The sequence below is a fragment of the Anopheles funestus genome, unplaced genomic scaffold (genome assembly GCF_943734845.2).
Source record: "Anopheles funestus unplaced genomic scaffold, idAnoFuneDA-416_04 scaffold_12_ctg1, whole genome shotgun sequence".
Taxonomy (NCBI): Eukaryota; Metazoa; Arthropoda; class Insecta; order Diptera; family Culicidae; genus Anopheles; species Anopheles funestus.
In genome coordinates, this window is record NW_026045352.1 from 132291 (window position 1) to 264660 (window position 132370).

General features: G+C 47.3%; 1 long non-coding RNA gene across 1 annotated transcript; it reads left to right on the forward strand.

The window, feature by feature from the left end:
- Nucleotides 1-2138: 2138 nt before the first annotated feature.
- LOC125774489 (uncharacterized) lies at nt 2139-71117 on the forward strand. The gene is made up of 3 exons (XR_007420964.1): nt 2139-2168; nt 3751-4086; nt 70750-71117. It is a non-coding gene; the product is annotated as an uncharacterized LOC125774489 (long non-coding RNA).
- The last annotated feature ends 61253 nt before the right edge of the window (nt 71118-132370 follow it).

Consider the following 132370-nt stretch of genomic DNA (forward strand, 5'->3'; position numbering starts at 1 on the left):
GTCTTGGCTAAGGTGTCTTGGCTAAGGTGTCTTGGCTAAGGTGTCTTGGCTAATGTGTCTTGACTAATGTGTCTTGGCTAAGGTGTCTTGGCTAAGGTGTCTTGGCTAAGGTGTCTTGGCTAAGGTGTCTTGGCTAAGGTGTCTTGGCTAAGGTGTCTTGGCTAAGGTGTCTTGGCTAATGTGTCTTGGCTAAGGTGTCTTGGCTAAGGTGTCTTGGCTAAGGTGTCTTGGCTAATGTGTCCTGGCTAAGGTGTCTTGGCTAAGGTGTCTTGGCTAAGGTGTCTTGGCTAAGGTGTCTTGGCTAAGGTGTCTTGGCTAAGGTGTCTTGGCTAATGTGTCTTGGCTAATGTGTCTTGGCTAAGGTGTCTTGGCTAAGGTGTCTTGGCTAATGTGTCTTGGCTAAGGTGTCTTGGCTAAGGTGTCTTGGCTAAGGTGTCTTGGCTAATGTGTCTTGGCTAAGGTGTCTTGGCTAAGGTGTCTTGGCTAAGGTGTCTTGGCTAAGGTGTCTTGGCTAATGTGTCTTGGCTAATGTGTCTTGGCTAATGTGTCTTGGCTAAAGTGTCTTGGCTAAGGTGTCTTGGCTAAGGTGTCTTGGCTAATGTGTCTTGGCTAATGTGTCTTGGCTAAGGTGTCTTGGCTAAGGTGTCTTGGCTAATGTGTCTCGGCTAATGTGTCTTGGCTAATGTGTCTTGGCTAAGGTGTCTTGGCTAAGGTGTCTTGGCTAATGTGTCTTGGCTAATGTGTCTTGGCTAAGGTGTCTTGGCTAAGGTGTCTTGACTAATGTGTCTTGGCTAAGGTGTCTTGGCTAAGGTGTCTTGGCTAATGTGTCTTGGCTAAGGTGTCTTGGCTAATGTGTCTTGGCTAAGGTGTCTTGGCTAAGGTGTCTTGGCTAAGGTGTCTTGGCTAAGGTGTCTTGGCTAAGGTGTCTTGGCTAAGGTGTCTTGGCTAATGTGTCTTGGCTAATGTGTCTTGGCTAATGTGTCTTGGCTAAGGTGTCTTGGCTAAGGTGTCTTGGCTAATGTGTCTTGGCTAATGTGTCTTGGCTAAGGTGTCTTGGCTAATGTGTCTCGGCTAAGGTGTCTTGGCTGATGTGTCTCGGCTTATGTGTCTTGGCTAATGTGTCTTGGCTAATGTGTCTTGGCTAAGGTGTCTTGGCTAATGTGTCTTGGCTAATGTGTCTTTTCTAAGGTGTCTTGGCTAAGGTGTCTTGGCTAATGTGTCTTGGCTAAGGTGTCTTGGCTAATGTGTTTCAGCTAATGTGTCTTGGCTAAGGTGTCTTGGCTAAGGTGTCTTGGCTAAGGTGTCTTGGCTAAGGTGTCTTGGCTAAGGTGTCTTGGCTAAGGTGTCTTGGCTAAGGTGTCTTGGCTAAGGTGTCTTGGCTAAGGTGTCTTGGCTAAGGTGTCTTGGCTAAGGTGTCTTGGCTAATGTGTCTTGGCTTATGTGTCTTGGCTAAGGTGTCTTGGCTAATGTGTCTCGGCTAAGGTGTCTTGGCTGATGTGTCTCGGCTTATGTGTCTTGGCTAATGTGTCTTGGCTAATGTGTCTTGGCTAAGGTGTCTTGCCTAATGTGTCTTGGCTAATGTGTCTTTTCTAAGGTGTCTTGGCTAAGGTGTCTTGGCTAAGGTGTCTTGTCTAATGTGTCTTGGCTAATGTGTCTTGGCTAAGGTGTCTTGGCTAAGGTGTCTTGGCTAAGGTGTCTTGGCTAAGGTGTCTTGGCTAAGGTGTCTTGGCTAAGGTGTCTTGGCTAAGGTGTCTTGGCTAAGGTGTCTTGGCTAAGGTGTCTTGGCTAAGGTGTCTTGGCTAAGGTGTCTTGGCTAATGTATCTTGGCTAAGGTGTCTTGGCTAAGGTGTCTTGGCTAATGTGTCACGGCTAATGTGTCTTGGCTAAGGTGTCTTGGCTAATGTGTCTTGGCTAAGGTGTCTTGGCTAATGTGTCTTGGCTAAGGTGTCTTGGCTAAGGTGTCTTGGCTAAGGTGTCTTGGCTAAGGTGTCTTGGCTAAGGTGTCTTGGCTAATGTGTCTTGGCTAATGTGTCTTGGCTAAGGTGTCTTGGCTAAGGTGTCTTGGCTATGGTGTCTCGGCTAATGTGTCTTGGCTAATGTGTCTTGGCTAATGTGTCTTGGCTAAGGTGTCTTGGCAATGGTGTCTTGGCTAATGTGTCTTGGCTAATGTGTCTTGGCTAAGGTGTCTTGGCTAATGTGTCTCGGCTAAGGTGTCTTGGCTGATGTGTCTCGGCTTATGTGTCTTGGCTAATGTGTCTTGGCTAATGTGTCTTGGCTAAGGTGTCTTGGCTAATGTGTCTTGGCTAATGTGTCTTTTCTAAGGTGTCTTGGCTAAGGTGTCTTGGCTAATGTGTCTTGGCTAAGGTGTCTTGGCTAATGTGTTTCAGCTAATGTGTCTTGGCTAAGGTGTCTTGGCTAAGGTGTCTTGGCTAAGGTGTCTTGGCTAAGGTGTCTTGGCTAAGGTGTCTTGGCTAATGTGTCTTGGCTAAGGTGTCTTGGCTAAGGTGTCTTGGCTAATGTGTCTTGGCTAATGTGTCTTTTCTAAGGTGTCTTGGCTAAGGTGTCTTGGCTAAGGTGTCTTGTCTAATGTGTCTTGGCTAATGTGTTTCAGCTTATGTGTCTTGGCTAAGGTGTCTTGGCTAAGGTGTCTTGGCTAAGGTGTCTTGGCTAAGGTGTCTTGGCTAATGTGTCTTGGCTAAGGTGTCTTGGCTAAGGTGTCTTGGCTAAGGTGTCTTGGCTAAGGTGTCTTGGCTAATGTGTCTTGGCTAAGGTGTCTTGGCTAAGGTGTCTTGGCTAAGGTGTCTTGGCTAAGGTGTCTTGGCTAAGGTGTCTTGGCTAAGGTGTCTTGGCTAATGTGTCTTGGCTAAGGTGTCTTGGCTAATGTGTCTTGGCTAATGTGTCTCGGCTAAGGTGTCTTGGCTATGGTGTCTCGGCTAATGTGTCTTGGATAATGTGTCTTGGCTTATGTGTCTTGGCTAAGGTGTCTTGGCTATGGTGTCTTGGCTAATGTGTCTTGGCTAATGTGTCTTGGCTAAGGTGTCTTGGCTAAGGTGTCTCGGCTAAGGTGTCTTGGCTGATGTGTCTCGGCTTATGTGTTTTGGCTAATGTGTCTTGGCTAATGTGTCTTGGCTAAGGTGTCTTGGCTAATGTGTCTTGGCTAATGTGTCTTTTCTAAGGTGTCTTGGCTAAGGTGTCTTGGCTAATGTGTCTTGGCTAAGGTGTCTTGGCTAATGTGTTTCAGCTAATGTGTCTTGGCTAAGGTGTCTTGGCTAAGGTGTCTTGGCTAAGGTGTCTTGGCTAAGGTGTCTTGGCTAAGGTGTCTTGGCTAAGGTGTCTTGGCTAAGGTGTCTTGGCTAAGGTGTCTTGGCTAAGGTGTCTTGGCTAAGGTGTCTTGGCTAAGGTGTCTTGGCTAATGTGTCTCGGCTAAGGTGTCTTGGCTGATGTGTCTCGGCTTATGTGTCTTGGCTAATGTGTCTTGGCTAATGTGTCTTGGTTAAGGTGTCTTGGCTAATGTGTCTTGGCTAATGTGTCTTTTCTAAGGTGTCTTGGCTAAGGTGTCTTGGCTAAGGTGTCTTGTCTAATGTGTCTTGGCTAATGTGTTTCAGCTAATTTGTCTTGGCTAAGGTGTCTTGGCTAAGGTGTCTTGGCTTAGGTGTCTTGGCTAAGGTGTCTTGGCTAAGGTGTCTTGGCTAAGGTGTCTTGGCTAATGTGTCTTGGCTAAGGTGTCTTGGCTAAGGTGTCTTGGCTAAGGTGTCTTGGCTAAGGTGTCTTGGCTAATGTGTCTTGGCTAAGGTGTCTTGGCTAAGGTGTCTTGGCTAATGTGTCACGGCTAATGTGTCTTGGCTAAGGTGTCTTGGCTAAGGTGTCTTGGCTAAGGTGTCTTGGCTAAGGTGTCTTGGCTAATGTGTCTTGGCTAAGGTGTCTTGGCTAAGGTGTCTTGGCTAATGTGTCTTGGCTAAGGTGTCTTGGCTAAGGTGTCTTGGCTAAGGTGTCTTGGCTAATGTGTCTCGGCTAAGGTGTCTTGGCTATGGTGTCTCGGCTAATGTGTCTTGGCTAAGGTGTCTTGGCTAATGTGTCTTGGCTAATGTGTCTTGGCTAATGTGTCTTGGGTAAGGTGTCTTGGCTAAGGTGTCTTGGCTAAGGTGTCTTGGCTAAGGTGTCTTGGCTAAGGTGTCTTGGCTAAGGTGTCTTGGCAAATGTGTCTTGGCTAAGGTGTCTTGGCTAAGGTGTCTTGGCTAAGGTGTCTTGGCTAATGTGTCTTGGCTAAGGTGTCTTGGCTAAGGTGTCTTGGCTAAGGTGTCTTGGCTAAGGTGTCTTGGCTAAGGTGTCTTGGCTAAGGTGTCTTGGCTAATGTGTCTTGGCTAAGGTGCTTGGCTAAGGTGTCTTGGCTAATGTGTCTTGGCTAATGTGTCTTGGCTAATGTGTCTTGGCTAATGTGTCTTGGCTAATGTGTCTTGGGTAAGGTGTCTTGGCTAAGGTGTCTTGGCTAAGGTGTCTTGGCTAAGGTGTCTTGGCTAAGGTGTCTTGGCTAAGGTGTCTTGGCTAATGTGTCTTGGCTAAGGTGTCTTGGCTAAGGTGTCTTGGCTAATGTGTCTTGGCTAAGGTGTCTTGGCTAAGGTGTCTTGGCTAAGGTGTCTTGGCTAAGGTGTCTTGGCTAATGTGTCTTGGCTAATGTGTCTTGGCTAAGGTGTCTTGGCTAAGGTGTCTTGGCTAAGGTGTCTTGGCTAATGTGTCTTGGCTAATGTGTCTTGGCTAAGGTGTCTTGGCTAAGGTGTCTTGACTAATGTGTCTTGGCTAAGGTGTCTTGGCTAAGGTGTCTTGGCTAATGTGTCTTGGCTAAGGTGTCTTGGCTAATGTGTCTTGGCTAATGTGTCTCGGCTAAGGTGTCTTGGCTATGGTGTCTTGGCTAATGTGTCTTGGCTAAGGTGTCTTGGCTAAGGTGTCTTGGCTAAGGTGTCTTGGCTAAGGTGTCTTGGCTAATGTGTCTTGACTAATGTGTCTTGGCTAAGGTGTCTTGGTTAAGGTGTCTTGGCGAATGTGTCTTGGCTAATGTGTCTTGACTAAGGTGTCTTGGCTGAGGTGTCTTGGCTAAGGTGTCTTGGCTAAGGTGTCTTGGCTAATGTGTCTTGGCTAATGTGTCTTGGCTAAGGTGTCTTGGCTAAGGTGTCTTGGCTAAGGTGTCTTGGCTAAGGTGTCTTGGCTAAGGTGTCTTGGCTAATGTGTCTTGGCTAAGGTGTCTTGGCTAAGGTGTCTTGGCTAAGGTGTCTTGGCTAATGTGTCTTGGCTAATGTGTCTTGGCTAATGTGTCTTGGGTAAGGTGTCTTGGCTAAGGTGTCTTGGCTAAGGTGTCTTGGCTAAGGTGTCTTGGCTAAGGTGTCTTGGCTAAGGTGTCTTGGCTAAGGTGTCTTGGCTAAGGTGTCTTGGCTAAGGTGTCTTGGCTAATGTGTCTTGACTAATGTGTCTTGGCTAAGGTGTCTTGGCTAAGGTGTCTTGGCTAAGGTGTCTTGGCTAAGGTGTCTTGGCTAAGGTGTCTTGGCTAATGTGTCTTGGCTAATGTGTCTTGGCTAATGTGTCTTGACTAAGGTGTCTTGGCTAATGTGTCTTGGCTAAGGTGTCTTGGCTAAGGTGTCTTGGCTAAGGTGTCTTGGCTAAGGTGTCTTGGCTAATGTGTCTTGGCTAATGTGTCTTGGCTAATGTGTCTTGGCTAAGGTGTCTTGGCTAATGTGTCTTGGCTAAGGTGCTTGGCTAAGGTGTCTTGGCTAAGGTGTCTTGGCTAAGGTGTCTTGGCTAATGTGTCTTGACTAATGTGTCTTGGCTAATGTGTCTTGGCTAAGGTGTCTTGGCTAAGGTGTCTTGGCTAAGGTGTCTTGGCTAAGGTGTCTTGGCTAAGGTGTCTTGGCTAAGGTGTCTTGGCTAAGGTGTCTTGGCTAATGTGTCTTGGCTAAGGTGTCTTGGCTAAGGTGTCTTGGCTAATGTGTCTTGGCTAAGGTGTCTTGGCTAAGGTGTCTTGGCTAAGGTGTCTTGGCTAATGTGTCTTGGCTAATGTGTCTTGGCTAAGGTGTCTTGGCTAATGTGTCTTGGCTAAGGTGCTTGGCTAAGGTGTCTTGGCTAAGGTGTCTTGGCTAAGGTGTCTTGGCTAATGTGTCTTGACTAATGTGTCTTGGCTAAGGTGTCTTGGCTAAGGTGTCTTGGCTAATGTGTCTTGGCTAATGTGTCTTGACTAAGGTGTCTTGGCTGAGGTGTCTTGGCTAAGGTGTCTTGGCTAAGGTGTCTTGGCTAATGTGTCTTGGCTAATGTGTCTTGGCTAAGGTGTCTTGGCTAAGGTGTCTTGGCTAAGGTGTCTTGGCTAAGGTGTCTTGGCTAAGGTGTCTTGGCTAAGGTGTCTTGGCTAAGGTGTCTTGGCTAATGTGTCTTGGCTAAGGTGTCTTGGCTAAGGTGTCTTGGCTAATGTGTCTTGGCTAAGGTGTCTTGGCTAAGGTGTCTTGGCTAAGGTGTCTTGGCTAATGTGTCTTGGCTAAGGTGTCTTGGCTAAGGTGTCTTGGCTAAGGTGTCTTGGCTAATGTGTCTTGGCTAATGTGTCTTGGCTAAGGTGTCTTGGCTAAGGTGTCTTGGCTAATGTGTCTTGGCTAATGTGTCTTGGCTAAGGTGTCTTGGCTAAGGTGTCTTGGCTAAGGTGTCTTGGCTAATGTGTCTTGGCTAATGTGTCTTGGCTAATGTGTCTTGGCTAAGGTGTCTTGGATAAGGTGTCTTGGCTAAGGTGTCTTGGCTAAGGTGTCTTGGCTAATGTGTCTTGGCTAAGGTGCTTGGCTAAGGTGTCTTGGCTAATGTGTCTTGGCTAATGTGTCTTGGCTAATGTGTCTTGGCTAATGTGTCTTGGCTAATGTGTCTTGGCTAATGTGTCTTGGCTAAGGTGTCTTGGCTAAGGTGTCTTGGCTAAGGTGTCTTGGCTAATGTGTCTTGGGTAAGGTGTCTTGGCTAAGGTGTCTTGGCTAAGGTGTCTTGGCTAAGGTGTCTTGGCTAAGGTGTCTTGGCTAAGGTGTCTTGGCTAATGTGTCTTGGCTAAGGTGTCTTGGCTAAGGTGTCTTGGCTAAGGTGTCTTGGCTAAGGTGTCTTGGCTAAGGTGTCTTGGCTAAGGTGTCTTGGCTAATGTGTCTTGGCTAAGGTGCTTGGCTAAGGTGTCTTGGCTAATGTGTCTTGGCTAAGGTGTCTTGGCTAATGTGTCTTGGCTAAGGTGCTTGGCTAAGGTGTCTTGGCTAATGTGTCTTGGCTAATGTGTCTTGGCTAATGTGTCTTGGCTAATGTGTCTTGGCTAAGGTGTCTTGGCTAAGGTGTCTTGGCTAAGGTGTCTTGGCTAAGGTGTCTTGGCTAATGTGTCTTGGGTAAGGTGTCTTGGCTAAGGTGTCTTGGCTAAGGTGTCTTGGCTAAGGTGTCTTGGCTAAGGTGTCTTGGCTAAGGTGTCTTGGCTAATGTGTCTTGACTAATGTGTCTTGGCTAAGGTGTCTTGGCTAAGGTGTCTTGGCTAATGTGTCTTGGCTAAGGTGCTTGGCTAAGGTGTCTTGGCTAATGTGTCTTGGCTAAGGTGTCTTGGCTAATGTGTCTTGGCTAAGGTGCTTGGCTAAGGTGTCTTGGCTAATGTGTCTTGGCTAATGTGTCTTGGCTAATGTGTCTTGGCTAAGGTGTCTTGGCTAATGTGTCTTGGCTAAGGTGTCTTGGCTAATGTGTCTTGGCTAAGGTGCTTGGCTAAGGTGTCTTGGCTAATGTGTCTTGGCTAATGTGTCTTGGCTAATGTGTCTTGGCTAATGTGTCTTGGCTAATGTGTCTTGGCTAAGGTGTCTTGGCTAAGGTGTCTTGGCTAAGGTGTCTTGGCTAAGGTGTCTTGGCTAAGGTGTCTTGGCTAATGTGTCTTGGCTAAGGTGCTTGGCTAAGGTGTCTTGGCTAATGTGTCTTGGCTAATGTGTCTTGGCTAATGTGTCTTGGCTAATGTGTCTTGGCTAATGTGTCTTGGCTAAGGTGTCTTGGCTAAGGTGTCTTGGCTAAGGTGTCTTGGCTAAGGTGTCTTGGCTAAGGTGTCTTGGCTAATGTGTCTTGGGTAAGGTGTCTTGGCTAAGGTGTCTTGGCTAAGGTGTCTTGGCTAAGGTGTCTTGGCTAAGGTGTCTTGGCTAAGGTGTCTTGGCTAATGTGTCTTGACTAATGTGTCTTGGCTAAGGTGTCTTGGCTAAGGTGTCTTGTCTAATGTGTCTTGGCTAATGTGTCTTGACTAAGGTGTCTTGGCTGAGGTGTCTTGGCTAAGGTGTCTTGGCTAAGGTGTCTTGGCTAATGTGTCTTGGCTAATGTGTCTTGGCTAAGGTGTCTTGGCTAAGGTGTCTTGGCTAAGGTGTCTTGGCTAATGTGTCTTGGCTAAGGTGTCTTGGCTAAGGTGTCTTGGCTAAGGTGTCTTGGCTAATGTGTCTTGGCTAATGTGTCTTGGCTAAGGTGTCTTGGCTAAGGTGTCTTGGCTAAGGTGTCTTGGCTAAGGTGTCTTGGCTAATGTGTCTTGGCTAATGTGTCTTGGCTAATGTGTCTTGGCTAAGGTGTCTTGGCTAAGGTGTCTTGGCTAAGGTGTCTTGGCTAAGGTGTCTTGGCTAAGGTGTCTTGGCTAATGTGTCTTGGCTAATGTGTCTTGGCTAATGTGTCTTGGCTAAGGTGTCTTGGCTAAGGTGTCTTGGCTAAGGTGTCTTGGCTAAGGTGTCTTGGCTAATGTGTCTTGGCTAATGTGTCTTGGCTAAGGTGTCTTGGCTAAGGTGTCTTGGCTAAGGTGTCTTGGCTAAGGTGTCTTGGCTAATGTGTCTTGGCTAAGGTGCTTGGCTAAGGTGTCTTGGCTAATGTGTCTTGGCTAATGTGTCTTGGGTAAGGTGTCTTGGCTAAGGTGTCTTGGCTAAGGTGTCTTGGCTAAGGTGTCTTGGCTAAGGTGTCTTGGCTAAGGTGTCTTGGCTAAGGTGTCTTGGCTAAGGTGTCTTGGCTAAGTTGTCTTGGCTAAGGTGTCTTGGCTAAGGTGTCTTGGCTAATGTGTCTTGGCTAAGGTGTCTTGGCTAAGGTGTCTTGGCTAAGGTGTCTTGGCTAAGGTGTCTTGGCTAATGTGTCTTGGCTAAGGTGTCTTGGCTAAGGTGTCTTGGCTAAGGTGTCTTGGCTAATGTGTCTTGGCTAATGTGTCTTGGCTAAGGTGTCTTGGCTAAGGTGTCTTGGCTAAGGTGTCTTGGCTAAGGTGTCTTGGCTAATGTGTCTTGGCTAATGTGTCTTGGCTAAGGTGTCTTGGCTAAGGTGTCTTGGCTAAGGTGTCTTGGCTAAGGTGTCTTGGCAAATGTGTCTTGGCTAAGGTGTCTTGGCTAAGGTGTCTTGGCTAATGTGTCTTGGCTAATGTGTCTTAACTAAGGTGTCTTGGCTGAGGTGTCTTGGCTAAGGTGTCTTGGCTAAGGTGTCTTGGCTAAGGTGTCTTGGCTAATGTGTCTTGGCTAATGTGTCTTGGGTAAGGTGTCTTGGCTAAGGTGTCTTGGCTAAGGTGTCTTGGCTAAGGTGTCTTGGCTAATGTGTCTTGGCTAATGTGTCTTGGCTAAGGTGTCTTGGCTAAGGTGTCTTGGCTAATGTGTCTTGGCTAAGGTGTCTTGGCTAAGGTGTCTTGGCTAAGGTGTCTTGGCTAATGTGTCTTGGCTAAGGTGTCTTGGCTAAGGTGTCTTGGCTAAGGTGTCTTGGCTAATGTGTCTTGGCTAATGTGTCTTGGCTAAGGTGTCTTGGCTAAGGTGTCTTGGCTAATGTGTCTTGACTAATGTGTCTTGGCTAAGGTGTCTTGGCTAATGTGTCTTGGGTAAGGTGTCTTGGCTAAGGTGTCTTGGCTAAGGTGTCTTGGCTAAGGTGTCTTGGCTAAGGTGTCTTGGCTAAGGTGTCTTGGCTAAGGTGTCTTGGCTAAGGTGTCTTGGCTAAGGTGTCTTGGCAAATGTGTCTTGGCTAAGGTGTCTTGGCTAAGGTGTCTTGGCTAATGTGTCTTGGCTAATGTGTCTTGACTAAGGTGTCTTGGCTAATGTGTCTTGGCTAAGGTGTCTTGGCTAATGTGTCTTGGCTAAGGTGTCTTGGCTAAGGTGTCTTGGCTAATGTGTCTTGGCTAATGTGTCTTGGCTAAGGTGTCTTGGCTAAGGTGTCTTGGCTAATGTGTCTTGACTAATGTGTCTTGGCTAAGGTGTCTTGGCTAATGTGTCTTGGGTAAGGTGTCTTGGCTAAGGTGTCTTGGCTAAGGTGTCTTGGCTAAGGTGTCTTGGCTAAGGTGTCTTGGCTAAGGTGTCTTGGCTAAGGTGTCTTGGCTAATGTGTCTTGGCTAAGGTGTCTTGGCTAAGGTGTCTTGGCTAAGGTGTCTTGGCTAAGGTGTCTTGGCTAATGTGTCTTGGCTAAGGTGCTTGGCTAAGGTGTCTTGGCTAATGTGTCTTGGCTAATGTGTCTTGGCTAATGTGTCTTGGCTAATGTGTCTTGGCTAATGTGTCTTGGGTAAGGTGTCTTGGCTAAGGTGTCTTGGCTAAGGTGTCTTGGCTAAGGTGTCTTGGCTAAGGTGTCTTGGCTAAGGTGTCTTGGCAAATGTGTCTTGGCTAAGGTGTCTTGGCTAAGGTGTCTTGGCTAATGTGTCTTGACTAATGTGTCTTGGCTAAGGTGTCTTGGCTAAGGTGTCTTGGCTAAGGTGTCTTGGCTAAGGTGTCTTGGCTAATGTGTCTTGGCTAAGGTGTCTTGGCTAATGTGTCTTGGCTAAGGTGTCTTGGCTAAGGTGTCTTGGCTAATGTGTCTTGGCTAATGTGTCTTGACTAAGGTGTCTTGGCTGAGGTGTCTTGGCTAAGGTGTCTTGGCTAAGGTGTCTTGGCTAAGGTGTCTTGGCTAAGGTGTCTTGGCTAATGTGTCTTGGCTAAGGTGCTTGGCTAAGGTGTCTTGGCTAATGTGTCTTGGCTAAGGTGTCTTGGCTAAGGTGTCTTGGCTAAGGTGTCTTGGCTAAGGTGTCTTGGCTAAGGTGTCTTGGCTAAGGTGTCTTGGCTAAGGTGTCTTGGCTAAGGTGTCTTGGCTAATGTGTCTTGACTAAGGTGTCTTGGCTGAGGTGTCTTGGCTAAGGTGTCTTGGCTAAGGTGTCTTGGCTGAGGTGTCTTGGCTAAGGTGTCTTGGCTAATGTGTCTTGGCTAATGTGTCTTGGCTAAGGTGTCTTGGCTAAGGTGTCTTGGCTAAGGTGTCTTGGCTAAGGTGTCTTGGCTAATGTGTCTTGGCTAATGTGTCTTGGCTAATGTGTCTTGGCTAAGGTGTCTTGGCTAAGGTGTCTTGGCTAAGGTGTCTTGGCTAAGGTGTCTTGGCTAATGTGTCTTGGCTAAGGTGCTTGGCTAAGGTGTCTTGGCTAATGTGTCTTGGCTAATGTGTCTTGGCTAATGTGTCTTGGCTAATGTGTCTTGGCTAATGTGTCTTGGGTAAGGTGTCTTGGCTAAGGTGTCTTGGCTAAGGTGTCTTGGCTAAGGTGTCTTGGCTAAGGTGTCTTGGCAAATGTGTCTTGGCTAAGGTGTCTTGGCTAAGGTGTCTTGGCTAAGGTGTCTTGGCTAATGTGTCTTGACTAATGTGTCTTGGCTAAGGTGTCTTGGCTAAGGTGTCTTGGCTAAGGTGTCTTGGCTAAGGTGTCTTGGCTAATGTGTCTTGGCTAAGGTGTCTTGGCTAAGGTGTCTTGGCTAAGGTGTCTTGGCTAATGTGTCTTGGCTAATGTGTCTTGGCTAAGGTGTCTTGGCTAAGGTGTCTTGGCTAAGGTGTCTTGGCTAATGTGTCTTGGCTAATGTGTCTTGGCTAATGTGTCTTGGCTAAGGTGTCTTGGCTAAGGTGTCTTGGCTAAGGTGTCTTGGCTAATGTGTCTTGGCTAAGGTGTCTTGGCTAAGGTGTCTTGGCTAAGGTGTCTTGGCTAAGGTGTCTTGGCTAAGGTGTCTTGGCTAATGTGTCTTGGCTAATGTGTCTTGGCTAATGTGTCTTGGCTAAGGTGTCTTGGCTAAGGTGTCTTGGCTAAGGTGTCTTGGCTAAGGTGTCTTGGCTAAGGTGTCTTGGCTAATGTGTCTTGGCTAAGGTGTCTTGGCTAAGGTGTCTTGGCTAAGGTGTCTTGGCTAATGTGTCTTGGCTAATGTGTCTTGGCTAATGTGTCTTGGCTAAGGTGTCTTGGCTAAGGTGTCTTGGCTAAGGTGTCTTGGCTAAGGTGTCTTGGCTAATGTGTCTTGGCTAAGGTGCTTGGCTAAGGTGTCTTGGCTAATGTGTCTTGGCTAATGTGTCTTGGCTAATGTGTCTTGGCTAATGTGTCTTGGCTAATGTGTCTTGGGTAAGGTGTCTTGGCTAAGGTGTCTTGGCTAAGGTGTCTTGGCTAAGGTGTCTTGGCTAAGGTGTCTTGGCTAAGGTGTCTTGGCTAAGGTGTCTTGGCTAATGTGTCTTGGCTAAGGTGTCTTGGCTAAGGTGTCTTGGCTAATGTGTCTTGGCTAAGGTGTCTTGGCTAAGGTGTCTTGGCTAAGGTGTCTTGGCTAATGTGTCTTGGCTAATGTGTCTTGGCTAAGGTGTCTTGGCAAATGTGTCTTGGCTAAGGTGTCTTGGCTAAGGTGTCTTGGCTAATGTGTCTTGGCTAATGTGTCTTGACTAAGGTGTCTTGGCTGAGGTGTCTTGGCTAAGGTGTCTTGGCTAAGGTGTCTTGGCTAATGTGTCTTGGCTAATGTGTCTTGGCTAAGGTGTCTTGGCTAAGGTGTCTTGGCTAAGGTGTCTTGGCTAAGGTGTCTTGGCTAATGTGTCTTGGCTAATGTGTCTTGGCTAATGTGTCTTGGCTAAGGTGTCTTGGCTAAGGTGTCTTGGCTAAGGTGTCTTGGCTAAGGTGTCTTGGCTAATGTGTCTTGGCTAAGGTGCTTGGCTAAGGTGTCTTGGCTAATGTGGCTTGGCTAATGTGTCTTGGCTAATGTGTCTTGGCTAATGTGTCTTGGCTAATGTGTCTTGGGTAAGGTGTCTTGGCTAAGGTGTCTTGGCTAAGGTGTCTTGGCTAAGGTGTCTTGGCTAAGGTGTCTTGGCTAAGGTGTCTTGGCTAAGGTGTCTTGGCTAATGTGTCTTGGCTAAGGTGTCTTGGCTAAGGTGTCTTGGCTAAGGTGTCTTGGCTAAGGTGTCTTGGCTAATGTGTCTTGGCTAAGGTGCTTGGCTAAGGTGTCTTGGCTAATGTGTCTTGGCTAATGTGTCTTGGCTAATGTGTCTTGGCTAATGTGTCTTGGCTAATGTGTCTTGGGTAAGGTGTCTTGGCTAAGGTGTCTTGGCTAAGGTGTCTTGGCTAAGGTGTCTTGGCTAATGTGTCTTGGCTAAGGTGTCTTGGCTAAGGTGTCTTGGCTAAGGTGTCTTGGCTAAGGTGTCTTGGCTAATGTGTCTTGGCTAAGGTGCTTGGCTAAGGTGTCTTGGCTAATGTGTCTTGGCTAAGGTGTCTTGGCTAATGTGTCTTGGCTAAGGTGTCTTGGCTAAGGTGTCTTGGCTAATGTGTCTTGGCTAAGGTGTCTTGGCTAAGGTGTCTTGGCTAAGGTGTCTTGGCTAATGTGTCTTGGCTAATGTGTCTTGGCTAAGGTGTCTTGGCTAAGGTGTCTTGGCTAAGGTGTCTTGGCTAATGTGTCTTGGCTAATGTGTCTTGGCTAAGGTGTCTTGGCTAAGGTGTCTTGACTAATGTGTCTTGGCTAAGGTGTCTTGGCTAAGGTGTCTTGGCTAATGTGTCTTGGCTAAGGTGTCTTGGCTAATGTGTCTTGGCTAATGTGTCTCGGCTAAGGTGTCTTGGCTATGGTGTCTTGGCTAATGTGTCTTGGCTAAGGTGTCTTGGCTAAGGTGTCTTGGCTAAGGTGTCTTGGCTAAGGTGTCTTGGCTAAGGTGTCTTGGCTAAGGTGTCTTGGCTAAGGTGTCTTGGCTAATGTGTCTTGACTAATGTGTCTTGGCTAAGGTGTCTTGGCTAATGTGTCTTGGCTAAGGTGTCTTGGCTAAGGTGTCTTGGCTAAGGTGTCTTGGCTAAGGTGTCTTGGCTAAGGTGTCTTGGCTAAGGTGTCTTGGCTAATGTGTCTTGACTAATGTGTCTTGGCTAATGTGTCTTGACTAAGGTGTCTTGGCTGAGGTGTCTTGGCTAAGGTGTCTTGGCTAAGGTGTCTTGGCTAATGTGTCTTGGGTAAGGTGTCTTGGCTAAGGTGTCTTGGCTAAGGTGTCTTGGCTAATGTGTCTTGGCTAATGTGTCTTGACTAAGGTGTCTTGGCTGAGGTGTCTTGGCTAAGGTGTCTTGGCTAAGGTGTCTTGGCTAATGTGTCTTGGCTAATGTGTCTTGGCTAAGGTGTCTTGGCTAAGGTGTCTTGGCTAAGGTGTCTTGGCTAAGGTGTCTTGGCTAAGGTGTCTTGGCTAAGGTGTCTTGGCTAAGGTGTCTTGGCTAAGGTGTCTTGGCTAAGGTGTCTTGGCTAAGGTGTCTTGGCTAAGGTGTCTTGGCTAATGTGTCTTGGCTAATGTGTCTTGGCTAATGTGTCTTGGCTAAGGTGTCTTGGCTAAGGTGTCTTGGCTAAGGTGTCTTGGCTAAGGTGTCTTGGCTAAGGTGTCTTGGCTAATGTGTCTTGGCTAAGGTGCTTGGCTAAGGTGTCTTGGCTAATGTGTCTTGGCTAATGTGTCTTGGCTAATGTGTCTTGGCTAATGTGTCTTGGCTAATGTGTCTTGGGTAAGGTGTCTTGGCTAAGGTGTCTTGGCTAAGGTGTCTTGGCTAAGGTGTCTTGGCTAAGGTGTCTTGGCAAATGTGTCTTGGCTAAGGTGTCTTGGCTAAGGTGTCTTGGCTAAGGTGTCTTGGCTAATGTGTCTTGACTAATGTGTCTTGGCTAAGGTGTCTTGGCTAAGGTGTCTTGGCTAAGGTGTCTTGGCTAAGGTGTCTTGGCTAATGTGTCTTGGCTAAGGTGTCTTGGCTAAGGTGTCTTGGCTAAGGTGTCTTGGCTAATGTGTCTTGGCTAATGTGTCTTGGCTAAGGTGTCTTGGCTAAGGTGTCTTGGCTAAGGTGTCTTGGCTAATGTGTCTTGGCTAATGTGTCTTGGCTAATGTGTCTTGGCTAAGGTGTCTTGGCTAAGGTGTCTTGGCTAAGGTGTCTTGGCTAAGGTGTCTTGGCTAATGTGTCTTGGCTAAGGTGTCTTGGCTAAGGTGTCTTGGCTAAGGTGTCTTGGCTAAGGTGTCTTGGCTAAGGTGTCTTGGCTAATGTGTCTTGGCTAATGTGTCTTGGCTAATGTGTCTTGGCTAAGGTGTCTTGGCTAAGGTGTCTTGGCTAAGGTGTCTTGGCTAAGGTGTCTTGGCTAAGGTGTCTTGGCTAATGTGTCTTGGCTAAGGTGTCTTGGCTAAGGTGTCTTGGCTAAGGTGTCTTGGCTAATGTGTCTTGGCTAATGTGTCTTGGCTAATGTGTCTTGGCTAAGGTGTCTTGGCTAAGGTGTCTTGGCTAAGGTGTCTTGGCTAAGGTGTCTTGGCTAATGTGTCTTGGCTAAGGTGCTTGGCTAAGGTGTCTTGGCTAATGTGTCTTGGCTAATGTGTCTTGGCTAATGTGTCTTGGCTAATGTGTCTTGGCTAATGTGTCTTGGGTAAGGTGTCTTGGCTAAGGTGTCTTGGCTAAGGTGTCTTGGCTAAGGTGTCTTGGCTAAGGTGTCTTGGCTAAGGTGTCTTGGCTAAGGTGTCTTGGCTAATGTGTCTTGGCTAAGGTGTCTTGGCTAAGGTGTCTTGGCTAATGTGTCTTGGCTAAGGTGTCTTGGCTAAGGTGTCTTGGCTAAGGTGTCTTGGCTAATGTGTCTTGGCTAATGTGTCTTGGCTAAGGTGTCTTGGCAAATGTGTCTTGGCTAAGGTGTCTTGGCTAAGGTGTCTTGGCTAATGTGTCTTGGCTAATGTGTCTTGACTAAGGTGTCTTGGCTGAGGTGTCTTGGCTAAGGTGTCTTGGCTAAGGTGTCTTGGCTAATGTGTCTTGGCTAATGTGTCTTGGCTAAGGTGTCTTGGCTAAGGTGTCTTGGCTAAGGTGTCTTGGCTAAGGTGTCTTGGCTAATGTGTCTTGGCTAATGTGTCTTGGCTAATGTGTCTTGGCTAAGGTGTCTTGGCTAAGGTGTCTTGGCTAAGGTGTCTTGGCTAAGGTGTCTTGGCTAATGTGTCTTGGCTAAGGTGCTTGGCTAAGGTGTCTTGGCTAATGTGGCTTGGCTAATGTGTCTTGGCTAATGTGTCTTGGCTAATGTGTCTTGGCTAATGTGTCTTGGGTAAGGTGTCTTGGCTAAGGTGTCTTGGCTAAGGTGTCTTGGCTAAGGTGTCTTGGCTAAGGTGTCTTGGCTAAGGTGTCTTGGCTAAGGTGTCTTGGCTAATGTGTCTTGGCTAAGGTGTCTTGGCTAAGGTGTCTTGGCTAAGGTGTCTTGGCTAAGGTGTCTTGGCTAATGTGTCTTGGCTAAGGTGCTTGGCTAAGGTGTCTTGGCTAAGGTGTCTTGGCTAAGGTGTCTTGGCTAATGTGTCTTGGCTAAGGTGTCTTGGCTAAGGTGTCTTGGCTAAGGTGTCTTGGCTAATGTGTCTTGGCTAAGGTGTCTTGGCTAAGGTGTCTTGGCTAAGGTGTCTTGGCTAATGTGTCTTGGCTAATGTGTCTTGGCTAAGGTGTCTTGGCTAAGGTGTCTTGGCTAATGTGTCTTGACTAATGTGTCTTGGCTAAGGTGTCTTGGCTAATGTGTCTTGGGTAAGGTGTCTTGGCTAAGGTGTCTTGGCTAAGGTGTCTTGGCTAAGGTGTCTTGGCTAAGGTGTCTTGGCTAAGGTGTCTTGGCTAAGGTGTCTTGGCTAAGGTGTCTTGGCTAAGGTGTCTTGGCAAATGTGTCTTGGCTAAGGTGTCTTGGCTAAGGTGTCTTGGCTAATGTGTCTTGGCTAATGTGTCTTGACTAAGGTGTCTTGGCTAATGTGTCTTGGCTAAGGTGTCTTGGCTAATGTGTCTTGGCTAAGGTGTCTTGGCTAAGGTGTCTTGGCTAATGTGTCTTGGCTAATGTGTCTTGGCTAAGGTGTCTTGGCTAAGGTGTCTTGGCTAATGTGTCTTGACTAATGTGTCTTGGCTAAGGTGTCTTGGCTAATGTGTCTTGGGTAAGGTGTCTTGGCTAAGGTGTCTTGGCTAAGGTGTCTTGGCTAAGGTGTCTTGGCTAAGGTGTCTTGGCTAAGGTGTCTTGGCTAAGGTGTCTTGGCTAAGGTGTCTTGGCTAAGGTGTCTTGGCTAATGTGTCTTGGCTAAGGTGTCTTGGCTAAGGTGTCTTGGCTAAGGTGTCTTGGCTAAGGTGTCTTGGCTAATGTGTCTTGGCTAAGGTGCTTGGCTAAGGTGTCTTGGCTAATGTGTCTTGGCTAATGTGTCTTGGCTAATGTGTCTTGGCTAATGTGTCTTGGCTAATGTGTCTTGGGTAAGGTGTCTTGGCTAAGGTGTCTTGGCTAAGGTGTCTTGGCTAAGGTGTCTTGGCTAAGGTGTCTTGGCTAAGGTGTCTTGGCAAATGTGTCTTGGCTAAGGTGTCTTGGCTAAGGTGTCTTGGCTAATGTGTCTTGACTAATGTGTCTTGGCTAAGGTGTCTTGGCTAAGGTGTCTTGGCTAAGGTGTCTTGGCTAAGGTGTCTTGGCTAATGTGTCTTGGCTAAGGTGTCTTGGCTAATGTGTCTTGGCTAAGGTGTCTTGGCTAAGGTGTCTTGGCTAATGTGTCTTGGCTAATGTGTCTTGACTAAGGTGTCTTGGCTGAGGTGTCTTGGCTAAGGTGTCTTGGCTAAGGTGTCTTGGCTAAGGTGTCTTGGCTAAGGTGTCTTGGCTAATGTGTCTTGGCTAAGGTGCTTGGCTAAGGTGTCTTGGCTAATGTGTCTTGGCTAAGGTGTCTTGGCTAAGGTGTCTTGGCTAAGGTGTCTTGGCTAAGGTGTCTTGGCTAAGGTGTCTTGGCTAAGGTGTCTTGGCTAAGGTGTCTTGGCTAAGGTGTCTTGGCTAATGTGTCTTGACTAAGGTGTCTTGGCTGAGGTGTCTTGGCTAAGGTGTCTTGGCTAAGGTGTCTTGGCTGAGGTGTCTTGGCTAAGGTGTCTTGGCTAATGTGTCTTGGCTAATGTGTCTTGGCTAAGGTGTCTTGGCTAAGGTGTCTTGGCTAAGGTGTCTTGGCTAAGGTGTCTTGGCTAATGTGTCTTGGCTAATGTGTCTTGGCTAATGTGTCTTGGCTAAGGTGTCTTGGCTAAGGTGTCTTGGCTAAGGTGTCTTGGCTAAGGTGTCTTGGCTAATGTGTCTTGGCTAAGGTGCTTGGCTAAGGTGTCTTGGCTAATGTGTCTTGGCTAATGTGTCTTGGCTAATGTGTCTTGGCTAATGTGTCTTGGCTAATGTGTCTTGGGTAAGGTGTCTTGGCTAAGGTGTCTTGGCTAAGGTGTCTTGGCTAAGGTGTCTTGGCTAAGGTGTCTTGGCAAATGTGTCTTGGCTAAGGTGTCTTGGCTAAGGTGTCTTGGCTAAGGTGTCTTGGCTAATGTGTCTTGACTAATGTGTCTTGGCTAAGGTGTCTTGGCTAAGGTGTCTTGGCTAAGGTGTCTTGGCTAAGGTGTCTTGGCTAATGTGTCTTGGCTAAGGTGTCTTGGCTAAGGTGTCTTGGCTAAGGTGTCTTGGCTAATGTGTCTTGGCTAATGTGTCTTGGCTAAGGTGTCTTGGCTAAGGTGTCTTGGCTAAGGTGTCTTGGCTAATGTGTCTTGGCTAATGTGTCTTGGCTAATGTGTCTTGGCTAAGGTGTCTTGGCTAAGGTGTCTTGGCTAAGGTGTCTTGGCTAAGGTGTCTTGGCTAATGTGTCTTGGCTAAGGTGTCTTGGCTAAGGTGTCTTGGCTAAGGTGTCTTGGCTAAGGTGTCTTGGCTAAGGTGTCTTGGCTAATGTGTCTTGGCTAATGTGTCTTGGCTAATGTGTCTTGGCTAAGGTGTCTTGGCTAAGGTGTCTTGGCTAAGGTGTCTTGGCTAAGGTGTCTTGGCTAAGGTGTCTTGGCTAATGTGTCTTGGCTAAGGTGTCTTGGCTAAGGTGTCTTGGCTAAGGTGTCTTGGCTAATGTGTCTTGGCTAATGTGTCTTGGCTAATGTGTCTTGGCTAAGGTGTCTTGGCTAAGGTGTCTTGGCTAAGGTGTCTTGGCTAAGGTGTCTTGGCTAATGTGTCTTGGCTAAGGTGCTTGGCTAAGGTGTCTTGGCTAATGTGTCTTGGCTAATGTGTCTTGGCTAATGTGTCTTGGCTAATGTGTCTTGGCTAATGTGTCTTGGGTAAGGTGTCTTGGCTAAGGTGTCTTGGCTAAGGTGTCTTGGCTAAGGTGTCTTGGCTAAGGTGTCTTGGCTAAGGTGTCTTGGCTAAGGTGTCTTGGCTAATGTGTCTTGGCTAAGGTGTCTTGGCTAAGGTGTCTTGGCTAATGTGTCTTGGCTAAGGTGTCTTGGCTAAGGTGTCTTGGCTAAGGTGTCTTGGCTAATGTGTCTTGGCTAATGTGTCTTGGCTAAGGTGTCTTGGCAAATGTGTCTTGGCTAAGGTGTCTTGGCTAAGGTGTCTTGGCTAATGTGTCTTGGCTAATGTGTCTTGACTAAGGTGTCTTGGCTGAGGTGTCTTGGCTAAGGTGTCTTGGCTAAGGTGTCTTGGCTAATGTGTCTTGGCTAATGTGTCTTGGCTAAGGTGTCTTGGCTAAGGTGTCTTGGCTAAGGTGTCTTGGCTAAGGTGTCTTGGCTAATGTGTCTTGGCTAATGTGTCTTGGCTAATGTGTCTTGGCTAAGGTGTCTTGGCTAAGGTGTCTTGGCTAAGGTGTCTTGGCTAAGGTGTCTTGGCTAATGTGTCTTGGCTAAGGTGCTTGGCTAAGGTGTCTTGGCTAATGTGGCTTGGCTAATGTGTCTTGGCTAATGTGTCTTGGCTAATGTGTCTTGGCTAATGTGTCTTGGGTAAGGTGTCTTGGCTAAGGTGTCTTGGCTAAGGTGTCTTGGCTAAGGTGTCTTGGCTAAGGTGTCTTGGCTAAGGTGTCTTGGCTAAGGTGTCTTGGCTAATGTGTCTTGGCTAAGGTGTCTTGGCTAAGGTGTCTTGGCTAAGGTGTCTTGGCTAAGGTGTCTTGGCTAATGTGTCTTGGCTAAGGTGCTTGGCTAAGGTGTCTTGGCTAATGTGTCTTGGCTAATGTGTCTTGGCTAATGTGTCTTGGCTAATGTGTCTTGGCTAATGTGTCTTGGGTAAGGTGTCTTGGCTAAGGTGTCTTGGCTAAGGTGTCTTGGCTAAGGTGTCTTGGCTAATGTGTCTTGGCTAAGGTGTCTTGGCTAAGGTGTCTTGGCTAAGGTGTCTTGGCTAAGGTGTCTTGGCTAATGTGTCTTGGCTAAGGTGCTTGGCTAAGGTGTCTTGGCTAATGTGTCTTGGCTAAGGTGTCTTGGCTAATGTGTCTTGGCTAAGGTGTCTTGGCTAAGGTGTCTTGGCTAATGTGTCTTGGCTAAGGTGTCTTGGCTAAGGTGTCTTGGCTAAGGTGTCTTGGCTAATGTGTCTTGGCTAATGTGTCTTGGCTAAGGTGTCTTGGCTAAGGTGTCTTGGCTAAGGTGTCTTGGCTAATGTGTCTTGGCTAATGTGTCTTGGCTAAGGTGTCTTGGCTAAGGTGTCTTGACTAATGTGTCTTGGCTAAGGTGTCTTGGCTAAGGTGTCTTGGCTAATGTGTCTTGGCTAAGGTGTCTTGGCTAATGTGTCTTGGCTAATGTGTCTCGGCTAAGGTGTCTTGGCTATGGTGTCTTGGCTAATGTGTCTTGGCTAAGGTGTCTTGGCTAAGGTGTCTTGGCTAAGGTGTCTTGGCTAAGGTGTCTTGGCTAAGGTGTCTTGGCTAAGGTGTCTTGGCTAAGGTGTCTTGGCTAATGTGTCTTGACTAATGTGTCTTGGCTAAGGTGTCTTGGCTAATGTGTCTTGGCTAAGGTGTCTTGGCTAAGGTGTCTTGGCTAAGGTGTCTTGGCTAAGGTGTCTTGGCTAAGGTGTCTTGGCTAAGGTGTCTTGGCTAATGTGTCTTGACTAATGTGTCTTGGCTAATGTGTCTTGACTAAGGTGTCTTGGCTGAGGTGTCTTGGCTAAGGTGTCTTGGCTAAGGTGTCTTGGCTAATGTGTCTTGGGTAAGGTGTCTTGGCTAAGGTGTCTTGGCTAAGGTGTCTTGGCTAATGTGTCTTGGCTAATGTGTCTTGACTAAGGTGTCTTGGCTGAGGTGTCTTGGCTAAGGTGTCTTGGCTAAGGTGTCTTGGCTAATGTGTCTTGGCTAATGTGTCTTGGCTAAGGTGTCTTGGCTAAGGTGTCTTGGCTAAGGTGTCTTGGCTAAGGTGTCTTGGCTAAGGTGTCTTGGCTAAGGTGTCTTGGCTAAGGTGTCTTGGCTAAGGTGTCTTGGCTAAGGTGTCTTGGCTAAGGTGTCTTGGCTAAGGTGTCTTGGCTAATGTGTCTTGGCTAATGTGTCTTGGCTAATGTGTCTTGGCTAAGGTGTCTTGGCTAAGGTGTCTTGGCTAAGGTGTCTTGGCTAAGGTGTCTTGGCTAATGTGTCTTGGCTAAGGTGCTTGGCTAAGGTGTCTTGGCTAATGTGTCTTGGCTAAGGTGTCTTGGCTAATGTGTCTTGGCTAATGTGTCTTGGCTAATGTGTCTTGGCTAAGGTGTCTTGGCTAAGGTGTCTTGGCTAAGGTGTCTTGGCTAAGGTGTCTTGGCTAATGTGTCTTGGCTAAGGTGCTTGGCTAAGGTGTCTTGGCTAATGTGTCTTGGCTAAGGTGTCTTGGCTAATGTGTCTTGGCTAATGTGTCTTGGCTAAGGTGTCTTGGCTAAGGTGTCTTGGCTAAGGTGTCTTGGCTAAGGTGTCTTGGCTAATGTGTCTTGGGTAAGGTGTCTTGGCTAAGGTGTCTTGGCTAAGGTGTCTTGGCTAAGGTGTCTTGGCTAAGGTGTCTTGGCTAAGGTGTCTTGGCTAAGGTGTCTTGGCTAATGTGTCTTGACTAATGTGTCTTGGCTAAGGTGTCTTGGCTAATGTGTCTTGGCTAAGGTGTCTTGGCTAAGGTGTCTTGGCTAAGGTGTCTTGGCTAAGGTGTCTTGGCTAAGGTGTCTTGGCTAAGGTGTCTTGGCTAATGTGTCTTGGCTAATGTGTCTTGACTAAGGTGTCTTGGCTGAGGTGTCTTGGCTAAGGTGTCTTGGCTAATGTGTCTTGGCTAATGTGTCTTGAGTAAGGTGTCTTGGCTAAGGTGTCTTGGCTAAGGTGTCTTGGCTAATGTGTCTTGGCTAATGTGTCTTGACTAATGTGTCTTGGCTGAGGTGTCTTGGCTAAGGTGTCTTGGCTAAGGTGTCTTGGCTAATGTGTCTTGGCTAATGTGTCTTGGCTAATGTGTCTTGGCTAAGGTGTCTTGACTAATGTGTCTTGGCTAAGGTGTCTTGGCTAATGTGTCTTGGCTAAGGTGTCTTGGCTAATGTGTCTTGGCTAATGTGTCTCGGCTAAGGTGTCTTGGCTATGGTGTCTTGGCTAATGTGTCTTGGCTAAGGTGTCTTGGCTAAGGTGTCTTGGCTAAGGTGTCTTGGCTAAGGTGTCTTGGCTAAGGTGTCTTGGCTAAGGTGTCTTGGCTAATGTGTCTTGACTAATGTGTCTTGGCTAAGGTGTCTTGGCTAATGTGTCTTGGCTAAGGTGTCTTGGCTAAGGTGTCTTGGCTAAGGTGTCTTGGCTAAGGTGTCTTGGCTAAGGTGTCTTGGCTAAGGTGTCTTGGCTAAGGTGTCTTGGCTAATGTGTCTTGACTAATGTGTCTTGGCTAAGGTGTCTTGGCTAAGGTGTCTTGGCTAATGTGTCTTGGCTAATGTGTCTTGACTAAGGTGTCTTGGCTGAGGTGTCTTGGCTAAGGTGTCTTGGCTAAGGTGTCTTGGCTAATGTGTCTTGGGTAAGGTGTCTTGGCTAAGGTGTCTTGGCTAAGGTGTCTTGGCTAATGTGTCTTGGCTAATGTGTCTTGACTAAGGTGTCTTGGCTGAGGTGTCTTGGCTAATGTGTCTTGGCTAATGTGTCTTGGCTAAGGTGTCTTGGCTAAGGTGTCTTGGCTAAGGTGTCTTGGCTAATGTGTCTTGACTAATGTGTCTTGGCTAAGGTGTCTTGGCTAAGGTGTCTTGGCTAAGGTGTCTTGGCTAATGTGTCTTGGCTAATGTGTCTTGGCTAAGGTGTCTTGGCTAAGGTGTCTTGACTAATGTGTCTTGGCTAAGGTGTCTTGGCTAAGGTGTCTTGGCTAATGTGTCTTGGCTAAGGTGTCTTGGCTAATGTGTCTTGGCTAATGTGTCTCGGCTAAGGTGTCTTGGCTATGGTGTCTTGGCTAATGTGTCTTGGCTAAGGTGTCTTGGCTAAGGTGTCTTGGCTAAGGTGTCTTGGCTAAGGTGTCTTGGCTAAGGTGTCTTGGCTAAGGTGTCTTGGCTAAGGTGTCTTGGCTAATGTGTCTTGACTAATGTGTCTTGGCTAAGGTGTCTTGGCTAATGTGTCTTGGCTAAGGTGTCTTGGCTAAGGTGTCTTGGCTAAGGTGTCTTGGCTAAGGTGTCTTGGCTAAGGTGTCTTGGCTAAGGTGTCTTGGCTAAGGTGTCTTGGCTAAGGTGTCTTGGCTAATGTGTCTTGACTAATGTGTCTTGGCTAAGGTGTCTTGGCTAAGGTGTCTTGGCTAATGTGTCTTGGCTAATGTGTCTTGACTAAGGTGTCTTGGCTAAGGTGTCTTGGCTAAGGTGTCTTGGCTAATGTGTCTTGGCTAATGTGTCTTGGCTAAGGTGTCTTGGCTAAGGTGTCTTGGCTAAGGTGTCTTGGCTAAGGTGTCTTGGCTAATGTGTCTTGGCTAAGGTGCTTGGCTAAGGTGTCTTGGCTAATGTGTCTTGGCTAATGTGTCTTGGCTAATGTGTCTTGGCTAATGTGTCTTGGCTAATGTGTCTTGGGTAAGGTGTCTTGGCTAATGTGTCTTGGCTAAGGTGTCTTGGCTAAGGTGTCTTGGCTAAGGTGTCTTGGCTAAGGTGTCTTGGCTAAGGTGTCTTGGCTAATGTGTCTTGGCTAAGGTGTCTTGGCTAAGGTGTCTTGGCTAATGTGTCTTGGCTAAGGTGTCTTGGCTAAGGTGTCTTGGCTAAGGTGTCTTGGCTAAGGTGTCTTGGCTAAGGTGTCTTGGCTAATGTGTCTTGACTAATGTGTCTTGGCTAAGGTGTCTTGGCTAATGTGTCTTGGCTAAGGTGTCTTGGCTAAGGTGTCTTGGCTAAGGTGTCTTGGCTAAGGTGTCTTGGCTGAGGTGTCTTGGCTAAGGTGTCTTGGCTAATGTGTCTTGACTAATGTGTCTTGGCTAAGGTGTCTTGGCTAAGGTGTCTTGGCTAATGTGTCTTGGCTAAGGTGTCTTGGCAAATGTGTCTTGGCTAAGGTGTCTTGGCTAAGGTGTCTTGGCTAATGTGTCTTGGCTAATGTGTCTTGACTAAGGTGTCTTGGCTGAGGTGTCTTGGCTAAGGTGTCTTGGCTAAGGTGTCTTGGCTAATGTGTCTTGGCTAATGTGTCTTGGCTAAGGTGTCTTGGCTAAGGTGTCTTGGCTAAGGTGTCTTGGCTAAGGTGTCTTGGCTAATGTGTCTTGGCTAATGTGTCTTGGCTAATGTGTCTTGGCTAAGGTGTCTTGGCTAAGGTGTCTTGGCTAAGGTGTCTTGGCTAATGTGTCTTGGCTAAGGTGCTTGGCTAAGGTGTCTTGGCTAATGTGTCTTGGCTAATGTGTCTTGGCTAATGTGTCTTGGCTAATGTGTCTTGGCTAATGTGTCTTGGGTAAGGTGTCTTGGCTAAGGTGTCTTGGCTAAGGTGTCTTGGCTAAGGTGTCTTGGCTAAGGTGTCTTGGCTAAGGTGTCTTGGCTAAGGTGTCTTGGCTAATGTGTCTTGGCTAAGGTGTCTTGGCTAAGGTGTCTTGGCTAAGGTGTCTTGGCTAATGTGTCTTGGCTAATGTGTCTTGGCTAAGGTGTCTTGGCTAAGGTGTCTTGGCTAAGGTGTCTTGGCTAAGGTGTCTTGGCTAATGTGTCTTGGCTAATGTGTCTTGGCTAATGTGTCTTGGCTAAGGTGTCTTGGCTAAGGTGTCTTGGCTAAGGTGTCTTGGCTAAGGTGTCTTGGCTAATGTGTCTTGGCTAAGGTGTCTTGGCTAAGGTGTCTTGGCTAAGGTGTCTTGGCTAAGGTGTCTTGGCTAAGGTGTCTTGGCTAATGTGTCTTGGCTAATGTGTCTTGGCTAATGTGTCTTGGCTAAGGTGTCTTGGCTAAGGTGTCTTGGCTAAGGTGTCTTGGCTAAGGTGTCTTGGCTAATGTGTCTTGGCTAAGGTGTCTTGGCTAAGGTGTCTTGGCTAAGGTGTCTTGGCTAATGTGTCTTGGCTAATGTGTCTTGGCTAATGTGTCTTGGCTAAGGTGTCTTGGCTAAGGTGTCTTGGCTAAGGTGTCTTGGCTAAGGTGTCTTGGCTAATGTGTCTTGGCTAAGGTGCTTGGCTAAGGTGTCTTGGCTAATGTGTCTTGGCTAATGTGTCTTGGCTAATGTGTCTTGGCTAATGTGTCTTGGCTAATGTGTCTTGGGTAAGGTGTCTTGGCTAAGGTGTCTTGGCTAAGGTGTCTTGGCTAAGGTGTCTTGGCTAAGGTGTCTTGGCTAAGGTGTCTTGGCTAATGTGTCTTGGCTAAGGTGTCTTGGCTAAGGTGTCTTGGCTAAGGTGTCTTGGCTAAGGTGTCTTGGCTAAGGTGTCTTGGCTAAGGTGTCTTGGCTAATGTGTCTTGGCTAAGGTGTCTTGGCTAAGGTGTCTTGGCTAAGGTGTCTTGGCTAAGGTGTCTTGGCTAATGTGTCTTGGCTAATGTGTCTTGGCTAATGTGTCTTGGCTAAGGTGTCTTGGCTAAGGTGTCTTGGCTAAGGTGTCTTGGCTAATGTGTCTTGGCTAATGTGTCTTTTCTAAGGTGTCTTGGCTAAGGTGTCTTGGCTAATGTGTCTTGGCTAAGGTGTCTTGGCTAATGTGTCTTGGCTAAGGTGTCTTGGCTAAGGTGTCTTGGCTAAGGTGTCTTGGCTAAGGTGTCTTGGCTAAGGTGACTTAGCTAATGTGTCTTGGCTAAGGTGTCTTGGCTAAGGTGTCTTGGCTAAGGTGTCTTGGCTAATGTGTCTTGGCTAAGGTGTCTTGGCTAAGGTGTCTTGGCTAAGGTGTCTTGGCTAAGGTGTCTTGGGTAAGGTGTCTTGGCTAATGTGTCTTGACTAAGGTGTCTTGGCTAAGGTGTCTTGGCTAATGTGTCTTGGCTAATGTGTCTTGGCTAAGGTGTCTTGGCTAAGGTGTCTTGGCTAATGTGTCTTGACTAATGTGTCTTGGCTAAGGTGTCTTGGCTAATGTGTCTTGGGTAAGGTGTCTTGGCTAAGGTGTCTTGGCTAAGGTGTCTTGGCTAAGGTGTCTTGGCTAAGGTGTCTTGGCTAATGTGTCTTGGCTAATGTGTCTTGGCTAAGGTGTCTTGGCTAAGGTGTCTTGGCTAAGGTGTCTTGGCTAAGGTGTCTTGGCTAATGTGTCTTGGCTAATGTGTCTTGGCTAATGTGTCTTGGCTAAGGTGTTTTGGCTAAGGTGTCTTGGCTAAGGTGTCTTGGCTAAGGTGTCTTGGCTAATGTGTCTTGGCTAAGGTGCTTGGCTAAGGTGTCTTGGCTAATGTGTCTTGGCTAATGTGTCTTGGCTAATGTGTCTTGGCTAAGGTGTCTTGGCTAAGGTGTCTTGGCTAAGGTGTCTTGGCTAATGTGTCTTGGCTAAGGTGTCTTGGCTAAGGTGTCTTGGCTAATGTGTCTTGGCTAAGGTGTCTTGGCTAAGGTGTCTTGGCTAAGGTGTCTTGGCTAAGGTGTCTTGGCTAAGGTGTCTTGGCTAATGTGTCTTGACTAATGTGTCTTGGCTAAGGTGTCTTGGCTAATGTGTCTTGGCTAAGGTGTCTTGGCTAAGGTGTCTTGGCTAAGGTGTCTTGGCTAAGGTGTCTTGGCTAAGGTGTCTTGGCTAAGGTGTCTTGGCTAAGGTGTCTTGGCTAATGTGTCTTGACTAATGTGTCTTGGCTAAGGTGTCTTGGCTAAGGTGTCTTGGCTAATGTGTCTTGGCTAAGGTGTCTTGGCAAATGTGTTTTGGCTAAGGTGTCTTGGCTAAGGTGTCTTGGCTAATGTGTCTTGGCTAATGTGTCTTGACTAAGGTGTCTTGGCTGAGGTGTCTTGGCTAAGGTGTCTTGGCTAAGGTGTCTTGGCTAATGTGTCTTGGCTAATGTGTCTTGGCTAAGGTGTCTTGGCTAAGGTGTCTTGGCTAAGGTGTCTTGGCTAATGTGTCTTGGCTAATGTGTCTTGGCTAATGTGTCTTGGCTAAGGTGTCTTGGCTAAGGTGTCTTGGCTAAGGTGTCTTGGCTAAGGTGTCTTGGCTAATGTGTCTTGGCTAAGGTGCTTGGCTAAGGTGTCTTGGCTAATGTGTCTTGGCTAATGTGTCTTGGCTAATGTGTCTTGGCTAATGTGTCTTGGCTAATGTGTCTTGGGTAAGGTGTCTTGGCTAAGGTGTCTTGGCTAAGGTGTCTTGGCTAAGGTGTCTTGGCTAAGGTGTCTTGGCTAAGGTGTCTTGGCTAATGTGTCTTGGCTAAGGTGTCTTGGCTAAGGTGTCTTGGCTAAGGTGTCTTGGCTAATGTGTCTTGGCTAATGTGTCTTGGCTAAGGTGTCTTGGCTAAGGTGTCTTGGCTAAGGTGTCTTGGCTAAGGTGTCTTGGCTAATGTGTCTTGGCTAATGTGTCTTGGCTAATGTGTCTTGGCTAAGGTGTCTTGGCTAAGGTGTCTTGGCTAAGGTGTCTTGGCTAAGGTGTCTTGGCTAATGTGTCTTGGCTAAGGTGTCTTGGCTAAGGTGTCTTGGCTAAGGTGTCTTGGCTAAGGTGTCTTGGCTAAGGTGTCTTGGCTAATGTGTCTTGGCTAATGTGTCTTGGCTAAGGTGTCTTGGCTAAGGTGTCTTGGCTAAGGTGTCTTGGCTAAGGTGTCTTGGCTAATGTGTCTTGGCTAAGGTATCTTGGCTAAGGTGTCTTGGCTAAGGTGTCTTGGCTAATGTGTCTTGGCTAATGTGTCTTGGCTAATGTGTCTTGGCTAAGGTGTCTTGGCTAAGGTGTCTTGGCTAAGGTGTCTTGGCTAAGGTGTCTTGGCTAAGGTGTCTTGGCTAATGTGTCTTGGCTAAGGTGCTTGGCTAAGGTGTCTTGGCTAATGTGTCTTGGCTAATGTGTCTTGGCTAATGTGTCTTGGCTAATGTGTCTTGGGTAAGGTGTCTTGGCTAAGGTGTCTTGGCTAAGGTGTCTTGGCTAAGGTGTCTTGGCTAAGGTGTCTTGGCTAAGGTGTCTTGGCTAATGTGTCTTGGCTAAGGTGTCTTGGCTAAGGTGTCTTGGCTAATGTGTCTTGGCTAAGGTGTCTTGGCTAAGGTGTCTTGGCTAAGGTGTCTTGGCTAATGTGTCTTGGCTAATGTGTCTTGGCTAAGGTGTCTTGGCTAAGGTGTCTTGGCTAAGGTGTCTTGGCTAATGTGTCTTGGCTAATGTGTCTTGGCTAATGTGTCTTGGCTAAGGTGTCTTGGCTAAGGTGTCTTGGCTAAGGTGTCTTGGCTAATGTGTCTTGGCTAATGTGTCTTTTCTAAGGTGTCTTGGCTAAGGTGTCTTGGCTAATGTGTCTTGGCTAAGGTGTCTTGGCTAATGTGTCTTGGCTAAGGTGTCTTGGCTAAGGTGTCTTGGCTAAGGTGTCTTGGCTAAGGTGACTTAGCTAATGTGTCTTGGCTAAGGTGTCTTGGCTAAGGTGTCTTGGCTAAGGTGTCTTGGCTAATGTGTCTTGGCTAAGGTGTCTTGGCTAAGGTGTCTTGGCTAAGGTGTCTTGGCTAAGGTGTCTTGGGTAAGGTGTCTTGGCTAATGTGTCTTGACTAAGGTGTCTTGGCTAAGGTGTCTTGGCTAAGGTGTCTTGGCTAATGTGTCTTGGCTAATGTGTCTTGGCTAAGGTGTCTTGGCTAAGGTGTCTTGGCTAATGTGTCTTGACTAATGTGTCTTGGCTAAGGTGTCTTGGCTAATGTGTCTTGGGTAAGGTGTCTTGGCTAAGGTGTCTTGGCTAAGGTGTCTTGGCTAAGGTGTCTTGGCTAAGGTGTCTTGGCTAATGTGTCTTGGCTAATGTGTCTTGGCTAAGGTGTCTTGGCTAAGGTGTCTTGGCTAAGGTGTCTTGGCTAAGGTGTCTTGGCTAATGTGTCTTGGCTAATGTGTCTTGGCTAATGTGTCTTGGCTAAGGTGTCTTGGCTAAGGTGTCTTGGCTAAGGTGTCTTGGCTAAGGTGTCTTGGCTAATGTGTCTTGGCTAAGGTGCTTGGCTAAGGTGTCTTGGCTAATGTGTCTTGGCTAATGTGTCTTGGCTAATGTGTCTTGGCTAATGTGTCTTGGCTAATGTGTCTTGGGTAAGGTGTCTTGGCTAAGGTGTCTTGGCTAAGGTGTCTTGGCTAAGGTGTCTTGGCTAAGGTGTCTTGGCTAAGGTGTCTTGGCTAAGGTGTCTTGGCTAATGTGTCTTGGCTAAGGTGTCTTGGCTAAGGTGTCTTGGCTAAGGTGTCTTGGCTAAGGTGTCTTGGCTAAGGTGTCTTGGCTAATGTGTCTTGGCTAAGGTGCTTGGCTAAGGTGTCTTGGCTAATGTGTCTTGGCTAATGTGTCTTGGCTAATGTGTCTTGGCTAATGTGTCTTGGCTAATGTGTCTTGGGTAAGGTGTCTTGGCTAAGGTGTCTTGGCTAAGGTGTCTTGGCTAAGGTGTCTTGGCTAATGTGTCTTGGCTAAGGTGTCTTGGCTAAGGTGTCTTGGCTAAGGTGTCTTGGCTAATGTGTCTTGGCTAATGTGTCTTGGCTAAGGTGTCTTGGCTAAGGTGTCTTGGCTAAGGTGTCTTGGCTAATGTGTCTTGGCTAATGTGTCTTGGCTAAGGTGTCTTGGCTAAGGTGTCTTGACTAATGTGTCTTGGCTAAGGTGTCTTGGCTAAGGTGTCTTGGCTAATGTGTCTTGGCTAAGGTGTCTTGGCTAATGTGTCTTGGCTAATGTGTCTTGGGTAAGGTGTCTTGGCTATGGTGTCTTGGCTAATGTGTCTTGGCTAAGGTGTCTTGGCTAAGGTGTCTTGGCTAAGGTGTCTTGGCTAAGGTGTCTTGGCTAAGGTGTCTTGGCTAAGGTGTCTTGGCTAAGGTGTCTTGGCTAATGTGTCTTGACTAATGTGTCTTGGCTAAGGTGTCTTGGCTAATGTGTCTTGGCTAAGGTGTCTTGGCTAAGGTGTCTTGGCTAATGTGTCTTGGCTAATGTGTCTTGGCTAAGGTGTCTTGGCTAAGGTGTCTTGGCTAATGTGTCTTGGCTAAGGTGTCTTGGCTAAGGTATCTTGGCTAAGGTGTCTTGGCTAAGGTGTCTTGGCTAAGGTGTCTTGGCTAATGTGTCTTGACTAATGTGTCTTGGCTAAGGTGTCTTGGCTAATGTGTCTTGGCTAAGGTGTCTTGGCTAAGGTGTCTTGGCTAAGGTGTCTTGGCTAAGGTGTCTTGGCTAAGGTGTCTTGGCTAAGGTGTCTTGGCTAAGGTGTCTTGGCTAATGTGTCTTGACTAATATGTCTTGGCTAAGGTGTCTTGGCTAAGGTGTCTTGGCTAATGTGTCTTGGCTAATGTGTCTTGACTAATGTGTCTTGGCTAAGGTGTCTTGGCTAAGGTGTCTTGGCTAATGTGTCTTGGCTAAGGTGTCTTGGCTAAGGTGTCTTGGCTAATGTGTCTTGGCTAAGGTGTCTTGGCTAAGGTGTCTTGGCTAAGGTGTCTTGGCTAATGTGTCTTGGCTAAGGTGTCTTGGCTAATGTGTCTCGGCTAAGGTGTCTTGGCTAATGTGTCTTGGCTAATGTGTCTTGGCTAAGGTGTCTTGGCTAAGGTGTCTTGGCTAATGTGTCTTGACTAATGTGTCTTGGCTAAGGTGTCTTGGCTAATGTGTCTTGGCTAAGGTGTCTTGGCTAAGGTGTCTTGGCTAATGTGTCTTGGCTAAGGTGCTTGGCTAAGGTGTCTTGGCTAATGTGTCTTGGCTAATGTGTCTTGGCTAATGTGTCTTGGCTAATGTGTCTTGGCTAATGTGTCTTGGGTAAGGTGTCTTGGCTAATGTGTCTTGGCTAAGGTGTCTTGGCTAAGGTGTCTTGGCTAAGGTGTCTTGGCTAAGGTGTCTTGGCTAAGGTGTCTTGGCTAAGGTGTCTTGGCTAATGTGTCTTGACTAATTTGTCTTGGCTAAGGTGTCTTGGCTAAGGTGTCTTGGCTAATGTGTCTTGGCTAATGTATCTTGACTAAGGTGTCTTGGCTGAGGTGTCTTGGCTAAGGTGTCTTGGCTAAGGTGTCTTGGCTAAGGTGTCTTGGCTAATGTGTCTTGACTAATGTGTCTTGGCTAAGGTGTCTTGGCTAAGGTGTCTTGGCTAATGTGTCTTGGCTAATGTGTCTTGACTAAGGTGTCTTGGCTGAGGTGTCTTGGCTAAGGTGTCTTGGCTAAGGTGTCTTGGCTAATGTGTCTTGGCTAAGGTGTCTTGGCTAAGGTGTCTTGGCTAAGGTGTCTTGGCTAAGGTGTCTTGGCTAAGGTGTCTTGGCTAATGTGTCTTGGCTAATGTGTCTTGGCTAATGTGTCTTGGCTAATGTGTCTTGGCTAATGTGTCTTGGCTAATGTGTCTTGGGTAAGGTGTCTTGGCTAAGGTGTCTTGGCTAAGGTGTCTTGGCTAATGTGTCTTGGCTAATGTGTCTTGGCTAAGGTGTCTTGGCTAAGGTGTCTTGGCTAAGGTGTCTTGGCTAAGGTGTCTTGGCTAATGTGTCTTGGCTAATGTGTCTTGGCTAATGTGTCTTGGCTAAGGTGTCTTGGCTAAGGTGTCTTGGCTAAGGTGTCTTGGCTAAGGTGTCTTGGCTAATGTGTCTTGGCTAGGTGCTTGGCTAAGGTGTCTTGGCTAATGTGTCTTGGCTAATGTGTCTTGGCTAATGTGTCTTGGCTAATGTGTCTTGGCTAATGTGTCTTGGGTAAGGTGTCTTGGCTAAGGTGTCTTGGCTAAGGTGTCTTGGCTAAGGTGTCTTGGCTAAGGTGTCTTGGCTAAGGTGTCTTGGCTAATGTGTCTTGGCTAATGTGTCTTGGCTAAGGTGTCTTGGCTAAGGTGTCTTGGCTAAGGTGTCTTGGCTAAGGTGTCTTGGCTAATGTGTCTTGGCTAAGGTGTCTTGGCTAAGGTGTCTTGGCTAAGGTGTCTTGGCTAATGTGTCTTGGCTAAGGTGTCTTGGCTAAAGTGTCTTGGCTAAGGTGTCTTGGCTAAGGTGTCTTGGCTAAGGTGTCTTGGCTAAAGTGTCTTGGCTAATGTGTCTCGGCTAAGGTGTCTTGGCTAAGGTGTCTTGGCTAAGGTGTCTTGGCTAAGGTGTCTTGGCTAAGGTGTCTTGGCTAATGTGTCTTGGCTAAGGTGTCTTGGCTAAGGTGTCTTGGCTAATGTGTCTTGGCTAAGGTGTCTTGGCTAATGTGTCTCGGCTAATGTGTCTTGGCTAAGGTGTCTTGGCTAAAGTGTCTTGGCTAAGGTGTCTTGGCTAAGGTGTCTTGGCTAAGGTGTCTTGGCTAAGGTGTCTTGGCTAAGGTGTCTTGGCTAATGTGTCTTGGCTAAAGTGTCTTGGCTAAGGTGTCTTGGCTAATGTGTCTTGGCTAAGGTGTCTTGGCTAAGGTGTCTTGGCTAAGGTGTCTTGGCTAATGTGTCTTGGCTAATGTGTCTTGGCTAATGTGTCTCGGCTAAAGTGTATTGGCTAATGTGTCTTGGCTAAAGTGTCTTGGCTAATGTGTCTTGGCTAAGGTGTCTTGGCTAAGGTGTCTTGGCTAATGTGTCTTGGCTAAGGTGTCTTGGCTAATGTGTCTCGGCTAATGTGTCTTGGCTAAGGTGTCTTGGCTAAAGTGTCTTGGCTAAGGTGTCTTGGCTAAGGTGTCTTGGCTAAGGTGTCTTGGCTAAGGTGTCTTGGCTAAGGTGTCTTGGCTAAAGTGTCTTGGCTAATGTGTCTTGGCTAAGGTGTCTTGGCTAAGGTGTCTTGGCTAAGGTGTCTTGGCTAAGGTGTCTTGGCTAATGTGTCTTGGCTAAGGTGTCTCGGCTAAGGTGTCTTGGCTAATGTGTCTTGGCTAAGGTGTCTTGGCTAAGGTGTCTTGGTTAAGGTGTCTTGGCTAAGGTGTACTGGCTAATGTGTCTCGGCTAAGGTGTCTTGGCTAAAGTGTCTTGGCTAATGTGTCTTGGCTAAGGTGTCTTGGCTAAGGTGTCTTGGCTAAGGTGTCTTGGCTAAGGTGTCTTGGCTAATGTGTCTTGGCTAATGTGTCTCGGCTAAAGTATCTTGGCTAATGTGTCTTGGCTAAGGTGTCTTGGCTAAGGTGTCTTGGCTAAGGTGTCTTGGCTAATGTGTCTTGGCTAAGGTGTCTTGGCTAAGGTGTCTTGGCTAATGTGTCTTGGCTAAGGTGTCTTGGCTAAGGTGTCTTGGCTAAGGTGTCTTGGCTAATGTGTCTTGGCTAATGTGTCTCGGCTAAGGTGTCTTGGCTAAGGTGTCTTGGCTAAGGTGTCTTGGCTAAGGTGTCTTGGCTAAGGTGTCTTGGCTAATGTGTCTCGGCTAAGGTGTCTTGGCTAAGGTGTCTTGGCTAAGGTGTCTTGGCTAAGGTGTCTTGGCTAAGGTGTCTTGGCTAATGTGTCTTGGCTAAGGTGTCTTGGCTAAGGTGTCTTGGCTAAGGTGTCTTGGCTAAGGTGTCTTGGCTTAGGTGTCTTGGCTAATGTGTCTTTGCTAAGGTGTCTTGGCTAATGTGTCTTGGCTAATGTGTCTCGGCTAATGTGTCTTGGCTAAGGTGTCTTGGCTAATGTGTCTTGGCTAAGGTGTCTTGGCTAAAGTGTCTTGGCTAATGTGTCTTGGCTAAGGTGTCTTGGCTAAGGTGTCTTGGCTAAGGTGTCTTGGCTAAGGTGTCTTGGCTAATGTGTCTTGGCTAAGGTGTCTTGGCTAATGTGTCTTGGCTAAGGTGTCTCGGCTAAGGTGTCTTGGCTAAGGTGTCTCGGCTAAGGTGTCTTGGCTAAGGTGTCTTGGCTAAGGTGTCTTGGCTAAGGTGTCTTGGCTAAGGTGTCTTGGCTAATGTGTCTCGGCTAAGGTGTCTTGGCTAAGGTGTCTTGGCTAATGTGTCTCGGCTAATGTGTCTTGGCTAAGGTGTCTTGGCTAATGTGTCTCGGCTAAGGTGTCTTGGCTAAGGTGTCTTGGCTAATGTGTCTTGGCTAAGGTGTCTTGGCTAAGGTGTCTTGGTTATTGTGTCTTGGCTAAGGTGTACTGGCTAATGTGTCTCGGCTAAGGTGTCTTGGCTAAAGTGTCTTGGCTAATGTGTCTTGGCTAAGGTGTCTTGGCTAAGGTGTCTTGGCTAAGGTGTCTTGGCTAAGGTGTCTTGGCTAATGTGTCTTGGCTAATGTGTCTCGGCTAAAGTGTCTTGGCTAATGTGTCTCGGCTAAGGTGTCTTGGCTAATGTGTCTTGGCTAATGTGTCTTGGCTAAGGTGTCTTGGCTAAGGTGTCTTGGCTAAGGTGTCTTGGCTAAGGTGTCTTGGCTAATGTGTCTTGGCTAAGGTGTCTTGGCTAAGGTGTCTTGGCTAAGGTGTCTTGGCTAATGTGTCTTGGCTAATGTGTCTCGGCTAAGGTGTCTTGGCTAATGTGTCTTGGCTAAGGTGTCTTGGCTAATGTGTCTTGGCTAAGGTGTCTTGGCTAATGTGTCTCGGCTAAAGTGTCTTGGCTAATGTGTCTTGGCTAAGGTGTCTTGGCTAAGGTGTCTTGGCTAATGTGTCTTGGCTAAGGTGTCTTGGCTAAGGTGTCTTGGCTAATGTGTCTTGGCTAAGGTGTCTTGGCTAATGTGTCTTGGCTAATGTGTCTTGGCTAATGTGTCTCGGCTAAAGTGTCTTGGCTAATGTGTCTTGGCTAAAGTGTCTTGGCTAATGTGTCTTGGCTAAGGTGTCTTGGCTAAGGTGTCTTGGCTAATGTGTCTTGGCTAAGGTGTCTTGGCTAATGTGTCTCGGCTAATGTGTCTTGGCTAAGGTGTCTTGGCTAAAGTGTCTTGGCTAAGGTGTCTTGGCTAAGGTGTCTTGGCTAAGGTGTCTTGGCTAATGTGTCTTGGCTAATGTGTCTCGGCTAAGGTGTCTTGGCTAAGGTGTCTTGGCTAAGGTGTCTTGGCTAAGGTGTCTTGGCTAATGTGTCTTGGCTAAGGTGTCTTGGCTAAGGTGTCTTGGCTAATGTGTCTTGGCTAAGGTGTCTTGGCTAATGTGTCTCGGCTAATGTGTCTTGGCTAAGGTGTCTTGGCTAAAGTGTCTTGGCTAATGTGTCTTGGCTAAGGTGTCTTGGCTAAGGTGTCTTGGCTAAGGTGTCTTGGCTAATGTGTCTTGGCTAAGGTGTCTTGGCTAAGGTGTCTTGGCTAATGTGTCTTGGCTAAGGTGTCTTGGCTAAGGTGTCTTGGCTAAGGTGTCTTGGCTAATGTGTCTTGGCTAATGAGTCTTGGCTAATGTGTCTCGGCTAAAGTGTCTTGGCTAATGTGTCTTGGCTAAAGTGTCTTGGCTAATGTGTCTTGGCTAAGGTGTCTTGGCTAAGGTGTCTTGGCTAATGTGTCTTGGCTAAGGTGTCTTGGCTAAGGTGTCTTGGCTAAGGTGTCTTGGCTAATGTGTCTTGGCTAAGGTGTCTTGGCTAATGTGTCTTGGCTAAGGTGTCTTGGCTAATGTGTCTCGGCTAAAGTGTCTTGGCTAATGTGTCTTGGCTAAGGTGTCTTGGCTAAGGTGTCTTGGCTAAGGTGTCTTGGCTAATGTGTCTTGGCTAAGGTGGCTTGGCTAAGGTGTCTTGGCTTAAGTGTCTTGGCTAATGTGTCTTGGATAATGTGTCTTGGCTAAAGTGTCTTGGCTAAGGTGTCTTGGCTAAGGTGTCTTGGCTAATGTGTCTTGGCTAATGTGTCTTGGCTAAGGTGTCTTGGCTAAGGTGTCTTGGCTAAGGTGTCTTGGCTAAGGTGTCTTGGCTAATGTGTCTTGGCTAAGGTGTCTTGGCTAAGGTGTCTTGGCTAAGGTGTCTTGGCTAATGTGTCTTGGCTAAGGTGTCTTGGCTAAAGTGTCTTGGCTAAGGTGTCTTGGCTAAGGTGTCTTGGCTAAGGTGTCTTGGCTAAAGTGTCTTGGCTAATGTGTCTCGGCTAAGGTGTCTTGGCTAAGGTGTCTTGGCTAAGGTGTCTTGGCTAAGGTGTCTTGGCTAAGGTGTCTTGGCTAATGTGTCTTGGCTAAGGTGTCTTGGCTAAGGTGTCTTGGCTAATGTGTCTTGGCTAAGGTGTCTTGGCTAATGTGTCTCGGCTAATGTGTCTTGGCTAAGGTGTCTTGGCTAAAGTGTCTTGGCTAAGGTGTCTTGGCTAAGGTGTCTTGGCTAAGGTGTCTTGGCTAAGGTGTCTTGGCTAAGGTGTCTTGGCTAATGTGTCTTGGCTAAAGTGTCTTGGCTAAGGTGTCTTGGCTAATGTGTCTTGGCTAAGGTGTCTTGGCTAAGGTGTCTTGGCTAAGGTGTCTTGGCTAAAGTGTATTGGCTAATGTGTCTTGGCTAAAGTGTCTTGGCTAATGTGTCTTGGCTAAGGTGTCTTGGCTAAGGTGTCTTGGCTAATGTGTCTTGGCTAAGGTGTCTTGGCTAATGTGTCTCGGCTAATGTGTCTTGGCTAAGGTGTCTTGGCTAAAGTGTCTTGGCTAAGGTGTCTTGGCTAAGGTGTCTTGGCTAAGGTGTCTTGGCTAAGGTGTCTTGGCTAAGGTGTCTTGGCTAAAGTGTCTTGGCTAATGTGTCTTGGCTAAGGTGTCTTGGCTAAGGTGTCTTGGCTAAGGTGTCTTGGCTAAGGTGTCTTGGCTAATGTGTCTTGGCTAAGGTGTCTCGGCTAAGGTGTCTTGGCTAATGTGTCTTGGCTAAGGTGTCTTGGCTAAGGTGTCTTGGTTAAGGTGTCTTGGCTAAGGTGTACTGGCTAATGTGTCTCGGCTAAGGTGTCTTGGCTAAAGTGTCTTGGCTAATGTGTCTTGGCTAAGGTGTCTTGGCTAAGGTGTCTTGGCTAAGGTGTCTTGGCTAAGGTGTCTTGGCTAATGTGTCTTGGCTAATGTGTCTCGGCTAAGGTGTCTTGGCTAAGGTGTCTTGGCTAAGGTGTCTTGGCTAATGTGTCTTGGCTAATGTGTCTCGGCTAAGGTGTCTTGGCTAAGGTGTCTTGGCTAAGGTGTCTTGGCTAAGGTGTCTTGGCTAAGGTGTCTTGGCTAATGTGTCTCGGCTAAGGTGTCTTGGCTAAGGTGTCTTGGCTAAGGTGTCTTGGCTAAGGTGTCTTGGCTAAGGTGTCTTGGCTAATGTGTCTTGGCTAAGGTGTCTTGGCTAAGGTGTCTTGGCTAAGGTGTCTTGGCTAAGGTGTCTTGGCTTAGGTGTCTTGGCTAATGTGTCTTTGCTAAGGTGTCTTGGCTAATGTGTCTTGGCTAATGTGTCTCGGCTAATGTGTCTTGGCTAAGGTGTCTTGGCTAATGTGTCTTGGCTAAGGTGTCTTGGCTAAAGTGTCTTGGCTAATGTGTCTTGGCTAAGGTGTCTTGGCTAAGGTGTCTTGGCTAAGGTGTCTTGGCTAAGGTGTCTTGGCTAATGTGTCTTGGCTAAGGTGTCTTGGCTAATGTGTCTTGGCTAAGGTGTCTCGGCTAAGGTGTCTTGGCTAAGGTGTCTCGGCTAAGGTGTCTTGGCTAAGGTGTCTTGGCTAAGGTGTCTTGGCTAAGGTGTCTTGGCTTAGGTGTCTTGGCTAATGTGTCTCGGCTAAGGTGTCTTGGCTAAGGTGTCTTGGCTAATGTGTCTCGGCTAAGGTGTCTTGGCTAAGGTGTCTTGGCTAATGTGTCTCGGCTAAGGTGTCTTGGCTAAGGTGTCTTGGCTAATGTGTCTTGGCTAAGGTGTCTTGGCTAAGGTGTCTTGGTTAAGGTGTCTTGGCTAAGGTGTACTGGCTAATGTGTCTCGGCTAAGGTGTCTTGGCTAAAGTGTTTTGGCTAATGTGTCTTGGCTAAGGTGTCTTGGCTAAGGTGTCTTGGCTAAGGTGTCTTGGCTAAGGTGTCTTGGCTAATGTGTCTTGGCTAATGTGTCTCGGCTAAAGTGTCTTGGCTAATGTGTCTCGGCTAAGGTGTCTTGGCTAATGTGTCTTGGCTAATGTGTCTTGGCTAATGTGTCTTGGCTAATGTGTCTTGGCTAAGGTGTCTTGGCTAAGGTGTCTTGGCTTAGGTGTCTTGGTTAAGGTGTCTTGGCTAAGGTGTACTGGCTAATGTGTCTCGGCTAAGGTGTCTTGGCTAAAGTGTCTTGGCTAAGGTGTCTTGGCTAATGTGTCTTGGCTAAGGTGTCTTGGCTAAGGTGTCTTGGCTAAGGTGTCTTGGCTAATGTGTCTTGGCTAAGGTGTCTCGGCTAAAGTGTCTTGGCTAATGTGTCTTGGCTAAGGTGTCTTGGCTAAGGTGTCTTGGCTAATGTGTCTTGGCTAATGTGTCTTGGCTAAGGTGTCTTGGCTAATGTGTCTTGGCTAAGGTGTCTTGGCTAAGGTGTCTTGGTTAAGGTGTCTTGGCTAAGGTGTACTGGCTAATGTGTCTCGGCTAAGGTGTCTTGGCTAAAGTGTCTTGGCTAATGTGTCTTGGATAATGTGTCTTGGCTAAAGTGTCTTGGCTAAGGTGTCTTGGCTAAGGTGTCTTGGCTAATGTGTCTTGGCTAATGTGTCTTGGCTAAGGTGTCTTGGCTAAGGTGTCTTGGCTAAGGTGTCTTGGCTAAGGTGTCTTGGCTAATGTGTCTCGGCTAAGGTGTCTTGGCTAAGGTGTCTTGGCTAAGGTGTCTTGGCTAATGTGTCTTGGCTAATGTGTCTCGGCTAAGGTGTCTTGGCTAATGTGTCTTGGCTAAGGTGTCTTGGCTAAGGTGTCTTGGCTAATGTGTCTTGGCTAAGGTGTCTTGGCTAAGGTGTCTTGGCTAAGGTGTCTTGGCTAATGTGTCTTGGCTAATGTGTCTTGGCTAATGTGTCTTGGCTAAGGTGTCTTGGCTAATGTGTCTCGGCTAAGGTGTCTTGGCTAAGGTGTCTCGAATAAGGTGTCCTGGCTAAGGTGTCTTGGTTAAGGTGTCCTGGCTAAGGTGTCTTGGTTAAGGTGTCTTGGCTAAGGTGTCTTGGCTAATGTGGCTTGGCTAAGGTGTCTTGGCTTATGTGTCTCGGCTAATGTGTCTTGGCTAAGGTGTCTTGGCTAAAGTGTCTTGGCTAATGTGTCTTGGCTAAGGTGTCTTGGCTAAGGTGTCTTGGCTAAGGTGTCTTGGCTAATGTGTCTTGGCTAAGGTGTCTTGGCTAAGGTGTCTTGGCTAATGTGTCTTGGCTAAGGTGTCTTGGCTAAGGTGTCTTGGCTAATGTGTCTTGGCTAATGTGTCTTGGCTAATGTGTCTCGGCTAAAGTGTCTTGGCTAATGTGTCTTGGCTAAAGTGTCTTGGCTAATGTGTCTTGGCTAAGGTGTCTTGGCTAAGGTGTCTTGGCTAATGTGTCTTGGCTGAGGTGTCTTGGCTAAAGTGTCTTGGCTAAGGTGTCTTGGCTAAGGTGTCTTGGCTAAGGTGTCTTGGCTAATGTGTCTTGGCTAATGTGTCTCGGCTAAGGTGTCTTGGCTAAGGTGTCTTGGCTAAGGTGTCTTGGCTAAGGTGTCTTGGCTAATGTGTCTTGGCTAAGGTGTCTTGGCTAAGGTGTCTTGGCTAATGTGTCTTGGCTAAGGTGTCTTGGCTAATGTGTCTCGGCTAATGTGTCTTGGCTAAGGTGTCTTGGCTAAAGTGTCTTGGCTAATGTGTTGGCTAAGGTGTCTTGGCTAAGGTGTCTTGGCTAAGGTGTCTTGGCTAATGTGTCTTGGCTAAGGTGTCTTGGCTAAGGTGTCTTGGCTAATGTGTCTTGGCTAATGTGTCTCGGCTAAGGTGTCTTGGCTAAGGTGTCTTGGCTAAGGTGTCTTGGCTAAGGTGTCTTGGCTAAGGTGTCTTGGCTAATGTGTCTCGGCTAAGGTGTCTTGGCTAAGGTGTCTTGGCTAATGTGTCTTGGTTAAGGTGTCTTGGCTAAGGTGTACTGGCTAATGTGTCTCGGCTAAGGTGTCTTGGCTAAAGTGTCTTGGCTAATGTGTCTTGGATAATGTGTCTTGGCTAAAGTGTCTTGGCTAATGTGTCTTGGCTAAGGTGTCTTGGCTAAGGTGTCTTGGCTAAGGTGTCTCGGCTAATGTGTCTCGGCGAATGTGTCTTGGCTAAGGTGTCTTGGCTAATGTGTCTTGGCTAAGGTGTCTTGGCTAAGGTGTCTTGGCTAAGGTGTCTTGGCTAATGTGTCTTGGCTAAGGTGTCTTGGCTAAGGTGTCTTGGCTAATGTGTCTTGGCTAAGGTGTCTTGGCTAAGGTGTCTTGGCTAATGTGTCTTGGCTAATGTGTCTCGGCTAAGGTGTCTTGGCTAAGGTGTCTTGGCTAAGGTGTCTTGGCTAAGGTGTCTTGGCTAATGTGTCTTGGCTAAGGTGTCTTGGCTAAGGTGTCTTGGCTAATGTGTCTTGGCTAAGGTGTCTTGGCTAATGTGTCTCGGCTAATGTGTCTTGGCTAAGGTGTCTTGGCTAATGTGTCTCGGCTAAGGTGTCTTGGCTTAGGTGTCTCGAATAAGGTGTCTTTGCTAAGGTGTCCTGGCTAAGGTGTCTTGGTTAAGGTGTCTTGGCTAAGGTGTCTTGGCTAATGTGTCTTGGCTAAGGTGTCTTGGCTAAGGTGTCTTGGCTAATGTGTCTTGGCTAATGTGTCTTGGCTAAGGTGTCTTGGCTAAGGTGTCTTGGCTAAGGTGTCTTGGCTAAGGTGTCTTGGCTAATGTGTCTTGGCTAAGGTGTCTTGGCTAAGGTGTCTTGGCTAAGATGTCTTGGCTAATGTGTCTTGGCTAAAGTGTCTTGGCTAAGGTGTCTTGGCTAAGGTGTCTTGGCTAAGGTGTCTTGGCTAAGGTGTCTTGGCTAATATGTCTTGGCTAATGTGTCTTGGCTAAGGTGTCTCGGCTAATGTGTCTTGGCTAATGTGTCTTGGCTAATGTGTCTTGGCTAATGTGTCTTGGCTAAGGTGTCTTGGATAATGTGTCTTGGCTAAAGTGTCTTGGCTAAGGTGTCTTGGCTAATGTGTCTTGGCTAATGTGTCTTGGCTAAGGTGTCTTGGCTAATGTGTCTCGGCTAAGGTGTCTTGGCTAAGGTGTCTCGAATAAGGTGTCTTGGCTAAGGTGTCTTGGTTAAGGTGTCTTGGCTAAGGTGTCTTGGCTAATGTGTCTTGGCTAAGGTGTCTTGGCTAAAGTGTCTTGGCTAATGTGTCTTGGCTAAGGTGTCTTGGCTTAGGTGTCTTGGCTAAGGTGTCTTGGCTAAGGTGTCTTGGCTAATGTGTCTCGGCTAATGTGTCTTGGCTAAGGTGTCTCGGCTAAGGTGTCTTGGCTAAGGTGTCTTGGCTAAGGTGTCTTGGTTAAGGTGTCTTGGCTAAGGTGTCTTGGCTAATGTGTCTCGACCAAAGTGTCTTGGCTAAGGTGTCTTGGCTAAAGTGTCTTGGCTAATGTGTCTCGGCTAAGGTGTCTTGGCTAATGTGTCTTGGCTAAGGTGTCTTGGCTAATGTGTCTTGGCTAATGTGTCTTGGCTAAGGTGTCTTGGCTAATGTGTCTTGGCTAAGGTGTCTCGGCTAAGGTGTCTTGGCTAAGGTGTCTCGGCTAAGGTGTCTTGGCTAAGGTGTCTTGGCTAAGGTGTCTTGGTTAAGGTGTCTTGGCTAAGGTGTCTTGGCTAAGGTGTCTTGGCTAAGGTGTCTTGGCTAAGGTGTCTTGGCTAAGGTGTCTTGGCTAATGTGTCTCGGCTAAGGTGTCTTGGCTAAGGTGTCTTGGCTAAGGTGTCTTGGCTAAGGTGTCTTGGCTAAGGTGTCTTGGCTAATGTGTCTTGGCTAAGGTGTCTTGGCTAAGGTGTCTTGGCTAAGGTGTCTTGGCTAATGTGTCTTGGCTAATGTGTCTTGGCTAATGTGTCTCGGCTAAAGTGTCTTGGCTAATGTGTCTTGGCTAAAGTGTCTTGGCTAATGTGTCTTGGCTAAGGTGTCTTGGCTAAGGTGTCTTGGCTAATGTGTCTTGGCTAAGGTGTCTTGGCTAATGTGTCTCGGCTAATGTGTCTTGGCTAAGGTGTCTTGGCTAAGGTGTCTTGGCTAATGTGTCTTGGATAATGTGTCTTGGCTAAAGTGTCTTGGCTAAGGTGTCTTGGCTAAGGTGTCTTGGCTAATGTGTCTTGGCTAATGTGTCTTGGCTAAGGTGTCTTGGCTAAGGTGTCTTGGCTAAGGTGTCTTGGCTAATGTGTCTTGGCTAAGGTGTCTTGGCTAAGGTGTCTTGGCTAAGGTGTCTTGGCTAAGGTGTCTTGGCTAATGTGTCTCGGCTAAGGTGTCTTGGCTAAGGTGTCTTGGCTAAGGTGTCTTGGCTAAGGTGTCTTGGCTAATGTGTCTTGGCTAAGGTGTCTTGGCTAAGGTGTCTTGGCTAATGTGTCTTGGCTAAGGTGTCTTGGCTAATGTGTCTCGGCTAATGTGTCTTGGCTAAGGTGTCTTGGCTAAAGTGTCTTGGCTAATGTGTCTTGGCTAAGGTGTCTTGGCTTAGGTGTCTTGGCTAAGGTGTCTTGGCTAATGTGTCTTGGCTAAGGTGTCTTGGCTAAGGTGTCTTGGCTAATGTGTCTTGGCTAAGGTGTCTTGGCTAAGGTGTCTTGGCTAATGTGTCTTGGCTAATGTGTCTTGGCTAATGTGTCTCGGCTAAAGTGTCTTGGCTAATGTGTCTTGGCTAAAGTGTCTTGGCTAATGTGTCTTGGCTAAGGTGTCTTGGCTAAGGTGTCTTGGCTAAGGTGTCTTGGCTAAGGTGTCTTGGCTAATGTGTCTCGGCTAATGTGTCTTGGCTAAGGTGTCTTGGCTAAAGTGTCTTGGCTAAGGTGTCTTGGCTAAGGTGTCTTGGCTAAGGTGTCTTGGCTAATGTGTCTTGGCTAATGTGTCTCGGCTAAGGTGTCTTGGCTAAGGTGTCTTGGCTAAGGTGTCTTGGCTAAGGTGTCTTGGCTAATGTGTCTTGGCTAAGGTGTCTTGGCTAAGGTGTCTTGGCTAATGTGTCTTGGCTAAGGTGTCTTGGCTAATGTGTCTTGGCTAATGTGTCTTGGCTAAGGTGTCTTGGCTAAAGTGTCTTGGCTAATGTGTCTTGGCTAAGGTGTCTTGGCTAAGGTGTCTTGGCTAAGGTGTCTTGGCTAATGTGTCTTGGCTAAGGTGTCTTGGCTAAGGTGTCTTGGCTAATGTGTCTTGGCTAAGGTGTCTTGGCTAAGGTGTCTTGGCTAAGGTGTCTTGGCTAATGTGTCTTGGCTTATGTGTCTTGGCTAATGTGTCTCGGCTAAAGTGTCTTGGCTAATGTGTCTTGGCTAAAGTGTCTTGGCTAATGTGTCTTGGCTAAGGTGTCTTGGCTAAGGTGTCTTGGCTAAGGTGTCTTGGCTAATGTGTCTTGGCTAAGGTGTCTTGGCTAAGGTGTCTTGGCTAATGTGTCTCGGCCAAAGTGTCTCGGCTAAGGTGTCTTGGCTAAAGTGTCTTGGCTAAGGTGTCTTGGCTAAGGTGTCTTGGCTAAGGTGTCTTGGCTAAGGTGTCTTGGCTAAGGTGTCTTGGCTAATGTGTCTCGGCTAATGTGTCTTGGCTAAGGTGTCTCGGCTAAGGTGTCTTGGCTAAGGTGTCTCGGCTAAGGTGTCTTGGCTAAGGTGTCTTGGCTAAGGTGTCTTGGCTAAGGTGTCTTGGCTAAGGTGTCTTGGCTAAGGTGTCTTGGCTAATGTGTCTCGGCTAAGGTGTCTTGGCTAAGGTGTCTTGGCTAATGTGTCTCGGCTAAGGTGTCTTGGCTAAGGTGTCTTGGCTAATGTGTCTCGGCTAAGGTGTCTTGGCTAAGGTGTCTTGGCTAATGTGTCTTGGCTAAGGTGTCTTGGCTAAGGTGTCTTGGTTAAGGTGTCTTGGCTAAGGTGTACTGGCTAATGTGTCTCGGCTAAGGTGTCTTGGCTAAAGTGTCTTGGCTAATGTGTCTTGGCTAAGGTGTCTTGGCTAAGGTGTCTTGGCTAAGGTGTCTTGGCTAAGGTGTCTTGGCTAATGTGTCTTGGCTAATGTGTCTCGGCTAAAGTGTCTTGGCTAATAAGTCTTGGCTAAGGTGTCTTGGCTAAGGTGTCTTGGCTAAGGTGTCTTGGCTAAGGTGTCTTGGCTAAGGTGTCTTGGCTAATGTGTCTTGGCTAATGTGTCTTGGCTAATGTGTCTCGGCTAAAGTGTCTTGGCTAATGTGTCTTGGCTAAAGTGTCTTGGCTAATGTGTCTTGGCTAAGGTGTCTTGGCTAAGGTGTCTTGGCTAATGTGTCTTGGCTAAGGTGTGTTGGCTAATGTGTCTCGGCTAATGTGTCTTGGCTAAGGTGTCTTGGCTAAAGTGTCTTGGCTAATGTGTCTTGGCTAAGGTGTCTTGGCTAATGTGTCTTGGCTAAGGTGTCTTGGCTAAGGTGTCTTGGCTAAGGTGTCTTGGCTAAGGTGTCTTGGCTAATGTGTCTCGGCCAAAGTGTCTCGGCTAAGGTGTCTTGGCTAAAGTGTCTTGGCTAAGGTGTCTTGGCTAATGTGTCTCGGCTAAGGTGTCTTGGCTAAGGTGTCTTGGCTAAGGTGTCTTGGCTAATGTGTCTGGCTAAGGTGTCTTGGCTAAGGTGTCTTGGCTAATGTGTCTTGGCTAATGTGTCTTGGCTAATGTGTCTCGGCTAAGGTGTCTTGGCTAAGGTGTCTTGGCTAAGGTGTCTTGGCTAAGGTGTCTTGGCTAATGTGTCTTGGCTAATGTGTCTTGGCTAAGGTGTCTTGGCTAAGGTGTCTTGGCTAAGGTGTCTTGGCTAATGTGTCTTGGCTAAGGTGTCTTGGCTAAGGTGTCTTGGCTAAGGTGTCTTGGCTAATGTGTCTTGGCTAATGTGTCTTGGCTAAGGTGTCTTGGCTAAGGTGTCTTGGCTAAGGTGTCTTGGCTAAGGTGTCTTGGCTAATGTGTCTTGGCTAAGGTGTCTTGGCTAAGGTGTCTTGGCTAAGGTGTCTTGGCTAATGTGTCTTGGCTAAGGTGTCTTGGCTAATGTGTCTCGGCTAATGTGTCTTGGCTAAGGTGTCTTGGCTAATGTGTCTTGGCTAAGGTGTCTTGGCTAAGGTGTCTTGGCTAAGGTGTCTTGGCTAAGGTGTCTTGGCTAATGTGTCTTGGCTAAGGTGTCTTGGCTAAGGTGTCTTGGCTAATGTGTCTTGGCTAAGGTGTCTTGGCTAATGTGTCTCGGCTAATGTGTCTTGGCTAAGGTGTCTTGGCTAAAGTGTCTTGGCTGATGTGTCTTGGCTAAGGTGTCTTGGCTAAGGTGTCTTGGCTAAGGTGTCTTGGCTAATGTGTCTTGGCTAAGGTGTCTTGGCTAAGGTGTCTTGGCTAATGTGTCTTGGCTAAGGTGTCTTGGCTAAGGTGTCTTGGCTAAGGTGTCTTGGCTAATGTGTCTTGGCTAATGTGTCTTGGCTAATGTGTCTCGGCTAAAGTGTCTTGGCTAATGTGTCTTGGCTAAGGTGTCTTGGCTAAGGTGTCTTGGCTAATGTGTCTTGGCTAAGGTGTCTTGGCTAAGGTGTCTTGGCTAATGTGTCTCGGCTAATGTGTCTTGGCTAAGGTGTCTCGGCTAAGGTGTCTTGGCTAAGGTGTCTCGGCTAAGGTGTCTTGGCTAAGGTGTCTTGGCTAAGGTGTCTTGGCTAAGGTGTCTTGGCTAAGGTGTCTTGGCTAATGTGTCTCGGCTAAGGTGTCTTGGCTAAGGTGTCTTGGCTAATGTGTCTCGGCTAAGGTGTCTTGGCTAAGGTGTCTTGGCTAATGTGTCTCGGCTAAGGTGTCTTGGCTAAGGTGTCTTGGCTAATGTGTCTTGGCTAAGGTGTCTTGGCTAAGGTGTCTTGGTTAAGGTGTCTTGGCTAAGGTGTACTGGCTAATGTGTCTCGGCTAAGGTGTCTTGGCTAAAGTGTCTTGGCTAATGTGTCTTGGCTAAGGTGTCTTGGCTAAGGTGTCTTGGCTAAGGTGTCTTGGCTAAGGTGTCTTGGCTAATGTGTCTTGGCTAATGTGTCTCGGCTAAAGTGTCTTGGCTAATAAGTCTTGGCTAAGGTGTCTTGGCTAAGGTGTCTTAGCTAAGGTGTCTTGGCTAATGTGTCTTGGCTAAGGTGTCTTGGCTAAGGTGTCTTGGCTAATGTGTCTTGGCTAAGGTGTCTTGGCTAAGGTGTCTTGGCTAATGTGTCTTGGCTAATGTGTCTTGGCTAATGTGTCTCGGCTAAAGTGTCTTGGCTAATGTGTCTTGGCTAAAGTGTCTTGGCTAATGTGTCTTGGCTAAGGTGTCTTGGCTAAGGTGTCTTGGCTAATGTGTCTTGGCTAAGGTGTGTTGGCTAATGTGTCTCGGCTAATGTGTCTTGGCTAAGGTGTCTTGGCTAAAGTGTCTTGGCTAATGTGTCTTGGCTAAGGTGTCTTGGCTAATGTGTCTTGGCTAAGGTGTCTTGGCTAAGGTGTCTTGGCTAAGGTGTCTTGGCTAAGGTGTCTTGGCTAATGTGTCTCGGCCAAAGTGTCTCGGCTAAGGTGTCTTGGCTAAAGTGTCTTGGCTAAGGTGTCTTGGCTAATGTGTCTCGGCTAAGGTGTCTTGGCTAAGGTGTCTTGGCTAAGGTGTCTTGGCTAATGTGTCTGGCTAAGGTGTCTTGGCTAAGGTGTCTTGGCTAATGTGTCTTGGCTAATGTGTCTTGGCTAATGTGTCTCGGCTAAGGTGTCTTGGCTAAGGTGTCTTGGCTAAGGTGTCTTGGCTAAGGTGTCTTGGCTAATGTGTCTTGGCTAATGTGTCTTGGCTAAGGTGTCTTGGCTAAGGTGTCTTGGCTAAGGTGTCTTGGCTAATGTGTCTTGGCTAAGGTGTCTTGGCTAAGGTGTCTTGGCTAAGGTGTCTTGGCTAATGTGTCTTGGCTAAGGTGTCTTGGCTAAGGTGTCTTGGCTAAGGTGTCTTGGCTAAGGTGTCTTGGCTAATGTGTCTTGGCTAAGGTGTCTTGGCTAAGGTGTCTTGGCTAAGGTGTCTTGGCTAATGTGTCTTGGCTAAGGTGTCTTGGCTAATGTGTCTCGGCTAATGTGTCTTGGCTAAGGTGTCTTGGCTAAAGTGTCTTGGCTAAGGTGTCTTGGCTAAGGTGTCTTGGCTAAGGTGTCTTGGCTAAGGTGTCTTGGCTAATGTGTCTTGGCTAAGGTGTCTTGGCTAAGGTGTCTTGGCTAATGTGTCTTGGCTAAGGTGTCTTGGCTAATGTGTCTCGGCTAATGTGTCTTGGCTAAGGTGTCTTGGCTAAAGTGTCTTGGCTGATGTGTCTTGGCTAAGGTGTCTTGGCTAAGGTGTCTTGGCTAAGGTGTCTTGGCTAATGTGTCTTGGCTAAGGTGTCTTGGCTAAGGTGTCTTGGCTAATGTGTCTTGGCTAAGGTGTCTTGGCTAAGGTGTCTTGGCTAAGGTGTCTTGGCTAATGTGTCTTGGCTAATGTGTCTTGGCTAATGTGTCTCGGCTAAAGTGTCTTGGCTAATGTGTCTTGGCTAAAGTGTCTTGGCTAATGTGTCTTGGCTAAGGTGTCTTGGCTAAGGTGTCTTGGCTAATGTGTCTTGGCTAAGGTGTCTTGGGTAATGTGTCTCGGCTAATGTGTCTTGGCTAAGGTGTCTTGGCTAAAGTGTCTTGGCTAAGGTGTCTTGGCTAAGGTGTCTTGGCTAAGGTGTCTTGGCTAAGGTGTCTTGGCTAATGTGTCTCGGCCAAAGTGTCTCGGCTAAGGTGTCTTGGCTAAAGTGTCTTGGCTAAGGTGTCTTGGCTAAGGTGTCTTGGCTAAGGTGTCTTGGCTAAGGTGTCTTGGCTAATGTGTCTCGGCTAACGTGTCTTGGCTAAGGTGTCTTGGCTAATGTGTCTTGGCTAAGGTGTCTCGGCTAAGGTGTCTTGGCTAAGGTGTCTTGGCTAAGGTGTCTTGGCTAAGGTGTCTTGGCTAAGGTGTCTTGGCTAAGGTGTCTTGGCTAATGTGTCTCGGCTTAGGTGTCTTGGCTAAGGTGTGTTGGCTAATGTGTCTCGGCTAAGGTGTCTTGGCTAAGGTGTCTTGGCTAATGTGTCTCGGCTAAGGTGTCTTGGCTAAGGTGTCTTGGTTAAGGTGTCTTGGCTAAGGTGTACTGGCTAATGTGTCTCGGCTAAGGTGTCTTGGCTAAGGTGTCTTGGCTAATGTGTCTTGGCTAAGGTGTCTTGGCTAAGGTGTCTTGGCTAAGGTGTCTTGGCTACGGTGTCTTGGCTAATGTGTCTTGGCTAATGTGTCTCGGCTAAGGTGTCTTGGCTAAGGTGTCTTGGCTAATGTGTCTTGGCTAATGTGTCTTGGCTAATGTGTCTTGGCTAAAGTGTCTTGGCTAATGTGTCTTGGCTAAAGTGTCTTGGCTAATGTGTCTTGGCTAAGGTGTCTTGGCTAAGGTGTCTTGGCTAATGTGTCTTGGCTAAGGTGTCTTGGCTAATGTGTCTCGGCTAATGTGTCTTGGCTAAGGTGTCTTGGCTAAAGTGTCTTGGCTAATGTGTCTTGGATAATGTGTCTTGGCTAAGGTGTCTTGGCTAAGGTGTCTTGGCTAATGTGTCTTGGCTAATGTGTCTCGGCTAAAGTGTCTTGGCTAATGTGTCTTGGCTAAGGTGTCTTGGCTAAGGTGTCTTGGCTAAGGTGTCTTGGCTAATGTGTCTTGGCTAATGTGTCTTGGCTAAGGTGTCTTGGCTAAGGTGTCTTGGCTAAGGTGTCTTGGCTAATGTGTCTCGGCTAAGGTGTCTTGGCTAAGGTGTCTCGGCTAAGGTGTCTTGGCTAAGGTGTCTTGGCTAAGGTGTCTTGGTTAAGGTGTCTTGGCTAAGGTGTCTTGGCTAATGTGTCTTGGCTAAGGTGTCTTGGCTAAAGTGTCTTGGCTAATGTGTCTTGGCTAAGGTGTCTTGGCTAAGGTGTCTTGGCTAATGTGTCTTGGCTAAGGTGTCTTGGCTAAGGTGTCTTGGCTAAGGTGTCTTGGCTAATGTGTCTTGGCTAATGTGTCTCGGCTAAAGTGTCTTGGCTAATGTGTCTTGGCTAAGGTGTCTTGGCTAAGGTGTCTTGGCTAAGGTGTCTTGGCTAATGTGTCTTGGCTAAGGTGTCTTGGCTAAGGTGTCTTGGCTAATGTGTCTTGGCTAAGGTGTCTTGGCTAAGGTGTCTTGGCTAAGGTGTCTTGGCTAATGTGTCTTGGCTAATGTGTCTCGGTCAAGGTGTCTTGGCTAAGGTGTCTTGGCTAAGGTGTCTTGGCTAAGGTGTCTTGGCTAAGGTGTCTTGGCTAATGTGTCTCGGCTAAGGTGTCTTGGCTAAGGTGTCTTGGCTAAGGTGTCTTGGCTAAGGTGTCTTGGCTAAGGTGTCTTGGCTAATGTGTCTTGGCTAAGGTGTCTTGGCTAAGGTGTCTTGGCTAAGGTGTCTTGGCTAATGTGTCTTGGCTAATGTGTCTTGGCTAATGTGTCTCGGCTAAAGTGTCTTGGCTAATGTGTCTTGGCTAAAGTGTCTTGGCTAATGTGTCTTGGCTAAGGTGTCTTGGCTAAGGTGTCTTGGCTAATGTGTCTTGGCTAAGGTGTCTTGGCTAATGTGTCTCGGCTAATGTGTCTTGGCTAAGGTGTCTTGGCTAAAGTGTCTTGGCTAATGTGTCTTGGATAATGTGTCTTGGCTAAAGTGTCTTGGCTAAGGTGTCTTGGCTAAGGTGTCTTGGCTAATGTGTCTTGGCTAATGTGTCTTGGCTAAGGTGTCTTGGCTAAGGTGTCTTGGCTAAGGTGTCTTGGCTAAGGTGTCTTGGCTAATGTGTCTTGGCTAAGGTGTCTTGGCTAATGTGCCTTGGCTAAGGTGTCTTGGCTAATGTGTCTTGGCTAATGTGTCTCGGCTAAGGTGTCTTGGCTAAGGTGTCTTGGCTAATGTGTCTTGGCTAAGGTGTCTTGGCTAATGTGTCTTGGCTAAGGTGTCTTGGCTAAGGTGTCTTGGCTAATGTGTCTTGGCTAAGGTGTCTTGGCTAATGTGTCTCGGCTAATGTGTCTTGGCTAAGGTGTCTTGGCTAATGTGTCTCGGCTAAGGTGTCTTGGCTAAGGTGTCTCGAATAAGGTGTCTTTGCTAAGGTGTCCTGGCTAAGGTGTCTTGGTTAAGGTGTCTTGGCTAAGGTGTCTTGGCTAAGGTGTCTTGGCTAATGTGTCTTGGCTAAGGTGTCTTGGCTAAGGTGTCTTGGCTAAGGTGTCTTGGCTAATGTGTCTTGGCTAAGGTGTCTTGGCTAAGGTGTCTTGGCTAATGTGTCTTGGCTAATGTGTCTTGGCTAAGGTGTCTTGGCTAAGGTGTCTTGGCTAAGGTGTCTTGGCTAAGGTGTCTTGGCTAATGTGTCTTGGCTAAGGTGTCTTGGCTAAGGTGTCTTGGCTAAGGTGTCTTGGCTAATGTGTCTTGGCTAAGGTGTCTTGGCTAAAGTGTCTTGGCTAAGGTGTCTTGGCTAAGGTGTCTTGGCTAATGTGTCTTGGCTAATGTGTCTTGGCTAATGTGTCTCGGCTAAAGTGTCTTGGCTAATGTGTCTTGGCTAAGGTGTCTTGGCTAAGGTGTCTTGGCTAAGGTGTCTTGGCTAAGGTGTCTTGGCTAATGTGTCTCGGCTAAAGTGTCTTGGCTAATGTGTCTTGGCTAAGGTGTCTTGGCTAAGGTGTCTTGGCTAAGGTGTCTTGGCTAATGTGTCTTGGCTAAGGTGTCTTGGCTAAGGTGTCTTGGCTAATGTGTCTTGGCTAAGGTGTCTTGGCTAAGGTGTCTTGGCTAAGGTGTCTTGGCTAATGTGTCTTGGCTAATGTGTCTTGGCTAATGTGTCTCGGCTAAAGTGTCTTGGCTAATGTGTCTTGGCTAAGGTGTCTTGGCTAAGGTGTCTTGGCTAAGGTGTCTTGGCTATGGTGTCTTGGCTAATGTGTCTTGGCTAATGTGTCTCGGCTAAAGTGTCTTGGCTAATGTGTCTTGGCTAAGGTGTCTTGGCTAAGGTGTCTTGGCTAAGGTGTCTTGGCTAATGTGTCTTGGCTAATGTGTCTTGGCTAAGGTGTCTTGGCTAAGGTGTCTTGGCTAAGGTGTCTTGGCTAATGTGTCTCGGCTAAGGTGTCTTGGCTAAGGTGTCTCGGCTAAGGTGTCTTGGCTAAGGTGTCTTGGCTAAGGTGTCTTGGTTAAGGTGTCTTGGCTAAGGTGTCTTGGCTAATGTGTCTTGGCTAATGTGTCTTGGCTAAGGTGTCTTGGCTAAGGTGTCTTGGCTAATGTGTCTTGGCTAAGGTGTCTTGGCTAATGTGTCTTGGCTAATGTGTCTTGGCTAATGTGTCTCGGCTAAAGTGTCTTGGCTAAGGTGTCTTGGCTAAGGTGTCTTGGCTAAGGTGTCTTGGCTAAGGTGTCTTGGCTAATGTGTCTTGGCTAATGTGTCTCGGCTAAAGTGTCTTGGCTAATGTGTCTTGGCTAAGGTGTCTTGGCTAAGGTGTCTTGGCTAAGGTGTCTTGGCTAATGTGTCTTGGCTAATGTGTCTTGGCTAAGGTGTCTTGGCTAAGGTGTCTTGGCTAAGGTGTCTTGGCTAATGTGTCTCGGCTAAGGTGTCTTGGCTAAGGAGTCTCGGCTAAGGTGTCTTGGCTAAGGTGTCTTGGCTAAGGTGTCTTGGTTAAGGTGTCTTGGCTAAGGTGTCTTGGCTTATGTGTCTTGGCTAATGTGTCTTGGCTAAGGTGTCTTGGCTAAGGTGTCTTGGCTAAGGTGTCTTGGCCAAGGTGTCTTGGCTAAGGTGTCTTGGCTAATGTGTCTTGGCTAAGGTGTCTTGGCTAATGTGTCTTGGCTAATGTGTCTTGGCTAATGTGTCTCGGCTAAAGTGTCTTGGCTAAGGTGTCTTGGCTAAGGTGTCTTGGCTAAGGTGTCTTGGCTAAGGTGTCTTGGCTAATGTGTCTTGGCTAATGTGTCTCGGCTAAAGTGTCTTGGCTAATGTGTCTTGGCTAAGGTGTCTTGGCTAAGGTGTCTTGGTTAAGGTGTCTTGGCTAATGTGTCTCGGCTAAAGTGTCTTGGCTAAGGTGTCTTGGCTAAGGTGTCTTGGCTAAGGTGTCTTGGCTAAGGTGTCTTGGCTAATGTGTCTTGGCTAAGGTGTCTTGGCTAATGTGTCTTGGCTAAGGTGTCTTGGCTAAGGTGTCTTGGCTAAGGTGTCTTGGCTAATGTGTCTTGGCTAATGTGTCTTGGCTATTTTGTCTTGGCTAAGGTGTCTTGGCTAATGTGTATTGGCTAATGTGTCTTGGCTAAGGTGTCTTGGCTAATGTGTCTTGGCTAATGTGTCTTGGCTAAGGTGTCTTGGCTAATGTGTCTTGGCTAAGGTGTCTTGGCTAATGTGTCTTGGCTAGAATGTCTTGGCTAATGTGTCTTGGCTAAAGTGTCTTGGCTGAGGTGTCTTGGCTAATGTGTCTTGGCTAAGGTGTCTTGGCTAAGGTGTCTTGGCTAATGTGTCTTGGCTAAGGTGTCTTGGCTAATGTGTCTTGGCTAAGGTGTCTTGGCTAAGGTGTCTTGGCTAAGGTGTCTTGGCTAATGTGTCTTGGCTAATGTGTCTTGGCTAATGTGTCCTGGCTAAGGTGTCTTGGCTAATGTATCTTGGCTAATGTGTCTTGGCTAATGTGTCTCGGCTAATGTGTCTTGGCTAATGTGTCTTGGCTAATGTGTCTTGGCTAAGGTGTCTTGGCTAAGGTGTCTTGGCTAAGGTGTCTTGGCTAATGTGTCTTGGCTAATGTGTCTTGGCTAATGTGTCTTGGCTAAGGTGTCTTGGCTAAGGTGTCTTGGCTAAGGTGTCTTGGCTAATGTGTCTCGGCTAAAGTGTCTTGGCTAAGGTGTCTTGGGTAAGGTGTCTTGGCTAAAGTGTCTTGGCTAAGGTGTCTTGGCTAATGTGTCTCGGCTAAAGTGTCTTGGCTAAGGTGTCTTGGCTAAGGTGTCTTGGCTAAGGTGTCTTGGCTAATGTGTCTTGGCTAAGGTGTCTTGGCTAATGTGTCTTGGCTAAGGTGTCTTGGATAAGGTGTCTTGGCTAAGGTGTCTTGGCTAATGTGTCTTGGCTAATGTGTCTCGGCTTAAGTGTCTTGGCTAAGGTGTCTTGGCTAAGGTGTCTTGGCTAAGGTGTCTTGGCTAAGGTGTCTTGGCTAATGTGTCTTGGCTAAGGTGTCTTGGCTAATGTGTCTTGGCTAAGGTGTCTTGGCTAAGGTGTCTTGGCTAAGGTGTCTTGGCTAAGGTGTCTTGGCTAAGGTGTCTTGGCTAAGGTGTCTTGGCTAATGTGTCTTGGCTAATGTGTCTTGGCTAAGGTGTCTTGGCTAAGGTGTCTTGGCTAATGTGTCTTGGCTAATGTGTCTTGGCTAAGGTGTCTTGGCTAATGTGTCTTGGCTAATGTGTCTTGGCTAATGTGTCTTTTCTAAGGTGTCTTGGCTAATGTGTCTTGGCTAAGGTGTCTTGGCTAATGTGTCTTGGCTAAGGTGTCTTGGCTAAGGTGTCTTGGCTAAGGTGTCTTGGCTAATGTGTCTTGGCTAATGTGTCTTGGCTAATGTGTCTTGGCTAAGGTGTCTTGGCTAAGGTGTCTTGGCTAAAGTGTCTTGGCTAAGGTGTCTTGGCTAAGGTGTCTTGGCTAAGGTGTCTTGGCTAAGGTGTCTTGGCTAATGTGTCTTGGCTAAGGTGTCTTGGCTAATGTGTCTTGGCTAAGGTGTCTTGGCTAAGGTGTCTTGGCTAAGGTGTCTTGGCTAATGTGTCTTGGCTAATGTGTCTTGGCTAAGGTGTCTTGGCTAAGGTGTCTTGGCTAATGTGTCTTGGCTAATGTGTCTTGGCTAAGGTGTCTTGGCTAATGTGTCTTGGCTAATGTGTCTTGGCTAATGTGTCTTTTCTAAGGTGTCTTGGCTAATGTGTCTTGGCTAAGGTGTCTTGGCTAATGTGTCTTGGCTAAGGTGTCTTGGCTAAGGTGTCTTGGCTAAGGTGTCTTGGCTAATGTGTCTTGGCTAATGTGTCTTGGCTAATGTGTCTTGGCTAAGGTGTCTTGGCTAATGTATCTTGGCTAATGTGTCTTGGCTAATGTGTCTCGGCTAATGTGTCTTGGCTAATGTGTCTTGGCTAATGTGTCTTGGCTAAGGTGTCTTGGCTAAGGTGTCTTGGCTAAGGTGTCTTGGCTAAGGTGTCTTGGCTAATGTGTCTTGGCTAAGGTGTCTTGGCTAATGTGTCTTGGCTAGAATGTCTTGGCTAATGTGTCTTGGCTAAAGTGTCTTGGCTAAGGTGTCTTGGCTAAGGTGTCTTGGCTAAGGTGTCTTGGCTAAGGTGTCTTGGCTAAGGTGTCTTGGCTAAGGTGTCTTGGCTAAGGTGTCTTGGCTAATGTGTCTTGGCTAAGGTGTCTTGGCTAATGTGTCTTGGCTAAGGTGTCTTGGCTAAGGTGTCTTGGCTAAGGTGTCTTGGCTAATGTGTCTTGGCTAAGGTGTCTTGGCTAATGTATCTTGGCTAATGTGTCTTGGCTAATGTGTCTTGGCTAAGGTGTCTTGGCTAATGTGTCTTGGCTAAGGTGTCTTGGCTAATGTGTCTTGGCTAAGGTGTCTTGGCTAAGGTGTCTTGGCTAAGGTGTCTTGGCTAATGTGTCTTGGCTAATGTGTCTTGGCTATTTTGTCTTGGCTAAGGTGTCTTGGCTATTGTGTCTTGGCTAATGTGTCTTGGCTAAGGTGTCTTGGCTAATGTGTCTTGGCTAATGTGTCTTGGCTAATGTGTCTTGGCTAAGGTGTCTTGGCTAATGTGTCTTGGCTAAGGTGTCTTGGCTAATGTGTCTTGGCTAAGGTGTCTTGGCTAAGGTGTCTTGGCTAAGGTGTCTTGGCTAATGTGTCTTGGCTAATGTGTCTTGGCTAATGTGTCTTGGCTAAGGTGTCTTGGCTAATGTATCTTGGCTAATGTGTCTTGGCTAATGTGTCTCGGCTAATGTGTCTTGGCTAATGTGTCTTGGCTAATGTGTCTTGGCTAAGGTGTCTTGGCTAAGGTGTCTTGGCTAAGGTGTCTTGGCTAAGGTGTCTTGGCTAATGTGTCTTGGCTAAGGTGTCTTGGCTAATGTGTCTTGGCTAGAATGTCTTGGCTAATGTGTCTTGGCTAAAGTGTCTTGGCTAAGGTGTCTTGGCTAAGGTGTCTTGGCTAAGGTGTCTTGGCTAAGGTGTCTTGGCTAAGGTGTCTTGGCTAAGGTGTCTTGGCTAATGTGTCTTGGCTAAGGTGTCTTGGCTAAGGTGTCTTGGCTAATGTGTCTTGGCTAAGGTGTCTTGGCTAATGTGTCTCGGCTTAAGTGTCTTGGCTAATGTGTCTCGGCTAATGTGTCTTGGCTAAGGTGTCTTGGCTAAGGTGTCTTGGCTAATGTGTCTTGGCTAATGTGTCTTGGCTAATGTGTCTTGGCTAAGGTGTCTTGGCTAATGTGTCTTGGCTAATGTGTCTTGGCTAAGGTGTCTTGGCTAATGTGTCTTGGCTAAGGTGTCTTGGCTAAGGTGTCTTGGCTAATGTATCTTGGCTAATGTGTCTTGGCTAATGTGTCTCGGCTAATGTGTCTTATCTAAGGTGTCTTGGCTAATGTGTCTTGGCTAATGTGTCTTGGCTAAGGTGTCTTGGCTAATGTGTCTTGGCTAATGTGTCTTGGCTAAGGTGTCTTGGCTAATGTGTCTTGGCTAATGTGTCTTGGCTAATGTGTCTTGGCTAAGGTGTCTTGGCTAATGTGTCTTGGCTAAGGTGTCTTGGCTAATGTGTCTTGGCTAATGTGTCTTAGCTAATGTGTCTTATCTAAGGTGTCTTGGCTAATGTGTCTTGGCTAATGTGTCTTGGCTAATGTGTCTTGGCTAAGGTGTCTTGGCTAATGTGTCTTGGCTAGAATGTCTTGGCTAATGTGTCTTGGCTAAAGTGTCTTGGCTAAGGTGTCTTGGCTAAGGTGTCTTGGCTAAGGTGTCTTGGCTAAGGTGTCTTGGCTAAGGTGTCTTGGCTAAGGTGTCTTGGCTAATGTGTCTTGGCTAAGGTGTCTTGGCTAAGGTGTCTTGCATAAGGTGTCTTGGCTAATGTGTCTTGGCTAAGGTGTCTTGGCTAATGTATCTTGGCTAATGTGTCTTGGCTAATGTGTCTCGGCTAATGTGTCTTGGCTAAGGTGTCTTGGCTAAGGTGTCTTGGCTAATGTGTCTTGGCTAATGTGTCTTGGCTAATGTGTCTTGGCTAAGGTGTCTTGGCTAATGTGTCTTGGCTAATGTGTCTTGGCTAAGGTGTCTTGGCTAATGTGTCTTGGCTAAGGTGTCTTGGCTAAGGTGTCTTGGCTAATGTATCTTGGCTAATGTGTCTTGGCTAATGTGTCTCGGCTAATGTGTCTTATCTAAGGTGTCTTGGCTAATGTGTCTTGGCTAATGTGTCTTGGCTAAGGTGTCTTGGCTAATGTGTCTTGGCTAATGTGTCTTGGCTAAGGTGTCTTGGCTAATGTGTCTTGGCTAATGTGTCTTGGCTAATGTGTCTTGGCTAAGGTGTCTTGGCTAATGTGTCGTGGCTAAGGTGTCTTGGCTAATGTGTCTTGGCTAAGGTGTCTTGGCTAAGGTGTCTTGGCTAAGGTGTCTTGGCTAATGTGTCTTGGCTAATGTGTCTTGGCTAATGTGTCTTGGCTAAGGTGTCTTGGCTAATGTATCTTGGCTAATGTGTCTTGGCTAATGTGTCTCGGCTAATGTGTCTTGGCTAATGTGTCTTGGCTAATGTGTCTTGGCTAAGGTGTCTTGGCTAAGGTGTCTTGGCTAAGGTGTCTTGGCTAAGGTGTCTTGGCTAATGTGTCTTGGCTAAGGTGTCTTGGCTAATGTGTCTTGGCTAGAATGTCTTGGCTAATGTGTCTTGGCTAAAGTGTCTTGGCTAAGGTGTCTTGGCTAAGGTGTCTTGGCTAAGGTGTCTTGGCTAAGGTGTCTTGGCTAAGGTGTCTTGGCTAAGGTGTCTTGGCTAAGGTGTCTTGGCTAAGGTGTCTTGGCTAATGTGTCTTGGCTAAGGTGTCTTGGCTAATGTGTCTTGGCTAAGGTGTCTTGGCTAAGGTGTCTTGGCTAAGGTGTCTTGGCTAATGTGTCTTGGCTAAGGTGTCTTGGCTAATGTATCTTGGCTAATGTGTCTTGGCTAATGTGTCTTGGCTAAGGTGTCTTGGCTAATGTGTCTTGGCTAAGGTGTCTTGGCTAATGTATCTTGGCTAAGGTGTCTTGGCTAAGGTGTCTTGGCTAAGGTGTCTTGGCTAATGTGTCTTGGCTAATGTGTCTTGGCTATTTTGTCTTGGCTAAGGTGTCTTGGCTAATGTGTCTTGGCTAATGTGTCTTGGCTAAGGTGTCTTGGCTAATGTGTCTTGGCTAATGTGTCTTGGCTAATGTGTCTTGGCTAAGGTGTCTTGGCTAATGTGTCTCGGCTAAGGTGTCTTGGCTAATGTGTCTTGGCTAAGGTGTCTTGGCTAAGGTGTCTTGGCTAAGGTGTCTTGGCTAATGTGTCTTGGCTAATGTGTCTTGGCTAATGTGTCTTGGCTAAGGTGTCTTGGCTAATGTATCTTGGCTATTGTGTCTTGGCTAATGTGTCTCGGCTAATGTGTCTTGGCTAATGTGTCTTGGCTAATGTGTCTTGGCTAAGGTGTCTTGGCTAAGGTGTCTTGGCTAAGGTGTCTTGGCTAAGGTGTCTAGGCTAATGTGTCTTGGCTAAGGTGTCTTGGCTAATGTGTCTTGGCTAGAATGTCTTGGCTAATGTGTCTTGGCTAAAGTGTCTTGGCTAAGGTGTCTTGGCTAAGGTGTCTTGGCTAAGGTGTCTTGGCTAAGGTGTCTTGGCTAAGGTGTCTTGGCTAAGGTGTCTTGGCTAAGGTGTCTTGGCTAAGGTGTCTTGGCTAATGTGTCTTGGCTAAGGTGTCTTGGCTAATGTGTCTTGGCTAATGTGTCTTGGCTAAGGTGTCTTGGCTAATGTGTCTTGGCTAATGTGTCTTGGCTAAGGTGTCTTGGCTAATGTGTCTTGGCTAAGGTGTCTTGGCTAAGGTGTCTTGGCTAATGTATCTTGGCTAATGTGTCTTGGCTAATGTGTCTCGGCTAATGTGTCTTGGCTAATGTGTCTTGGCTAATGTGTCTTGGCTAATGTGTCTTGGCTAAGGTGTCTTGGCTAATGTGTCTTGGCTAATGTGTCTTGGCTAAGGTGTCTTGGCTAATGTGTCTTGGCTAAGGTGTCTTGGCTAATGTGTCTTGGCTAAGGTGTCTTGGCTAAGGTGTCTTGGCTAAGGTGTCTTGGCTAATGTGTCTTGGCTAATGTGTCTTGGCTATTTTGTCTTGGCTAAGGTGTCTTGGCTAATGTGTCTTGGCTAATGTGTCTTGGCTAAGGTGTCTTGGCTAATGTGTCTTGGCTAATGTGTCTTGGCTAATGTGTCTTGGCTAAGGTGTCTTGGCTAATGTGTCTTGGCTAAGGTGTCTTGGCTAATGTGTCTTGGCTAAGGTGTCTTGGCTAAGGTGTCTTGGCTAAGGTGTCTTGGCTAATGTGTCTTGGCTAATGTGTCTTGGCTAATGTGTCTTGGCTAAGGTGTCTTGGCTAATGTATCTTGGCTAATGTGTCTTGGCTAATGTGTCTCGGCTAATGTGTCTTGGCTAATGTGTCTTGGCTAATGTGTCTTGGCTAAGGTGTCTTGGCTAAGGTGTCTTGGCTAAGGTGTCTTGGCTAAGGTGTCTTGGCTAATGTGTCTTGGCTAATGTGTCTTGGCTAATGTGTCTTGGCTAAGGTGTCTTGGCTAATGTGTCTTGGCTAAGGTGTCTTGGCTAATGTGTCTTGGCTAAGGTGTCTTGGCTAATGTGTCTTGGCTAAGGTGTCTTGGCTAAGGTGTCTTGGCTAAGGTGTCTTGGCTAATGTGTCTTGGCTAAGGTGTCTTGGCTAATGTGTCTTGGCTAGAATGTCTTGGCTAATGTGTCTTGGCTAAGGTGTCTTGGCTAAGGTGTCTTGGCTAAGGTGTCTTGGCTAAGGTGTCTTGGCTAAGGTGTCTTGGCTAAGGTGTCTTGGCTAATGTGTCTTGTCTAAGGTGTCTTGGCTAAGGTGTCTTGGCTAATGTGTCTTGGCTAAGGTGTCTTGGCTAATGTGTCTCGGCTAATGTGTCTTGGCTAAGGTGTCTTGGCTAAAGTGTCTTGGCTAATGTGTCTTGGCTAAGGTGTCTTGGCTAAGGTGTCTTGGCTAAGGTGTCTTGGCTAATGTGTCTTGGCTAAGGTGTCTTGGCTAAGGTGTCTTGGCTAAGGTGTCTTGGCTAAGGTGTCTTGGCTAATGTGTCTTGGCTAAGGTGTCTCGGCTAAGGTGTCTTGGCTAAGGTGTCTTGGCTAAGGTGTCTTGGCTAAGGTGTCTTGGCTAATGTGTCTTGGCTAAGGTGTCTTGGCTAAGGTGTCTTGGCTAATGTGTCTTGGCTAAGGTGTCTTGGCTAATGTGTCTCGGCTAATGTGTCTTGGCTAAGGTGTCTTGGCTAAAGTGTCTTGGCTAATGTGTCTTGGCTAAGGTGTCTTGGCTAAGGTGTCTTGGTTAAGGTGTCTTGGCTAAGGTGTACTGGCTAATGTGTCTCGGCTAAGGTGTCTTGGCTTAAGTGTCTTGGCTAATGTGTCTTGGCTAAGGTGTCTTGGCTAAGGTGTCTTGGCTAAGGTGTCTTGGCTAAGGTGTCTTGGCTAATGTGTCTTGGCTAATGTGTCTCGGCTAAAGTGTCTTGGCTAATGTGTCTTGGCTAAGGTGTCTTGGCTAAGGTGTCTTGGCTAAGGTGTCTTGGCTAATGTGTCTTGGCTAAGGTGTCTTGGCTAAGGTGTCTTGGCTAATGTGTCTTGGCTAAGGTGTCTTTGCTAAGGTGTCTTGGCTAAGGTGTCTTGGCTAATGTGTCTTGGCTAAGGTGTCTTGGCTAAGGTGTCTTGGCTAAGGTGTCTTGGCTAAGGTGTCTTGGCTAAGGTGTCTTGGCTAAGGTGTCTTGGCTAATGTGTCTTGGCTAAGGTGTCTTGGCTAAGGTGTCTTGGCTAAGGTGTCTTGGCTAATGTGTCTTGGCTAATGTGTCTTGGCTAATGTGTCTTGGCTAATGTATCTTGTCTAAAGTGTCTTGGCTAAAGTGTCTTGGCTAAGGTGTCTTGGCTAATGTGTCTTGGCTAAGGTGTCTTGGCTAATATGTCTCGGCTAAGGTGTCTTGGCTAAGGTGTCTTGGCTAAGGTGTCTTGGCTAAGGTGTCTTGGCTAAGGTGTCCTGGCTAATGTGTCTTGGCTAAGGTGTCTTGGCTAAGGTGTCTTGGCTAATGTGTCTTGGCTAAGGTGTCTTGGCTAATGTGTCTTGGCTAAGGTGTCTTGGCTAAGGTGTCTTGGTTAAGGTGTCTTGGCTAAGGTGTACTGGCTAATGTGTCTCGGCTAAGGTGTCTGGGCTAAAGTGTCTTGGCTAAAGTGTCTTGGCTAATGTGTCTTGGCTAAGGTGTCTTGGCTAAGGTGTCTTGGCTAAGGTGTCTTGGCTAAGGTGTCTTGGCTAATGTGTCTTGGCTAATGTGTCACGGCTAAAGTGTCTTGGCTAATGTGTCTTGGCTAAGGTGTCTTTGCTAAGGTGTCTTGGCTAAGGTGTCTTGGCTAATGTGTCTTGGCTAAGGTGTCTTGGCTAAGGTGTCTTGGCTAATGTGTCTTGGCTAAGGTGTCTTGGCTAATGTGTCTCGGCTAAGGTGTCTTGGCTAAGGTGTCTTGGCTAATGTGTCTTGGCTAAGGTGTCTTGGTTAAGGTGTCTTGGCTAAGGTGTCTTGGCTAATGTGTCTTGGCTAAGGTGTCTTGGCTAAGGTGTCTTGGCTAATGTGTCTCGGCTAAGGTGTCTTGGCTAATGTGTCTTGGCTAATGTGTCTTGGCTAAGGTGTCTTGGCTAAGGTGTCTTGGCTAATGTGTCTTGGCTAATGTGTCTTGGCTAATGTGTCTTGGCTAAGGTGTCTTGGCTAAGGTGTCTTGGCTAAGGTGTCTTGGCTAAGGTGTCTTGGCTAAAGTGTCTTGGCTAATGTGTCTCGGCTAAGGTGTCTTGGCTAATGTGTCTTGGCTAAGGTGTCTTGGCTAATGTGTCTTGGCTAATGTGTCTTGGCTAAGGTGTCTTGGCTAATGTGTCTTGGCTAAGGTGTCTTGGCTAAGGTGTCTTGGCTAAGGTGTCTTGGCTAAGGTGTCTTGGCTAAGGTGTCTTGGCTAATGTGTCTTGGCTAATGTGTCTTGGCTAAGGTGTCTTGGCTATTTTGTCTTGGCTAAGGTGTCTTGGCTAATGTGTCTTGGCTAATGTGTCTTGGCTATTTTGTCTTGGCTAAGGTGTCTTGGCTAATGTGTGTTGGCTAATGTGTCTTGGCTAAGGTGTCTTGGCTAATGTGTCTTGGCTAATGTGTCTTGGCTAATGTGTCTTGGCTAAGGTGTCTTGGCTAATGTGTCTTGGCTAAGGTGTCTTGGCTAAGGTGTCTTGGCTAATGTGTCTTGGCTAAGGTGTCTTGGCTAATGTGTCTCGGCTAATGTGTCTTGGCTAAGGTGTCTTGGCTAAAGTGTCTTGGCTAATGTGTCTTGGCTAAGGTGTCTTGGCTAAGGTGTCTTGGTTAAGGTGTCTTGGCTAAGGTGTACTGGCTAATGTGTCTCGGCTAAGGTGTCTTGGCTTAAGTGTCTTGGCTAATGTGTCTTGGCTAAGGTGTCTTGGCTAAGGTGTCTTGGCTAAGGTGTCTTGGCTAAGGTGTCTTGGCTAATGTGTCTTGGCTAATGTGTCTCGGCTAAAGTGTCTTGGCTAATGTGTCTTGGCTAAGGTGTCTTGGCTAAGGTGTCTTGGCTAAGGTGTCTTGGCTAATGTGTCTTGGCTAAGGTGTCTTGGCTAAGGTGTCTTGGCTAATGTGTCTTGGCTAAGGTGTCTTGGCTAAGGTGTCTTGGCTAAGGTGTCTTGGCTAATGTGTCTTGGCTAAGGTGTCTTGGCTAAGGTGTCTTGGCTAAGGTGTCTTGGCTAAGGTGTCTTGGCTAAGGTGTCTTGGCTAAGGTGTCTTGGCTAATGTGTCTTGGCTAAGGTGTCTTGGCTAAGGTGTCTTGGCTAAGGTGTCTTGGCTAATGTGTCTTGGCTAATGTGTCTTGGCTAATGTGTCTTGGCTAATGTATCTTGTCTAAAGTGTCTTGGCTAAAGTGTCTTGGCTAAGGTGTCTTGGCTAATGTGTCTTGGTCAAGGTGTCTTGGCTAATATGTCTCGGCTAAGGTGTCTTGGCTAAGGTGTCTTGGCTAAGGTGTCTTGGCTAAGGTGTCTTGGCTAAGGTGTACTGGCTAATGTGTCTCGGCTAAGGTGTCTTGGCTTAAGTGTCTTGGCTAATGTGTCTTGGCTAAGGTGTCTTGGCTAAGGTGTCTTGGCTAAGGTGTCTTGGCTAAGGTGTCTTGGCTAATGTGCCTTGGCTAATGTGTCTCGGCTAAAGTGTCTTGGCTAATGTGTCTTGGCTAAGGTGTCTTGGCTAAGGTGTCTTGGCTAAGGTGTCTTGGCTAATGTGTCTTGGCTAAGGTGTCTTGGCTAAGGTGTCTTGGCTAATGTGTCTTGGCTAAGGTGTCTTGGCTAAGGTGTCTTGGCTAAGGTGTCTTGGCTAATGTGTCTTGGCTAAGGTGTCTTGGCTAAGGTGTCTTGGCTAAGGTGTCTTGGCTAAGGTGTCTTGGCTAAGGTGTCTTGGCTAAGGTGTCTTGGCTAATGTGTCTTGGCTAAGGTGTCTTGGCTAAGGTGTCTTGGCTAAGGTGTCTTGGCTAATGTGTCTTGGCTAATGTGTCTTGGCTAATGTGTCTTGGCTAATGTATCTTGTCTAAAGTGTCTTGGCTAAAGTGTCTTGGCTAAGGTGTCTTGGCTAATGTGTCTTGGCTAATGTGTCTTGGCTAATATGTCTCGGCTAAGGTGTCTTGGCTAAGGTGTCTTGGCTAAGGTGTCTTGGCTAAGGTGTCTTGGCTAAGGTGTCTTGGCTAATGTGTCTTGGCTAAGGTGTCTTGGCTAAGGTGTCTTGGCTAATGTGTCTTGGCTAAGGTGTCTTGGCTAATGTGTCTTGGCTAAGGTGTCTTGGCTAAGGTGTCTTGGTTAAGGTGTCTTGGCTAAGGTGTACTGGCTAATGTGTCTCGGCTAAGGTGTCTGGGCTAAAGTGTCTTGGCTAATGTGTCTTGGCTAAGGTGTCTTGGCTAAGGTGTCTTGGCTAAGGTGTCTTGGCTAAGGTGTCTTGGCTAATGTGTCTTGGCTAATGTGTCACGGCTAAAGTGTCTTGGCTAATGTGTCTTGGCTAAGGTGTCTTTGCTAAGGTGTCTTGGCTAAGGTGTCTTGGCTAATGTGTCTTGGCTAAGGTGTCTTGGCTAAGGTGTCTTGGCTAATGTGTCTTGGCTAAGGTGTCTTGGCTAATGTGTCTCGGCTAAGGTGTCTTGGCTAAGGTGTCTTGGCTAATGTGTCTTGGCTAAGGTGTCTTGGTTAAGGTGTCTTGGCTAAGGTGTCTTGGCTAATGTGTCTTGGCTAAGGTGTCTTGGCTAAGGTGTCTTGGCTAATGTGTCTCGGCTAAGGTGTCTTGGCTAATGTGTCTTGGCTAATGTGTCTTGGCTAAGGTGTCTTGGCTAAGGTGTCTTGGCTAATGTGTCTTGGCTAATGTGTCTTGGCTAATGTGTCTTGGCTAAGGTGTCTTGGCTAAGGTGTCTTGGCTAAGGTGTCTTGGCTAAGGTGTCTTGGCTAAAGTGTCTTGGCTAATGTGTCTCGGCTAAGGTGTCTTGGCTAATGTGTCTTGGCTAAGGTGTCTTGGCTAATGTGTCTTGGCTAATGTGTCTTGGCTAAGGTGTCTTGGCTAAGGTGTCTTGGCTAAGGTGTCTTGGCTAAGGTGTCTTGGCTAAGGTGTCTTGGCTAAGGTGTCTTGGCTAATGTGTCTTGGCTAATGTGTCTTGGCTAAGGTGTCTTGGCTAAGGTGTCTTGGCTAAGGTGTCTTGGCTAAGGTGTCTTGGCTAAGGTGTCTTGGCTAAGGTGTCTTGGCTAATGTGTCTTGGCTAATGTGTCTTGGCTAAGGTGTCTTGGCTAATGTGTCTTGGCTAAGGTGTCTTGGCTAAGGTGTCTTGGCTAAGGTGTCTTGGCTAAGGTGTCTTGGCTAATGTGTCTCGGCTAAAGTGTCTTGGCTAATGTGTCTTGGCTAAGGTGTCTTGGCTAAGGTGTCTTGGCTAATGTGTCTCGGCTAAAGTGTCTTGGCTAAGGTGTCTTGGCTAATGTGTCTTGGCTAAGGTGTCTTGGCTAATGTGTCTTGGCTAATGTGTCTCGGCTAAAGTGTCTTGGCTAATGTGTCTTGGCTAAGGTGTCTTGGCTAAGGTGTCTTGGCTAAGGTGTCTTGGCTAATGTGTCTTGGCTAAGGTGTCTTGGCTAAGGTGTCTTGGCTAATGTGTCTTGGCTAAGGTGTCTTGGCTAAGGTGTCTTGGCTAAGGTGTCTTGGCTAATGTGTCTTGGCTAATGTGTCTTGGCTAATGTGTCTCGGCTAAGGTGTCTTGGCTAAGGTGTCTTGGCTAAGGTGTCTTGGCTAAGGTGTCTTGGCTAATGTGTCTTGGCTAAGGTGTCTTGGCTAAGGTGTCTTGGCTAATGTGTCTTGGCTAAGGTGTCTTGGCTAATGTGTCTCGGCTAATGTGTCTTGGCTAAGGTGTCTTGGCTAAAGTGTCTTGGCTAATGTGTCTTGGCTAAGGTGTCTTGGCTAAGGTGTCTTGGCTAAGGTGTCTTGGCTAAGGTGTCTTGGCTAAGGTGTCTTGGCTAATGTGTCTTGGCTAAGGTGTCTTGGCTAAGGTGTCTTGGCTAAGGTGTCTTGGCTAATGTGTCTTGGCTAATGTGTCTTGGCTAATGTGTCTCGGCTAAAGTGTCTTGGCTAATGTGTCTTGGCTAAAGTGTCTTGGCTAATGTGTCTTGGCTAATGTGTCTTGGCTAAGGTGTCTTGGCTAAGGTGTCTTGGCTAATGTGTCTTGGCTAAGGTGTCTTGGCTAATGTGTCTCGGCTAATGTGTCTTGGCTAAGGTGTCTTGGCTAAAGTGTCTTGGCTAAGGTGTCTTGGCTAAGGTGTCTTGGCTAAGGTGTCTTGGCTAATGTGTCTTGGCTAATGTGTCTCGGCTAAGGTGTCTTGGCTAAGGTGTCTTGGCTAAGGTGTCTTGGCTAAGGTGTCTTGGCTAATGTGTCTTGGCTAAGGTGTCTTGGCTAAGGTGTCTTGGCTAAGGTGTCTTGGCTAAGGTGTCTTGGCTAATGTGTCTCGGCTAATGTGTCTTGGCTAAGGTGTCTTGGCTAAAGTGTCTTGGCTAATGTGTCTTGGCTAAGGTGTCTTGGCTAAGGTGTCTTGGCTAAGGTGTCTTGGCTAAGGTGTCTTGGCTAATGTGTCTTGGCTAATGTGTCTCGGCTAAGGTGTCTTGGCTAATGTGTCTTGGCTAAGGTGTCTTGGCTAAGGTGTCTTGGCTAATGTGTCTTGGCTAAGGTGTCTTGGCTAAGGTGTCTTGGCTTATGTGTCTTGGCTAAGGTGTCTTGGCTAAAGTGTCTTGGCTAATGTGTCTTGGCTAAGGTGTCTTGGCTAATGTGTCTCGGCTAATGTGTCTTGGCTAAGGTGTCTTGGCTAAAGTGTCTTGGCTAAGGTGTCTTGGCTAAGGTGTCTTGGTTAAGGTGTCTTGGCTAATGTGTCTTGGCTAATGTGTCTCGGCTAAGGTGTCTTGGCTAAGGTGTCTTGGCTAAGGTGTCTTGGCTAAGGTGTCTTGGCTAATGTGTCTTGGCTAAGGTGTCTTGGCTAAGGAGTCTTGGCTAATGTGTCTTGGCTAAGGTGTCTTGGCTAATGTGTCTCGGCTAATGTGTCTTGGCTAAGGTGTCTTGGCTAAAGTGTCTTAGCTAATGTGTCTTGGCTAAGGTGTCTTGGCTAAGGTGTCTTGGCTAAGGTGTCTTGGCTAATGTGTCTTGGCTAAGGTGTCTTGGCTAATGTGTCTTGGCTAAGGTGTCTTGGCTAATGTGTCTCGGCTAATGTGTCTTGGCTAAGGTGTCCTGGCTAAAGTGTCTTGGCTAAGGTGTCTTGGCTAAGGTGTCTTGGCTAAGGTGTCTTGGCTAATGTGTCTTGGCTAAGGTGTCTTGGCTAAGGTGTCTTGGCTAAGGTGTCTTGGCTAAGGTGTCTTGGCTAAGGTGTCTTGGCTAAGGTGTCTTGGCTAATGTGTCTCGGCTAATGTGTCTTGGCTAATGTGTTTTGGCTTATGTGTCTTGGTTAATGTGTCTTGACTTAGGTGTCTCGGCTATAGTGTCTTGGCTAAGGTGTCTTGGCTAAGGTGTCTTGGCTAATGTGTCTTGGCTAAGGTGTCTTGGCTAATGTGTCTTGGCTAAGGTGTCTTGGCTAAGGTGTCTTGGCTAAGGTGTCTTGGCTAAGGTGTCTTGGCTAATGTGTCTTGGCTAAGGTGTCTTGGCTAAGGTGTCTTGGCTAATGTGTCTCGGCTAATGTGTCTTGGCTAATGTGTTTTGGCTTATGTGTCTTGGTTAATGTGTCTTGACTTAGGTGTCTCGGCTATAGTGTCTTGGCTAAGGTGTCTTGGCTAATGTGTCTTGGCTAAGGTGTCTTGGCTAAGGTGTCTTGGCTAAGGTGTCTTGGCTAAGGTGTCTTGGCTAAGGTGTCTTGGCTAAGGTGTCTTGGCTAAGGTGTCTTGGCTAATGTGTCTTGGCTAAGGTGTCTTGGCTAAGGTGTCTTGGCTAAGGTGTCTTGGCTAATGTGTCTCGGCTAATGTGTCTTGGCTAATGTGTTTTGGCTTATGTGTCTTGGTTAATGTGTCTTGACTTAGGTGTCTCGGCTATAGTGTCTTGGCTAAGGTGTCTTGGCTAAGGTGTCTTGGCTAATGTGTCTTGGCTAAGGTGTCTTGGCTAATGTGTCTTGGCTAAGGTGTCTTGGCTAAGGTGTCTTGGCTAAGGTGTCTTGGCTAAGGTGTCTTGGCTAATGTGTCTTGGCTAAGGTGTCTTGGCTAAGGTGTCTTGGCTAATGTGTCTCGGCTAATGTGTCTTGGCTAATGTGTTTTGGCTTATGTGTCTTGGTTAATGTGTCTTGACTTAGGTGTCTCGGCTATAGTGTCTTGGCTAAGGTGTCTTGGCTAATGTGTCTTGGCTAAGGTGTCTTGGCTAAGGTGTCTTGGCTAAGGTGTCTTGGCTAAGGTGTCTTGGCTAAGGTGTCTTGGCTAAGGTGTCTTGGCTAAGGTGTCTTGGCTAATGTGTCTTGGCTAAGGTGTCTTGGCTAAGGTGTCTTGGCTAAGGTGTCTCGGCTAATGTGTCTCGGCTAAGGTGTCTTGGCTAATGTGTCTTGGCTAATGTGTCTTGGCTAAGGTGTCTTGGCTAATGTGTTTCGGCTAAGGTGTCTTGGCTAAAATGTCTTGGCTAATGTGTCTTGGCTAAGGTGTCTTGGCTAAGGTGTCTTGGCTAATGTGTCTTGGCTAAGGTGTCTTGGCTAAGGTGTCTTGGCTAATGTGTCTTGGCTAAGGTGTCTTGGCTAAGGTGTCTTGGCTAAGGTGTCTCGGCTAAGGTGTCTTGGCTAATGTGTCTTGGCTAAGGTGTCTTGGCTAAGGTGTCTTGGCTAAGGTGTCTTGACTAATGTGTCTCGGCTAAGGTGTCTTGGCTAAAATGTCTTGGCTAATGTGTCTTGGCTAAGGTGTCTTGGCTAGGTGTCTTGGCTAAGGTGTCTTGGCTAAGGTGTCTTGGCTAAGGTGTCTTGGCTAAGGTGTCTTGGCTAATGTGTCTCGGCTAAGGTGTCTTGGCTAAAATGTCTTGGCTAATGTGTCTTGGCTAAGGTGTCTTGGCTAAGGTGTCTTGGCTAAGGTGTCTTGGTTAATGTGTCTCGGCTAAGGTGTCTTGGCTAATGTGTCTCGGCTAAGGTGTCTTGGCTAATGTGTCTTGGCTAAGGTGTCTTGGCTAAGGTGTCTTGGCTAATGTGTCTTGGCTAAGGTGTTTTGGCTAAGGTGTCTTGGCTAATGTGTCTTGGCTAATGTGTCTTGGCTAAGGTGTCTTGGCTAATGTGTCTTGGCTAAGGTGTCTTGGCTAAGGTGTCTTGGTTAATGTGTCTCGGCTAAGGTGTCTTGGCTAATGTGTCTCGGCTAAGGTGTCTTGGCTAATGTGTCTTGGCTAAGGTGTCTTGGCTAAGGTGTCTTGGCTAATGTGTCTTGGCTAAGGTGTTTTGGCTAAGGTGTCTTGGCTAATGTGTCTCGGCTAAGGTGTCTTGGCTAATGTGTCTTGGCTAATGTGTCTTGGCTAAGGTGTCTTGGCTAAGGTGTTTTGGCTAAGGTGTCTTGGCTAATGTGTCTCGGCTAAGGTGTCTTGGCTAATGTGTCTTGGCTAATGTGTCTTGGCTAAGGTGTCTTGGCTAATGTGTTTCGGCTAAGGTGTCTTGGCTAAAATGTCTTGGCTAATGTGTCTTGGCTAAGGTGTCTTGGCTAAGGTGTCTTGGCTAAGGTGTCTTGGCTAAGGTGTCTTGGCTAAGGTGTCTTGGCTAAGGTGTCTTGGCTAAAGTGTCTTGGCTAACGTGTCTCGGCTAATGTGTCTTGGCTAAGGTGTCTTGGCTAAGGTGTCTTGGCTAAGGTGTCTTGGCTAAGGTGTCTTGGCTAAAGTGTCTTGGCTAATGTGTCTTGGCTATGGTGTCTTGGCTAAGGTGTCTTGGCTAAGGTGTCTTGGCTAAGGTGTCTTGGCTAATGTGTCTTGGCTAAAGTGTCTTGGCTAAGGTGTCTTGGCTAAGGTGTCTTGGCTAAGGTGTCTTGGCTAAGGTGTCTTGGCTAATGTGTCTTGGCTAAGGTGTCTTGGCTAAGGTGTCTTGGCTAACGTGTCTCGGCTAATGTGTCTTGGCTAATGTGTCTTGGCTAAGGTGTCTTGGCTAAGGTGTCTTGGCTAAGGTGTCTTGGCTAATGTGTTTCGGCTAAGGTGTCTTGGCTAAAATGTCTTGGCTAATGTGTCTTGGCTAAGGTGTCTTGGCTAAGGTGTCTTGGCTAAGGTGTCTTGGCTAAGGTGTCTTGGCTAAGGTGTCTTGGCTAAGGTGTCTTGGCTAAGGTGTCTTGGCTAATGTGTCTCGGCTAATGTGTCTTGGCTAAGGTGTCTTGGCTAAGGTGTCTTGGTTAATGTGTCTCGGCTAAGGTGTCTTGGCTAATGTGTCTCGGCTAAGGTGTCTTGGCTAATGTGTCTTGGCTAATGTGTCTCGGCTAAGGTGTCTTGGCTAATGTGTCTTGGCTAAGGTGTCTTGGCTAAGGTGTCTTGGCTAATGTGTCTTGGCTAATGTGTCTTGGCTAAGGTGTCTTGGCTAATGTGTCTTGGCTAAGGTGTCTTGGCTAAGGTGTCTTGGTTAATGTGTCTCGGCTAAGGTGTCTTGGCTAATGTGTCTCGGCTAAGGTGTCTTGGCTAATGTGTCTTGGCTAAGGTGTCTTGGCTAAGGTGTCTTGGCTAATGTGTCTTGGCTAAGGTGTTTTGGCTAAGGTGTCTTGGCTAATGTGTCTCGGCTAAGGTGTCTTGGCTAATGTGTCTTGGCTAATGTGTCTTGGCTAAGGTGTCTTGGCTAATGTGTTTCGGCTAAGGTGTCTTGGCTAAAATGTCTTGGCTAATGTGTCTTGGCTAAGGTGTCTTGGCTAAGGTGTCTTGGCTAAGGTGTCTTGGCTAAGGTGTCTTGGCTAAGGTGTCTTGGCTAAGGTGTCTTGGCTAAGGTGTCTTGGCTAATGTGTCTCGGCTTATGTGTCTTGGCTAAGGTGTCTTGGCTAAGGTGTCTTGGCTAATGTGTCTCGGCTAAGGTGTCTTGGCTAATGTGTCTTGGCTAATGTGTCTTGGCTAAGGTGTCTTGGCTAAGGTGTCTTGGCTAAGGTGTCTTGGCTAAGGTGTCTTGGCTAAGGTGTCTTGGCTGAGGTGTCTTGGCTAAGGTGTCTTGGCTAATGTGTCTTGGCTTAGGTGTCTTGGCTAAGGTGTCTTGGCTAATGTGTCTCGGCTAAGGTGTCTTGGCTAATGTGTCTTGGCTAATGTGTCTTGGCGTAGGTGTCTTGGCTAATGTGTCTTGGCTAAGGTGTCTTGGCTAATGTGTCTCGGCTAAGGTGTCTTGGCTAATGTGTCTTGGCTAAGGTGTCTTGGCTAAGGTGTCTTGGCTAAGGTGTCTTGGCTAAGGTGTCTTGGCTAATGTGTCTTGGCTAAGGTGTCTTGGCTAAGGTGTCTTGGCTAATGTGTCTCGGCTAATGTGTCTTGGCTAATGTGTTTTGGCTTATGTGTCTTGGTTAATGTGTCTTGACTTAGGTGTCTCGGCTATAGTGTCTTGGCTAAGGTGTCTTGGCTAAGGTGTCTTGGCTAATGTGTCTTGGCTAAGGTGTCTTGGCTAAGGTGTCTTGGCTAATGTGTCTCGGCTAAGGTGTCTTGGCTAATGTGTCTTGGCTAATGTGTCTTGGCTAATGTGTCTTGGCGTAGGTGTCTTGGCTAATGTGTCTTGGCTAAGGTGTCTTGGCTAATGTGTCTCGGCTAAGGTGTCTTGGCTAAAATGTCTTGGCTAATGTGTCTTGGCTAAGGTGTCTTGGCTAAGGTGTCTTGGCTAAGGTGTCTTGGCTAAGGTGTCTTGGCTAAGGTGTCTTGGCTAAGGTGTCTTGGCTAAGGTGTCTTGGCTAAGGTGTCTTGGCTAATGTGTCTCGGCTAATGTGTCTTGGCTAAGGTGTCTTGGCTAAGGTGTCTTGGCTAATGTGTCTCGGCTAAGGTGTCTTGGCTAATGTGTCTTGGCTAAGGTGTCTTGGCTAAGGTGTCTTGGCTAAGGTGTCTTGGCTAATGTGTCTAGGCTAAGGTGTCTTGGCTAAGGTGTCTTGGCTAATGTGTCTTGGCTAAGGTGTCTTGGCTAAGGTGTCTTGGCTAAGGTGTCTCGGCTAAGGTGTCTTGGCTAATGTGTTTTGGCTAAGGTGTCTTGGCTAATGTGTCTCGGCTAAGGTGTCTTGGCTAATGTGTCTTGGCTAAGGTGTCTTGGCTAATGTGTCTCGGCTAAGGTGTCTTGGCTAATGTGTCTTGGCTAAGGTGTCTTGGCTAAGGTGTCTTGGCTAAGGTGTCTTGGCTAAGGTGTCTTGGCTAATGTGTCTTGGCTAAGGTGTCTTGGCTAAGGTGTCTTGGCTAATGTGTCTCGGCTAAGGTGTCTTGGCTAATGTGTCTTGGCTTATGTGTCTTGGTTAATGTGTCTTGACTTAGGTGTCTCGGCTAAGGTGTCTTGGCTAATGTGTCTTGGCTAATGTGTCTCGGCTAAGGTGTCTTGGCTAATGTGTCTTGGCTAAGGTGTCTTGGCTAAGGTGTCTTGGCTAATGTGTCTCGGCTAAGGTGTCTTGGCTAATGTGTCTTGGCTTATGTGTCTTGGTTAATGTGTCTTGACTTAGGTGTCTCGGCTAAGGTGTCTTGGCTAATGTGTCTTGGCTAATGTGTCTCGGCTAAGGTGTCTTGGCTAATGTGTCTTGGCTAATGTGTCTTGGCTAAGGTGTCTTGGCTAAGGTGTCTTGGCTAATGTGTCTCGGCTAAGGTGTCTTGGCTAATGTGTCTTGGCTAAGGTGTCTTGGCTAATGTGTCTCGGCGAAGGTGTCTTGGCTAATGTGTCTTGGCTAATGTGTCTTGGCTAAGGTGTCTTGGCTAAGGTGTCTTGGCTAAGGTGTCTTGGCTAATGTGTCTTGGCTAAGGTGTCTTGGCTAAGGTGTCTTGGCTAATGTGTCGCGGCTAAGGTGTCTTGGCTAAGGTGTCTTGGCTAAGGTGTCTTGGCTAAGGTGTCTTGGCTAAGGTGTCTTGGCTAAGGTGTCTTGGCTAATGTGTCTTGGCTAATGTGTCTCGGCTAAGGTGTCTTGGCTAATGTGTCTTGGCTAATGTGTCTTGGCTAAGGTGTCTTGGCTAAGGTGTCTTGGCTAATGTGTCTTGGCTAAGGTGTCTTGGCTAATGTGTCTTGGCTAAGGTGTCTTGGCTAAGGTGTCTTTGCTAATGTGTCTTGGCTAAGGTGTCTTTGCTAATGTGTCTCGGCTAAGGTGTCTTGGCTAATGTGTCTTGGCTAATGTGTCTTGGCTAAGGTTACTTGGCTAAGGTGTCTTGGCTAAGGTGTCTTGGCTAATGTGTCTTGGCTAATGTGTCTCGGCTAAGGTGTCTTGGCTAATGTGTCTTGGCTAATGTGTCTTGGCTAAGGTGTCTTGGCTAAGGTGTCTTGGCTAAGGTGTATTGGCTAAGGTGTCTTGGCTAAGGTGTCTTGGCTAAGGTGTCTTGGCTAATGTGTCTTGGCTAAGGTGTCTTGGCTAAGGTGTCTTGGCTAATGTGTCTTGGCTAAGGTGTCTTCGCGAATGTGTCTTGGCTAATGTGTCTCGGCTAAGGTGTCTTGGCTAAGGTGTCTTGGCTAAGGTGTCTTCGCTAAGGTGTCTCGGCTAATGTGTCTTGGCTAATGTGTCTTGGCTAATGTGTCTTGGCTAAGGTGTCTTGGCTAAGGTGTCTTGGCTAAGGTGTCTTGGCTAAGGTGTCTTGGCTAATGTGTCTCGGCTAATGTGTCTTGGCTAAGGTGTCTTGGCTAAGGTGTCTTGGCTAATGTGTCTCGGCTAAGGTGTCTTGGCTAATGTGTCTTGGCTAAGGTGTCTTGGCTAAGGTGTCTTGGCTAATGTGTCTTGGCTAAGGTGTCTTCGCTAATGTGTCTTGGCTAATGTGTCTCGGCTAAGGTGTCTTGGCTAAGGTGTCTTGGCTAAGGTGTCTTGGCTAAGGTGTCTTGGCTAATGTGTCTTGGCTAAGGTGTCTTGGCTAAGGTGTATTGGCTAACGTGTCTTGGCTAAGGTGTCTTGGCTAAGGTGTCTTGGCTAATGTGTCTCGGCTAAGGTGTCTTGGCTAATGTGTCTTGGCTAATGTGTCTTGGCTAATGTGTCTTGGCTTAGGTGTCTTGGCTAATGTGTCTTGGCTAAGGTGTCTTGGCTAATGTGTCTTGGCTAAGGTGTATTGGCTAATGTGTCTTGGCTAAGGTGTCTTGGCTAAGGTGTCTTGGCTAAGGTGTCTTGGCTAAAGTGTCTTGGCTAAGGTGTCTTGGCTAATGTGTCCTGGCTAAGGTGTCTTGGCTAATGTGTCTTGGCTAAGGTGTCTTGGCTAAGGTGTCTTCGCTAAGGTGTCTCGGCTAATGTGTCTTGGCTAATGTGTCTTGGCTAAGGTGTCTTGGCTAATGTGTCTTGGCTAAGGTGTCTTGGCTAATGTGTCTTGGCTAAGGTGTCTTCGCTAATGTGTCATGGCTAATGTGTCTCGGCTAAGGTGTCTTGGCTAAGGTGTCTTGGCTAAGGTGTCTTCGCTAAGGTGTCTCGGCTAATGTGTCTTGGCTAATGTGTCTTGGCTAATGTGTCTTGGCTAAGGTGTCTTGGCTAATGTGTCTTGGCTAATGTGTCTCGGCTAATGTGTCTTGGCTAATGTGTCTTGGCTAAGGTGTCTTTGCTAATGTGTCTTGGCTAATGTGTCTCGGCTAATGTGTCTTGGCTAAGGTGTCTTGGCTAAGGTGTCTTGGCTAATGTGTCTTGGCTAAGGTGTCTTGGCTAAAATGTCTTGGCTAAGGTGTCTTGGTCAATGTGTCTTGGCTAAGGTGTCTTGGCTAAGGTGTCTTGGCTAAGGTGTCTTGGCTAAGGTGTCTTGGCTAATGTGTCTTGGCTAATGTGTCTTGGCTAAGGTTTCTTGGCTAAGGTGTCTTGGCTAATGTGTCTCGGCTAATGTGGCTTGGCTAAGGTGTCTTGGCTAAGGTGTCTTGGCTAATGTGTCTTGGCTAAGGTGTCTTGGCTAAGGTGTCTTGGCTAAGGTGTCTTGGCTAAGGTGTCTTGGCTAATGTGTCTCGGCTAAGGTGTCTTGGCTAATGTGTCTTGGCTAAGGTGTCTTGGCAAATGTGTCTTGGCTAATGTGTCTTGGCTAAGGTGTCTTGGCTAAGGTGTCTTGGCTAATGTGTCTCGGCTAATGTGTCTTGGCTAATGTGTCTTGGCTAAGGTGTCTTGGCTAAGGTGTCTTGGCTAAGGTGTCTTGGCTAATGTGTCTCGGCTAAGGTGTCTTGGCTAATGTGTCTTGGCTTAGGTGTCTTGGCTAATGTGTCTTGGCTGAGGTGTCTTGGCTAATGTGTCTCGGCTAAGGTGTCTTGGCTAATGTGTCTTGGCTAATGTGTCTTGGCTAAGGTGTCTTGGCTAATGTGTCTTGGCTAAGGTGTCTTGGCTAAGGTGTCTTGGCTAATGTGTCTTGGCTAATGTGTCTTGGCTAAGGTGTCTAGGCTAATGTGTCTCGGCTAAGGTGTCTTGGCTAACGTGTCTTGGCTTAGGTGTCTTGGCTAATGTGTCTTGGCTAAGGTGTCTTGGCTAATGTGTCTCGGCTAAGGTGTCTTGGCTAATGTGTCTTGGCTAATGTGTCTTGGCTAAGGTGTCTTGGCTAATGTGTCTTGGCTAATGTGTCTTGGCTAAGGTGTCTTGGCTAAGGTGTCTTGGCTAATGTGTCTTGGCTAAGGTGTCTTGGCTAAGGTGTCTTGGCTAATGTGTCTCGGCTAAGGTGTCTTGGCTAATGTGTCTTGGCTAAGGTGTCTTGGCTAAGGTGTCTTGGCTAAGGTGTCTTGGCTAATGTGTCTCGGCTAAGGTGTCTTGGCTAAAATGTCTTGGCTAATGTGTCTTGGCTAAGGTGTCTTGGCTAGGTGTCTTGGCTAAGGTGTCTTGGCTAAGGTGTCTTGGCTAAGGTGTCTTGGCTAAGGTGTCTTGGCTAAGGTGTCTCGGCTAAGGTGTCTTGGCTTAAATGTCTTGGCTAATGTGTCTTGGCTAAGGTGTCTTGGCTAAGGTGTCTTGGCTAAGGTGTCTTGGCTAATGTGTCTCGGCTAAGGTGTCTTGGCTAATGTGTCTTGGCTTAGGTGTCTTGGCTAATGTGTCTTGGCTAAGGTGTCTTGGCTAATGTGTCTCGGCTAAGGTGTCTTGGCTAATGTGTCTTGGCTAATGTGTCTTGGCTAAGGTGTCTTGGCTAATGTGTCTTGGCTAAGGTGTCTTGGCTAAGGTGTCTTGGCTAATGTGTCTCGGCTAAGGTGTCTTGGCTAATGTGTCTCGGCTAAGGTGTCTTGGCTAATGTGTCTTGGCTAAGGTGTCTTGGCTAAGGTGTCTTGGCTAATGTGTCTTGGCTAAGGTGTTTTGGCTAAGGTGTCTTGCCTAATGTGTCTCGGCTAAGGTGTCTTGGCTAATGTGTCTTGGCTAATGTGTCTTGGCTAAGGTGTCTTGGCTAATGTGTCTCGGCTAAGGTGTCTTGGCTAAAATGTCTTGGCTAATGTGTCTTGGCTAAGGTGTCTTGGCTAAGGTGTCTTGGCTAAGGTGTCTTGGCTAAGGTGTCTTGGCTAAGGTGTCTTGGCTAAGGTGTCTTGGCTAAGGTGTCTTGGCTAATGTGTCTCGGCTAATGTGTCTTGGCTAAGGTGTCTTGGCTAAGGTGTCTTGGCTAATGTGTCTCGGCTAAGGTGTCTTGGCTAATGTGTCTTGGCTAATGTGTCTTGGCTAAGGTGTCTTGGCTAAGGTGTCTTGGCTAAGGTGTCTTGGCTAAGGTGTCTTGGCTAAGGTGTCTTGGCTAAGGTGTCTTGGCTAAGGTGTCTTGGCTAATGTGTCTTGGCTTAGGTGTCTTGGCTAAGGTGTCTTGGCTAATGTGTCTCGGCTAAGGTGTCTTGGCTAATGTGTCTTGGCTAATGTGTCTTGGCTAATGTGTCTTGGCGTAGGTGTCTTGGCTAATGTGTCTTGGCTAAGGTGTCTTGGCTAATGTGTCTCGGCTAAGGTGTCTTGGCTAATGTGTCTTGGCTAAGGTGTCTTGGCTAAGGTGTCTTGGCTAAGGTGTCTTGGCTAAGGTGTCTTGGCTAATGTGTCTTGGCTAAGGTGTCTTGGCTAAGGTGTCTTGGCTAATGTGTCTCGGCTAAGGTGTCTTGGCTAATGTGTTTTGGCTTATGTGTCTTGGTTAATGTGTCTTGACTTAGGTGTCTCGGCTATTGTGTCTTGGCTAAGGTGTCTTGGCTAAGGTGTCTTGGATAAGGTGTCTTGGCTAAGGTGTCATCGCTAATGTGTCTCGGCTAAGGTGTCTTGGCTAAGGTGTCTTGGCTAAGGTGTCTTGGCTAATGTGTCTCGGCTAAGGTGTCTTGGCTAATGTGTCTTGGCTAATGTGTCTCGGCTAAGGTGTCTTGGCTAATGTGTCTTGGCTAATGTGTCTTGGCTAAGGTGTCTTGGATAAGGTGTCTTGGCTAAGGTGTCTTGGCTAAGGTGTCTTGGCTAAGGTGTCTTGGCTAAGGTGTCTTGGCTAATGTGTCTTGGCTAAGGTGTCTTGGCTAAGGTGTCTTGGCTAATGTGTCTTGGCTAAGGTGTCTTCGCGAATGTGTCTTGGCTAATGTGTCTCGGCTAAGGTGTCTTGGCTAAGGTGTCTTGGCTAAGGTGTCTTCGCTAAGGTGTCTTGGCTAATGTGTCTTGGCTAAGGTGTCTTGACTAAGGTGTCTTGGCTAATGTGTCTTGGCTAAGGTGTCTTCGCGAATGTGTCTTGGCTAATGTGTCTCGGCTAAGGTGTCTTGGCTAAGGTGTCTTGGCTAAGGTGTCTTCGCTAAGGTGTCTCGGCTAATGTGTCTTGGCTAATGTGTCTTGGCTAATGTATCTTGGCTAAGGTGTCTTGACTGAGGTGTCTTGGCTAAGGTGTCTTGGCTAAGGTGTCTTGGCTAATGTGTCTCGGCTAATGTGTCTTGGCTAAGGTGTCTTGGCTAAGGTGTCTTGGCTAATGTGTCTCGGCTAAGGTGTCTTGGCTAATGTGTCTTGGCTAATGTGTCTTGGCTAAGGTGTCTTGGCTAATGTGTCTTGGCTAAGGTGTCTTCGCTAATGTGTCTTGGCTAAGGTGTCTTGGCTAATGTGTCTTGGCTAAGGTGTCTTGGCTAATGTGTCTCGGCTAAGGTGTCTTGGCTAATGTGTCTTGGCTAAGGTGTCTTGGCTAAGGTGTCTTGGCTAAGGTGTCTTGGCTAATGTGTCTCGGCTAAGGTGTCTTGGCTAAAATGTCTTGGCTAATGTGTCTTGGCTAAGGTGTCTTGGCTAAGGTGTCTTGGCTAAGGTGTCTTGGCTAAGGTGTCTTGGCTAAGGTGTCTTGGCTAATGTGTCTCGGCTAAGGTGTCTTGGCTAAAATGTCTTGGCTAATGTGTCTTGGCTAATGTGTCTTGGCTAATGTGTCGTGGCTAAGGTGTCTTGGCTAAGGTGTCTTGGCTAAGGTGTCTTGGCTAATGTGTCTCGGCTAAGGTGTCTTGGCTAATGTGTCTTGGCTTAGGTGTCTTGGCTAATGTGTCTTGGCTAAGGTGTCTTGGCTAATGTGTCTCGGCTAAGGTGTCTTGGCTAATGTGTCTTGGCTAATGTGTCTTGGCTAAGGTGTCTTGGCTAATGTGTCTTGGCTAAGGTGTCTTGGCTAAGGTGTCTTGGCTAAGGTGTCTTGGCTAATGTGTCTCGGCTTATGTGTCTTGGCTAATGTGTCTTGGCTAAGGTGTCTTGGCTAAGGTGTCTTGGCTAATGTGTCTTGGCTAAGGTGTCTTGGCTAAGGTGTCTTGGCTAATGTGTCTCGGCTAAGGTGTCTCGGCTAATGTGTCTTGGCTAAGGTGTCTTGGCTAAGGTGTCTTGGCTAAGGTGTCTTGGCTAATGTGTCTCGGCTAAGGTGTCTTGGCTTAAATGTCTTGGCTAATGTGTCTTGGCTAAGGTGTCTTGGCTAAGGTGTCTTGGCTAAGGTGTCTTGGCTAAGGTGTCTTGGCTAAGGTGTCTTGGCTAATGTGTCTCGGCTAATGTGTCTCGGCTAAGGTGTCTTGGCTAATGTGTCTTGGCTAATGTGTCTTGGCTAATGTGTCTTGGCTAAGGTGTCTTGGCTAATGTGTCTCGGCTAAGGTGTCTTGGCTAATGTGTCTTGGCTAATGTGTCTTGGCTAAGGTGTCTTGGCTAATGTGTCTTGGCTAAGGTGTCTTGGCTAAGGTGTCTTGGCTAATGTGTCTCGGCTAAGGTGTCTTGGCTAATGTGTCTCGGCTAAAGTGTCTTGGCTAATGTGTCTTGGCTAAGGTGTCTTGGCTAAGGTGTCTTGGCTAATGTGTCTTGGCTAAGGTGTCTTGGCTAAGGTGTGTTGGCTAATGTGTCTCGGCTAAGGTGTCTTGGCTAATGTGTCTTGGCTAATGTGTCTTGACTAAGGTGTCTTGGCTAATGTGTCTCGGCTAAGGTGTCTTGGCTAAAATGTCTTGGCTAATGTGTCTTGGCTAAGGTGTCTTGGCTAAGGTGTCTTGGCTAAGGTGTCTTGGCTAAGGTGTCTTGGCTAAGGTGTCTTGGCTAAGGTGTCTTGGCTAAGGTGTCTTGGCTAAGGTGTCTTGGCTAATGTGTCTCGGCTAATGTGTCTTGGCTAAGGTGTCTTGGCTAATGTGTCTCGGCTGAGGTGTCTTGGCTAATGTGTCTTGGCTAATGTGTCTTGGCTAATGTGTCTCGGCTAAGGTGTCTTGGCTAAGGTGTCTTGGCTAATGTGTCTCGGCTAAGGTGTCTTGGCTAATGTGTCTTGGCTAAGGTGTCTTGGCTAAGGTGTCTTGGCTAAGGTGTCTTGGCTAATGTGTCTCGGCTAAGGTGTCTTGGCTTAAATGTCTTGGCTAATGTGTCTTGGCTAAGGTGTCTTGGCTAAGGTGTCTTGGCTAAGGTGTCTTGGCTAAGGTGTCTTGGCTAAGGTGTCTTGGCTAATGTGTCTCGGCTAATGTGTCTTGGCTAAGGTGTCTTGGCTAATGTGTCTCGGCTAAGGTGTCTTGGCTAATGTGTCTTGGCTAAGGTGTCTTGGCTAATGTGTCTCGGCTAAGGTGTCTTGGCTAATGTGTCTTGGCTAAGGTGTCTTGGCTAATATGTCTTGGCTAAGGTGTCTTGGCTAAGGTGTCTTGCTAATGTGGCTAAGGTGTCTTGGCTAAGGTGTCTTGGCTAATGTGTCTCGGCTAAGGTGTCTTGGCTAAGGTGTCTTTGCTAATGTGTCTCGGCTAAGGTGTCTTGGCTAAGGTGTCTTGGCTAATGTGTCTTGGCTAAGGTGTCTTGGCTAAGGTGTGTTGGCTAATGTGTCTCGGCTAAGGTGTCTTGGCTAATGTGTCTTGGCTAATGTGTCTTGACTAAGGTGTCTTGGCTAATGTGTCTCGGCTAAGGTGTCTTGGCTAAAATGTCTTGGCTAATGTGTCTTGGCTAAGGTGTCTTGGCTAAGGTGTCTTGGCTAAGGTGTCTTGGCTAAGGTGTCTTGGCTAATGTGTCTCGGCTAAGGTGTCTTGGCTAAGGTGTCTTGGCTAATGTGTCTCGGCTAAGGTGTCTTGGCTAAGGTGTCTTGGCTAAGGTGTCTTGGCTAATGTGTCTCGGCTGAGGTGTCTTGGCTAATGTGTCTTGGCTAATGTGTCTTGGCTAATGTGTCTCGGCTAAGGTGTCTTGGCTAAGGTGTCTTGGCTAATGTGTCTCGGCTAAGGTGTCTTGGCTAATGTGTCTTGGCTAAGGTGTCTTGGCTAAGGTGTCTTGGCTAAGGTGTCTTGGCTAATGTGTCTCGGCTAAGGTGTCTTGGCTAAAATGTCTTGGCTAATGTGTCTTGGCTAAGGTGTCTTGGCTAGGTGTCTTGGCTAAGGTGTCTTGGCTAAGGTGTCTTGGCTAAGGTGTCTTGGCTAAGGTGTCTTGGCTAATGTGTCTCGGCTAAGGTGTCTTGGCTAAAATGTCTTGGCTAATGTGTCTTGGCTAAGGTGTCTTGGCTAAGGTGTCTTGGCTAAGGTGTCTTGGCTAATGTGTCTCGGCTAAGGTGTCTTGGCTAATGTGTCTTGGCTTAGGTGTCTTGGCTAATGTGTCTTGGCTAAGGTGTCTTGGCTAATGTGTCTCGGCTAAGGTGTCTTGGCTAATGTGTCTTGGCTAATGTGTCTTGGCTAAGGTGTCTTGGCTAATGTGTCTTGGCTAAGGTGTCTTGGCTAAGGTGTCTTGGCTAATGTGTCTCGGCTAAGGTGTCTTGGCTAATGTGTCTCGGCTAAGGTGTCTTGGCTAATGTGTCTTGGCTAAGGTGTCTTGGCTAAGGTGTCTTGGCTAATGTGTCTTGGCTAAGGTGTTTTGGCTAAGGTGTCTTGGCTAATGTGTCTCGGCTAAGGTGTCTTGGCTAATGTGTCTTGGCTAATGTGTCTTGGCTAAGGTGTCTTGGCTAATGTGTCTCGGCTAAGGTGTCTTGGCTAAAATGTCTTGGCTAATGTGTCTTGGCTAAGGTGTCTTGGCTAAGGTGTCTTGGCTAAGGTGTCTTGGCTAAGGTGTCTTGGCTAAGGTGTCTTGGCTAAGGTGTCTTGGCTAAGGTGTCTTGGCTAATGTGTCTCGGCTAATGTGTCTTGGCTAAGGTGTCTTGGCTAAGGTGTCTTGGCTAATGTGTCTCGGCTAAGGTGTCTTGGCTAATGTGTCTTGGCTAAGGTGTCTTGGCTAATGTGTCTCGGCTAAGGTGTCTTGGCTAATGTGTCTTGGCTAAGGTGTCTTGGCTAATATGTCTTGGCTAAGGTGTCTTGGCTAAGGTGTCTTGCTAATGTGGCTAAGGTGTCTTGGCTAAGGTGTCTTGGCTAATGTGTCTCGGCTAAGGTGTCTTGGCTAAGGTGTCTTTGCTAATGTGTCTCGGCTAAGGTGTCTTGGCTAATGTGTCTTGGCTAATGTGTCTTGGCTAAGGTAACTTGGCTAAGGTGTCTTGGCTAAGGTGTCTTGGCTAATGTGTCTTGGCTAATGTGTCTCGGCTAAGGTGTCTTGGCTAATGTGTCTTGGCTAATGTGTCTTGGCTAAGGTGTCTTGGCTAAGGTGTCTTGGCTAAGGTGTATTGGCTAAGGTGTCTTGGCTAAGGTGTCTTGGCTAAGGTGTCTTGGCTAATGTGTCTTGGCTTAGGTGTCTTGGCTAAGGTGTCTTGGCTAATGTGTCTTGGCTAAGGTGTCTTCGCGAATGTGTCTTGGCTAATGTGTCTCGGCTAAGGTGTCTTGGCTAAGGTGTCTTGGCTAAGGTGTCTTCGCTAAGGTGTCTCGGCTAATGTGTCTTGGCTAATGTGTCTTGGCTAATGTGTCTTGGCTAAGGTGTCTTGGCTAAGGTGTCTTGGCTAAGGTGTCTTGGCTAAGGTGTCTTGGCTAATGTGTCTCGGCTAATGTGTCTTGGCTAAGGTGTCTTGGCTAAGGTGTCTTGGCTAATGTGTCTTGGCTAATGTGTCTTGGCTAATGTGTCTTGGCTAAGGTGTCTTGGCTAAGGTGTCTTGGCTAAGGTGTCTTGGCTAAGGTGTCTTGGCTAAGGTGTCTTGGCTAATTTGTCTCGGCTAAGGTGTCTTGGCTAAGGTGTCTTGGCTAAGGTGTCTTGGCTAAGGTGTCTTGGCTAAGGTGTCTTGGCTAAGGTGTCTTGGCTAATGTGTCTTGGCTAATGTGTCTCGGCTAAGGTGTCTTGGCTAATGTGTCTTGGCTAATGTGTCTTGGCTAATGTGTCTTGGCTTAGGTGTCTTGGCTAATGTGTCTTGGCTAAGGTGTTTTGGCTAATGTGTCTTGGCTAAGGTGTCTTGGCTAATGTGTCTTGGCTAAGGTGTCTTGGCTAAGGTGTCTTGGCTAAGGTGTCTTGGCTAAAGTGTCTTGGCTAAGGTGTCTTGGCTAATGTGTCCTGGCTAATGTGTAGGTTTGCTAATGTGTCTTGGCTAATGTGTCTCGGCTAATGTGTCTTGGCTAAGGTGTCTTGGCTAAGGTGTCTTGGCTAATGTGTCTTGGCTAAGGTGTCTTGGCTAAAATGTCTTGGCTAAGGTGTCTTGGTCAATGTGTCTTGGCTAAGGTGTCTTGGCTAAGGTGTCTTGGCTAAGGTGTCTTGGCTAAGGTGTCTTGGCTAAGGTGTCTTGGCAAATGTGTCTTGGCTAATGTGTCTTGGCTAAGGTTTCTTGGCTAAGGTGTCTTGGCTAATGTGTCTCGGCTAATGTGGCTTGGCTAAGGTGTCTTGGCTAAGGTGTCTTGGCTAATGTGTCTTGGCTAAGGTGTCTTGGCTAAGGTGTCTTGGCTAAGGTGTCTTTGCTAAGGTGTCTTGGCTAATGTGTCTCGGCTAAGGTGTCTTGGCTAATGTGTCTTGGCTAAGGTGTCTTGGCAAATGTGTCTTGGCTAATGTGTCTTGGCTAAGGTGTCTTGGCTAAGGTGTCTTGGCTAATGTGTCTCGGCTAATGTGTCTTGGCTAATGTGTCTTGGCTAAGGTGTCTTGGCTAAGGTGTCTTGGCTAAGGTGTCTTGGCTAATGTGTCTTGGCTAATGTGTCTTGGCTAAGGTGTCTAGGCTAATGTGTCTCGGCTAAGGTGTCTTGGCTAACGTGTCTTGGCTTAGGTGTCTTGGCTAATGTGTCTTGGCTAAGGTGTCTTGGCTAATGTGTCTCGGCTAAGGTGTCTTGGCTAATGTGTCTTGGCTAATGTGTCTTGGCTAAGGTGTCTTGGCTAATGTGTCTTGGCTAATGTGTCTTGGCTAAGGTGTCTTGGCTAAGGTGTCTTGGCTAATGTGTCTTGGCTAAGGTGTCTTGGCTAAGGTGTCTTGGCTAATGTGTCTCGGCTAAGGTGTCTTGGCTAATGTGTCTTGGCTAAGGTGTCTTGGCTAAGGTGTCTTGGCTAAGGTGTCTTGGCTAATGTGTCTCGGCTAAGGTGTCTTGGCTAAAATGTCTTGGCTAATGTGTCTTGGCTAAGGTGTCTTGGCTAGGTGTCTTGGCTAAGGTGTCTTGGCTAAGCTGTCTTGGCTAAGGTGTCTTGGCTAAGGTGTCTTGGCTAATGTGTCTCGGCTAAGGTGTCTTGGCTAAAATGTCTTGGCTAATGTGTCTTGGCTAAGGTGTCTTGGCTAAGGTGTCTTGGCTAAGGTGTCTTGGCTAATGTGTCTCGGCTAAGGTGTCTTGGCTAATGTGTCTTGGCTTAGGTGTCTTGGCTAATGTGTCTTGGCTAAGGTGTCTTGGCTAATGTGTCTCGGCTAAGGTGTCTTGGCTAATGTGTCTTGGCTAATGTGTCTTGGCTAAGGTGTCTTGGCTAATGTGTCTTGGCTAAGGTGTCTTGGCTAAGGTGTCTTGGCTAATGTGTCTCGGCTAAGGTGTCTTGGCTAATGTGTCTCGGCTAAGGTGTCTTGGCTAAGGTGTCTTGGCTAATGTGTCTCGGCTAAGGTGTCTTGGCTAATGTGTCTTGGCTAATGTGTCTTGGCTAAGGTGTCTTGGCTAATGTGTCTCGGCTAAGGTGTCTTGGCTAAGGTGTCTTGGCTAATGTGTCTTGGCTAAGGTGTCTTGGCTAAGGTGTCTTGGCTAAGGTGTCTTGGCTAAGGTGTCTTGGCTAAGGTGTCTTGGCTAAGGTGTCTTGGCTAATGTGTCTCGGCTAATGTGTCTTGGCTAAGGTGTCTTGGCTAAGGTGTCTTGGCTAATGTGTCTCGGCTAAGGTGTCTTGGCTAATGTGTCTTGGCTAAAGTGTCTTGGCTAAGGTGTCTTGGCTAAGGTGTCTTGGCTAAGGTGTCTTGGCTAAGGTGTCTTGGCTAAGGTGTCTTGGCTAAGGTGTCTTGGCTAATGTGTCTTGGCTTAGGTGTCTTGGCTAAGGTGTCTTGGCTAATGTGTCTCGGCTAAGGTGTCTTGGCTAATGTGTCTTGGCTTATGTGTCTTGGCTAATGTGTCTTGGCGTAGGTGTCTTGGCTAATGTGTCTTGGCTAAGGTGTCTTGGCTAATGTGTCTCGGCTAAGGTGTCTTGGCTAATGTGTCTTGGCTAAGGTGTCTTGGCTAAGGTGTCTTGGCTAAGGTGTCTTGGCTAAGGTGTCTTGGCTAATGTGTCTTGGCTAAGGTGTCTTGGCTAAGGTGTCTTGGCCAATGTGTCTCGGCTAAGGTGTCTTGGCTAATGTGTTTTGGCTTATGTGTCTTGGTTAATGTGTCTTGACTTAGGTGTCTCGGCTATTGTGTCTTGGCTAAGGTGTCTTGGCTAAGGTGTCTTGGCTAAGGTGTCTTGGCTAAGGTGTCATCGCTAATGTGTCTCGGCTAAGGTGTCTTGGCTAAGGTGTCTTGGCTAAGGTGTCTTGGCTAATGTGTCTCGGCTAAGGTGTCTTGGCTAATGTGTCTTGGCTAATGTGTCTCGGCTAAGGTGTCTTGGCTAATGTGTCTTGGCTAATGTGTCTTGGCTAAGGTGTCTTGGCTAAGGTGTCTTGGCTAAGGTGTTTTGGCTAAGGTGTCTTGGCTAAGGTGTCTTGGCTAATGTGTCTTGGCTAAGGTGTCTTGGCTAAGGTGTCTTGGCTAATGTGTCTTGGCTAAGGTGTCTTCGCGAATGTGTCTTGGCTAATGTGTCTCGGCTAAGGTGTCTTGGCTAAGGTGTCATGGCTAAGGTGTCTTCGCTAAGGTGTCTTGGCTAATGTGTCTTGGCTAAGGTGTCTTGACTAAGGTGTCTTGGCTAATGTGTCTTGGCTAAGGTGTCTTCGCGAATGTGTCTTGGCTAATGTGTCTCGGCTAAGGTGTCTTGGCCAAGGTGTCTTGGCTAAGGTGTCTTCGCTAAGGTGTCTCGGCTAATGTGTCTTGGCTAATGTGTCTTGGCTAATGTATCTTGGCTAAGGTGTCTTGACTGAGGTGTCTTGGCTAAGGTGTCTTGGCTAAGGTGTCTTGGCTAATGTGTCTCGGCTAATGTGTCTTGGCTAAGGTGTCTTGGCTAAGGTGTCTTGGCTAATGTGTCTCGGCTAAGGTGTCTTGGCTAATGTGTCTTGGCTAATGTGTCTTGGCTAAGGTGTCTTGGCTAATGTGTCTTGGCTAAGGTGTCTTCGCTAATGTGTCTTGGCTAAGGTGTCTTGGCTAATGTGTCTTGGCTAAGGTGTCTTGGCTAAGGTGTCTTGGCTAATGTGTCTCGGCTAAGGTGTCTTGGCTAATGTGTCTTGGCTAAGGTGTCTTGGCTAAGGTGTCTTGGCTAAGGTGTCTTGGCTAATGTGTCTCGGCTAAGGTGTCTTGGCTAAAATGTCTTGGCTAATGTGTCTTGGCTAAGGTGTCTTGGCTAAGGTGTCTTGGCTAAGGTGTCTTGGCTAAGGTGTCTTGGCTAAGGTGTCTTTTCTAAGGTGTCTTGGCTAATGTGTCTCGGCTAAGGTGTCTTGGCTAAAACGTCTTGGCTAATGTGTCTTGGCTAATGTGTCTTGGCTAATGTGTCTTGGCTAAGGTGTCTTGGCTAAGGTGTCTTGGCTAAGGTGTCTTGGCTAATGTGTCTCGGCTAAGGTGTCTTGGCTAATGTGTCTTGGCTTAGGTGTCTTGGCTAATGTGTCTTGGCTAATGTGCCTTGGCTAATGTGTCTCGGCTAAGGTGTCTTGGCTAATGTGTCTTGGCTAATGTGTCTTGGCTAATGTGTCTTGGCTAAGGTGTCTTGGCTAAGGTGTCTTGGCTAAGGTGTCTTGGCTAATGTGTCTCGGCTAAGGTGTCTTGGCTAATGTGTCTTGGCTAAGGTGTCTTGGCTAAGGTGTCTTGGCTAAGGTGTCTTGGCTAATGTGTCTCGGCTAAGGTGTCTTGGCTAAAATGTCTTGGCTAATGTGTCTTGGCTAAGGTGTCTTGGCTAAGGTGTCTTGGCTAAGGTGTCTTGGCTAAGGTGTCTTGGCTAAGGTGTCTTGGCTAAGGTGTCTTGGCTAAGGTGTCTTGGCTAAGGTGTCTTGGCTAAAATGTCTTGGCTAATGTGTCTTGGCTAATGTGTCTTGGCTAATGTGTCGTGGCTAAGGTGTCTTGGCTAAGGTGTCTTGGCTAAGGTGTCTTGGCTAATGTGTCTCGGCTAAGGTGTCTTGGCTAATGTGTCTTGGCTTAGGTGTCTTGGCTAATGTGTCTTGGCTAATGTGCCTTGGCTAAGGTGTCTTGGCTTAAATGTCTTGGCTAATGTGTCTTGGCTAAGGTGTCTTGGCTAAGGTGTCTTGGCTAAGGTGTCTTGGCTAAGGTGTCTTGGCTAAGGTGTCTTGGCTAATGTGTCTCGGCTAAGGTGTCTTGGCTAAAATGTCTTGGCTAATGTGTCTTGGCTAATGTGTCTTGGCTAAGGTGTCTTGGCTAAGGTGTCTTGGCTAAGGTGTCTTGGCTAATGTGTCTCGGCTAAGGTGTCTTGGCTAATGTGTCTTGGCTTAGGTGTCTTGGCTAATGTGTCTTGGCTAAGGTGTCTTGGCTAATGTGTCTCGGCTAAGGTGTCTTGGCTAATGTGTCTTGGCTAATGTGTCTTGGCTAAGGTGTCTTGGCTAATGTGTCTTGGCTAAGGTGTCTTGGCTAAGGTGTCTTGGCTAATGTGTCTCGGCTAAGGTGTCTTGGCTAATGTGTCTCGGCTAAAGTGTCTTGGCTAATGTGTCTTGGCTAAGGTGTCTTGGCTAAAGTGTCTTGGCTAATGTGTCTCGGCTAATGTGTCTTGGCTAAGGTGTCTTGGCTAAGGTGTCTTGGCTAAGGTGTCTTGGCTAATGTGTCTTGGCTAAGGTGTCTTGGCTAAGGTGTCTTGGCTAAGGTGTCTTGGCTAATGTGTCTCAGCTAAGGTGTCTTGGCTAATGTGTCTCGGCTAAAGTGTCTTGGCTAATGTGTCTTGGCTAAGGTGTCTTGGCTAAAGTGTCTTGGCTAATGTGTCTCGGCTAATGTGTCTTGGCTAAGGTGTCTTGGCTAAGGTGTCTTGGCTAATGTGTCTTGGCTAAGGTGTCTTGGCTAAGGTGTCTTGGCTAATGTGTCTCGGCTAAGGTGTCTTGGCTAATGTGTCTTGGCTAATGTGTCTTGACTAAGGTGTCTTGGCTAATGTGTCTCGGCTAAGGTGTCTTGGCTAAAATGTCTTGGCTAATGTGTCTTGGCTAAGGTGTCTTGGCTAAGGTGTCTTGGCTAAGGTGTCTTGGCTAAGGTGTCTTGGCTAAGGTGTCTTGGCTAAGGTGTCTTGGCTAAGGTGTCTTGGCTAATGTGTCTCGGCTAATGTGTCTTGGCTTAGGTGTCTTGGCTAATGTGTCTTGGCTAATGTGTCTCGGCTAAGGTGTCTTGGCTAATGTGTCTTGGCTAATGTGTCTTGGCGAAGGTGTCTTGGCTAAGGTGTCTTGGCTAAGGTGTCTTGGCTAAGGTGTCTTGGCTAAGGTGTCTTGGCTAAGGTGTCTTGGCTAAGGTGTCTTGGCTAATGTGTCTTGGCTAAGGTGTCTTGGCTAAGGTGTCTTGGCCAATGTGTCTCGGCTAAGGTGTCTTGGCTAATGTGTCTTGGCTAATGTGTCTTGGCTAATGTGTCTTGGCGTAGGTGTCTTGGCTAATGTGTCTTGGCTAAGGTGTCTTGGCTAATGTGTCTCGGCTAAGGTGTCTTGGCTAATGTGTCTTGGCTAAGGTGTCTTGGCTAAGGTGTCTTGGCTAATGTGTCTTGGCTAAGGTGTCTTGGCTAAGGTGTCTTGGCTAATGTGTCTCGGCTAAGGTGTCTTGGCTAATGTGTCTTGGCTTATGTGTCTTGGTTAATGTGTCTTGACTTAGGTGTCTCGGCTATTGTGTCTTGGCTAAGGTGTCTTGGCTAAGGTGTCTTGGCTAAGGTGTCTTGGCTAAGGTGTCATCGCTAATGTGTCTCGGCTAAGGTGTCTTGGCTAAGGTGTCTTGGCTAAGGTGTCTTGGCTAATGTGTCTCGGCTAATGTGTCTTGGCTAATGTGTCTTGGCTAATGTGTCTCGGCTAAGGTGTCTTGGCTAATGTGTCTTGGCTAATGTGTCTTGGCTAAGGCGTCTTGGCTAAGGTGTCTTGGCTAATGTGTCTTGGCTAAGGTGTCTTGGCTAAGGTGTCTTGGCTAATGTGTCTTGGCTAAGGTGTCTTCGCGAATGTGTCTTGGCTAATGTGTCTCGGCTAAGGTGTCTTGGCTAAGGTGTCTTGGCTAAGGTGTCTTCGCTAAGGTGTCTCGGCTAATGTGTCTTGGCTAATGTGTCTTGGCTAATGTGTCTTGGCTAAGGTGTCTTGGCTAAGGTGTCTTGGCTAAGGTGTCTTGGCTAAGGTGTCTTGGCTAATGTGTCTCGGCTAATGTGTCTTGGCTAAGGTGTCTTGGCTAAGGTGTCTTGGTTAATGTGTCTCGGCTAAGGTGTCTTGGCTAATGTGTCTTGGCTAATGTGTCTTGGCTAAGGTGTCTTGGCTAATGTGTCTTGGCTAAGGTGTCTTGGCTAAGGTGTCTTGGCTAAGGTGTCTTGGCTAATGTGTCTTGGCTAAGGTGTCTTGGCTAAGGTGTCTTGGCTAACGTGTCTTGGCTAAGGTGTCTTGGCTAAGGTGTCTTGGCTAATGTGTCTCGGCTAAGGTGTCTTGGCTAATGTGTCTTGGCTAATGTGTCTTGGCTAATGTGTCTTGGCTTAGGTGTCTTGGCTAATGTGTCTTGGCTAAGGTGTCTTGGCTAATGTGTCTTGGCTAAGGTGTCTTGGCTAATGTGTCTTGGCTAAGGTGTCTTGGCTAAGGTGTCGTGGCTAAGGTGTCTTGGCTAAAGTGTCTTGGCTAAGGTGTCTTGGCTAATGTGTCCTGGCTAAGGTGTCTTGGCTAATGTGTCTTGGCTAAGGTGTCTTGGCTAAGGTGTCTTCGCTAAGGTGTCTCGGCTAATGTGTCTTGGCTAATGTGTCTTGGCTAAGGTGTCTTGGCTAATGTGTCTTGGCTAAGGTGTCTTGGCTAATGTGTCTTGGCTAAGGTGTCTTGGCTAATGTGTCTTGGCTAATGTGTCTCGGCTAAGGTGTCTTGGCTAAGGTGTCTTGGCTAAGGTGTCTTCGCTAAGGTGTCTCGGCTAATGTGTCTTGGCTAATGTGTCTTGGCTAAGGTGTCTTGGCTAAGGTGTCATCGCTAATGTGTCTCGGCTAAGGTGTCTTGGCTAAGGTGTCTTGGCTAAGGTGTCTTGGCTAATGTGTCTCGGCTAAGGTGTCTTGGCTAATGTGTCTTGGCTAATGTGTCTCGGCTAAGGTGTCTTGGCTAATGTGTCTTGGCTAATGTGTCTTGGCTAAGGCGTCTTGGCTAAGGTGTCTTGGCTAAGGTGTATTGGCTAAGGTGTCTTGGCTAAGATGTCTTGGCTAAGGTGTCTTGGCTAATGTGTCTTGGCTAAGGTGTCTTGGCTAAGGTGTCTTGGCTAAGGTGTCTTGGCTAAGGTGTCTTCGCGAATGTGTCTTGGCTAATGTGTCTCGGCTAAGGTGTCTTGGCTAAGGTGTCTTGGCTAAGGTGTCTTCGCTAAGGTGTCTCGGCTAATGTGTCTTGGCTAATGTGTCTTGGCTAAAATGTCTTGGCTAAGGTGTCTTGGCTAAGGTGTCTTGGCTAAGGTGTCTTGGCTAATGTGTCTTGGCTAAGGTGTCTTGGCTAATGTGTCTTGGCTAAGGTGTCTTGGCTAAGGTGTCGTGGCTAAGGTGTCTTGGCTAAAGTGTCTTGGCTAAGGTGTCTTGGCTAATGTGTCCTGGCTAAGGTGTCTTGGCTAATGTGTCTTGGCTAAGGTGTCTTGGCTAAGGTGTCTTGGCTAAGGTGTCTCGGCTAATGTGTCTTGGCTAATGTGTCTTGGCTAAGGTGTCTTCGCTAATGTGTCTTGGCTAATGTGTCTCGGCTAAGGTGTCTTGGCTAAGGTGTCTTGGCTAAGGTGTCTTCGCTAAGGTGTCTCGGCTAATGTGTCTTGGCTAATGTGTCTTGGCTAATGTGTCTTGGCTAAGGTGTCTTGGCTAATGTGTCTTGGCTAATGTGTCTCGGCTAAGGTGTCTTGGCTAATGTGTCTTGGCTAAGGTGTCTTTGCTAATGTGTCTTGGCTAATGTGTCTCGGCTAATGTGTCTTGGCTAAGGTGTCTTGGCTAAGTTGTCTTGGCTAATGTGTCTTGGCTAAGGTGTCTTGGCTAAAATGTCTTGGCTAAGGTGTCTTGGTCAATGTGTCTTGGCTAAGGTGTCTTGGCTAAGGTGTCTTGGCTAAGGTGTCTTGGCTAAGGTGTCTTGGCTAAGGTGTCTTGGCAAATGTGTCTTGGCTAATGTGTCTTGGCTAAGGTTTCTTGGCTAAGGTGTCTTGGCTAATGTGTCTCGGCTAATGTGTCTTGGCTAATGTGTCTTGGCTAAGGTGTCTTGGCTAAGGTGTCTTGGCTAAGGTGTCTTGGCTAATGTGTCTCGGCTAATGTGTCTTGGCTAAGGTGTCTTGGCTAATGTGTCTTGGCTAAGGTGTCTTGGCTAAGGTGTCTTGGCTAATGTGTCTCGGCTAAGGTGTCTTGGCTAATGTGTCTTGGCTAAGGTGTCTTGGCAAATGTGTCTTGGCTAATGTGTCTTGGCTAAGGTGTCTTGGCTAATGTGTCTCGGCTAAGGTGTCTTGGCTAAGGTGTCTTGGCTAAGGTGTCTTGGCTAATGTGTCTCGGCTAAGGTGTCTTGGCTAATGTGTCTTGGCTAAGGTGTCTTGGCTAAGGTGTCTTGGCTAATGTGTCTCGGCTAAGGTGTCTTGGCTAATGTGTCTTGGCTAATGTGTCTTGGCTAAGGTGTCTTGGCTAATGTGTCTTGGCTAAGGTGTCTTGGCTAAGGTGTCTTGGCTAAGGTGTCTTGGCTAAGGTGTCTTGGCTAACGTGTCTCGGCTTATGTGTCTTGGCTAATGTGTCTTGGCTAAGGTGTCTTGGCTAAGGTGTCTTGGCTAATGTGTCTCGGCTAAGGTGTCTTGGCTAATGTGTCTTGGCTAAGGTGTCTTGGCAAATGTGTCTTGGCTAATGTGTCTTGGCTAAGGTGTCTTGGCTAAGGTGTCTTGGCTAAGGTGTCTTGGCTAAGGTGTCTTGGCTAAGGTGTCTTGGCTAAGGTGTCTTGGCTAATGTGTCTCAGCTAATGTGTCTTGGCTTAGGTGTCTTGGCTAATGTGTCTTGGCTAAGGTGTCTTGGCTAATGTGTCTCGGCTAAGGTGTCTTGGCTAATGTGTCTTGGCTAATGTGTCTTGGCTAAGGTGTCTTGGCTAATGTGTCTTGGCTAAGGTGTCTTGGCTAAGGTGTCTTGGCTAAGGTGTCTTGGCTAAGGTGTCTTGGCTAACGTGGCTCGGCTTATGTGTCTTGGCTAATGTGTCTTGGCTAAGGTGTCTTGGCTAAGGTGTCTTGGCTAATGTGTCTTGGCTAAGGTGTCTTGGCTAAGGTGTCTTGGCTAATGTGTCTCGGCTAAGGTGTCTTGGCTAATGTGTCTTGGCTAAGGTGTCTTGGCTAAGGTGTCTTGGCTAAGGTGTCTTGGCTAATGTGTCTCGGCTAAGGTGTCTTGGCTAAAATGTCTTGGCTAATGTGTCTTGGCTAAGGTGTCTTGGCTAAGGTGTCTTGGCTAAGGTGTCTTGGCTAAGGTGTCTTGGCTAAGGTGTCTTGGCTAATGTGTCTCGGCTAAGGTGTCTTGGCTAAAATGTCTTGGCTAATGTGTCTTGGCTAAGGTGTCTTGGCTAAGGTGTCTTGGCTAAGGTGTCTTGGCTAATGTGTCTCGGCTAAGGTGTCTTGGCTAATGTGTCTTGGCTTAGGTGTCTTGGCTAATGTGTCTTGGCTAAGGTGTCTTGGCTAATGTGTCTCGGCTAAGGTGTCTTGGCTAATGTGTCTTGGCTAATGTGTCTTGGCTAAGGTGTCTTGGCTAATGTGTCTTGGCTAAGGTGTCTTGGCTAAGGTGTCTTGGCTAATGTGTCTCGGCTAAGGTGTCTTGGCTAATGTGTCTCGGCTAAGGTGTCTTGGCTAATGTGTCTTGGCTAAGGTGTCTTGGCTTATGTGTCTTGGCTAAGGTGTCTTGGCTAAGGTGTCTTGGCTAATGTGTCTCGGCTAAGGTGTCTTGGCTAATGTGTCTTGGCTAATGTGTCTTGGCTAAGGTGTCTTGGCTAATGTGTCTCGGCTAAGGTGTCTTGGCTAAAATGTCTTGGCTAATGTGTCTTGGCTAAGGTGTCTTGGCTAAGGTGTCTTGGCTAAGGTGTCTTGGCTAAGGTGTCTTGGCTAATGTGTCTCGGCTAATGTGTCTTGGCTAAGGTGTCTTGGCTAAGGTGTCTTGGCTAATGTGTCTCGGCTAAGGTGTCTTGGCTAATGTGTCTTGGCTAAGGTGTCTTGGCTAAGGTGTCTTGGCTAATGTGTCTCGGCTAAGGTGTCTTGGCTAATGTGTCTTGGCTAAGGTGTCTTGGCTAAGGTGTCTTGGCTAAGGTGTCTTGGCTAAGGTGTCTTGGCTAATGTGTCTTGGCTAAGGTGTCTTGGCTAAGGTGTCTTGGCTAATGTGTCTCGGCTAAGGTGTCTTGGCTAATGTGTCTCGGCTTATGTGTCTTGGTTAATGTGTCTTGACTTAGGTGTCTCGGCTATTGTGTCTTGGCTAAGGTGTCTTGGCTAAGGTGTCTTGGCTAAGGTGTCTTGGCTAAGGTGTCTTGGCTAAGGTGTCATCGCTAATGTGTCTCGGCTAAGGTGTCTTGGCTAAGGTGTCTTGGCTAAGGTGTCTTGGCTAATGTGTTACGGTTAAGGTGTCTTGGCTAATGTGTCTTGGCTAATGTGTCTCGGCTAAGGTGTCTTGGCTAATGTGTCTTGGCTAATGTGTCTTGGCTAAGGTGTCTTGGCTAAGGTGTCTTGGCTAAGGTGTCTTGGCTAAGGTGTCTTGGCTAAGGTGTCTTGGCTAAGGTGTCTTGGCTAATGTGTCTTGGCTAAGGTGTCTTGGCTAAGGTGTCTTGGCTAATGTGTCTTGGCTAAGGTGTCTTCGCGAATGTGTCTTGGCTAATGTGTCTCGGCTAAGGTGTCTTGGCTAAGGTGTCTTGGCTAAGGTGTCTTCGCTAAGGTGTCTCGGCTTATGTGTCTTGGCTAATGTGTCTTGGCTAATGTGTCTTGGCTAAGGTGTCTTGGCTAAGGTGTCTTGGCTAATGTGTCTCGGCTAATGTGTCTTGGCTAATGTGTCTTGGCTAATGTGTCTTGGCTAAGGTGTCTTGGCTAATGTGTCTTGGCTAAGGTGTCTTGGCTTAGGTGTCTTGGCTAATGTGTCTTGGCTAAGGTGTCTTGGCTAATGTGTCTCGGCTAAGGTGTCTTGGCTAATGTGTCTTGGCTAATGTGTCTTGGCTAAGGTGTCTTGGCTAATGTGTCTTGGCTAAGGTGTCTTGGCTAAGGTGTCTTGGTTAATGTGTCTCGGCTAAGGTGTCTTGGCTAATGTGTCTCGGCTAAGGTGTCTTGGCTAATGTGTCTTGGCTAAGGTGTCTTGGCTAAGGTGTCTTGGCTAATGTGTCTTGGCTAAGGTGTTTTGGCTAAGGTGTCTTGGCTAATGTGTCTCGGCTAAGGTGTCTTGGCTAATGTGTCTTGGCTAATGTGTCTTGGCTAAGGTGTCTTGGCTAATGTGTTTCGGCTAAGGTGTCTTGGCTAAAATGTCTTGGCTAATGTGTCTTGGCTAAGGTGTCTTGGCTAAGGTGTCTTGGCTAAGGTGTCTTGGCTAAGGTGTCTTGGCTAAGGTGTCTTGGCTAAGGTGTCTTGGCTAAGGTGTCTTGGCTAATGTGTCTCGGCTAATGTGTCTTGGCTAAGGTGTCTTGGCAAATGTGTCTTGGCTAATGTGTCTCGGCTAAGGTGTCTTGGCTAATGTGTCTTGGCTTATGTGTCTTGGCTAAGGTGTCTTGGCTAAGGTGTCTTGGCTAAGGTGTCTTGGCTAAGGTGTCTTGGCTAAGGTGTCTTGGCTAAGGTGTCTTGGCTAAGGTGTCTTGGCTAAGGTGTCTTGGCTAATGTGTCTTGGCTTAGGTGTCTTGGCTAAGGTGTCTTGGCTAATGTGTCTCGGCTAAGGTGTCTTGGCTAATGTGTCTTGGCTAATGTGTCTTGGCTAATGTGTCTTGGCGTAGGTGTCTTGGCTAATGTGTCTTGGCTAAGGTGTCTTGGCTAATGTGTCTCGGCTAAGGTGTCTTGGCTAATGTGTCTTGGCTAAGGTGTCTTGGCTAAGGTGTCTTGGCTAAGGTGTCTTGGCTAAGGTGTCTTGGCTAATGTGTCTTGGCTAAGGTGTCTTGGCTAAGGTGTCTTGGCTAATGTGTCTCGGCTAATGTGTCTTGGCTAAGGTGTCTTGGCTAATGTGTCTTGACTTAGGTGTCTCGGCTATAGTGTCTTGGCTAAGGTGTCTTGGCTAAGGTGTCTTGGCTAATGTGTCTTGGCTAAGGTGTCTTGGCTAAGGTGTCTTGGCTAATGTGTCTCGGCTAATGTGTTTTGGCTTATGTGTCTTGGTTAATGTGTCTTGACTTAGGTGTCTCGGCTATAGTGTCTTGGCTAAGGTGTCTTGGCTAAGGTGTCTTGGCTAATGTGTCTTGGCTAAGGTGTCTTGGCTAAGGTGTCTTGGCTAATGTGTCTCGGCTAATGTGTCTTGGCTAAGGTGTCTTGGCTAAGGTGTCTTGGCTAATGTGTCTCGGCTAAGGTGTCTTGGCTAAGGTGTCTTGGCTAATGTGTCTTGGCTAATGTGTCTTGGCTAAGGTGTCTTGGCTAAGGTGTCTTGGCTAATGTGTCTTGGCTAAGGTGTCTTGGCTAAGGTGTCTTGGCTAATGTGTCTCGGCTAAGGTGTCTTGGCTAATGTGTCTTGGCTAAGGTGTCTTGGCTAATGTGTCTCGGCTAAGGTGTCTTGGCTAAAATGTCTTGGCTAATGTGTCTTGGCTAAGGTGTCTTGGCTAGGTGTCTTGGCTAAGGTGTCTTGGCTAAGGTGTCTTGGCTAAGGTGTCTTGGCTAAGGTGTCTTGGCTAATGTGTCTCGGCTAAGGTGTCTTGGCTAAAATGTCTTGGCTAATGTGTCTTGGCTAAGGTGTCTTGGCTAAGGTGTCTTGGCTAAGGTGTCTTGGCTAATGTGTCTCGGCTAAGGTGTCTTGGCTAATGTGTCTTGGCTTAGGTGTCTTGGCTAATGTGTCTTGGCTAGGGTGTCTTGGCTAATGTGTCTCGGCTAAGGTGTCTTGGCTAATGTGTCTTGGCTAATGTGTCTTGGCTAAGGTGTCTTGGCTAATGTGTCTTGGCTAAGGTGTCTTGGCTAAGGTGTCTTGGATAATGTGTCTCGGCTAAGGTGTCTTGGCTAATGTGTCTCGGCTAAGGTGTCTTGGCTAAGGTGTCTTGGCTAATGTGTCTCGGCTAAGGTGTCTTGGCTAATGTGTCTTGGCTAAGGTGTCTTGGCTAAAATGTCTTGGCTAATGTGTCTTGGCTAAGGTGTCTTGGCTAAGGTGTCTTGGCTAAGGTGTCTTGGCTAATGTGTCTTGGCTTAGGTGTCTTGGCTAATGTGTCTTGGCTAGGGTGTCTTGGCTAATGTGTCTCGGCTAAGGTGTCTTGGCTAATGTGTCTTGGCTAATGTGTCTTGGCTAAGGTGTCTTGGCTAATGTGTCTTGGCTAAGGTGTCTTGGCTAAGGTGTCTTGGATAATGTGTCTCGGCTAAGGTGTCTTGGCTAATGTGTCTCGGCTAAGGTGTCTTGGCTAAGGTGTCTTGGCTAATGTGTCTCGGCTAAGGTGTCTTGGCTAATGTGTCTTGGCTAATGTGTCTTGGCTAAGGTGTCTTGGCTAAGGTGTCTCGGCTAAGGTGTCTTGGCTAAGGTGTCTTGGCTAATGTGTCTTGGCTAAGGTGTCTTGGCTAAGGTGTCTTGGCTAAGGTGTCTTGGCTAAGGTGTCTTGGCTAAGGTGTCTTGGCTAAGGTGTCTTGGCTAATGTGTCTCGGCTAATGTGTCTTGGCTAAGGTGTCTTGGCTAAGGTGTCTTGGCTAATGTGTCTCGGCTAAGGTGTCTTGGCTAATGTGTCTTGGCTAAAGTGTCTTGGCTAAGGTGTCTTGGCTAAGGTGTCTTGGCTAAGGTGTCTTGGCTAAGGTGTCTTGGCTAAGGTGTCTTGGCTAAGGTGTCTTGGCTAAGGTGTCTTGGCTAATGTGTCTTGGCTTAGGTGTCTTGGCTAAGGTGTCTTGGCTAATGTGTCTCGGCTAAGGTGTCTTGGCTAATGTGTCTTGGCTTATGTGTCTTGGCTAATGTGTCTTGGCGTAGGTGTCTTGGCTAATGTGTCTTGGCTAAGGTGTCTTGGCTAATGTGTCTCGGCTAAGGTGTCTTGGCTAATGTGTCTTGGCTAAGGTGTCTTGGCTAAGGTGTCTTGGCTAAGGTGTCTTGGCTAAGGTGTCTTGGCTAAGGTGTCTTGGCTAATGTGTCTTGGCTAAGGTGTCTTGGCTAAGGTGTCTTGGCCAATGTGTCTCGGCTAAGGTGTCTTGGCTAATGTGTTTTGGCTTATGTGTCTTGGTTAATGTGTCTTGACTTAGGTGTCTCGGCTATTGTGTCTTGGCTAAGGTGTCTTGGCTAAGGTGTCTTGGCTAAGGTGTCTTGGCTAAGGTGTCATCGCTTATGTGTCTCGGCTAAGGTGTCTTGGCTAAGGTGTCTTGGCTAAGGTGTCTTGGCTAATGTGTCTCGGCTAAGGTGTCTTGGCTAATGTGTCTTGGCTAATGTGTCTCGGCTAAGGTGTCTTGGCTAATGTGTCTTGGCTAATGTGTCTTGGCTAAGGTGTCTTGGCTAAGGTGTCTTGGCTAAGGTGTTTTGGCTAAGGTGTCTTGGCTAAGGTGTCTTGGCTAAGGTGTCTTGGCTAATGTGTCTTGGCTAAGGTGTCTTGGCTAAGGTGTCTTGGCTAATGTGTCTTGGCTAAGGTGTCTTCGCGAATGTGTCTTGGCTAATGTGTCTCGGCTAAGGTGTCTTGGCTAAGGTGTCATGGCTAAGGTGTCTTCGCTAAGGTGTCTTGGCTAATGTGTCTTGGCTAAGGTGTCTTGACTAAGGTGTCTTGGCTAATGTGTCTTGGCTAAGGTGTCTTCGCGAATGTGTCTTGGCTAATGTGTCTCGGCTAAGGTGTCTTGGCCAAGGTGTCTTGGCTAAGGTGTCTTCGCTAAGGTGTCTCGGCTAATGTGTCTTGGCTAATGTGTCTTGGCTAATGTATCTTGGCTAAGGTGTCTTGACTGAGGTGTCTTGGCTAAGGTGTCTTGGCTAAGGTGTCTTGGCTAATGTGTCTCGGCTAATGTGTCTTGGCTAAGGTGTCTTGGCTAAGGTGTCTTGGCTAATGTGTCTCGGCTAAGGTGTCTTGGCTAATGTGTCTTGGCTAATGTGTCTTGGCTAAGGTGTCTTGGCTAATGTGTCTTGGCTAAGGTGTCTTCGCTAATGTGTCTTGGCTAAGGTGTCTTGGCTAATGTGTCTTGGCTAAGGTGTCTTGGCTAAGGTGTCTTGGCTAATGTGTCTCGGCTAAGGTGTCTTGGCTTATGTGTCTTGGCTAAGGTGTCTTGGCTAAGGTGTCTTGGCTAAGGTGTCTTGGCTAATGTGTCTCGGCTAAGGTGTCTTGGCTAAAATGTCTTGGCTAATGTGTCTTGGCTAAGGTGTCTTGGCTAAGGTGTCTTGGCTAAGGTGTCTTGGCTAAGGTGTCTTGGCTAAGGTGTCTTTTCTAAGGTGTCTTGGCTAATGTGTCTCGGCTAAGGTGTCTTGGCTAAAATGTCTTGGCTAATGTGTCTTGGCTAATGTGTCTTGGCTAATGTGTCTTGGCTAAGGTGTCTTGGCTAAGGTGTCTTGGCTAAGGTGTCTTGGCTAATGTGTCTTGGCTAAGGTGTCTTGGCTAATGTGTCTTGGCTTAGGTGTCTTGGCTAATGTGTCTTGGCTAATGTGCCTTGGCTAATGTGTCTCGGCTAAGGTGTCTTGGCTAATGTGTCTTGGCTAATGTGTCTTGGCTAATGTGTCTTGGCTAAGGTGTCTTGGCTAAGATGTCTTGGCTAATGTGTCTTGGCTAAGGTGTCTTGGCTAAGGTGTCTTGGCTAATGTGTCTTGGCTAATGTGTCTTGGCTAAGGTGTCTTGGCTAATGTGTCTTGGCTAAGGTGTCTCGGCTAATGTGTCTTGGCTAATGTGTCTTGGCTAAGGAGTCTTGGCTAATGTGTCTTGGCTAATGTGTCTTGGCTAATGTGTCTTGGCTAAGGTGTCTTGGCTAAGGTGTCTTGGCTAAGGTGTTTTGGCTAAGGTGTCTTGGCTAATGTGTCTTGGCTAAGGTGTCTTGGCTAAGGTGTCTTTGCTAATGTGTCTTGGCTAATGTGTCTTGGCTAAGGTGTCTTGGCTAATGTGTCTTGGCTAATGTGTCTTGGCTAAGGTGTCTCGGCTTATGTGTCTTGGCTAATGTGTCTTGGCTAAGGTGTCTTGGCTAAGGTGTCTTGGCTAATGTGTCTTGGCTAATGTGGCTTGGCTAATGTGTCTTGGCTAATGTGTCTTGGCTAAGGTGTCTTGGCTAATGTGTCTCGGCTAAGGTGTCTTGGCTAAGGTGTCTTGGCTAAGGTGTTTTGGCTAAGGTGTCTCGGCTAAGGTGTCTTGGCTAAGGTGTCTTGGCTAAGGTGTTTTGGCTAAGGTGTCTCGGCTAATGTGTCTTGGCTAAGGTGTCTTGGCTAAGGTGTCTTGGCTAAGGTGTCGTGGCTAATGTGTCTCGGCTAATGTGTCTTGGCTTATGTGTCTTTGCTAAGGTGTCTTGTCTAAGGTGTCTTGGCTAAGGTGTTTTGGCTAAGGTGTCTTGGCTAATGTGTCTTGGCTAAGGTGTCTTGGCTAAGGTGTCTTGGCTTATGTGTCTTGGCTAAGGTCTCTCGGCGAATGTGTCTCGGCTAAGGTGTCTTGACTAATGTATCTTGGCTAAGGTGTCTTGGCTAAGGTGTCTTGGCTAAGGTGTCTTGGCTAAGGTGTCTTGGCTAAGGTGTCTTGGCTAATGTGTCTTGGCTAATGTGTCTTGGCTAATGTGTCTTGGCTAAGGTCTCTCGGCTAATGTGTCTCGGCTAAGGTGTCTTAGCTAATGTGTCTTGGCTAATGTGTCTTGGCTAAGGTGTCTTGGCTAATGTGTCTTGGCTAAGGTGTCTTGGCTAAGGTGTCTTGGCTAAGGTGTCTTGGCTAAGGTGTCTTGGCTAATGTGTCTTGGCTAAGGTGTCTTGGCTAAGGTGTCTTTGCTAATGTGTCTTGGCTAATGTGTCTTGGCTAAGGTGTCTTGGCTAATGTGTCTCGGCTAATGTGTCTCGGCTAAGGTGTCGTGGCTAATGTGTCTTGGCTAAGGTGTCTTGGCTTAGGTGTCTTGGCTAAGGTGTCTTGGCTAAGGTGTCTTGGCTAATGTGTCTTGGCTAATGTGTCTCGGCTAAGGTGTCTTGGCTAATGTGTCTTGGCTAATGTGTCTTGGCTAATGTGTCTTTGCTAAGGTGTCTTGGCTAAGGTGTCTTGGCTAAGGTGTCTTGGCTAAGGTGTCTCGGTTAATGTGTCTTGGCTAATGTGTCTTGGCTAAGGTGTCTTGGCTAATGTGTCTTGGCTAAGGTGTCTTGGCTAAGGTGTCTTGGCTAAGGTGTCTTGGCTAATGTGTCTTGGCTAAGGTGTCTTGGCTAAGGTGTCTTGGCTAAGGTGTCTTGGCTAATGTCTCTTGTCTAAGGTATCTCGCCTAATGTGTCTTGGCTATGGTGTCTTGGCTAATGTGTCTTGGCTAATGTGTCTCGGCTAATGTGTCTTGGCTAATGTGTCTAGGCAAATGTGTCTTGGCTAATGTGTCTTGGCTAAGGTGTCTTGGCTAATGTGTCTTGGTTAATGTGTCTTGGCTAATGTGTCTTGGCTAATGTGTCTTGGCTAAGGTGTCTTGGCTAATGTGTCTTGGCTAATGTGTCTTGGCTAAGGTGTCTTGGCTAAGGTGTCTCGGCTAATGTGTCTTGGCTAAGGTGTCTTGGCTAAGGTGTCTTGGCTAAGGTGTCTCGGTTAATGTGTCTTGGCTAATGTGTCTTGGCTAAGGTGTCTTGGCTAATGTGTCTTGGCTAAGGTGTCTTGGCTAAGGTGTCTTGGCTAAGGTGTCTTGGCTAATGTGTCTTGGCTAAGGTGTCTTGGCTAAGGTGTCTTGGCTAAGGTGTCTTGGCTAATGTGTCTTGGCTAAGGTATCTCGCCTAATGTGTCTTGGCTAATGTGTCTTGGCTAATGTGTCTCGGCTAATGTGTCTCGGCTAATGTGTCTTGGCTAATGTGTCTAGGCAAATGTGTCTTGGCTAATGTGTCTTGGCTAAGGTGTCTTGGCTAATGTGTCTTGGTTAATGTGTCTTGGCTAATGTGTCTTGGCTAATGTGTCTTGGCTAAGGTGTCTTGGCTAATGTGTCTTGGCTAATGTGTCTTGGCTAAGGTGTCTTGGCTAAGGTGTCTCGGCTAATGTGTCTTGGCTAAGGTGTCTTGGCTAAGGTGTCTTGGCTAAGGTGTCTTGGCTAAGGTGTCTTGGCTAATGTGTCTTGGCTAAGGTGTCTTGGCTAAGGTGTCTTGGCTAAGGTGTCTTGGCTAATGTGTCTTGGCTAAGGTATCTCGCCTAATGTGTCTTGGCTAATGTGTCTTGGCTAAGGTGTCTCGGCTAATGTGTCTTGGCTAAGGTGTCTTGGCTGAGGTGTCTCGGCTAATGTGTCTTGGCTAATTTGTCTTGGCAAAGGTGTCTTGGCTAAGGTGTCTTGGCTAATGTGTCTCGGCTAATGTGTCTTGGCTAATGTGTCTTGGCTAAGGTGTCTTGGCTAATGTGTCTTGGCTAAGGTGTCCTGGCTAAGGTGTCTTGGCTAAGGTGTCTTGGCTAAGGTGTCTTGGCTAATGTGTCTTGGCTAAGGTGTCTTGGCTAATGTGTCTTGGCTAATGTGTATCGGCTAATGTGTCTCGGCTAATGTGTCTTGGCTAATGTGTCTTGGCTAAGGCGTCTTGGCTAAGGTGTCTTGGCTAATGTGTCTTGGCTAATGTGTCTTGGCTAATGTGTCTTGGCTAATGTGTCTTGGCTAAGGTGTCTTGGCCAAGGTGTCTTGGCTAAGGTGTCTTTTCTAAGGTGTCTTGGCTAATGTGTCTTGGCTAAGGTGTCTTGGCTAATGTGTCTTGGCTAAGGTGTCTTGGCTAATGTGTCTTGGCTAAGGTGTCTTTGCTAAGGTGTCTTGGCAAAGGTGTCTTGGCTAAGGTGTCTTGGCTAAGGTGTCTTGGCTAAGGTGTCTTGGCTAAGGTGTCTTGGCTAAGGTGTATTGGCTAATGTGTCTTGGCTAAGGTGTCTTGGCTAAGGTGTCTTGGCTAAGGTGTCTTGGCTAAGGTGTCTTGACTAATGTGTCTTGGCTAAGGTGTCTTGGCTAATGTGTCTTGGCTAAGGTGTCTTGGCTAATGTGTCTTGGCTAAGGTGTCTTGGCTAAGGTGTCTTGGCTAATGTGTCTTGGCTAATGTGTCTTGGCTAAGGTGCTTGGCTAAGGTGTCTTGGCTAAGGTGTCTTGGCTAATGTGTCTTGGCTAAGGTGTCTTGGCTAATGTGTCTTGGCTAAGGTGTCTTGGCTAAGGTGTCTTGGCTAAGGTGTCTTGGCTAAGGTGTCTTGGCTAAGGTGTCTTGGCTAATGTGTCTTGGCTAAGGTGTCTTGGCTAAGGTGTCTTGGCTAATGTGTCTTGGCTAAGGTGTCTTGGCTAATGTGTCTTGGCTAATGTGTCTTGGCTAAGGTGTCTTGGCTAATGTGTCTTGGCTATGGTGTCTTGGCTAAGGTGTCTTGGCTAATGTGTCTTGGCTAATGTGTCTTGGCTAAGGTGTCTTGGCTAAGGTGTCTTGGCTAATGTGTCTTGGCTAAGGTGTCTTGGCTAAGGTGTCTTGGCTAAGGTGTCTTGGCTAATGTGTCTAGGCAAATGTGTCTTGGCTAATGTGTTTTGGCTAATGTGTCTTGGCTCATGCGTCTTGGCTAATGTGTCTTGGCTAATGTGTCTTGGCTAAGGTGTCTTGGCTAAGGTGTCTTGGCTAAGGTGTCTTGGCTAAGGTGTCTTGGCTCATGTGTCTTGGCTAATGTGTCTTGGCTAATGTGTCTTGGCTAATGTGTCTTGGCTAAGGTGTCTTGGCTAATGTGTCTTGGCTAAGGTGTCTTGGCTAATGTGTCTTGGCTAAGGTGTCTTGGCTAAGGTGTCTTGGCTAAGGTGTCTTGGCTAAGGTGTCTTGGCTAATGTGTCTTGGCTAAGGTGTCTTGGCTAAGGTGTCTTGGCTAATGTGTCTTGGCTAAGGTGTCTTGGCTAATGTGTCTTGGCTAAGGTGTCTTGGCTAATGTGTCTTGGCTAAGGTGTCTTGGCTAATGTGTCTTGGCTAAGGTGTCTTGGCTAAGGTGTCTTGGCTAATGTGTCTTGGCTAATGTGTCTTGGCTAAGGTGTCTTGGCTAATGTGTCTTGGCTAATGTGTCTTGGCTAAGGTGTCTTGGCTAAGGTGTCTTGGCTAAGGTGTCTTGGCTAAGGTGTCTTGGCTAAGGTGTCTTGGCTAATGTGTCTTGGCTAAGGTGTCTTGGCTAATGTGTCTTGGCTAAGGTGTCTTGGCTAATGTGTCTTGGCTAATGTGTCTTGGCTAAGGTGTCTTGGCTAATGTGTCTTGGCTAAGGTGTCTTGGCTAAGGTGTCTTGGCTAAGGTGTCTTGGCTAAGGTGTCTTGGCTAATGTGTCTTGGCTAAGGTGTCTTGGCTAAGGTGTCTTGGCTCATGTGTCTTGGCTAATGTGTCTTGGCTAAGGTGTCTTGGCTAAGGTGTCTTGGCTCATGTGTCTTGGCTAATGTGTCTTGGCTAAGGTGTCTTGGCTAATGTGTCTTGGCTAAGGTGTCTTGGCTAAGGTGTCTTGGCTAAGGTGTCTTGGCTAATGTGTCTTGGCTAATGTGTCTTGGCTAATGTGTCTTGGCTAAGGTGTCTTGGCTAAGGTGTCTTGGCTAAGGTGTCTTGGCTAAGGTGTGTTGGCTAATGTGTCTTGGCTAAGGTGTCTTGGCTAAGGTGTCTTGGCTAATGTGTCTTGGCTAATGTGTCTTGGCTAAGGTGTCTTGGCTAAGGTGTCTTGGCTAATGTGTCTTGGCTAAGGTGTCTTGGCTAATGTGTCTTGGCTAATGTGTCTTGGCTAAGGTGTCTTGGCTAAGGTGTCTTGGCTAAGGTGTCTTGGCTAAGGTGTCTTGGCTAAGGTGTGTTGGCTAATGTGTCTTGGCTAAGGTGTCTTGGCTAATGTGTCTTGGCTAAGGTGTCTTGGCTAATGTGTCTTGGCTAAGGTGTCTTGGCTAAGGTGTCTTGGCTAATGTGTCTTGGCTAAGGTGTCTTGGCTAAGGTGTCTTGGCTAATGTGTCTTGGCTAAGGTGTCTTGGCTAAGGTGTCTTGGCTAATGTGTCTTGGCTAAGGTGTCTTGGCTAATGTGTCTTGGCTAAGGTGTCTTGGCTAAGGTGTCTTGGCTAAGGTGTCTTGGCTAATGTGTCTTGGCTAAGGTGTCTTGGCTAAGGTGTCTTGGCTAATGTGTCTTGGCTAAGGTGTCTTGGCTAATGTGTCTTGGCTAATGTGTCTTGGCTAAGGTGTGTTGGCTAAGGTGTCTTGGCTAAGGTGTCTTGGCTAAGGTGTCTTGGCTAATGTGTATTGGCTAAGGTGTCTTGGCTAAGGTGTCTTGGCTCATGTGTCTTGGCTAATGTGTCTTGGCTAATGTGTCTTGGCTAATGTGTCTTGGCTAAGGTGTCTTGGCTAATGTGTCTTGGCTAAGGTGTCTTGGCTAATGTGTCTTGGCTAAGGTGTCTTGGCTAAGGTGTCTTGGCTAAGGTGTCTTGGCTAAGGTGTCTTGGCTAATGTGTCTTGGCTAAGGTGTCTTGGCTAAGGTGTCTTGGCTAATGTGTCTTGGCTAAGGTGTCTTGGCTAATGTGTCTTGGCTAAGGTGTCTTGGCTAATGTGTCTTGGCTAAGGTGTCTTGGCTAATGTGTCTTGGCTAAGGTGTCTTGGCTAAGGTGTCTTGGCTAATGTGTCTTGGCTAATGTGTCTTGGCTAAGGTGTCTTGGCTAATGTGTCTTGGCTAATGTGTCTTGGCTAAGGTGTCTTGGCTAAGGTGTCTTGGCTAAGGTGTCTTGGCTAAGGTGTCTTGGCTAAGGTGTCTTGGCTAATGTGTCTTGGCTAAGGTGTCTTGGCTAATGTGTCTTGGCTAAGGTGTCTTGGCTAATGTGTCTTGGCTAATGTGTCTTGGCTAAGGTGTCTTGGCTAATGTGTCTTGGCTAAGGTGTCTTGGCTAAGGTGTCTTGGCTAAGGTGTCTTGGCTAAGGTGTCTTGGCTAATGTGTCTTGGCTAAGGTGTCTTGGCTAAGGTGTCTTGGCTCATGTGTCTTGGCTAATGTGTCTTGGCTAAGGTGTCTTGGCTAAGGTGTCTTGGCTCATGTGTCTTGGCTAATGTGTCTTGGCTAAGGTGTCTTGGCTAATGTGTCTTGGCTAAGGTGTCTTGGCTAAGGTGTCTTGGCTAAGGTGTCTTGGCTAATGTGTCTTGGCTAATGTGTCTTGGCTAATGTGTCTTGGCTAAGGTGTCTTGGCTAAGGTGTCTTGGCTAAGGTGTCTTGGCTAAGGTGTGTTGGCTAATGTGTCTTGGCTAAGGTGTCTTGGCTAAGGTGTCTTGGCTAAGGTGTCTTGGCTAATGTGTCTTGGCTAATGTGTCTTGGCTAAGGTGTCTTGGCTAAGGTGTCTTGGCTAATGTGTCTTGGCTAAGGTGTCTTGGCTAAGGTGTCTTGGCTAATGTGTCTTGGCTAATGTGTCTTGGCTCATGTGTCTTGGCTAATGTGTCTTGGCTAAGGTGTCTTGGCTAAGGTGTCTTGGCTCATGTGTCTTGGCTAATGTGTCTTGGCTAAGGTGTCTTGGCTAATGTGTCTTGGCTAAGGTGTCTTGGCTAAGGTGTCTTGGCTAAGGTGTCTTGGCTAATGTGTCTTGGCTAATGTGTCTTGGCTAATGTGTCTTGGCTAAGGTGTCTTGGCTAAGGTGTCTTGGCTAAGGTGTCTTGGCTAAGGTGTGTTGGCTAATGTGTCTTGGCTAAGGTGTCTTGGCTAAGGTGTCTTGGCTAAGGTGTCTTGGCTAATGTGTCTTGGCTAATGTGTCTTGGCTAAGGTGTCTTGGCTAAGGTGTCTTGGCTAAGGTGTCTTGGCTAAGGTGTCTTGGCTAATGTGTCTTGGCTAAGGTGTCTTGGCTAAGGTGTCTTGGCTAAGGTGTCTTGGCTAATGTGTCTTGGCTAATGTGTCTTGGCTAAGGTGTCTTGGCTAAGGTGTGTTGGCTAATGTGTCTTGGCTAAGGTGTCTTGGCTAAGGTGTCTTGGCTAAGGTGTCTTGGCTAATGTGTCTTGGCTAATGTGTCTTGGCTAAGGTGTCTTGGCTAAGGTGTCTTGGCTAATGTGTCTTGGCTAAGGTGTCTTGGCTAATGTGTCTTGGCTAATGTGTCTTGGCTAAGGTGTCTTGGCTAATGTGTCTTGGCTAAGGTGTCTTGGCTAATGTGTCTTGGCTAAGGTGTCTTGGCTAATGTGTCTTGGCTAAGGTGTCTTGGCTAATGTGTCTTGGCTAAGGTGTCTTGGCTAAGGTGTCTTGGCTAATGTGTCTTGGCTAATGTGTCTTGGCTAAGGTGTCTTGGCTAATGTGTCTTGGCTAATGTGTCTTGGCTAAGGTGTCTTGGCTAAGGTGTCTTGGCTAAGGTGTCTTGGCTAAGGTGTCTTGGCTAAGGTGTCTTGGCTAATGTGTCTTGGCTAAGGTGTCTTGGCTAATGTGTCTTGGCTAAGGTGTCTTGGCTAATGTGTCTTGGCTAATGTGTCTTGGCTAAGGTGTCTTGGCTAATGTGTCTTGGCTAAGGTGTGTTGGCTAATGTGTCTTGGCTAAGGTGTCTTGGCTAAGGTGTCTTGGCTAAGGTGTGTTGGCTAAGGTGTCTTGGCTAAGGTGTCTTGGCTAAGGTGTCTTGGCTAAGGTGTCTTGGCTAATGTGTCTTGGCTAAGGTGTCTTGGCTAAGGTGTCTTGGCTAATGTGTCTTGGCTAAGGTGTCTTGGCTAAGGTGTCTTGGCTAAGGTGTCTTGGCTAAGGTGTGTTGGCTAATGTGTCTTGGCTAAGGTGTCTTGGCTAAGGTGTCTTGGCTAAGGTGTGTTGGCTAATGTGTCTTGGCTAAGGTGTCTTGGCTAATGTGTCTTGGCTAAGGTGTCTTGGCTAATGTGTCTTGGCTAAGGTGTCTTGGCTAAGGTGTCTTGGCTAATGTGTCTTGGCTAAGGTGTCTTGGCTAATGTGTCTTGGCTAAGGTGTCTTGGCTAAGGTGTCTTGGCTAAGGTGTCTTGGCTAAGGTGTCTTGGCTAAGGTGTGTTGGCTAAGGTGTCTTGGCTAAGGTGTCTTGGCTAATGTGTCTTGGCTAAGGTGTCTTGGCTAAGGTGTCTTGGCTAATGTGTCTTGGCTAATGTGTCTTGGCTAATGTGTCTTGGCTAAGGTGTCTTGGCTAAGGTGTCTTGGCTAAGGTGTCTTGGCTAAGGTGTCTTGGCTAATGTGTCTTGGCTAAGGTGTCTTGGCTAATGTGTCTTGGCTAAGGTGTCTTGGCTAATGTGTCTTGGCTAATGTGTCTTGGCTAAGGTGTCTTGGCTAATGTGTCTTGGCTAAGGTGTCTTGGCTAATGTGTCTTGGCTAAGGTGTCTTGGCTAATGTGTCTTGGCTAAGGTGTCTTGGCTAATGTGTCTTGGCTAAGGTGTCTTGGCTAAGGTGTCTTGGCTAATGTGTCTTGGCTAATGTGTCTTGGCTAAGGTGTCTTGGCTAATGTGTCTTGGCTAAGGTGTCTTGGCTAATGTGTCTTGGCTAAGGTGTCTTGGCTAAGGTGTCTTGGCTAATGTGTCTTGGCTAATGTGTCTTGGCTAAGGTGTCTTGGCTAATGTGTCTTGGCTAATGTGTCTTGGCTAAGGTGTCTTGGCTAAGGTGTCTTGGCTAAGGTGTCTTGGCTAAGGTGTCTTGGCTAAGGTGTCTTGGCTAATGTGTCTTGGCTAAGGTGTCTTGGCTAATGTGTCTTGGCTAAGGTGTCTTGGCTAATGTGTCTTGGCTAATGTGTCTTGGCTAAGGTGTCTTGGCTAATGTGTCTTGGCTAAGGTGTCTTGGCTAAGGTGTCTTGGCTAAGGTGTCTTGGCTAAGGTGTCTTGGCTAATGTGTCTTGGCTAAGGTGTCTTGGCTAAGGTGTCTTGGCTCATGTGTCTTGGCTAATGTGTCTTGGCTAAGGTGTCTTGGCTAAGGTGTCTTGGCTCATGTGTCTTGGCTAATGTGTCTTGGCTAAGGTGTCTTGGCTAATGTGTCTTGGCTAAGGTGTCTTGGCTAAGGTGTCTTGGCTAAGGTGTCTTGGCTAATGTGTCTTGGCTAATGTGTCTTGGCTAATGTGTCTTGGCTAAGGTGTCTTGGCTAAGGTGTCTTGGCTAAGGTGTCTTGGCTAAGGTGTGTTGGCTAATGTGTCTTGGCTAAGGTGTCTTGGCTAAGGTGTCTTGGCTAATGTGTCTTGGCTAATGTGTCTTGGCTAAGGTGTCTTGGCTAAGGTGTCTTGGCTAATGTGTCTTGGCTAAGGTGTCTTGGCTAATGTGTCTTGGCTAATGTGTCTTGGCTAAGGTGTCTTGGCTAAGGTGTCTTGGCTAAGGTGTCTTGGCTAAGGTGTCTTGGCTAAGGTGTGTTGGCTAATGTGTCTTGGCTAAGGTGTCTTGGCTAATGTGTCTTGGCTAAGGTGTCTTGGCTAATGTGTCTTGGCTAAGGTGTCTTGGCTAAGGTGTCTTGGCTAATGTGTCTTGGCTAAGGTGTCTTGGCTAAGGTGTCTTGGCTAATGTGTCTTGGCTAAGGTGTCTTGGCTAAGGTGTCTTGGCTAATGTGTCTTGGCTAAGGTGTCTTGGCTAATGTGTCTTGGCTAAGGTGTCTTGGCTAAGGTGTCTTGGCTAAGGTGTCTTGGCTAATGTGTCTTGGCTAAGGTGTCTTGGCTAAGGTGTCTTGGCTAATGTGTCTTGGCTAAGGTGTCTTGGCTAATGTGTCTTGGCTAATGTGTCTTGGCTAAGGTGTGTTGGCTAAGGTGTCTTGGCTAAGGTGTCTTGGCTAAGGTGTCTTGGCTAATGTGTATTGGCTAAGGTGTCTTGGCTAAGGTGTCTTGGCTCATGTGTCTTGGCTAATGTGTCTTGGCTAATGTGTCTTGGCTAATGTGTATTGGCTAAGGTGTCTTGGCTAAGGTGTCTTGGCTCATGTGTCTTGGCTAATGTGTCTTGGCTAATGTGTCTTGGCTAATGTGTCTTGGCTAAGGTGTCTTGGCTAATGTGTCTTGGCTAAGGTGTCTTGGCTAATGTGTCTTGGCTAAGGTGTCTTGGCTAAGGTGTCTTGGCTAATGTGTCTTGGCTAATGTGTCTTGGCTAAGGTGTCTTGGCTAATGTGTCTTGGCTAATGTGTCTTGGCTAAGGTGTCTTGGCTAAGGTGTCTTGGCTAAGGTGTCTTGGCTAAGGTGTCTTGGCTAAGGTGTCTTGGCTAATGTGTCTTGGCTAAGGTGTCTTGGCTAATGTGTCTTGGCTAAGGTGTCTTGGCTAATGTGTCTTGGCTAATGTGTCTTGGCTAAGGTGTCTTGGCTAATGTGTCTTGGCTAAGGTGTCTTGGCTAAGGTGTCTTGGCTAAGGTGTCTTGGCTAAGGTGTCTTGGCTAATGTGTCTTGGCTAAGGTGTCTTGGCTAAGGTGTCTTGGCTCATGTGTCTTGGCTAATGTGTCTTGGCTAAGGTGTCTTGGCTAAGGTGTCTTGGCTCATGTGTCTTGGCTAATGTGTCTTGGCTAAGGTGTCTTGGCTAATGTGTCTTGGCTAAGGTGTCTTGGCTAAGGTGTCTTGGCTAAGGTGTCTTGGCTAATGTGTCTTGGCTAATGTGTCTTGGCTAATGTGTCTTGGCTAAGGTGTCTTGGCTAAGGTGTCTTGGCTAAGGTGTCTTGGCTAAGGTGTGTTGGCTAATGTGTCTTGGCTAAGGTGTCTTGGCTAAGGTGTCTTGGCTAATGTGTCTTGGCTAATGTGTCTTGGCTAAGGTGTCTTGGCTAAGGTGTCTTGGCTAATGTGTCTTGGCTAAGGTGTCTTGGCTAATGTGTCTTGGCTAATGTGTCTTGGCTAAGGTGTCTTGGCTAAGGTGTCTTGGCTAAGGTGTCTTGGCTAAGGTGTCTTGGCTAAGGTGTGTTGGCTAATGTGTCTTGGCTAAGGTGTCTTGGCTAATGTGTCTTGGCTAAGGTGTCTTGGCTAATGTGTCTTGGCTAAGGTGTCTTGGCTAAGGTGTCTTGGCTAATGTGTCTTGGCTAAGGTGTCTTGGCTAAGGTGTCTTGGCTAATGTGTCTTGGCTAAGGTGTCTTGGCTAAGGTGTCTTGGCTAATGTGTCTTGGCTAAGGTGTCTTGGCTAATGTGTCTTGGCTAAGGTGTCTTGGCTAAGGTGTCTTGGCTAAGGTGTCTTGGCTAATGTGTCTTGGCTAAGGTGTCTTGGCTAATGTGTCTTGGCTAATGTGTCTTGGCTAAGGTGTCTTGGCTAATGTGTCTTGGCTAATGTGTTTTGGCTAATGTGTCTTGGCTCATGCGTCTTGGCTAATGTGTCTTGGCTAATGTGTCTTGGCTAAGGTGTCTTGGCTAAGGTGTCTTGGCTAAGGTGTCTTGGCTAAGGTGTCTTGGCTCATGTGTCTTGGCTAATATGTCTTGGCTAATGTGTCTTGGCTAATGTGTCTTGGCTAAGGTGTCTTGGCTAATGTGTCTTGGCTAAGGTGTCTTGGCTAATGTGTCTTGGCTAAGGTGTCTTGGCTAAGGTGTCTTGGCTAAGGTGTCTTGGCTAAGGTGTCTTGGCTAATGTGTCTTGGCTAAGGTGTCTTGGCTAAGGTGTCTTGGCTAATGTGTCTTGGCTAAGGTGTCTTGGCTAATGTGTCTTGGCTAAGGTGTCTTGGCTAATGTGTCTTGGCTAAGGTGTCTTGGCTAATGTGTCTTGGCTAAGGTGTCTTGGCTAAGGTGTCTTGGCTAATGTGTCTTGGCTAATGTGTCTTGGCTAAGGTGTCTTGGCTAATGTGTCTTGGCTAATGTGTCTTGGCTAAGGTGTCTTGGCTAAGGTGTCTTGGCTAAGGTGTCTTGGCTAAGGTGTCTTGGCTAAGGTGTCTTGGCTAATGTGTCTTGGCTAAGGTGTCTTGGCTAATGTGTCTTGGCTAAGGTGTCTTGGCTAATGTGTCTTGGCTAATGTGTCTTGGCTAAGGTGTCTTGGCTAATGTGTCTTGGCTAAGGTGTCTTGGCTAAGGTGTCTTGGCTAAGGTGTCTTGGCTAAGGTGTCTTGGCTAATGTGTCTTGGCTAAGGTGTCTTGGCTAAGGTGTCTTGGCTCATGTGTCTTGGCTAATGTGTCTTGGCTAAGGTGTCTTGGCTAAGGTGTCTTGGCTCATGTGTCTTGGCTAATGTGTCTTGGCTAAGGTGTCTTGGCTAATGTGTCTTGGCTAAGGTGTCTTGGCTAAGGTGTCTTGGCTAAGGTGTCTTGGCTAATGTGTCTTGGCTAATGTGTCTTGGCTAATGTGTCTTGGCTAAGGTGTCTTGGCTAAGGTGTCTTGGCTAAGGTGTCTTGGCTAAGGTGTGTTGGCTAATGTGTCTTGGCTAAGGTGTCTTGGCTAAGGTGTCTTGGCTAATGTGTCTTGGCTAATGTGTCTTGGCTAAGGTGTCTTGGCTAAGGTGTCTTGGCTAATGTGTCTTGGCTAAGGTGTCTTGGCTAATGTGTCTTGGCTAATGTGTCTTGGCTAAGGTGTCTTGGCTAAGGTGTCTTGGCTAAGGTGTCTTGGCTAAGGTGTCTTGGCTAAGGTGTGTTGGCTAATGTGTCTTGGCTAAGGTGTCTTGGCTAATGTGTCTTGGCTAAGGTGTCTTGGCTAATGTGTCTTGGCTAAGGTGTCTTGGCTAAGGTGTCTTGGCTAATGTGTCTTGGCTAAGGTGTCTTGGCTAAGGTGTCTTGGCTAATGTGTCTTGGCTAAGGTGTCTTGGCTAAGGTGTCTTGGCTAATGTGTCTTGGCTAAGGTGTCTTGGCTAATGTGTCTTGGCTAAGGTGTCTTGGCTAAGGTGTCTTGGCTAAGGTGTCTTGGCTAATGTGTCTTGGCTAAGGTGTCTTGGCTAAGGTGTCTTGGCTAATGTGTCTTGGCTAAGGTGTCTTGGCTAATGTGTCTTGGCTAATGTGTCTTGGCTAAGGTGTGTTGGCTAAGGTGTCTTGGCTAAGGTGTCTTGGCTAAGGTGTCTTGGCTAATGTGTATTGGCTAAGGTGTCTTGGCTAAGGTGTCTTGGCTCATGTGTCTTGGCTAATGTGTCTTGGCTAATGTGTCTTGGCTAATGTGTCTTGGCTAAGGTGTCTTGGCTAATGTGTCTTGGCTAAGGTGTCTTGGCTAATGTGTCTTGGCTAAGGTGTCTTGGCTAAGGTGTCTTGGCTAATGTGTCTTGGCTAAGGTGTCTTGGCTAAGGTGTCTTGGCTAATGTGTCTTGGCTAAGGTGTCTTGGCTAATGTGTCTTGGCTAATGTGTCTTGGCTAAGGTGTGTTGGCTAAGGTGTCTTGGCTAAGGTGTCTTGGCTAAGGTGTCTTGGCTAATGTGTATTGGCTAAGGTGTCTTGGCTAAGGTGTCTTGGCTAAGGTGTCTTGGCTAATGTGTTTTGGCTAATGTGTCTTGGCTAAGGCGTCTTGGCTAAGGTGTCTTGGCTAATGTGTCTTGGCTAAGGTGTCTTGGCTAAGGTGTCCTGGCTAAGGTGTCTTGGCTAAGGTGTCTTGGCTAAGGTGTCTTGGCTAATGTGTCTTGGCTAAGGTGTCTTGGCTAATGTGTCTTGGCTAATGTGTATCGGCTAATGTGTCTCGGCTAATGTGTCTTGGCTAATGTGTCTTGGCTAAGGCGTCTTGGCTAATGTGTCTTGGCTAAAGTGTCTTGGCTAATGTGTCTTGGCTAAGGTGTCTTGGCTAAGGTGTCTTGGCTAATGTGTCTTGGCTAATGTGTCTAGGCAAATGTGTCTTGGCTAATGTGTCTTGGCTAATGTGTCTTGGCTAAGGCGTCTTGGCTAATGTGTCTTGGCTAAGGTGTCTTGGCAAATGTGTCTTGGCTAAGGTGTCTTGGCTAAGGTGTCCTGGCTAAGGTGTCTTGGCTAAGGTGTCTTGGCTAAGGTGTCTTGGCTAATGTGTCTTGGCTAAGGTGTCTTGGCTAATGTGTCTTGGCTAAGGTGTCTTGGCTAAGGTGTCTCGGCTTATGTGTCTCGGCTAATGTGTCTTGGCTAAGGTGTCTTGGCTAATGTGTCTTGGCTAAGGTGTCTTGGCTAATGTGTATCGGCTAATGTGTCTCGGCTAATGTGTCTTGGCTAATGTGTCTTGGCTAAGGCGTCTTGGCTAAGGTGTCTTGGCTAATGTGTCTTGGCTAATGTGTCTTGGCTAAGGTGTCTTGGCTAAGGTGTCTTGGCTAATGTGTCTTGGCTAATGTGTCTAGGCAAATGTGTCTTGGCTAAGGTGTCTTCGCTTAGGTGTCTTGGCTAATGTGTCTTGGCTAAGGCGTCTTGGCTAATGTGTCTTGGCTAAGGTGTCTTGGCTAATGTGTCTTGGCTAAGGTGTCTTGGCTAAGGTGTCTTGGCTAAGGTGTCTTGGCTAAGGTGTCTTGGCTAAGGTGTCTTGGCTAATGTGTCTTGGCTAAGGTGTCTTGGCTAATGTGTCTTGGCTAATGTGTATCGGCTAATGTGTCTCGGCTAATGTGTCTTGGCTAATGTGTCTTGGCTAAGGCGTCTTGGCTAAGGTGTCTTGGCTAATGTGTCTTGGCTAATGTGTCTTGGCTAATGTGTCTTGGCTAATGTGTCTTGGCTAAGGTGTCTTGGCTAAGTTGTCTTGGCTAAGGTGTCTTGGCTAAGGTGTCTTGGCTAATGTGTATCGGCTAATGTGTCTCGGCTAATGTGTCTTGGCTAATGTGTCTTGGCTAAGGTGTCTTGGCTAATGTGTCTTGGCTAAGGTGTCTTTGCTAAGGTGTCTTGGCTAATGTGTCTTGGCTATGGTGTCTTGGCTAAGGTGTCTTGGCTAAGGTGTCTTGGCTAAGGTGTCTTGGCTAATGTGTCTTGGCTAAGGTGTCTTGGCTAAGGTGTCTTGGCTAAGGTGTCTTGGCTTAGGTGTCTTGGCTAATGTGTCTTGGCTAAGGTGTCTTGGCTAATGTGTCTTGGCTAAGGTGTCTTGGCTAATGTGTCTTGGCTAATGTGTATCGGCTAATGTGTCTCGGCTAATGTGTCTTGGCTAATGTGTCTTGGCTAAGGCGTCTTGGCTAAGGTGTCTTGGCTAATGTGTCTTGGCTAATGTGTCTTGGCTAATGTGTCTTGGCTAATGTGTCTTGGCTAAGGTGTCTTGGCTAAGGTGTCTTGGCTAATGTGTCTTGGCTAAGGTGTCTTGGCTAATGTGTCTTGGCTAAGGTGTCTTGGCTAAGGTGTCTTGGCTAATGTGTCTTGGCTAAGGTGTCTTGGCTAATGTGTCTTGGCTAAGGTGTCTTTGCTAAGGTGTCTTGGCTAATGTGTCTTGGCTATGGTGTCTTGGCTAAGGTGTCTTGGCTAAGGTGTCTTGGCTAAGGTGTCTTGGCTAATGTGTCTTGGCTAAGGTGTCTTGGCTAAGGTGTCTTGGCTAAGGTGTCTTGGCTAAGGTGTCTTGGCTAATGTGTCTTGGCTAAGGTGTCTTGGCTAATGTGTCTTGGCTAATGTGTATCGGCTAATGTGTCTCGGCTAATGTGTCTTGGCTAATGTGTCTTGGCTAAGGCGTCTTGGCTAAGGTGTCTTGGCTAATGTGTCTTGGCTAATGTGTCTTGGCTAAGGTGTCTTGGCTAAGGTGTCTTGGCTAATGTGTCTTGGCTAATGTGTCTAGGCAAATGTGTCTTGGCTAATGTGTCTTGGCTAATGTGTCTTGGCTAATGTGTCTTGGCTAAGGCGTCTTGGCTAATGTGTCTTGGCTAAGGTGTCTTGGCTAATGTGTCTTGGCTAAGGTGTCTTGGCTAAGGTGTCCTGGCTAAGGTGTCTTGGCTAAGGTGTCTTGGCTAAGGTGTCTTGGCTAATGTGTCTTGGCTAAGGTGTCTTGGCTAATGTGTCTTGGCTAATGTGTATCGGCTAATGTGTCTCGGCTAATGTGTCTTGGCTAATGTGTCTTGGCTAAGGCGTCTTGGCTAAGGTGTCTTGGCTAAGGTGTCTTGGCTAATGTGTCTTGGCTAATGTGTCTTGGCTAATGTGTCTTGGCTAAGGTGTCTTGGCTAAGGTGTCTTGGCTAAGGTGTCTTGGCTAAGGTGTCTTGGCTAATGTGTATCGGCTAATGTGTCTCGGCTAATGTGTCTTGGCTAATGTGTCTTGGCTAAGGCGTCTTGGCTAAGGTGTCTTGGCTAATGTGTCTTGGCTAATGTGTCTTGGCTAATGTGTCTTGGCTAATGTGTATCGGCTAATGTGTCTCGGCTAATGTGTCTTGGCTAATGTGTCTTGGCTAAGGCGTCTTGGCTAAGGTGTCTTGGCTAATGTGCTTTGGCTAATGTGTCTTGGCTAATGTGTCTTGGCTAATGTGTCTTGGCTAAGGTGTCTTGGCTAAGGTGTCTTGGCTAATGTGTCTTGGCTAATGTGTCTAGGCAAATGTGTCTTGGCTAAGGTGTCTTGGCTAATGTGTCTTGGCTAAGGTGTCTTGGCTAAGGAGTCCTGGCTAAGGTGTCTTGGCAAAGGTGTCTTGGCTAAGGTGTCTTGGCTAATGTGTCTTGGCTAAGGTGTCTTGGCTAATGTGTCTTGGCTAATGTGTATCGGCTAATGTGTCTCGGCTAATGTGTCTTGGCTAATGTGTCTTGGCTAAGGCGTCTTGGCTAAGGTGTCTTGGCTAATGTGTCTTGGCTAATGTGTCTTGGCTAATGTGTCTTGGCTAATGTGTCTTGGCTAAGGTGTCTTGGCTAAGGTGTCTTGGCTAAGGTGTCTTGGCTAATGTGTCTTGGCTAATGTGTCTTGGCTAATGTGTCTTGGCTAAGGTGTCTTTGCTAAGGTGTTTTGGCAAAGGTGTCTTGGCTAAGGTGTCTTGGCTAAGGTGTCTTGGCTAAGGTGTCTTGGCTAAGGTGTCTTGGCTAATGTGTCTTGGCTAAGGTGTCTTGGCTAAGGTGTCTTGGCTAATGTGTCTTGGCTAATGTGTCTAGGCAAATGTGTCTTGGCTAATGTGTCTTGGCTAATGTGTCTTGGCTAAGGCGTCTTGGCTAATGTGTCTTGGCTAAGGTGTCTTGGCTAATGTGTCTTGGCTAAGGTGTCTTGGCTAAGGTGTCCTGGCTAAGGTGTCTTGGCTAAGGTGTCTTGGCTAAGGTGTCTTGGCTAATGTGTCTTGGCTAAGGTGTCTTGGCTAATGTGTCTTGGCTAATGTGTATCGGCTAATGTGTCTCGGCTAATGTGTCTTGGCTAATGTGTCTTGGCTAAGGCGTCTTGGCTAAGGTGTCTTGGCTAATGTGTCTTGGCTAATGTGTCTTGGCTAAGGTGTCTTGGCTAAGGTGTCTTGGCTAAGGTGTCTTGGCTAAGGTGTCTTGGCTAATGTGTCTTGGCTAATGTGTCTTGGCTAAGGTGTCTTCGCTAATGTGTCTTGGCTAATGTGTCTTGGCTAAGGTGTCTTGGCTAAGGTGTCTTGGCTAAGGTGTCTTGGCTAATGTGTCTTGGCTAAGGTGTTTTGGCTAATGTGTCTTGGCTAAGGTGTCTTGGCTAAGGTGTCTTGGCTAAGGTGTCTTGGCTAAGGTGTCTTGGCTAAGGTGTCTTGGCTAAGGTGTCTTGGCTAATGTGTCTTGGCTAAGGTGTCTTGGCTAAGGTGTCTTGGCTAATGTGTCTTGGCTAATTTGTCTAGGCAAATGTGTCTTGGCTAATGTGTCTTGGCTAATGTGTCTTGGCTAAGGCGTCTTGGCTAATGTGTCTTGGCTAAGGTGTCTTGGCTAAGGTGTCTTTGCTAAGGTGTTTTGGCAAAGGTGTCTTGGCTAAGGTGTCTTGGCTAAGGTGTCTTGGCTAAGGTGTCTTGGCTAATGTGTCTTGGCTAAGGTGTCTTGGCTAAGGTGTCTTGGCTAATGTGTCTTGGCTAATGTGTCTAGGCAAATGTGTCTTGGCTAATGTGTCTTGGCTAATGTGTCTTGGCTAAGGTGTCTTGGCTAATGTGTCTTGGCTAAGGTGTCTTGGCTAATGTGTCTTGGCTAAGGTGTCTTGGCTAAGGTGTCCTGGCTAAGGTGTCTTGGCTAAGGTGTCTTGGCTAAGGTGTCTTGGCTAATGTGTCTTGGCTAAGGTGTCTTGGCTAAGGTGTCTTTGCTAATGTGTCTAGGCAAATGTGTCTTGGCTAATGTGTCTTGGCTAAGGTGTCTTGGCAAATGTGTCTTGGCTAAGGTGTCTTGGCTAATGTGTCTTGGCTAAGGTGTCTTTGCTAAGGTGTTTTGGCAAAGGTGTCTTGGCTAAGGTGTCTTGGCTAAGGTGTCTTGGCTAAGGTGTCTTGGCTAAGGTGTCTTGGCTAATGTGTCTTGGCTAAGGTGTCTTGGCTAAGGTGTCTTGGCTAATGTGTCTTGGCTAATGTGTCTAGGCAAATGTGTCTTGGCTAATGTGTCTTGGCTAATGTGTCTTGGCTAAGGCGTCTTGGCTAATGTGTCTTGGCTAAGGTGTCTTGGCTAATGTGTCTTGGCTAAGGTGTCTTGGCTAAGGTGTCCTGGCTAAGGTGTCTTGGCTAAGGTGTCTTGGCTAAGGTGTCTTGGCTAATGTGTCTTGGCTAAGGTGTCTTGGCTAATGTGTCTTGGCTAATGTGTATCGGCTAATGTGTCTCGGCTAATGTGTCTTGGCTAATGTGTCTTGGCTAAGGCGTCTTGGCTAAGGTGTCTTGGCTAAGGTGTCTTGGCTAATGTGTCTTGGCTAATGTGTCTTGGCTAATGTGTCTTGGCTAAGGTGTCTTGGCTAAGGTGTCTTGGCTAATGTGTCTTGGCTAAGGTGTCTTGGCTAATGTGTCTTGGCTAAGGTGTCTTGGCTAATGTGTCTTGGCTAATGTGTCTTGGCTAAGGTGTCTTGGCTAAGGTGTCTTGGCTAAGGTGTCTTGGCTAAGGTGTCTTGGCTAATGTGTCTTGGCTAATGTGTCTTGGCTAAGGTGTCTTGGCTAATGTGTCTTGGCTAAGGTGTCTTGGCTAATGTGTCTTGGCTAAGGTGTCTTTGCTAAGGTGTTTTGGCAAAGGTGTCTTGGCTAAGGTGTCTTGGCTAAGGTGTCTTGGCTAAGGTGTCTTGGCTAAGGTGTCTTGGCTAATGTGTCTTGGCTAAGGTGTCTTGGCTAAGGTGTCTTGGCTAATGTGTCTTGGCTAAGGTGTCTTGGCTAATGTGTCTTGGCTAAGGTGTCTTGGCTAATGTGTCTTGGCTAATGTGTATCGGCTAATGTGTCTCGGCTAATGTGTCTTGGCTAATGTGTCTTGGCTAAGGTGTCTTGGCTAAGGTGTCTTGGCTAATGTGTCTTGGCTAATGTGTCTTGGCTAAGGTGTCTTGGCTAATGTGTCTAGGCAAATGTGTCTTGGCTAATGTGTCTTGGCTAATGTGTCTTGGCTAATGTGTCTTGGCTAAGGTGTCTTGGCTAATGTGTCTTGGCTAAGGTGTCTTGGCTAATGTGTCTAGGCAAATGTGTCTTGGCTAATGTGTCTTGGCTAAGGTGTCTTGGCTAATGTGTCTTGGCTAATGTGTATCGGCTAATGTGTCTCGGCTAATGTGTCTTGGCTAATGTGTCTTGGCTAAGGTGTCTTGGCTAAGGTGTCTTGGCTAATGTGTCTTGGCTAATGTGTCTTGGCTAAGGTGTCTTGGCTAATGTGTCTAGGCAAATGTGTCTTGGCTAATGTGTCTTGGCTAATGTGTCTTGGCTAAGGCGTCTTGGCTAAGGTGTCTTGGCTAATGTGTCTTGGCTAATGTGTCTTGGCTAAGGTGTCTTGGCTAAGGTGTCTTGGCTAAGGTGTCTTGGCTAATGTGTCTTGGCTAAGGTGTCTTGGCTAATGTGTCTTGGCTAAGGTGTCTTGGCTAAGGTGTCTTGGCTAAGGTGTCTTGGCTAAGGTGTCTTGGCTAATGTGTCTTGGCTAAGGTGTCTTGGCTAAGGTGTCTTGGCTAATGTGTCTTGGCTAAGGTGTCTTGGCTAATGTGTCTTGGCTAAGGTGTCTTTGCTAAGGTGTCTTGGCTAATGTGTCTTGGCTATGGTGTCTTGGCTAAGGTGTCTTGGCTAAGGTGTCTTGGCTAAGGTGTCTTGGCTAATGTGTCTTGGCTAAGGTGTCTTGGCTAAGGTGTCTTGGCTAAGGTGTCTTGGCTTAGGTGTCTTGGCTAATGTGTCTTGGCTAAGGTGTCTTGGCTAATGTGTCTTGGCTAATGTGTATCGGCTAATGTGTCTCGGCTAATGTGTCTTGGCTAATGTGTCTTGGCTAAGGCGTCTTGGCTAAGGTGTCTTGGCTAATGTGTCTTGGCTAATGTGTCTTGGCTAAGGTGTCTTGGCTAAGGTGTCTTGGCTAATGTGTCTTGGCTAATGTGTCTAGGCAAATGTGTCTTGGCTAAGGTGTCTTCGCTTAGGTGTCTTGGCTAATGTGTCTTGGCTAAGGCGTCTTGGCTAATGTGTCTTGGCTAAGGTGTCTTGGCTAATGTGTCTTGGCTAAGGTGTCTTGGCTAAGGTGTCCTGGCTAAGGTGTCTTGGCTAAGGTGTCTTGGCTAAGGTGTCTTGGCTAATGTGTCTTGGCTAAGGTGTCTTGGCTAATGTGTCTTGGCTAATGTGTATCGGCTAATGTGTCTCGGCTAATGTGTCTTGGCTAATGTGTCTTGGCTAAGGTGTCTTGGCTAAGGTGTCTTGGCTAATGTGTCTTGGCTAATGTGTCTTGGCTAATGTGTCTTGGCTAATGTGTCTTGGCTAAGGTGTCTTGGCTAAGTTGTCTTGGCTAAGGTGTCTTGGCTAAGGTGTCTTGGCTAATGTGTATCGGCTAATGTGTCTCGGCTAATGTGTCTTGGCTAATGTGTCTTGGCTAAGGTGTCTTGGCTAATGTGTCTTGGCTAAGGTGTCTTTGCTAAGGTGTCTTGGCTAATGTGTCTTGGCTATGGTGTCTTGGCTAAGGTGTCTTGGCTAAGGTGTCTTGGCTAAGGTGTCTTGGCTAATGTGTCTTGGCTAAGGTGTCTTGGCTAAGGTGTCTTGGCTAAGGTGTCTTGGCTTAGGTGTCTTGGCTAATGTGTCTTGGCTAAGGTGTCTTGGCTAATGTGTCTTGGCTAAGGTGTCTTGGCTAATGTGTCTTGGCTAATGTGTATCGGCTAATGTGTCTCGGCTAATGTGTCTTGGCTAATGTGTCTTGGCTAAGGCGTCTTGGCTAAGGTGTCTTGGCTAATGTGTCTTGGCTAATGTGTCTTGGCTAATGTGTCTTGGCTAATGTGTCTTGGCTAAGGTGTCTTGGCTAAGGTGTCTTGGCTAATGTGTCTTGGCTAAGGTGTCTTGGCTAATGTGTCTTGGCTAAGGTGTCTTGGCTAAGGTGTCTTGGCTAATGTGTCTTGGCTAAGGTGTCTTGGCTAATGTGTCTTGGCTAAGGTGTCTTTGCTAAGGTGTCTTGGCTAATGTGTCTTGGCTATGGTGTCTTGGCTAAGGTGTCTTGGCTAAGGTGTCTTGGCTAAGGTGTCTTGGCTAATGTGTCTTGGCTAAGGTGTCTTGGCTAAGGTGTCTTGGCTAAGGTGTCTTGGCTAAGGTGTCTTGGCTAATGTGTCTTGGCTAAGGTGTCTTGGCTAATGTGTCTTGGCTAATGTGTATCGGCTAATGTGTCTCGGCTAATGTGTCTTGGCTAATGTGTCTTGGCTAAGGCGTCTTGGCTAAGGTGTCTTGGCTAATGTGTCTTGGCTAATGTGTCTTGGCTAAGGTGTCTTGGCTAAGGTGTCTTGGCTAATGTGTCTTGGCTAATGTGTCTAGGCAAATGTGTCTTGGCTAATGTGTCTTGGCTAATGTGTCTTGGCTAATGTGTCTTGGCTAAGGCGTCTTGGCTAATGTGTCTTGGCTAAGGTGTCTTGGCTAATGTGTCTTGGCTAAGGTGTCTTGGCTAAGGTGTCCTGGCTAAGGTGTCTTGGCTAAGGTGTCTTGGCTAAGGTGTCTTGGCTAATGTGTCTTGGCTAAGGTGTCTTGGCTAATGTGTCTTGGCTAATGTGTATCGGCTAATGTGTCTCGGCTAATGTGTCTTGGCTAATGTGTCTTGGCTAAGGCGTCTTGGCTAAGGTGTCTTGGCTAAGGTGTCTTGGCTAATGTGTCTTGGCTAATGTGTCTTGGCTAATGTGTCTTGGCTAAGGTGTCTTGGCTAAGGTGTCTTGGCTAAGGTGTCTTGGCTAAGGTGTCTTGGCTAATGTGTATCGGCTAATGTGTCTCGGCTAATGTGTCTTGGCTAATGTGTCTTGGCTAAGGTGTCTTGGCTAAGGTGTCTTGGCTAATGTGTCTTGGCTAATGTGTCTTGGCTAATGTGTCTTGGCTAATGTGTATCGGCTAATGTGTCTCGGCTAATGTGTCTTGGCTAATGTGTCTTGGCTAAGGCGTCTTGGCTAAGGTGTCTTGGCTAATGTGCTTTGGCTAATGTGTCTTGGCTAATGTGTCTTGGCTAATGTGTCTTGGCTAAGGTGTCTTGGCTAAGGTGTCTTGGCTAATGTGTCTTGGCTAATGTGTCTAGGCAAATGTGTCTTGGCTAATGTGTCTTGGCTAATGTGTCTTGGCTAAGGCGTCTTGGCTAATGTGTCTTGGCTAAGGTGTCTTGGCTAATGTGTCTTGGCTAAGGTGTCTTGGCTAAGGAGTCCTGGCTAAGGTGTCTTGGCAAAGGTGTCTTGGCTAAGGTGTCTTGGCTAATGTGTCTTGGCTAAGGTGTCTTGGCTAATGTGTCTTGGCTAATGTGTATCGGCTAATGTGTCTCGGCTAATGTGTCTTGGCTAATGTGTCTTGGCTAAGGCGTCTTGGCTAAGGTGTCTTGGCTAATGTGTCTTGGCTAATGTGTCTTGGCTAATGTGTCTTGGCTAATGTGTCTTGGCTAAGGTGTCTTGGCTAAGGTGTCTTGGCTAAGGTGTCTTGGCTAATGTGTCTTGGCTAATGTGTCTTGGCTAATGTGTCTTGGCTAAGGTGTCTTTGCTAAGGTGTTTTGGCAAAGGTGTCTTGGCTAAGGTGTCTTGGCTAAGGTGTCTTGGCTAAGGTGTCTTGGCTAAGGTGTCTTGGCTAATGTGTCTTGGCTAAGGTGTCTTGGCTAAGGTGTCTTGGCTAATGTGTCTTGGCTAATGTGTCTAGGCAAATGTGTCTTGGCTAATGTGTCTTGGCTAATGTGTCTTGGCTAAGGCGTCTTGGCTAATGTGTCTTGGCTAAGGTGTCTTGGCTAATGTGTCTTGGCTAAGGTGTCTTGGCTAAGGTGTCCTGGCTAAGGTGTCTTGGCTAAGGTGTCTTGGCTAAGGTGTCTTGGCTAATGTGTCTTGGCTAAGGTGTCTTGGCTAATGTGTCTTGGCTAATGTGTATCGGCTAATGTGTCTCGGCTAATGTGTCTTGGCTAATGTGTCTTGGCTAAGGCGTCTTGGCTAAGGTGTCTTGGCTAATGTGTCTTGGCTAATGTGTCTTGGCTAAGGTGTCTTGGCTAAGGTGTCTTGGCTAAGGTGTCTTGGCTAAGGTGTCTTGGCTAATGTGTCTTGGCTAATGTGTCTTGGCTAAGGTGTCTTCGCTAATGTGTCTTGGCTAATGTGTCTTGGCTAAGGTGTCTTGGCTAAGGTGTCTTGGCTAAGGTGTCTTGGCTAATGTGTCTTGGCTAAGGTGTTTTGGCTAATGTGTCTTGGCTAAGGTGTCTTGGCTAAGGTGTCTTGGCTAAGGTGTCTTGGCTAAGGTGTCTTGGCTAAGGTGTCTTGGCTAAGGTGTCTTGGCTAATGTGTCTTGGCTAAGGTGTCTTGGCTAAGGTGTCTTGGCTAATGTGTCTTGGCTAATTTGTCTAGGCAAATGTGTCTTGGCTAATGTGTCTTGGCTAATGTGTCTTGGCTAAGGCGTCTTGGCTAATGTGTCTTGGCTAAGGTGTCTTGGCTAAGGTGTCTTTGCTAAGGTGTTTTGGCAAAGGTGTCTTGGCTAAGGTGTCTTGGCTAAGGTGTCTTGGCTAAGGTGTCTTGGCTAATGTGTCTTGGCTAAGGTGTCTTGGCTAAGGTGTCTTGGCTAATGTGTCTTGGCTAATGTGTCTAGGCAAATGTGTCTTGGCTAATGTGTCTTGGCTAATGTGTCTTGGCTAAGGCGTCTTGGCTAATGTGTCTTGGCTAAGGTGTCTTGGCTAATGTGTCTTGGCTAAGGTGTCTTGGCTAAGGTGTCCTGGCTAAGGTGTCTTGGCTAAGGTGTCTTGGCTAAGGTGTCTTGGCTAATGTGTCTTGGCTAAGGTGTCTTGGCTAAGGTGTCTTTGCTAATGTGTCTAGGCAAATGTGTCTTGGCTAATGTGTCTTGGCTAAGGTGTCTTGGCAAATGTGTCTTGGCTAAGGTGTCTTGGCTAATGTGTCTTGGCTAAGGTGTCTTTGCTAAGGTGTTTTGGCAAAGGTGTCTTGGCTAAGGTGTCTTGGCTAAGGTGTCTTGGCTAAGGTGTCTTGGCTAAGGTGTCTTGGCTAAGGTGTCTTGGCTAATGTGTCTTGGCTAAGGTGTCTTGGCTAAGGTGTCTTGGCTAATGTGTCTTGGCTAATGTGTCTAGGCAAATGTGTCTTGGCTAATGTGTCTTGGCTAATGTGTCTTGGCTAAGGCGTCTTGGCTAATGTGTCTTGGCTAAGGTGTCTTGGCTAATGTGTCTTGGCTAAGGTGTCTTGGCTAAGGTGTCCTGGCTAAGGTGTCTTGGCTAAGGTGTCTTGGCTAAGGTGTCTTGGCTAATGTGTCTTGGCTAAGGTGTCTTGGCTAATGTGTCTTGGCTAATGTGTATCGGCTAATGTGTCTCGGCTAATGTGTCTTGGCTAATGTGTCTTGGCTAAGGCGTCTTGGCTAAGGTGTCTTGGCTAAGGTGTCTTGGCTAATGTGTCTTGGCTAATGTGTCTTGGCTAATGTGTCTTGGCTAAGGTGTCTTGGCTAAGGTGTCTTGGCTAATGTGTCTTGGCTAATGTGTCTTGGCTAAGGTGTCTTGGCTAATGTGTCTTGGCTAATGTGTCTTGGCTAAGGTGTCTTGGCTAAGGTGTCTTGGCTAAGGTGTCTTGGCTAATGTGTCTTGGCTAAGGTGTCTTGGCTAATGTGTCTTGGCTAAGGTGTCTTGGCTAAGGTGTCTTGGCTAAGGTGTCTTGGCTAAGGTGTCTTGGCTAATGTGTCTTGGCTAAGGTGTCTTGGCTAAGGTGTCTTGGCTAATGTGTCTTGGCTAAGGTGTCTTGGCTAATGTGTCTTGGCTAAGGTGTCTTTGCTAAGGTGTCTTTTCTAATGTGTCTTGGCTATGGTGTCTTGGCTAAGGTGTCTTGGCTAATGTGTCTTGGCTAATGTGTCTTGGCTAAGGTGTCTTGGCTAAGGTGTCTTGGCTAATGTGTCTTGGCTAAGGTGTCTTGGCTAAGGTGTCTTGGCTAAGGTGTCTTGGCTAATGTGTCTTGGCTAATGTGTCTAGGCAAATGTGTCTTGGCTAATGTGTCTTGGCTAATGTGTCTTGGCTAATGTGTCTTGGTTAATGTGTCTTGGCTAATGTGTCTTGGCTAATGTGTCTTGGCTAAGGTGTCTTGGCTAATGTGTCTTGGCTAATGTGTCTTGGCTAAGGTGTCTTGGCTAAGGTGTCTCGGCTAATGTGTTTTGGCTAAGGTGTCTTGGCTAAGGTGTCTTGGCTAAGGTGTCTTGGCTAAGGTGTCTTGGCTAAGGTGTCTTGGCTAATGTGTCTTGGCTAAGGTGTCTTGGCTAAGGTGTCTTGGCTAAGGTGTCTTGGCTAATGTGTCTTGGCTAAGGTATCTCGCCTAATGTGAGTATCTCGCCTTGGCTGAGGTGTCTTGGCTAATGTGTCTTGGCTAATTTGTCTTGGCAAAGGTGTCTTGGCTAAGGTGTCTTGGCTAATGTGTCTCGGCTTATGTGTCTTGGCTAATGTGTCTTGGCTATGGTGTCTTGGCTAAGGTGTCTTGGCTAAGGTGTCTTGGCTAAGGTGTCTTGGCTAATGTGTCTCGGCTAATGTGTCTCGGCTAATGTGTCTTGGCTAATGTGTCTTGGCTAAGGTGTCTTGGCTAAGGTGTCTCGGCTAAGGTGTCTTGGCTAATGTGTCTTGGCTAATGTGTCTTGGCTAAGGTGTCTTGGCTAATGTGTCTTGGCTAATGTGTCTTGGCTAAGGTGTCTTGGCTAAGGTGTCTCGGCTAATGTGTCTTGGCTAAGGTGTCTTGGCTAAGGTGTCTTGGCTAAGGTGTCTTGGCTAAGGTGTCTTGGCTAAGGTGTCTTGGCTAATGTGTCTTGGCTAAGGTGTCTTGGCTAAGGTGTCTTGGCTAAGGTGTCTTGGCTAATGTGTCTTGGCTAAGGTATCTCGCCTAATGTGAGTATCTCGCCTTGGCTGAGGTGTCTCGGCTAATGTGTCTTGGCTAATTTGTCTTGGCAAAGGTGTCTTGGCTAAGGTGTCTTGGCTAATGTGTCTCGGCTAATGTGTCTTGGCTAATGTGTCTTGGCTAATGTGTCTTGGCTAAGGTGTCTTGGCTAAGGTGTCTTGGCTAAGGTGTCTTGGCTAAGGTGTCTTGGCTAAGGTGTCTTGGCTAATGTGTCTTGGCTAAGGTGTCCTGGCTAAGGTGTCTTGGCTAAGGTGTCTTGGCTAAGGTGTCTTGGCTAATGTGTCTTGGCTAAGGTGTCTTGGCTAATGTGTCTTGGCTAATGTGTCTCGGCTAATGTGTCTCGGCTAATGTGTCTTGGCTAATGTGTCTTGGCTAAGGCGTCTTGGCTAAGGTGTCTTGGCTAATGTGTCTTGGCTAATGTGTCTTGGCTAAGGTGTCTTGGCTAAGGTGTCTTGGCTAAGGTGTCTTGGCTAAGGTGTCTTGGCTAAGGTGTCTTGGCTAATGTGTCTTGGCTAATGTGTCTTGGCTAAGGTGTCTTGGCTAATGTGTCTTGGCTAAGGTGTCTTGGCTAATGTGTCTTGGCTAAGGTGTCTTTGCTAAGGTGTTTTGGCTAAGGTGTCTTGGCTAAGGTGTCTTGGCTAAGGTGTCTTGGCTAAGGTGTCTTGGCTAAGGTCTCTTGGCTAATGTGTCTTGGCTAAGGTGTCTTGGCTTATGTGTCTTGGCTAAGGTGTCTTGGCTAAGGTGTCTTGGCTAATGTGTCTTGGCTAAGGTGTCTTGGCTAAGGTGTCTTGGCTAAGGTGTCTTGGCTAAGGTGTCTTGGCTAATGTGTCTTGGCTAAGGTGTCTTGGCTAATGTGTCTTGGCTAAGGTGTCTTGGCTAAGGTGTCTTGGCTAAGGTGTCTTGGCTAAGGTGTCTTGGCTAATGTGTCTTGGCTAAGGTGTCTTGGCTAAGGTGTCTTGGCTAATGTGTCTTGGCTAAGGTGTCTTGGCTAATGTGTCTTGGCTAAGGTGTCTTGGCTAAGGTGTCTTGGCTAATGTGTCTTGGCTAATGTGTCTTGGCTAAGGTGTCTTGGCTAAGGTGTCTTGGCTAATGTGTCTTGGCTAAGGTGTCTTGGCTAATGTGTCTTGGCTTAGTTGTCTTGGCTAAGGTGTCTTGGCTAAGGTGTCTTGGCTAATGTGTCTTGGCTAATGTGTCTTGGCTAAGGTGTCTTGGCTAAGGTGTTTTGGCTAAGGTGTCTTGGCTAATGTGTCTTGGCTAAGGTGTCTTGGCTAATGTGTCTTGGCTAATGTGTCTTGGCTAAGGTGTCATTTCTAAGGTGTCTTGGCTAATGTGTCTTGGCTAAGGTGTCTTGGCTAAGGTGTCTTGGCTAATGTGTCTTGGCTAAGGTGTCTTGGCTAATGTGTCTTGGCTAAGGTGTCTTGGCTAAGGTGTCTTGGCTAAGGTGTCTTGGCTAAGGTGTCTTGGCTAAGGTGTCTTGGCTAATGTGTCTTGGCTAAGGTGTCTTGGCTAAGGTGTCTTGGCTAAGGTGTCTTGGCTAATGTGTCTTGGCTAAGGTGTCTTGGCTAAGGTGTCTTGGCTAAGGTGTCTTGGCTAAGGTGTCTTGGCTAATGTGTCTTGGCAAATGTGTTTTGGCTAATGTGTCTTGGCTAAGGTGTCTTGGCTAAGGTGTTTTGGCTAAGGTGTCTTGGCTAAGGTGTCTTGGCTAAGGTGTCTTGGCTAAGGTGTCTTGGCTAAGGTGTCTTGGCTAAGGTGTTTTGGCTAAGGTGTCTTGGCTAATGTGTCTTGGCTAAGGTGTCTTGGCTAATGTGTCTTGGCTAATGTGTCTTGGCTAAGGTGTCTTGGCTAAGGTGTTTTGGCTAAGGTGTCTTGGCTAATGTGTCTTGGCTAAGGTGTCTTGGCTAAGGTGTCTTGGCTAAGGTGTCTTGGCTAAGGTGTCTTGGCTAATGTGTCTTGGCTAAGGTGTCTTGGCTAAGGTGTTTTGGCTAAGGTGTCTTGGCTAAGGTGTCTTGGCTAATGTGTCTTGGCTAATGTGTCTTGGCTAAGGTGTCTTGGCTAAGGTGTTTTGGCTAAGGTGTCTTGGCTAATGTGTCTTGGCTAAGGTGTCTTGGCTAATGTGTCTTGGCTAATGTGTCTTGGCTAAGGTGTCATTTCTAAGGTGTCTTGGCTAATGTGTCTTGGCTAAGGTGTCTTGGCTAAGGTGTCTTGGCTAATGTGTCTTGGCTAAGGTGTCTTGGCTAATGTGTCTTGGCTAAGGTGTCTTGGCTAAGGTGTCTTGGCTAAGGTGTCTTGGCTAAGGTGTCTTGGCTAAGGTGTCTTGGCTAATGTGTCTTGGCTAAGGTGTCTTGGCTAAGGTGTCTTGGCTAAGGTGTCTTGGCTAATGTGTCTTGGCTAATGTGTCTTGGCTAATGTGTCTTGACTAATGTGTCTTGGCTAATGTGTCTTGGCTAATGTGTCTTGGCTAAGGTGTCTTGGCTAATGTGTCTTGGCTAAGGTGTCTTGGCTAATGTGTCTTGGCTAAGGTGTCTTGGCTAATGTGTCTTGGCTAAGGTGTCTTGGCTAATGTGTCTTGGCTAAGGTGTCTTGGCTAAGGTGTCTTGGCTAAGGTGTCTTGGCTAAGGTGTCTTGACTAAGGTGTCTTGGCTAAGGTGTCTTGGCTAAGGTGTCTTGGCTAAGGTGTCTTGGCTAAGGTGTCTTGGCTAAGGTGTCTTGGATAAGGTGTCTTGGCTAAGGTGTCTTGGCTAATGTGTCTTGGATAAGGTGTCTTGGCTAAGGTGTCTTGGCTAAGGTGTCTTGGCTAATGTGTCTTGGCTAATGTGTCTTGGCTAATGTGTCTTGGCTAAGGTGTCTTGGCTAAGGTGTCTTGGCTAATGTGTTTTGGCTAAGGTGTCTTGGCTAATGTGTCTTGGCTAAGGTGTCTTGGCTAAGGTGTCTTGGCTAATGTCTCTTGGCTAAGGTGTCTTGGCTAAGGTGTCTTGGCTAATGTGTCTTGGCTAAGGTGTCTTGGCTAAGGTGTGTTGGCTAAGGTGTCTTGGCTAAGGTGTCTTGGCTAAGGTGTCTTGGCTAAGGTGTCTTGGCTAAGGTGTCTTGGCTAATGTGTCTTGGCTAAGGTGTCTTGGCTAATGTGTCTTGGCTAATGTGTCTTGGCTAAGGTGTCTTGGCTAAGGTGTCTTGGCTAATGTGTCTTGGCTAAGGTGTCTTGGCTAAGGTGTCTTGGCTAATGTGTCTTGGCTAAGGTGTCTTGGCTAAGGTGTCTTGGCTAATGTGTCTTGGCTAAGGTGTCTTGGCTAAGGTGTCTTGGCTAAGGTGTCTTGGCTAATGTGTCTTGGCTAAGGTGTCTTGGCTAAGGTGTCTTGGCTAATGTGTCTTGGCTAAGGTGTCTTGGCTAAGGTGTCTTGGCTAAGGTGTCTTGGCTAAGGTTTCTTGGCTAATGTGTCTTGGCTAAGGTGTCTTGTCTAAGGTGTCTTGGCTAATGTGTCTTGGCTAAGGTGTCTTGGCTAATGTGTCTTGGCTAAGTTGTCTTGGCTAAGGTGTCTTGGCTAAGGTGTCTTGGCTAATGTGTCTTGGCTAAGGTGTCTTGGCTAATGTGTCTTGGCTAAGGTGTCTTGGCTAAGGTGTCTTGGCTAATGTGTCTTGGATAAGGTGTCTTGGCTAAGGTGTCTTGGCTAAGGTGTCTTTAATAAGGTGTCTTGGCTAAGGTGTCTTGGCTGAGGTGTCTTGGCTAAGGTGTATTGGCTAATGTGTCTTGGCTAAGGTGTCTTGGCTAATGTGTCTTGGCTAATGTGTCTTGGCTAAGGTGTCTTGGCTAAGGTGTCTTGGCTAATGTGTCTTGGCTAAGGTGTCTTGGCTAAGGTGTCTTGGCTAAGGTGTCTTGGCTAAGGTGTCTTGGCTAATGTGTCTTGGCTAAGGTGTCTTGGCTAAGGTGTCTTGGCTAAGGTGTCTTGGCTAATGTGTCTTGGCTAAGGTGTCTTGGCTAAGGTGTCTTGGCTAATGTGTCTTGGCTAAGGTGTCTTCGCTAATGTGTCTTGGCTAAGGTGTCTTAGCTAATGTGTCTTGGCTAAGGTGTCTTGGCTAAGGTGTCTTGGCTAATGTGTCTTGGCTAAGGTGTCTTGGCTAATGTGTCTTGGCTAAGGTGTCTTGGCTAATGTGTCTTGGCTAATGTGTCTAGGCTAAGGTGTCTTGGCTAAGGTGTCTTGGCTAAGGTGTCTTGGCTAAGGTGTCTTGGCTAATGTGTCTTGGCTAAGGTGTCTTGGCTAATGTGTCTTGGCTAAGGTGTCTTGGCTAAGGTGTCTTGGCTAATGTGTCTTGGCTAATGTGTCTTGGCTAAGGTGTCTTGGCTAAGGTGTCTTGGCTAAGGTGTCTTGGCTAATGTGTCTTGGCTAAGTTGTCTAGGCTAATGTGTCTTGGCTAAGGTGTCTTGGCTAATGTGTCTTGGCTAATGTGTCTTGGCTAAGGTGTCTTGGCTAAGGTGTCTTGGCTAAGGTGTCTTGGCTAATGTGTCTTGGCTAAGGTGTCTTGGCTAATGTGTCTTGGCTAAGGTGTCTTGGCTAAGGTGTCTTGGCTAATGTGTCTTGGCAAATGTGTCTTGGCTAAGGTGTCTTGGCTAATGTGTTTTGGCTAAGGTGTCTTGGCTAATGTGTCTTGGCTAAGGTGTCTTGGCTAATGTGTCTTGGCTAATGTGTCTTGGCTAAGGTGTCTTGGCTAAGGTGTCTTGGCTAATGTGTCTTGGCTAAGGTGTCTTGGCTAAGGTGTCTTGGCTAATGTGTCTTGGCTAAGGTGTCTTGGCTAATGTGTCTTGGCTAATGTGTCTTGGCTAATGTGTCTTGGCTAATGTGTCTTGGCTAAGGTGTCTTGGCTAAGGTGTCTTGGCTAAGGTGTCTTGGCTAATGTGTCTTGGCTAAGGTGTCTTGGCTAATGTGTCTTGGCTAAGGTGTCTTGGCTAAGGTGTCTTGGATAATGTGTCTTGGCTAAGGTGTCTTGGCTAAGGTGTCTTGGCTAATGTGTCTTGGCTAAGGTGTCTTGGCTAAGGTGTCTTGGCTAAGGTGTCTTGGCTAATGTGTCTTGGCTAATGTGTCTTGGCTAAGGTGTCTTGGCTAATGTGTCTTGGCTAAGGTGTCTTGGCTAATGTGTCTTGGCTAAGGTGTCTTGGCTAATGTGTCTTGGCTAATGTGTCTTGGCTAAGGTGTCTTGGCTAATGTGTCTTGGCTAATGTGTCTTGGCTAATGTGTCTTGGCTAAGGTGTCTTGGCTAATGTGTCTTGGCTAAGGTGTCTTGGCTAATGTGTCTTGGCTAAGGTGTCTTGGCTAATGTGTCTTGGCTAAGGTGTCTTGGCTAAGGTGTCTTGGCTAAGGTGTCTTGGCTAAGGTGTTTTGGCTAAGGTGTCTTGCCTAAGGTGTCGTTTCTAAAGTGTCTCGGCTAATGTGTCTTGGCTAAGGTGTCTTGTCTAAGGTGTCTTGGCTAATGTGTCTTGGCTAAGGTGTCTTGGCTAATGTGTCTTGGCTAAAGTGTCTTGGCTAAGGTGTCTTGGCTAAGGTGTCTTGGCTAAAGTGTCTCGGCTAATGTTTCTTGGCTAATGTGTCTTGGCTAAGGTGTCTTGGCTAAGGTGTCTTGGCTAAGGTGTCTTGGCTAAGGTGTCTTGGCTAAGGTGTCTTGGCTAAGGTGTCTTGGCTAATGTGTCTTGGCTAAGGTGTCTTGGCTAATGTGTCTTGGCTAAAGTGTCTTGGCTAAGGTGTCTTGGCTAAGGTGTCGTGGCTAAAGTGTCTCGGCTAATGTGTCTTGGCTAAGGTGTCTTGGCTAATGTGTCTTGGCTAAGGTGTCTTGGCTAAGGTGTCTTGGCTAAGGTGTCTTGGCTAATGTGTCTCGGCTAAGGTGTCTTGGCTAATGTGTCTTGGCTAATGTGTCTTGGCTAATGTGTCTTGGCTAATGTGTCTTGGCTAATGTGTCTTGGCTAATGTGTCTTGGCTAATGTGTCTTGGCTAATGTTTCTTGGCTAATGTGTCTTGGCTAATGTGTCTTGGCTAAGGTGTCTTGGCTAAGGTGTCTTGGCTAATGTTTCTTGGCTAATGTGTCTTGGCTAATGTGTCTTGGCTAATGTGTCTTGGCTAAGGTGTCTTGGCTAAGGTGTCGTTTCTAAAGTGACTCGGCGAATGTGTCTTGGCTAAGGTGTCTTGTCTAAGGTGTCTTGGCTAATGTGTCTTGGCTAAGGTGTCTTGGCTAATGTGTCTTGGCTAAAGTGTCTTGGCTAAGGTGTCTTGGCTAAGGTGTCGTGGCTAAAGTGTCTCGGCTAATGTGTCTTGGCTAAGGTGTCTTGGCTAATGTGTCTTGGCTAAGGTGTCTTGGCTAAGGTGTCTTGGCTAATGTGTCTTGGCTAATGTGTCTCGGCTAAGGTGTCTTGGCTAAGGTGTGTTGGCTAAGGTGTCTTGGCTAATGTGTCTTGGCTAATGTGTCTTGGCTAATGTGTCTTGGCTAAGGTGTCTTGGCTAAGGTGTCGTTTCTAAAGTGTCTCGGCTAATGTGTCTTGGCTAAGGTGTCTTGTCTAAGGTGTCTTGGCTAATGTGTCTTGGCTAAGGTGTCTTGGCTAATGTGTCTTGGCTAAAGTGTCTTGGCTAAGGTGTCTTGGCTAAGGTGTCGTGGCTAAAGTGTCTCGGCTAATGTGTCTTGGCTAAGGTGTCTTGGCTAATGTGTCTTGGCTAAGGTGTCTTGGCTAAGGTGTCTTGGCTAATGTGTCTTGGCTAATGTGTCTTGGCTAAGGTGTCTTGGCTAAGGTGTCTTGGCTAATGTTTCTTGGCTAATGTGTCTTGGCTAATGTGTCTTGGCTAATGTGTCTTGGCTAAGGTGTCTTGGCTAAGGTGTCGTTTCTAAAGTGTCTCGGCTAATGTGTCTTGGCTAAGGTGTCTTGTCTAAGGTGTCTTGGCTAATGTGTCTTGGCTAAGGTGTCTTGGCTAATGTGTCTTGGCTAAAGTGTCTTGGCTAAGGTGTCTTGGCTAAGGTGTCGTGGCTAATGTGTCTTGGCTAAGGTGTCTTGGCTAAGGTGTCTTGGCTAAGGTGTCTTGGCTAAGGTGTCTTGACTAAGGTGTCTTGGCTAAGGTGTCTTGGCTAAGGTGTCTTGGCTAAGGTGTCTTGGCTAAGGTGTCTTGGCTAAGGTGTCTTGGATAAGGTGTCTTGGCTAAGGTGTCTTGGCTAATGTGTCTTGGATAAGGTGTCTTGGCTAAGGTGTCTTGGCTAAGGTGTCTTGGCTAATGTGTCTTGGCTAATGTGTCTTGGCTAATGTGTCTTGGCTAAGGTGTCTTGGCTAAGGTGTCTTGGCTAATGTGTTTTGGCTAAGGTGTCTTGGCTAATGTGTCTTGGCTAAGGTGTCTTGGCTAAGGTGTCTTGGCTAATGTCTCTTGGCTAAGGTGTCTTGGCTAAGGTGTCTTGGCTAATGTGTCTTGGCTAAGGTGTCTTGGCTAAGGTGTGTTGGCTAAGGTGTCTTGGCTAAGGTGTCTTGGCTAAGGTGTCTTGGCTAAGGTGTCTTGGCTAAGGTGTCTTGGCTAATGTGTCTTGGCTAAGGTGTCTTGGCTAATGTGTCTTGGCTAATGTGTCTTGGCTAAGGTGTCTTGGCTAAGGTGTCTTGGCTAATGTGTCTTGGCTAAGGTGTCTTGGCTAAGGTGTCTTGGCTAATGTGTCTTGGCTAAGGTGTCTTGGCTAAGGTGTCTTGGCTAATGTGTCTTGGCTAAGGTGTCTTGGCTAAGGTGTCTTGGCTAAGGTGTCTTGGCTAATGTGTCTTGGCTAAGGTGTCTTGGCTAAGGTGTCTTGGCTAATGTGTCTTGGCTAAGGTGTCTTGGCTAAGGTGTCTTCGCTAAGGTGTCTTGGCTAAGGTGTCTTGGCTAATGTGTCTTGGCTAAGGTGTCTTGTCTAAGGTGTCTTGGCTAATGTGTCTTGGCTAAGGTGTCTTGGCTAATGTGTCTTGGCTAAGTTGTCTTGGCTAAGGTGTCTTGGCTAAGGTGTCTTGGCTAATGTGTCTTGGCTAAGGTGTCTTGGCTAATGTGTCTTGGCTAAGGTGTCTTGGCTAAGGTGTCTTGGCTAATGTGTCTTGGATAAGGTGTCTTGGCTAAGGTGTCTTGGCTAAGGTGTCTTTAATAAGGTGTCTTGGCTAAGGTGTCTTGGCTGAGGTGTCTTGGCTAAGGTGTCTTGGCTAATGTGTCTTGGCTAAGGTGTCTTGGCTAATGTGTCTTGGCTAATGTGTCTTGGCTAAGGTGTCTTGGCTAAGGTGTCTTGGCTAATGTGTCTTGGCTAAGGTGTCTTGGCTAAGGTGTCTTGGCTAAGGTGTCTTGGCTAAGGTGTCTTGGCTAATGTGTCTTGGCTAAGGTGTCTTGGCTAAGGTGT